At 36.4% G+C, this 123530-nt stretch overlaps 20 protein-coding genes and 1 pseudogene across 29 annotated transcripts in view; 14 read left to right on the plus strand and 7 right to left on the minus strand.

Moving 5' to 3' along the window:
• Positions 1-10955: 10955 nt before the first annotated feature.
• Positions 10956-13429, plus strand: LOC125219792 (probable WRKY transcription factor 60). The gene is made up of 4 exons (XM_048121858.1): positions 10956-11110; positions 11489-11776; positions 11882-11998; positions 12949-13429. The coding sequence occupies exons 1-4, from the start codon at positions 11006-11008 to the stop codon at positions 13324-13326; spliced, it is 888 nt and encodes a 295-aa protein (XP_047977815.1). The 5' UTR covers positions 10956-11005; the 3' UTR covers positions 13327-13429.
• An 8623-nt stretch (positions 13430-22052) lies between these two features.
• LOC125219459 (protein ARV 1-like) lies at positions 22053-25272 on the plus strand. Of its 2 annotated transcripts, XM_048121436.1 has the most exons (11): positions 22055-22323; positions 22515-22678; positions 22769-22816; positions 22902-22991; positions 23105-23150; positions 23252-23334; positions 23426-23520; positions 23820-23886; positions 24400-24475; positions 24658-24840; positions 24930-25272. In XM_048121436.1, the coding sequence occupies exons 2-10, from the start codon at positions 22550-22552 to the stop codon at positions 24753-24755; spliced, it is 732 nt and encodes a 243-aa protein (XP_047977393.1). In that variant the 5' UTR covers positions 22055-22323; positions 22515-22549; the 3' UTR covers positions 24756-24840; positions 24930-25272. The 2 variants fall into 2 exon arrangements, with proteins under 2 accessions (XP_047977394.1, XP_047977393.1); XM_048121437.1 differs by lacking the exons at positions 23105-23150; positions 23252-23334 and having other exon boundaries at positions 22053-22323.
• Positions 25273-28699: 3427 nt separating this feature from the next.
• Positions 28700-35708, plus strand: LOC125219458 (pleiotropic drug resistance protein 1-like). The gene is made up of 21 exons (XM_048121434.1): positions 28700-29167; positions 29251-29371; positions 29462-29635; positions 29730-29889; positions 29983-30059; positions 30748-30801; positions 30871-30961; positions 31057-31358; positions 31433-31714; positions 31808-32124; positions 32207-32367; positions 32452-32555; positions 32643-32793; positions 32879-33123; positions 33213-33545; positions 33635-33925; positions 34020-34237; positions 34326-34553; positions 34638-34809; positions 34893-35147; positions 35231-35708. Exons 1-21 carry the CDS (start codon positions 28815-28817, stop codon positions 35486-35488), a joined length of 4347 nt encoding a protein of 1448 aa, XP_047977391.1. The 5' UTR covers positions 28700-28814; the 3' UTR covers positions 35489-35708.
• A 7533-nt stretch (positions 35709-43241) lies between these two features.
• LOC125222007 (premnaspirodiene oxygenase-like) lies at positions 43242-45199 on the plus strand. The gene is made up of 2 exons (XM_048124379.1): positions 43242-44224; positions 44353-45199. Exons 1-2 carry the CDS (start codon positions 43295-43297, stop codon positions 44962-44964), a joined length of 1542 nt encoding a protein of 513 aa, XP_047980336.1. The 5' UTR covers positions 43242-43294; the 3' UTR covers positions 44965-45199.
• A 94-nt stretch (positions 45200-45293) lies between these two features.
• LOC125222006 (transmembrane 9 superfamily member 8-like) lies at positions 45294-49170 on the plus strand. The gene is made up of 7 exons (XM_048124378.1): positions 45294-45680; positions 46765-46929; positions 47015-47124; positions 47243-47351; positions 47435-47547; positions 47625-47775; positions 47884-49170. The coding sequence occupies exons 1-7, from the start codon at positions 45558-45560 to the stop codon at positions 49039-49041; spliced, it is 1929 nt and encodes a 642-aa protein (XP_047980335.1). The 5' UTR covers positions 45294-45557; the 3' UTR covers positions 49042-49170.
• A 4327-nt stretch (positions 49171-53497) lies between these two features.
• Positions 53498-56313, minus strand: LOC125222799 (nucleoid-associated protein At4g30620, chloroplastic-like). The gene is made up of 7 exons (XM_048125614.1): positions 56160-56313; positions 54886-55025; positions 54568-54668; positions 54424-54463; positions 54096-54167; positions 53861-53917; positions 53498-53773 (listed from the first exon to the last, which is right to left on the minus strand). The coding sequence occupies exons 1-7, from the start codon at positions 56221-56223 to the stop codon at positions 53687-53689; spliced, it is 561 nt and encodes a 186-aa protein (XP_047981571.1). The 5' UTR covers positions 56224-56313; the 3' UTR covers positions 53498-53686.
• A 997-nt stretch (positions 56314-57310) lies between these two features.
• On the minus strand, positions 57311-63164 carry LOC125222797 (probable protein phosphatase 2C 21). 2 transcript variants are annotated; one of them, XM_048125612.1, is made up of 11 exons: positions 62950-63164; positions 62181-62299; positions 60913-60976; positions 60714-60822; positions 60179-60332; positions 59974-60099; positions 59466-59589; positions 59157-59233; positions 58438-58490; positions 58172-58226; positions 57311-57818 (listed from the first exon to the last, which is right to left on the minus strand). In XM_048125612.1, the coding sequence occupies exons 2-11, from the start codon at positions 62295-62297 to the stop codon at positions 57618-57620; spliced, it is 1080 nt and encodes a 359-aa protein (XP_047981569.1). In that variant the 5' UTR covers positions 62298-62299; positions 62950-63164; the 3' UTR covers positions 57311-57617. The 2 variants fall into 2 exon arrangements, with proteins under 2 accessions (XP_047981569.1, XP_047981568.1); XM_048125611.1 differs by having other exon boundaries at positions 62181-62303; positions 62950-63086.
• Positions 63165-64015: 851 nt separating this feature from the next.
• LOC125222798 (probable phospholipid hydroperoxide glutathione peroxidase) lies at positions 64016-66298 on the plus strand. Its single transcript, XM_048125613.1, has 6 exons — positions 64016-64333; positions 64829-64905; positions 65026-65087; positions 65171-65289; positions 65358-65525; positions 65997-66298. The coding sequence occupies exons 1-6, from the start codon at positions 64067-64069 to the stop codon at positions 66024-66026; spliced, it is 723 nt and encodes a 240-aa protein (XP_047981570.1). The 5' UTR covers positions 64016-64066; the 3' UTR covers positions 66027-66298.
• Positions 66299-70446: 4148 nt separating this feature from the next.
• Positions 70447-72638, plus strand: LOC125221958 (enhancer of rudimentary homolog). 4 transcript variants are annotated; one of them, XM_048124314.1, is made up of 6 exons: positions 70705-70722; positions 70840-70932; positions 71133-71226; positions 71303-71323; positions 72048-72168; positions 72291-72638. In XM_048124314.1, exons 3-6 carry the CDS (start codon positions 71157-71159, stop codon positions 72379-72381), a joined length of 303 nt encoding a protein of 100 aa, XP_047980271.1. In that variant the 5' UTR covers positions 70705-70722; positions 70840-70932; positions 71133-71156; the 3' UTR covers positions 72382-72638. The 4 variants fall into 4 exon arrangements, with proteins under 4 accessions (XP_047980269.1, XP_047980270.1, XP_047980271.1 ...); XM_048124313.1 differs by having other exon boundaries at positions 70614-70932; XM_048124312.1 differs by lacking the exons at positions 70705-70722; positions 70840-70932; positions 71303-71323 and adding an exon at positions 70447-70532.
• An 863-nt stretch (positions 72639-73501) lies between these two features.
• On the minus strand, positions 73502-76247 carry LOC125221957 (ubiquitin C-terminal hydrolase 22). 2 transcript variants are annotated; one of them, XM_048124311.1, is made up of 4 exons: positions 75063-76247; positions 74609-74727; positions 73810-74395; positions 73502-73724 (listed from the first exon to the last, which is right to left on the minus strand). In XM_048124311.1, coding segments are annotated over exons 1-4 (1473 nt in total). In that variant the 5' UTR covers positions 75830-76247; the 3' UTR covers positions 73502-73723. The 2 variants fall into 2 exon arrangements, with proteins under 2 accessions (XP_047980268.1, XP_047980267.1); XM_048124310.1 differs by having other exon boundaries at positions 73502-74395; positions 75063-76233.
• A 1813-nt stretch (positions 76248-78060) lies between these two features.
• LOC125219046 (ER membrane protein complex subunit 4-like) lies at positions 78061-81050 on the minus strand. The gene is made up of 6 exons (XM_048120901.1): positions 80823-81050; positions 80638-80694; positions 79713-79866; positions 78755-78852; positions 78585-78650; positions 78061-78376 (listed from the first exon to the last, which is right to left on the minus strand). The coding sequence occupies exons 1-6, from the start codon at positions 80949-80951 to the stop codon at positions 78341-78343; spliced, it is 540 nt and encodes a 179-aa protein (XP_047976858.1). The 5' UTR covers positions 80952-81050; the 3' UTR covers positions 78061-78340.
• Positions 81051-83161: 2111 nt separating this feature from the next.
• LOC125219369 lies at positions 83162-85027 on the plus strand. The gene is made up of 3 exons (XM_048121333.1): positions 83162-83427; positions 84434-84583; positions 84671-85027. Exons 1-3 carry the CDS (start codon positions 83245-83247, stop codon positions 84746-84748), a joined length of 411 nt encoding a protein of 136 aa, XP_047977290.1. The 5' UTR covers positions 83162-83244; the 3' UTR covers positions 84749-85027.
• A 481-nt stretch (positions 85028-85508) lies between these two features.
• LOC125223389 (zinc finger CCCH domain-containing protein 18) lies at positions 85509-88665 on the plus strand. 2 transcript variants are annotated; one of them, XM_048126519.1, is made up of 5 exons: positions 85509-85693; positions 86337-86651; positions 87108-87168; positions 87493-88503; positions 88617-88665. In XM_048126519.1, the coding sequence occupies exons 1-4, from the start codon at positions 85565-85567 to the stop codon at positions 88485-88487; spliced, it is 1500 nt and encodes a 499-aa protein (XP_047982476.1). In that variant the 5' UTR covers positions 85509-85564; the 3' UTR covers positions 88488-88503; positions 88617-88665. The 2 variants fall into 2 exon arrangements, with proteins under 2 accessions (XP_047982476.1, XP_047982474.1); XM_048126517.1 differs by having other exon boundaries at positions 87493-88665.
• Positions 88666-89786: 1121 nt separating this feature from the next.
• Positions 89787-92638, plus strand: LOC125223016 (aspartyl protease family protein At5g10770-like). Its single transcript, XM_048125964.1, has 2 exons — positions 89787-90087; positions 91222-92638. The coding sequence occupies exons 1-2, from the start codon at positions 89904-89906 to the stop codon at positions 92508-92510; spliced, it is 1473 nt and encodes a 490-aa protein (XP_047981921.1). The 5' UTR covers positions 89787-89903; the 3' UTR covers positions 92511-92638.
• Positions 92579-93848, minus strand: LOC125223017 (protein ENHANCED DISEASE RESISTANCE 2-like). The gene has a single exon (XM_048125965.1). The coding sequence runs from the start codon at positions 93677-93679 to the stop codon at positions 92822-92824; it is 858 nt and encodes a 285-aa protein (XP_047981922.1). The 5' UTR covers positions 93680-93848; the 3' UTR covers positions 92579-92821.
• Positions 93849-94133: 285 nt separating this feature from the next.
• LOC125223014 (myb-like protein V) lies at positions 94134-96276 on the plus strand. Of its 2 annotated transcripts, none has more exons than XM_048125957.1 (2): positions 94134-94238; positions 94720-96276. In XM_048125957.1, the coding sequence occupies exon 2, from the start codon at positions 94744-94746 to the stop codon at positions 95908-95910; it is 1167 nt and encodes a 388-aa protein (XP_047981914.1). In that variant the 5' UTR covers positions 94134-94238; positions 94720-94743; the 3' UTR covers positions 95911-96276. The 2 variants fall into 2 exon arrangements, with proteins under 2 accessions (XP_047981914.1, XP_047981915.1); XM_048125958.1 differs by lacking the exon at positions 94134-94238 and having other exon boundaries at positions 94562-95545; positions 95792-96276.
• Positions 96277-96521: 245 nt separating this feature from the next.
• Positions 96522-102238, minus strand: LOC125223013 (pentatricopeptide repeat-containing protein At5g10690). 2 transcript variants are annotated; one of them, XM_048125956.1, is made up of 12 exons: positions 101916-102238; positions 101446-101553; positions 100677-100809; positions 100345-100442; positions 100075-100236; positions 99905-99973; positions 99522-99657; positions 98819-99051; positions 98238-98315; positions 97468-97536; positions 97201-97377; positions 96522-96818 (listed from the first exon to the last, which is right to left on the minus strand). In XM_048125956.1, the coding sequence occupies exons 1-12, from the start codon at positions 102132-102134 to the stop codon at positions 96603-96605; spliced, it is 1698 nt and encodes a 565-aa protein (XP_047981913.1). In that variant the 5' UTR covers positions 102135-102238; the 3' UTR covers positions 96522-96602. The 2 variants fall into 2 exon arrangements, with proteins under 2 accessions (XP_047981913.1, XP_047981912.1); XM_048125955.1 differs by having other exon boundaries at positions 101446-101628; positions 101916-102237.
• Positions 102239-103830: 1592 nt separating this feature from the next.
• LOC125221197 (glutathione S-transferase T3-like) lies at positions 103831-104517 on the minus strand. Its single transcript, XM_048123323.1, has one exon. It carries the CDS (start codon positions 104515-104517, stop codon positions 103831-103833), a length of 687 nt encoding a protein of 228 aa, XP_047979280.1.
• A 4356-nt stretch (positions 104518-108873) lies between these two features.
• Positions 108874-110492, plus strand: LOC125219610 (endochitinase EP3-like). Its single transcript, XM_048121632.1, has 2 exons — positions 108874-109322; positions 109914-110492. Exons 1-2 carry the CDS (start codon positions 108908-108910, stop codon positions 110321-110323), a joined length of 825 nt encoding a protein of 274 aa, XP_047977589.1. The 5' UTR covers positions 108874-108907; the 3' UTR covers positions 110324-110492.
• Positions 110493-114401: 3909 nt separating this feature from the next.
• LOC125221198 lies at positions 114402-117041 on the plus strand (annotated as a pseudogene).
• A 4624-nt stretch (positions 117042-121665) lies between these two features.
• LOC125221199 (probable cyclic nucleotide-gated ion channel 14) overlaps positions 121666-123530 on the plus strand; it is a 4635-nt gene continuing 2770 nt past the window's right edge. The window contains exon 1 of the mRNA XM_048123324.1: positions 121666-123207. Within this exon, the coding sequence (XP_047979281.1) occupies positions 121666-123207 (1542 nt within the window). The remainder of the gene's footprint in view (positions 123208-123530) is intronic.

Below are 123530 nucleotides of genomic sequence, written 5' to 3' on the forward strand. Positions count from 1 at the left end.
AGATGAATCGGTAAATAGCAACAACCAAATCGACTTCCAAAACGTGAAGTTCGAACGAAATAAAGTGCAAAAAATAGAATGTAAGTAGATTGTTTCTTCGCCCTTCGCTAGGATGGTGTTACGAATGACTTTCTAGGAAGATGAGACCCTTAGAACCGTAGACTACCCCATAACTCTCATTTCCCAAGTGTGTGTTTTTGTGTGTGAGCTAAGAGCAAAAATCGTATATTGCGTGTGATGCATGCTCCTGCATTTATAGGCGTTGAAGTGGGAGCCAGCGAGGTATAGATAGTCTTTGTTGCCCTCAGCTATTGACTCCCTTCTTCTAGCCATTCTTTTCCCTTCAGTTCTGCTCACTTTCCTTCATTTCCTTCATTAGTCCGTTTCCTCCGGCTTTTCCTGGATCTAGCGATGTCGTCACACACCTGGCTTACAAACTGTGTTAGACCCAGTAAAATATAGTGTTTTTCACCACATAACCGATGCATGAAATTAGCCTTGTCATCTTTCATGTTAATTTATAGGAGTAATGCTCCTTACTCTTTCCATTCTATTAATAATAAAACATTCTTTTTTTGGCATGAAATTTTGCGTGGTATTTTTCTACGAGTTAATGAAGTGTAAAAAATAGAAATAATGTTATTACTATTTTAAAAAACGTTTCATTTCTTACTTTATTCTTCTTTTTACTTAACTCACTTAATACAACTTTTCTTAAATTGCGTATCGAAAAGAAACGTCTCATCTACTATAGAACAAAGAGAGTACTACATTTTATGCCTATATAATGTATTATCCCAGATAATATACATAATTCATATATTTTACATTATATATGATAGTACATTATAGGGTCCTCCTCTAATACTTATAACACCATAATCCAAAATTAAGACTAAATCTACCTTTGGATTTTGAAATGAGAGGATGAGATTAAAGCTCACAAATTTCAATAAAGAGTAAACAAAATATCAACAAAAGGGTAATATCATCATTATGTTATTACATGATACATCATATGATAATTTCTGTGGGTGTTTTTTTTTATATTAACATAGTGTATTACAGATATCAACAATATGACTTGAGAATATCAATACAAGGACAAGAAAATATCAACACATTTTTATTGATATTTTACCTACATTATACTGAGATTTTGCATAGAGATTTTTTTGCATTTATTGATAAAATCTGCTAATCATCATGTACGAAAATTGAAATATAATTTATCAAATTTCATCACCCGAACATCATCGAAACATATGCAATTGAGATCTCATTGGAATCCTTATAAAATTATCTTTAATTTGATATATTTTTTGCGAAAAAATAATTTAAAACGAGAGAGTTACGTTAATTTAAAATTTTGAGATGATTTTGATGAAAGAGAATTGACATTAATACCATTTAAGTTTATTTAATAATTTTTTAATTTAAAATCTAATGGCATTATTTCAACCACTAGATCTCCTAATCTAATGACTAAGATTTGGTCTTATTTTGTGATCACTAATTAGTTAGCAATTGATCACTCCCCGTACATTATATACCTATTAAAATGTACTCCCTCCATCCCACTTTAGGAGTCCCGGTTGAATTTGGCACGGATTTTAAGAAATATAAAGTAAAGTTGGTGAAAAAAAATAGTGGAATGTGGGTCCTACTTTTAATATATTAGTTTTATAATAAAAATTGAGTGAAAAAAGGTGAGTGGAATATGAGGCCTATTACCAATTATGGAATATTCCAACCGAGATTCCTAAAATGGGATACCCAAAAATAGTAAACCGGGACTCCTAAAGTGGGACGGGGGGAATATATTACGAATGTATATAATAGACCCCATAATATGACGTTTTGCATATATTTAGCGTATTAGTCGGAATACGTCTCTATATATATAACTGCAATATACTATAGTCAAATTTGTGATGGATTAGCAAATATCATGACATAATACTTTAACAGTTTATTGTGTAGCAATTGTTGTTACTGTACTTTATTTCATAATAGAGGTTAGATTTAGATAATGACTAAAACAAATTTAGAAAATATTGTTTTATATGTTAATTTAAAAGAGAAACATATTCTTATATACTAATATGAAGTATATAATTATTTTTAAAAAATGAAAATATTATATTTTTTATGTGATAAATTAAAAGAGAAATATGTGATACATTAGGACGAAGCGAATACTTGTTACATCATATCCAACGAACTTAGGTATGTCTACAAATTATTTGAATATATTTCTCTCTTTATTCTAATTAAGTTTGAGTTAAAATTAAGAAATTAATTATATTAAAATATAGAAGAGATGAATAAAGTAAGAAAGATAAAGAGAAAGTAAAGTAGGTGATATAATAAAATAAGATGGTTGAAATTTTTGCTTTTCATTAAAAAAATTGACTAAACTAGTTATGATATTTAGTTGAAAGGTACGAGAATGAGTAGTTCATATAATAGACTTAAACGACACATATAAGCACCTAAGAGAAAATCTCTATCATTATTTGCGAAATTAAATTCTTAGACCTAACAATTTTATAGTAAAATTAATTTAGGCTCACTAAATTTACTTTAGAGTGGCCGCATCTGAAATCAATGTCCGATTTATAGCTATTATTAATGCAGTTTGCTCCTCTTGAATTATTTTCACAAGTTTAGTTTGACCCACCTACAGAGCTGTAATTAAAGAAGCGTCTGTCACGTCTATAATTATTAAATTGTAAATTAATACTACTACTACTTTTATTCAATAAAAATATACGCTCCTTTTCTTTTTATTCGTTCCATAAAAATATATATTTTATAATTTTTAGAAATTCTTCTATTGGAATGGAACTCATTCTTTACTAATAATATTTTAATTATTTCTTTTATCTCTTTTATTTTATCAATTATGTATTAATTATATTTCCGACTAAGAACACACACTTTTATATAATAGAGCGAGTAATAAACATACAAATCTGTAGTCTATCTACTAGTCATAAATATATTATCAATAATTTATAAAAAATGTAGCTCACCAGTTGTCATATTCTCATAGACTCACTGTAAATTAAGGCATTTTTCATCCCAAAGTTTTGCTTTTGATCCATCTTTTTTTTTTAATAACAAGAAGAGGGCGTCGCCCTAAAGTTCAAACACCGCCCCTACATTGGGCACATAAGACCGTGGGTAGTCTTCATCCGGTCATTCAGCAACAAATTCATCGTCTCACTCGGTGCCTCGTCAAACACCACTAGCCCAGGCTGCATGTTCACACCCAAATTTGCCATAAAATCTACAAGTTGATTACTTTTCCTAAACACATGAGCAATCTTCACGTTCCACGCTGTTTGCCATAAAATTTTGCTTTTGATCCATCTTTATACAAACATTTTCTTAAAATTAGATTCAATCTCAATCTAAGGTCTAAATTCTAATGGGCTGGCCCAAGCTTTAACGGGCTCCGTAAGGCCTGTCGTATTTAAAGTCATATGCTTCAAGTACTATATTCTCCATGAAAACAAAGTATAAAGAGAGGGAGATTAATCAGTAGAGAGTACAGAAAATAATATAATTACGTATTTCATTCATTGGACTAATTATTACTCCCTCCATCCCGGAGTATTAGACTCACTTCTTTTGGGCACGTGATTTAAGGAATTGATATTTAAATAGTTAAAGTGGAGAGAGTAAAGTATGAGAGATGGAAAAAGTATGGGAGAGAAGAGAGAAAAAAGTAGGTGGAGAATAAAATAAGATAGATGCTTTTTGCTAAAAAAGGAAATGAGTCTAATATGTTGGGACATCCCAAAAGGGAAAGTTGGTCTAATACCTTGGGACGGAGGGAGTACATACTCTTCCGTCAAATTTATATGTCTACAAATATATACTATCACTCCATCCCCTTTATATATATAGTTGAATCGTATTCTTTTCGGATTGTCCCATGTTATAGCTAAGTCATTTCTTTCTTACCAAAAATACTACACATCTTTATACTCTCTTTTTCTCTCTACTATATTTCTTTTATTACTTTATTCTCTTTTCTTAGTCCACTTTACACAATTTTTTAAAATATGTGGCCAAAAGAAATATCTCTGCTATAAAGGAACATGAGGATTATTATTTATTATTCTACATGTTCCATTAGCGTTGAAGCATTTCTTTTAAGCATAGAAATTTAATAATACATATTTAATAAGTTAAGTGAAGTGAGAATAAAATATAAAAGTGAAAAAGTAGAAAACAGTAAAGCAAGAGAGATAAGTATGTATATTTTTTCAAAAAAGGAATGACCAAATTCTAATAAAACAACCCAAAAAGAACTATATGATCGATCCAACACTAATAGAGAATTTCTATAAGGGTAGTAAGAATAACAAGCTCGGCATACTGTGACTATGAGAGGATTAAAGATGCGGGAACGAAAAAGGATAACATGGCACACTTGATCATAACTTGGAATAACTTTAAAGAATTAAAGTATCATCTCAACAATGCATACAAAGCAATAGTATATTAGTGGAAGCGTTCAAGAGAAGAAATAATGTCATGTGTGAAGACATGACACATTCTGAACATTAAAGTTTATCATAAATCTTCACTGGTTCTGCTCAACACCTACCATATCCATCACTGCTCAACCTGCATATTTTTAAAACTATGTGTATGGCTGAGTACTTGATATACTCAATGAACACATGCCATAATATATTTTCATAAAACATGGTTTGTCAAGCCACCAATGATTGACCTCGGAGTTTTAACTTTAAAAAGACTCGAGTACCCTAAAACATTTCATCGTAAAACATGGTTGTGCAGCCCATCATCCATCCTCCTCTTATCATATCTGAACATATATAATAAGGAATGCGACCACATTCCAAGTCACTAGACCGGACAAATCGAAAGATGATGCACGATCTAGCATAGGCATATACTAATTTGAGTAGGGTTTGCAGAGGATCCAGATTCATTTTAACATACTCCAAATCAACTTTCACTTAAAGCCACTTCATATAGGTTTCACAAAACAAAAATATGATATGATAAACATACTCCAAATCATGTTTTACGTCAAATCATACTTGGAGCATAGTCTTTATTTAAAAAGAAAATTCACCTTGTTTGCTTAGTTCCTCAACTCCACTTTCAATCCCAACCTTAAATAATTTGTAAAAATCACTATTTTCAAAAGAACATAACATGCTATATTAGCCTTTTAAGATAAAATATTTAATTAGTTAAAAAACAATACATGCACATGTTAAAAAATATGGCATTACAATCCCGACCTTAAATAGTGTGTAAAAATCACCATTTTAAGAAAAACAATGCATGCATATGTTAAAAAAGACATGTCTTTTTTTTTTTTTTAAGGTAACGAATTTAAACTTAAATGTCACACCATGGAGGACTCGAACTTAAGATCTTTGTTCTGAGGCATTAATCTCTATCGTTTGACCAATTTACAACCACTCGTATATGTCTTTTCAACATATGATAGTAGATGTGTTTTGCCTAATGTTATTTGGTTAGGTTCAATCTGTCGGATTTGTTGCCCGCATCTCTTCATAGGAATGGGTATTTGGCATTTTTTATTTTTTAAATAAAAGTTTATTTGCTGATTAAGTGGAGTACTAGAACTTCAATTAGTTATAAAACTTGAAAGCTTAGTTTTTAGATTTTAGACAAGCAGGGTTATATTAAAATCACAATCTAAATTCAAATGATAATCTACACCAATGATGACGCCTAGACTTAGGAGCAAATTCAACCTTAGCTTGCCACGTGGCAGGTTTGCTTGCCTATGTATCGCAGATCACTTGGAACCATATGCCGAGTTGTTTACCTATGTATCATAGATTGTTTGCCTATATATCGCAAATTGCTTGCTTAGGTTGTCATTTTAATTATGGTCTCATCATAGTGCTATGATTTTGTATCTCTGTTGCAGCTTGGAACCTTATGCTGAGTTGTTTGCCTATATATGTATCGCAGATTGCATGCTAAGTTATTTTTACATTGTCACTTTAACAGTGATGTCAAAGCACCCCTCAGACAACAATACAGATATAAGATCTAACTGGCTTATAATTTTAAAGAAATCTCCCCATCTTGAATATTTATTTTCGCTTAAGCATGACTTATAAGCTTCAGTCAAGATAATTTAATAGTTTTTTGTTAACAACTATCTATAATATGACCATATGGTGCAGGTAAAATGATCGACATTACAGTCCGATTCAAACAAGCAAAGAAGTGTCACTATTAGGTACAGACAAAAAGAAATAGATGTAATAAGTAAACATATATTCTATCTAAAGTTTGAAAGTATTTCTTAATATTTTCCAGAAAAGACTAAAATTTGTACTGTAAATCTTTATCTAATTAAAGGGTTTTTATTGGTAATGTTCTTATCTTGTTTTTCTTTGTTGAATAACTACAATACCAAATGTTTAGATCAGAAGTGTTGTTTGTAATTGCTTTGATCACTAAATTTGAAAATATACGCCATTTGTTTTTTTCAGAGATGCAAAAAGAACTCTTATTTTCTTTATTCTTTTTCTTTTCTTTTGAAATGTATGCAACGCTGATGTTCATGATTGCTGTATATTTGGTTTTTAGCGGTTAGCTTTTGATTGGTTCATCTCTAGTTCAGATTTTTATCTTCTTTTCATATTTGATCAGTTTTGATGTTGATATATCATCATTTTTAAAAAAAATTCTTATTGTACTTTTCTTTTTACTCTACCTCACTATATAACACGGAGTTATAAAAGAAAGGAATAATAATCTTTTAAATTATGAAATTCGGTCAAAATCATATATGTCCCATGACTATTAATATTGGAATATTAAATTATGAAGTTCAATTTTTTTCTAAATTTTTTAATTAATCCATAAATTGACGTCTTTTGGTAATTATAAAAAATGATAATATTTCAATAAAAATAAAGAAATAAAAAAAATACTTATTTTATTAAAATATATTTTAAAATCATTGAAAGACAATATTTTGTGAATGAATAAAATAATTAAGAAAAAATAAAATTCATTAACTTAATAGTATTATAATTTCAAAAGACATAATACAAACTAGAATTTGATTAAATTTCTGATTATTATCCTTAAGAGAAAAATGGTGTAGTTTTAGCATTTTGTCAACTTCTTGAAATTTCCATAGAATTTCAGATATTTATTCGGTTTAGTGTGTGTCGCATTCAACTCGCCCACACGCACTCTACTCGTCCATGATTTATATACATATTCTTTCCTATTATTTTAACACGGAATTGGAAGAGTGAACAATCCCTTCAATGTTAAAAATAATTCTAATCCTTCAACATGATATATACATATCAAAAGGTCATAAAAGTCAGGCCGACCTAAAAAATATCAGAACATATCATGACCAGCTTTCTAAGTCACTTAAAAGAAACATAGTAATAATAGATTTAAGAAATCTAATGAAAAGTGAGTTAGAATAATTTGGTGGGATGTAGGTCCTATTTTTAAAGTATTAGTTTTATAATAAAATGTGAGTAAGAATGAGTTAGTGGAATATATGATCCATTGTCAAAAATAGTAAAAGTAAAATGAGACAAATTATGTGAGACAGACCGAAATGAAATACTGGGTCAAATTATCTGGGACGGAGAGAGTAATAATTCCTTCTAACGTCACTAAAGATAATAAGATATGTACAGCTAATTTCCAACAACACACTTATCTGTTTAGTTTTAAATATTTTGCAAGTTTCAATTATACATTGATTTTTCATTAGTCTTGGCTTAAATAGACTACTCCTTAAATCATTTAATTGTTGCATGCATGTGTGACGTTTGGCAGCATACCTCATTATATCAAATTTTCCAAAGTTGGCCAATTCTTTGTAGCAATTTTTCTTTGCAGTGCTAATCCTAAAGAAAAAAATGGCCACTCTGCATCCAGCTAGGTTATCTCTCTCATGGTATTATATGCATATATACATAATACACTAAAATAAATTGACATTTTATCGGTAGAAATCACGGTGGACGTCCAATAATACCGATACGTTAATAATCCATCCGTATACTAAAAAAATGAAATGATATCTATTTTCGTCCGTTTCTTAATAATAGAATTTTATAATTTTAAAAAACATTTTTTTCTCTCTAATAAGGTAACTCTATTCTCCATTGATATTACTTCAATTTAGACTTTTCATTTTATGAAATTTCATTTTCCATTAATAGTACTTCAACTACTACTTTTTCTGTATCTCTCTCATTTTATCATTTGTACATTAAAACTCGTGTCATTTAAAAATATTCTATTTTCAAGGTGGTAGTACGCCATATATCATTTTCCTTTGACAATACACATTTAGAGGTTCTTCATTTTACAATTTTTTGGTTCATGAAGTCCTTATACCAATTGTCTTTTGTTACATCAAATCATTTTTTAAAAGAATTGTATCATTAAATCCTTATAATAATGCATTTTGATTTAAGAGGTTTTATACGGTTATTTTTTATTTGATTGAATCATTATTTAATGGACTTCAACATCTAAGTAACTTTTTATACGTTAGTTAAATTTATATATTTTTCTGTTTTCTCATATTTATTTTGCAATTAATTCAATTGCAATATCGACTCAAAAATCATTAGGAAAATGAAATCTTTTTTTATATTAATTTTATATTTTTACAATAATTCTTGAGTCGATATTGAAACTAAACTAATTTCAAAACATGAGAGAAAAAGTAGATAAATTAATAAACTAAAAAAAATTAAATAAAAAATAAAGCCTATTATATAAATATTCAACCGAAAAATCTTTTTAATCAAAATCTATTAGTATAAGGCCAATAAAAAAAAAGTAAAAGGACACAATGAAATAAAATGCATTAGTACAAGGATATAGTGAAATAAAAAAAATTGTATAAGAAAATAATGAAATAAAATATATGTAGTACTTAGTAAATAAAAATTGTACTATAAGAAAATAATGAAATAAAATATATGTAGTACTTAGCATAAGGACTTCATATTTGCTTTGCCTTTTCCTTTCAAGAGATTGATGATCCTATAGTGGCATGTAATTGTTGCTTTCTGAGACGCACTTTCGTTTTCTGGTCAATTAATGATTTTCTACTCAATTGATCCTTTTCCTATTAGGGATATTGGATTTATTGTATTTGAATATTCAGTTTAATATGATTTTATATATGATATAATGTATTACTGAAAGCTTCAATATAACAACAATATTAATTTTTATATACCACAAATCACAATACACTAATTTACGGTATACCTTACATATATAAACATCATTAAATATTATTGTACAAATAATAATATATGAAAATATTTGTGTTCAATGAAAATATTGACAGGGGTCTTTTATAAAATTTCGAACACTACAAATGGAAAAAATAAATAGCTTTGCTAAAATAGCAAAGTACTAGTAGAATTAAACATAAAGAGTGAAAAAAGTAAACAATCAAGATGATGTGGAAAATTAAAGAGAGGAGAAGGCTCTGAGTTACTCATGAATAATTCAATGTCATAGTTTGATTTGTAGTATGTTGTCCGAATTTTGATATTATAAAAGTTCGACGTTTTCTAGACCTTATTTTCAAATTTTCAACTGCCCAATCCAAATAATTCTTTCATACCGCAGTGTGAATTTAAGTGTAAAGAGTAGGCTGTAGGCTATTGTAACATGAATTAAAATTAAATTATTAAATCATATGTTACCAATCTTGATAGAAATTTACAGGTTCCATCCTAAGTATTCTCTTCACACCGATTTGAGACAATTATATATTATTTTTTTAGTTTCAATTGCCAACACCCTTTCTCAAACCCTTCAAGGTGAAGCTTGGAGGGATTGGACTTTTGTCTTTATCGATTGGACGATTGACCCAAATTTTCAGGCTCAGTTATTTTTAACCCACAATTGGTGACTCACTCTGATACCATGATAAAAATCCATAGGTTCCATCCTAAAATCAATTGGTGATAAAAAGAGTGACCCATAAGATTTATATACTAGTTTCAGTATTCTCTTGACACAGTTATATGTTATTTTTTTTAGTTTCAATTGCCAAAAAATCTAATAAACAAACGGCTATAATCTCTTAACTTAGCTAATAAGCGAACGCCACCGTTAAGAACAAATGACCATTGACTTGGCATTTATTTTGGACAACGACCCTTGACTTCATCAGACAACATGAATTTCCTCGACTTTTCACATACGTATAAAACAAGGTTGTCTTGCAAGAAATTAAATAGTTTGCCAAATCGATTTCTCAATAAATTTATACACATTTTTTGTAATAGGCAATTAACTGAAGTTCAATCTAATCTATTCTTCTAACAGAAAAAAAATGTTAGGGTGTATTCTGATAAACATGCTTTGGTATCCGTTAATACTAGTAATTTGAGCCATCAGCCATGCATAATATAAAACTAAAATTAACATTAAATGCTACCACCTAATAACTAATTAAGATACTGATGTTACGCATTCCAATTTCACTTGTTCTTATCAAAGTATTTCACGTAATTAAGGTCTTAACTATTTCAGTTTAATTGGTACCTAAAATCTCAATTGTTGCCGAAATTAGGTATTTTCTAGTCGTATAAATTTAATATTTGGTCACCAAAATCACGTAGTTTAGATTTTATAGTGAGAAAAGATGTGTTTGTTGGAAATTTACTACAAATCCTAAATTAATGACTTTTTTGATAAAATTTTAGTTATAGGGACCAATATCATTAATTAATGATAAGGCACTGCAAAAGTGAACAAATTCTAGAATATGAATTTCAACCACGACTTTCTGGAAAGGCTTCAGGGCTTTCCTAGTCACTTTCCTGTATCAAAATTACGACGACATCTATATGGGTCTTTCACATTATCTCCAATTTCTCACTTTATTTTATTCATATATATCTGTCTTCCACACAACAACTCATTCACATAATTCATTTGCAAATTTCCAATGGAAGAGGACTCAAATCTTACTATTGATCTCAACTCCAATCCCGACCAAAACCCTAATGAAATTAGTGGTGGAGAATTGAAGTCTCTTCCTAAAAACAATCAGGTATCTGTTTATATATATTTCATATAATACTTATAGTTGGTGTTCAGTTTTCTAGATAAAACAGCAGCAGAATATAATTTAGTAGTATTAAGTTGTGAGATTATTTAGTAGGAGAGGATTGGATATAACTGATTATCATGACATTACTATCTATCTACATGAAATTCAATCTCATGAATCAAACATAATACAAATTTAATCATGTGATATAATCTTGCAAACCGAACACCTACATAAGCTATTGCAGATAACACTAGTTACTACTACTAAGCAAGGTTTAAAGGAAAAATCGAAGTGGCAAGAATATAAATAAAACAGAATTAAAAATCGGATTGCAATTTCAAATTGGTGACAAACTAGAAAATCGATTATGTGCAGGATTATGAACTGGTTGAAGAATTATGTCGAGTGAAATCCGAGAACAAGAGACTGACGAATTTGCTGACAATTGTGAGCACAAATTTGTGTGAAATTAATAAGCAGATGCAATACGAGGAGGAAGAGCTGTCAAGAACAAGAAAGAGGAAAGCCGATGACATTATTAATTATCAAAATCCCCAAAATAATTCACCGGATCATATCATGTGTTCTGGTGATGTACCAAATGTGATTAAATCAAATACTTCAATAGTTTATGTAAGAATTGATCCATCTGATTTTAGTCTGGTGAGAGCTCTCCTACTTTATTTAATCTCATCTTTTTTTCCTTTTCTTTTGAGGATGAAATAACAAAATATTGATTTCTTATTGATGTATAAGATGAATATATAGGTAGTGAAGGATGGATACCAATGGAGAAAATATGGACAAAAGGTGACAAGGGATAATCCTTCTCCTAGAGCTTACTACAAGTGCTCCTTCGCCCCGGCTTGCCCAGCCAAGAAGAAGGTACGAAGCCAAACACGAACACGAACACATATCTCGTATGATTTTATATTTGATAGTAAATCTAACTTATTTATTCGAGTAATAAATAAGCCTGTCAAGTTTGTTTAAAATAAGTTAGTACATTTTCCAACTAATTAAGCTATGTGATAATAAATGAGACATTTTCATTTAAGAAAGAGAAATTATTTCTACCCCTAAATTATTTCATAACTTATCACATAAAATTATAAGAAAATTCGCACATAATAATATATATGTATGTACAAGTCCATCTATTCTTTGAATACAGTTTTAGCTAGGACTAGCTTATTTAATGGTCTTAACTCTCATCTGTCAAAATTTCCAATATGTGTATGAGGTGGGGTTGGATATGGATAAGGATATTTGTACATTTTATTGTTACAGATAGACCCATAAAAAAGTTTATTAAATAAACCTTTTACTTTCTTCGCCCATAATTTAAAGAATCATTTTATCATTTTGAAATGTTCATAATTTAGAAAATCCAATTACTTTTTTTTCATGTTCAATACAAAATTAATATTAAAAAATGAAATTTACAATTCACTAACTTTTTTCATTCACTCTTTCTTAAGAAAGTCTAACAATTTTAAGAGTATGTTTCGAATCAAAACAGCTATTTACAGAGGGAGTATAAAGTTGTCTTACATGTGAAGGTCCACAAAATATATGCACTAATATGGAGCTTTGATTTTTATGAATAAAATCAAATAAAAATGTCAGTAAAATATTTTAATATATTAAAGTAGAGTCAAATTAAATGTTAAAATAAAATAAATAATATTAAACATGCATAAAACAAGAGTGTTATTCAAATAAGACGAATTATATAAAATATGTAGCATATGATCAATTCCCAAATATTAATATAGTAAATATTACTCCATAAAACAAAACTAAAATCTCCTCACCTATATATAAATCTGTAGGTGCAAAGGAGTGTGGATGATCCAAGTCTCTTAGTAGCCACATACGAGGGCCAACATCACCACCACCACCATCACTGCCGCCCGGCTCCAGCTGATACTTCGGTGGCATCACCATCGGGCAGAGGAGCTCCATCTCCCGGATGGCCGACACCCGTCCCGTGCAGCGCTAGTGATGAATGTAGCAAATCACAAAGTGGTAGTGAGCAGAGCAATGAAATCCACCAGTTTTTGGTTGAAAAAATGGCTTCTTCTTTGACAAGAAATCACAGTTTCACGACTGCGTTAGCTGCAGCTATAACAGGAAGAATTTTCGATGAGGTTATATCGTCGGAAAGTAGTGACATTAATGTTTCAAATTCTAGAGGTTTTTCAATGTAATTTTCGATTTTTATTAGAAATTTAGCTACTCGTACTAGAGAATAATATTAACTATGATTTGTATTATATATGTTCTTCGTGGATCAATTTTTTTGATGATAAATGCGCTGATTTTGTAGTTCATAGAAATATAGAATGAGCATGAAGTAAAATACTCACAGTTAAAATCAAATAATTATAACCTCAATATAAACTCAATTCGAAAAATAAACATCCTTGAAATTCTAATTCTAAATATATCTATTTATTCAAAAAATGTAATCGCATGTAAAACTTTCTACTTGCTCGAATATATTAAACTGTTTTCTATTTATCATCCTCATATGTGGCTAGTGCATCTTTTAAAATATATGTCTCACATGTATTGTCCCTCTTTCATTTTTTACTACAAATGTGGTACAAGATGTACATTTTTTGCAATTCAAGGTTCATTTTTTTGCAAAGCATACGAGCTTCGTAGGTAAGGGGCCTCGAGAGCATACTGAGTTGTACCCCTCGACAACTTTCTCCCACAAGAGGATGAAAACTTTTTTAACATTGACATACAAATGGAAACATGGACATTGCAACTGCGAGTTGGATCATACTCATAAGTGTTTGAATTGATTCCTAAAGCTACACAATATAGAAGATATTGTTGGAGGGATATAATGTTCATTGGAAGTTAAGAGAGTTTTATGCTATAATGTTTATTGGAAGTTGAGAGTTTAATATGCTCTCTCTAACCCAAGTTAATTGATGCATTTTTTTTTGGATGAAATTTAAGAAATTAATATTTAAGTTTAAGTGAATAGAGAATAATGTAGAATATTTCTTTAGATATGAAATTTAAGAAATTGATATTTAAGGTCATGTGAATAGTGAATAAAGTAGGTAAAATAAAAGAGTAAGACCACCATTATCGGCGACCAGGTCCATTGCCATGTGGATAGTTACAAATTAAAAAAAGAAAAAGAACAATTCAATTGTGGTCTCTCTCCCTAAAACCAGCGGTCGACTGGTTGGCCATATGAGACCATAGGTCTCCTTACATATTTCTTTTGTCAACCAATGAGATTATGCCATTTGGCATAAGAGCATCCGCAGCAGTAAAGTTTTTGCCATCCGTCTGTCCGTGCCGCTGAGCAGGCCTTGTCCGTCCGCCGCTGCAGCTCGTCCGTCCGTGCCAGTGGCACAGCGCTGCTCTTAGCTAAGAGCACGTCCGTGCCGCTGAGCAGCCCTATGTGGCACGATTTGATTGGCCAACGGCTTAGCCGTTGACAAATTCGATTTTTCTTTTTTTTTTAAAAAAAAATCATAAATAATTTGAAATAATACCAAAAATAAAAAAAAAATATATTTTTGGATTCCCAAAAAATAGAGCCGTTTATGGACGTTTTTTTTGGATTTTTGTGATTTTTTTTATATCCCAAAATCATCTATAAATACACACATTCATCATCCACTTTTCACATCAAATTATCTCTCATTCATACTACTTTTTCATACTAAATCATCTACATCTTTCTCTCTCACCCAAACCCTCTCTAAAAAAATTCAAAAATGGATTTCACCGATCTCATTGCGAAAGCGGAGCGCGAAGAACAAGAATATTATGAACAATATCGTGCCGCCTATGAAGCCTATGTCGCCGCCAATACCCCCGCCCCTCCTCCTCAACCAACTAGATCAAAACGTCGCTACATCCCTCGTGATCGGGAGGGAGCCCACGAAAGGCTCGTTGCCGACTATTTTCCCGACCAGCCGCGGTATCCAGAAGATTACTTTCAGCGCCGTTTTCGCATGTCAAAACGGTTTTTTATGCGTATTGTCAACACAATGTCCACCCGTGTTGAATACTTTCAATCAGGTGTAGACGCAACCGGTCGGCAAAGTCTGTCGACGTTGCAAAAGTGTACTTGTGCCATTGACATACTTGGATTTTAATGGTTTTAGAGGGTGGTTATGTATGAATTTGATCATATTTTGTCTATTATTGGACATGTTTATATCTACTTCTCTATTATGTTGGTATGTTGACCATTTTGTTAAGAATGTGTAGAAAAAGGTACAAAATATGTGGATGTGCAGCAGCCTTGCTTTTAGATAATATTTACTGGAGAGTTTGAAATCCAATCATCCCATAATGCATATCAATCTCTTCGTCTTTGAAAGAACTTCGCGTGGGTATCTTGCACGCCTCAATCGAAGTTCGGTAGAAGAAGTTATGGCTGTTACAAGAACACTGCGCTATCCAGAAACTTACACGCGGCCGGGTGAATTTTTACACTGTAAATTCACCCGGCCGGGTCCTGTAATTCTGCGCGAAAATGGCCAGAAAGGGGTCGAAAATGACCACCCGGCCGGGTGAGTTTTGCTCTTTATAATTCCGCTATTTTGGCGTATTCTTTTGCCAAAAACGCGATTTTTTATGGGAGATTAAAGGGAAAAACGCCTAGGGTTCACATTGATTCAACACCTACCGCCTCCAACACTCACACACACCCCCAAGAACATCTTTGAGAGAGAGAATTGAAGATTGAAGACTTCCAACCGGAAGATTGAAGTTGCAATTCCATAGATTCATTCTCACATGAGTATCTTAATCTTTTCTCCATGTATTTCATTGAATCTTGTGTTTCAAACATGGTTTTTGTGAAGAACATGAGTAGCTAAAAACCTTTTTGTAGAATTCTTGGTGAAGATGCACTAATTTCATAGTTTTTATCCAATTAATTTTGTTCTTGCCTTGCTCTTGTAGTTATTTGATTATTCTTGGGTTTATTCCTTTCAATTGCTTGATCACCATTTGATTGTGTAGGATTAATTAGATTAATCGGGAGATGAAATAATTAATCTGGAAATAAGAATAATTCACACCTTAATGCAATAAAACTCGGGAGAGTTGAGGTTTTGAGTGAGGTCTTTGACCTAATCGAGCTTTTGGGAGTTAGGGGTTTTAGGATTAGAAGGGGACTTCAATCCTAGCACCTAATCTACAGGTTTCTCACCTCGGGAGGGGGTTTAATCTATAATTGTGGTCGACTTAGTAATTCTAGAGACACCAAAAGGTAAGACAATTTGATTGGATAAGAGCTTGGAGTTGTGCATCGGATCCTTGAGTTCTACAATTTTCTCCATATATCTTTTCACTCCGTGTTTACTTGCTTTTATTTATCTATTCGTTCATTATATGCTTTCCGTAGTGTTAGAACAAAACCAAACCTTTCCCGATTCTCTAGATAGTAGTCAATATTTGTTCGTGGTAGGGGTTTTAACGACGTCGAAAGAGCTTTTGGGGTCCTTCAAGGCCATTCAACATTGGGTCCCCCCTTTCCGCCTTGGTACGAAGAAACGACATCACGTAAGGGATTATCTTGCACAACATGATTATGGACGAAGGACCGATGGCGGCAAATTTTTGACGAGGATAAGCCGGGAAAATCAACCGCAGGCCCCCCACGCCCAGGTGTATACGAGGTGAACAAGAGGTGGTTTTGACACAAAAGCGCTAAAAAAGGGCCCCCCCCCGAGCTACAAAAGATCTAATCAATCACATTTGAGCGAAATTTAAAAAGAGGGGGTCTTTTTTTAAATTTTTTGGATTTTAATTATGTAATTTTTTAATTTTTAGGGTTTTAATTATGTAATTTTTTAAATTTTTTTATAATTTGTTTAAAATTCCGGGTATTTTTAATGTTTTAATATAGGAAATGTTTTTATTTAAATTGAATAATGAACCGGGTTTTATTCCCCAAATAAGCAAAAAATCTATTCGTTCATTATATGCTTTCCGTAGTGTTAGAACAAAACCAAACCTTTCCCGATTCTCTAGATAGTAGTCAATATTTGTTCGTGGTAGTTAAGTTGATACAAATTAGTCTATGTGGGATACGATACTCTTGCTTGCTGATTGCTACACTAGCCCCGTACACTTACGGGTATCACTTGTGTTAAAATAAGTCGAGTCAGCCCATCCGACAACTTGCTACTGGGCAAACGGCTGACCTCTTCGACGAGTATTTGCATGTCGGTGAGTCAACTCGAATCCTATGCCTCAAGAGTTTTTGCGACGGCGTTCGTTCTGCTTTCGTCGAGGAATTCCTTCGGGCACCCACCACCGACGATTGTCAACGGTTGCTTCATCTTCACGAAACAGTCCACGATTTTCCCGATATGCTAGGCAGCATTAACTGCATGCATTGGAAGTGGAAGAATTGCCCGACTGCTTGGAGGGGGCAATACTTAAGCGGCCACAAAGGCGGCGGCCCAACGCTTATCCTTGAAGCGGTCGCCGACTACCGCCTATGGATTTGGCATGCATATTTTGGTGTTGCCGGATCCAACAACGACTTGAACGTGCTATATTCTTCACTACTCTTCGATGATGTTTTGAATGGTGTAGCACCGGCGATCGACTTCACCGTCAACTATCCACATGGGTTACTATCTCGTCGATGGTATCTACCCAAGGTGGTCGACCGTGAAGTCGTTCAGCAATCCACAAGAGCCGAGACGGATTCTTTTTGCACAACGTCAAGAGTCTGCTCGGAAAGACGTCGAAAGAGCTTTTGGGGTCCTTCAAGGCCGATTCAACATTGTGAAGTCCCCTTCTCGGCTTTGGTACGTTAAGAATATCGCCGACATCACGTACACGTGTATTATCTTGCACAACATGATTATAGCTGACGAAGGACCGATGGCGGCTAACTTTTATGACGAGGATGAAGCCGGAAGATCAACCGCGAGGTCTCCCCCACGCCGAGGTGTGCATACGATGGTGAACAAGAGGATCGTAAGAAGACACACAATGCGCGATAAAAGAGCCCACACTGAGCTACAAAATGATCTAATCAATCACATTTGAGCGAAATTCGGCAACGAGTAGTGGGTCTTTTTAATTTTATGGATTTTAATTATGTAATTTTTAATTTTTAGGATTTTAATTATGTAATTTTTAATTATTTTATAATTTGTAATAATATTCCGGGTATTTTTAATGCATTTTAATATTGTGGAAATGTTTTTATTTAAATTGAATAATAGAATGGTGGGACCCCTTGAGCTTGTCCTTAGCTAAGGGCACGAATGTGGGTGTTGTGCTCTTAGCTAAGGACAAGGAGTAAAAGTGGGTCCGGGCCCACTTTCGTGCTCTTAGCTGAGAGCACGGATGGGGATGCTCTAATTTCATTGGTTGATAAATATATTATTTAAAATTTAATTATCTTATACTCCCTCTGTCCCATTTGAAATGAAACGTTTTCTTTTTTAGTTTGTCCCATTAAAAATGAAACGTTTCTAAAAATGAAAACAATACTATCTTTACTTTTTCTTCTCTCTTCATTAACTCATAAAACAACACTACCTAAAATCCTGTGCCGAAAAGTAAATGTTGCATATTTAATAGGACGGGGGGAGTATATGTTATATGCATAAATTATAAAAATTATATCAAAATTCATAATTTTTTATTCTCTAATTTTCTAAATTTATAGCCAACCCAAATTATTAATTTCATTTTTTCTTTATTTTTAGAGTAAAGGCCAAAAAATGGTCCACAACATATGACGATTTTACGATTTTGGTCCAAAACATTATCTTTTGAATTATTTGGTCCAACACAATTGAAAACGGGCCACATTTGGTCCTTTTTGGATGGCGTCGTTTAAAACTAACAGTTAACGTTGATTTTGACCTTTTCGATTAGAATTTTAAATTTTTTAAAAATAATATAGTACTCCTATTATTACAAAGAAGATGATGTCATTTAAAAAAGCTGAAAATAAACTTAACCCTAACAAAAAATTTTGTAAAGGAGAGGGGGGCACCTCCTTCTTCTTCCCCACTCCCGTCGCTGATTCTCTCACTCTGCCGTGCGTGCGGCCGTCGTAGCTGCCGTGCGACGGCACGTAGAGGCCATCTCCTCCTCCTGCTTTTTTTCTCCACGGCGAACTCACACCTCTCGGTTTGTTTTCCTCCTTCTCTTTCTAAAATCTCACCGCCGTCAAGCTTCTACAATCCCACCACAGCGGCATTGTGAATCTGTGCTGATCTATTTTTGTTTTCGTGGAATTTGGTTTCAGTTTGTGTAAATTGGTTGTAGGTTGCGTAGTAGAGATAGGGATGCAATTTAAATTTATTTATGATTAAGTCAAAATTTCTAAATACTACTCCTAAATTGTAGTACTACTAGTTTGATTTACTCATCGTAACTCTATATTGAGAAAAGAGAATTTTTTTTGTTTTGTAGTTTTTGCATTTTTTGTAGTTAAAAGTATTTTACATTTAAAATTTTCAGAAAAAAATATTAGATTATAATTTAGGCTCTAATAAAACATAATTATTAACTTAATTTGGTCAAAATTGACTTAAACAGCCACTGACCGTTAGTTTTAAACGGCACCGTCCAAAAAGGACTAAATTTGGTCCGTTTTCATTTGTGTTGGACTAAATAATTCAAAAGATAATGTTATGGACTAAAATCATAAAATCGTCATATGTCGAGGACCATTTTGGGCCTTTACTCTTATTTTTATATTTTTAGTTTATCATTTATTGTGTGATTTTATAAATTTTGCAATAATGCAATATTTTAATTAATAATATTATTATTTAAAATATATAAAATAAATAGTATATAATGGATGTGGTTGGGTGGTCATTGATAAACCATTAAAAACATTAATGGTTGGGTTGGATGAATATTGATGGTGTGGAAGAGATATAAACTAATTAAATATTGAAAAAGTGGATGGTTGGGTTGGGTTGGATGGTTACTGATAAACATAGTCTAAGAGAAATGGAGCAAATAGCTTTTGAGACGGAGGATATTAGAATTTGGAAATTAGGATCCAAAATTTGAATTGGAATTAGAATTAGAATTTTATGTAATTGAATTTAAAGGAATTATGAAATTCAATTCCGAATCAATTTTTCTGTAAAAATATACTCCCTTCGTTCCACAATAATTGTCACTCTTTTCCATTTCGGTCTGTTACATAATTATTATCACACTCCATTTTTACCATTTAGTAAGTAGGTCTCACGTTCCCCTAACTTTTCCAACCAACTTTTCCTTACATTTTTAAAACTCGGTCATAAGGGCATCCACAGTGCCAGCTAGCCGAACCATTGCAATCGGCCAGCGGCGAGTTGGCGTAAAAATCGGCGTGGGCCGCCATTGTGGCGTGCCGATGCGCTGGCCGCCATTGTGGCGTGCCGATCGGTCAGCGCCAATTTTCGTTTTTTTTTTTTTATTTTTTGAAAACCTATATATACGCGATTTTAGTTTCATTTTCATTTGCACCACTTGTTTTAACGAGTTTTCTCTCTCTCTAAATTTCTCGTACAAGAGCAACATCGAGGGATGAGTAACGCGGGTGGTAGCGGTGGTGGTAGTGGTGGGGATGCTTTGAGGAGTACGAACGGCAGATGAACGAGGCTATGGAGGCCTACATGAACCGCAAGATGGAGCGGTACATGCGAAGGGTGGAACAGCAGGCGGTACCTCGCCCTCCACCGGTTGTCCACCGCCGAGCGGTGATTGATCGGGATCACGTAGGCTGCACATCAGCGCCTATATGACGACTACTTCACTCCGGACCCGCGGTTTCCAAGCAACCATGTTCGAGGCGGCGTTTTAGAATGCGCAGGGAGTTGTTTATGCGTATCGTTTACGCTTTGGAGCGTCGATATCTTTATTTCCGCTTCAGGCACGATGCGGCCGCGCAGACCCGGCCACACCCCTATCCAAAAGTGCACGGCGGCAATCAGGCGGTTGGCCTACGGAGGCGCGGCGGCAAACATGTGGGATGAGTACCTCCACATCGGTGAGACGACTTCTCTGCAATGTCTGAAGTTTTTCTGTCGGGCGTGATTCAAATTTTCGGTGAGGAGCACCTTCGGAAGCCCTACCCCCAAGATTGTCGAGAATCTGATGCAGATGCACGGGGAGCAGCATGGGTTTCCCGGGATGTTAGGCGGCATAGATTGTATGCATTCGGAGTGGAAGAACCGTCCGATTGCCTGGAAGGGGGCCTACACGACCGACTACAAGTCAAAGAATCCCACGATGATCCTCGAGGCCGTAGCTGATTACCGGCTGTGGATCTGGCATGCGTATTTTGGGGTAGCCGGGTCGAACAACGACCTCAACGTCCTCAACTCGTCGCCCCCTCTTCAACGAGAAGTGTCAGGGCATCGGTCCAGTTCGTTACTCATTTGTGGCCAACGGCAACCGACATGATATGGGCTACTACTTGGCGGATGGGATATACCCTAGGTGGCCCGTCTTTGTGAAGACTACCAGGCACGCGACGGATGACAAGAAGGCCTACTTTGCGGAACGACAGGAGTCGGCGCGCAAGGACGTGGAGCGCGCATTTGGTGTGCTACAGTCTCGATGGGCGGCAATTAAGGGTCCAAAATATAGAGTGAAGTCAATATCTGCCACCAAGAGTCAATTTTAAATGAATGTAATTTTTTTTAATGCAATTAATGAATTTTCCTGTATATGTCTCGTAAATTTAATTCCGCAATTTAATCGTAAATTTAATTCTGTAAATGTAGTTGTTTTTTAATTATTTTTATTGTGGCTGGCAATCTGATGTGGCAGGTGGATTTTTAGTGTTGTTGACGTGGCAGAGAGAGAGAGTGGCTGGCCTATTTCTATTGTGGACGCTCTAATAACAGTAAAAATTATTGTGGGAAGGGGGGAGTTAGTGAGAGTGACGAGTAAGGGTATATATAGGAGAAATTTGAAAGCAGCTTAAGTCGTGAAGATTCGTCGGTCTCAAGACGCCCAAAACTTCTGTCGTTGCATTTGCATACGCTCTTATGCGAATTTGATGAGTCATTTCTGAAATGAATTGAAAAATTCGGCTCCAAATCACCAAATTGGAATCCCAAGCCCTAATCGTCGCCTCTGCCTCACCGGCCCGCTTGCGTCGCCGTAAACTCTGCCGGAACTGGTTTGCTTGATTGGCGGCCTCCTGACTCCTCTTCACTCTGGCTTTCGAGGTTTGATGCTATCCATTTTTCCAAGTTGCGAACGATTTGTTGCTTGCGCATTAACTACTGCAAAATTAATATGATTGATCCATTGATTCCGTAGATACGTATTGCTCCTTGTGATCCTATCGTAATACTCTCAGTTACTTAGTTAAAATTACCGAATAGTAATGATTAACCGAACTGTTCACTTTGATCAGGTTGCCGTCTAATTGGATTTTCTCCGAAACCAAAAATGGCGGGCCGTGTTACTACTAGTGAAGAGGAACGTACTACTACTGACTTCCGATGTGTGCAGTGTGGATTTCCTGTCAAAACACTCTACATTCAGTATTCTCCAGGAAATATTCGCCTCGTGAAATGCGTAATTCTTCATTTTCGTTGGCTCATTCAAATTTTGTTATTGCTTTTTGACCTCATCAGTTAATCAATAATCCGTCGGGATTAATTTTAGGGAAATTGCAAGGCTGTTGCTGATGGGTACATCGAGTGTGAAGTAATGGTAATTGAATCAAAGAAGAGTATAATGCATAATTTTGAGTATATGATGTATATTGTTTTCATTTTCTAGTCTTTTTAATATTCAGATTCTCATCCTTGATTTGATTCTGCACAAGCCCAAAGCGTATCGGCATGTATTCTACAATATGTTCAGTAAAGAGACTGTAAAATTTGAGGTACTCTGTATAATATAATCCCTTGACATAGTTGTATTTTGAGTAAGTTTTTATACACTCTTATACTATTGGATTTTACTTACTATTTTTAAATGCATTTTTCTTTCCGGCAGAGTTTGTTGTGGAAATTGGTGCTGGTGTATTGGATGTTGGATATCTGTATCCTGTGATTAAGTGTTGTAAATTTTCATGAGTTTCGGAATGATGACTTTGTGCGTTTGAATGCCATAAGAGTATATGTGTTGCCTTAGCTGCTCTAGACAGAATGTGGGTTTTGAGCACAAATGAGAAGGAATATACCATGCCTACAAGTTTTACGTCATTTCTGCTAGAATTTGGAAAGGTTTGAATTAAAAAGTTACTTTGCTCTATAAAATTGACTCTTGGTGGCAGATATTGACTTCACTCTATATTTTGTTGGTGGGTGCTTCCAGATGCTAACTGGTGTAATGTTTGGGAACCTCATATTTATTTGTGTGTTGTTCTGTGGCACAAGAAAGCTTCTCAGCCCAGCAACTATTTTTCACGGGTAAATATTTACTCGTAATATTTGTAAATATCTTCCTGATGTTTGTCTAGTTATTTGCATCGTGTTTGCTATTCTTTGTCAAGTAGAACTATTCGTCATACTATCAGCAAAGATTACATTATAAATCCTTATTGATGCACACAGCAGTTATACAAGTATATGATACTCTGATGTATAAATATGATGGAAACCTTCTCAACAAGTGGGATAACTGTGCTAGTTATGTAGTCTTTTTTTTAGTCTTTTTATTGCAAGAAAGAAGTTGCAGGAATTAAGTAACATACCTCTTTACTTGGCAGGTGGAAACAAATGCTGTTTGTAGTCGTTGTTTCAAGTTACTTTAAGATCTTTCTTTTGGCCATGATGGTATGTTTCATTCTCTGATGCTTGCTCTTATGAGCATCATGTTGTTGTATTTCCTTAAAGCTTATTATAGCGCAAACATTTGCATGCTTTGACCTTTGTTACTAATGAGGGAAAGTGATCCAGTTCCCTCCGAACTATCAACACCATATTTATACATTTTCTCCCTCACATATATTTGATGTAACAACTCCCGCCACTTAACTATCTGAACTTTGCGAAATTCCCACTATAAATAGCACGCGGACATGGGAGTATTTTGCCAATGTTGCTTCTTTCAGTCAGAATTTGCCACCAAATATACCACTGTTATTCCTGCACCCTGAAATTTTCTACTTATTGAACTTGCAACCGTCACACAGTTGAGTTGGTGGTTTGTGGAAAAAAGTACTTATGCTTAAGTTCAAACTGATCATATTTTGCCAATCTGTAGTCCCCTCTTTCTATAAGTGACTATTATGGGTTATCAATGTATAGATTTGCTTATTTTGTTCAATCCCAATTTGTGTTTTGTAGGTCTGGGAATTCCCTTCCTCTGTGATTGTAATCATTGACGTTTTTGTCTTATCATCCAACACTGTGGCTTTAAAAGGTGGGATACATCGACACTACAGATTATTCGCTAACTCATTAATTTAACTTGAAATCATGCCTGTCTCTGAAATGATCATGCCCTGTGAAGAAAAACCATCACACCACTAGCAATCATGAATTACTTAGTTTAGCTACTACAAATTTAAGGCCATCATGCTGATCATCACTATGTTAAACTAGTGATCACCAACTCAGTGATGAGGAGATCCTTGCTTGTGTGTGCCTTGGCACATGGTTTGAAGTGTTTCACCAGTCAGAGCAAAGCGTTCGGTCTCTAAAGCTAATTGCCAGAAGTGGCATGGCGTCAACAATGAAATCATCAAGCAGTTTGGTGTTCCTATCCATCAACTTCCCCTCCTTGAGGTGAAGTGGATTGACCTTTACCTTTGGCTCTTATATATCCAATTCAATCATTTCTGAGATGTTATTTTTGCTCTTTCAAATTTTTTCAGTGAATGGTGAAAAAGTTTAAGATTGCTGCTGTTCTTGTTGATCCTGGGCTGAAACTGTTGGCCGTGTGTTATAGCCATTTATTGGAGTGTAGAAATCTAACCTGAGAATTTTGTCGACCCATCGTTGAAATGTGGGCAGTCCACAGGATATTGTTGGCTCTTTTCCTTGGTATGTTTCCTTCATCTTCTCTCATGCAACTACGTTTGGATTACCATGTGGTTTACTTACTGTTGGTTTGTTTTTTGAAATTTGTTCAAAATGTGAAAAAAGACTATGAATGTACGAGTGTGTCATACTACTTTTAAAATTCAGAAATTATATTAATTCATTTTTTAAAGATCAGAGATTGTTTATATAGTTCATAATAAAAAAAAAAGTTACACATAACCTCGTTATCTCAGCAATATAAAAAAGTACTAATGAATGTCATATTTTCCCATTCACGAACTATACTATTTTGCTTATAGTATTAAAGTAAGTGCCATGTCTATTTCGAGGACAGAATGAGTACTACTATATATTTGTTCTGAGTGAACTAAAAAAATCTGTGAACAATGAGGTTTATACTTTAGTGATACCTTAACTGAAAAAAGTTGCAAACAAAATATTTCAGACAATGAATGAATCAGATTTGAGATTATTTTGCACTTTTTTTTTTTGTTCTTTTCATTTTTTTCGCTGATCGATTGTACAGTTTGAATTCAAAGTCAAACTTGATGTATAAAAATATTCGCTGTACTACTTGGAATTCCTGGTCATCATGAAATGGACCTTATGATGTGTCCTAGGACAATTGTTTACTTGCCTAGTTGGTCAATTTACAAGTCTACGACATTCTCCCAACACTTCTACCCAATTGATAGAAACTGCAATTAAGTAGGACAAGGTGATAAATAGGAGTAGTAAATTATATAGAAGTATACAACTCTGTCCATTTCAAAAACGTCAATTCGTTGCAAATTACTACTATAATATTGCTTAGTCTCATTTAAGATAGACCATTTTTTGTAATGACACAAGATTTTGGATGGAGTTGTTTAAAGTGATAAAATTAAGTGAAAAAAATATGATTAAATCTTTTAATAAGATAGACCATTTTTTAAAATATAATTAAATATTTTAAATATGACAGAAATTTTTTGAAAAGATTAAAGGAACAAAGAAGATAAAAAAACCCTTAACACACATAATATGATTCATATCATGTGTTTCTAAGATCCATTTATGATATAAAGAAAAGCCCCTTAGCATACATAAAAAAAGAATAGGTAATTATCATATTTAACACACATTTGTAATAGTAAAATTAAAAAATATAAGACGCCACATGTCGATGCCATTTATACTATAGTACGTATCATAAAGACAATCTAATCGTAATAATTAGAGGTTAATTAGATGGAAAACATAAATCAATGACGACTACAAAAGGATTGTATATTTATATGAAATAAAATAATTGTATCGCTCCTTAATCATTCGAGTCTTGGCGAGTACTACATAATAAATCTAGTTGGTGTAAAATATAGTACTCCACATAAAAACTGCAAATGTAAAACCTATCCCAAGTACATCTCATTCTTTTATAGCAGTACTCCCTCCGTCCCGCTTAATATAACACATTTTTCCCAACTAAGATGACATATTTCCTTTTTTTGGTAACTTTCTCTCTCTAATTAATACATTCAACTACTTTTTCTCACTCCTATTAAAATATTCATCTTTCTCCATCTCTCTACTTTAATACCTACACCCACCTTCTTTCTCTCCAATTAAACACTTTAACCAATAACTCCTAAAATTCCATGCCGGCTAAGCAATGTGTCATCTTAGCCGGGACGGAGGGAGTACTTCATACTATAAAAAGTTATAATAATTTCCAGCGCGCAACTTATATTTAAGAGATATTGATGTCTTATATCACGAAATTTTAAAAAAAATTATTTTTTCCTTCAAATTTTAAATTTGACATATACTATCACGAACTTAAATAGTTATTGAATTTTTTCCTTCCAATGACAAAATCCGGCTACAGGTCAATTGTTTTTACATCACATAATATATGTTTACCACTGAAAAATGATAATGATGTTATCCATCTCATTTTAATATAGTTGGATTTTGTCAATGGTGGAAAAATTCAACAATTATTTAAGTTCATGATATTAATATCAATCTCGAAGTTTGTGAATAAAAAATAAATTTTGAAAATTTTCGTGATATTAGACTCTAATACCCCTATATTTAAATGGGAAAGGTCATGAAAATGCTCAATTATCTTATTTTGTACAAGTAATTTAATTTATGAAGAGAATATATTTCACATAATATATTTAGTCATTCTTTTCATCTTAATTTTCAGAAAAATAGGAATTAGTGAAAATGTAATTTTGTACAGTATTTGGTCAGCCACGTGGTCAAAGTGGGCCCAGAGCCAAAACCATTCAAATGTGGAGGCTACAATTGGAATTGGATTGTGTTGACCAAGAAACTGAGCAACCAATAATATTGAGTTCTTATTTTTAATTCCCTTTTATTTATATAAATAAAATACACAATGAACATTTATTGTGAGTTGAATGACACAGAAAATTCATTTCAACTTTTGTCAGTTTATCTTGTGCGAAGTGACCTTTCTAAATTTTAGGAATCTCACATATTTTAATTTGAAAAATTAATAATCCATTTGTTTATGAGTTCAGATTTTCTATTTCTCTGACTCATCCAATGTCAAAAATTTTAATTCATTTTTACTCTAAGTGGTAAGTAGGTTCTACATTCCACTATATAAAGATAGATTCACCTTCTCCTATTTTTTTTCAGCCACTGTCATTTATAATGCTACAGAGTATTGGAATATTTCTTAAAATCCGTAACGGTCTCAATCGAGACTCCTAATCGCAGATAGGAGAATACCATCGATGAAGTGAATTGTAAGAAGCGTATGCAATATCATTTTAACTTCACCTAGAATTCCTTCTCTGATTCTTGATTCTTGATTCTTCATCATAACAGAAAATCTAATCTCGTACGTTAAGATATAATTTGAAGTTCAAATCATTCCCAGTAATAGAAAGCTTAATTTATTTTTTTTGTCTAAGTTTACTTGTTTTGTTTTTCCTTTGAGAAAAGCGATTCCTACAAAGTTTGAATTTTGGAAATATTAATAATTTATAAGTGAACTAAAGTAATCTAGAAGTTTTGACATTATATCGCAATGGATTCAGTAGAATCTAAAACTTTACAACCTGTTTCTTGCAATGCGACCTTGATCTCTTCAAATATTTAATATAGATGCTATTTTAGACTTTGCATTAATTATGCCATGTTACCGTTAATCTCTCTCTCTCTCTCTCTCGAAGCACTACAAGTATATTTCAGTTCTAAATCCAAAGACCACAGTTTTGTTCAATCTACGTTATTCCTATTTTTATGGAGTACAACAAATGACAAAATAAAACACAACACCATGATAAATTCAAAATACAGTTACATAATAAGTTGTGGTGCAAAACAAAAAAGGAAACTTCCAATACATGCCTTCATTCCACTCCACTTCTAATAATAATCATTAAAGAAGAAGGTATTCTATCATCAACAATGAAACAAATGCAACTCTACACTTTCCAAGAAACAATAACTATAAAATATTTCCATTTTATTTAAGAATTTCCAAAACTCCACAATTTTTGATTATTCAAACCTCTCTTGACTGCAGGCTCAAAACTTGATATCTTGACAAACTATATATAGCACAATCTTTTTTTCCCTCTTCAATCAAATCATCCCCATTTTTACCTAAAAAATTCCAAAATCACTCCCTTTTTCTACTATAGGGAGACTAAGACCATTTAAGAGAAGAGAGAGAGGAGTTAGGTGCAAGAATGGATGCGGGCGATCTGTACAGAGCAAGCAGTAGCTTGCGATCAAGTAGCAAACGAGACGAAAGCTTCAGAGCGAACAGCTCGAGCATATGGAGGAACACCGGGCTGGAAGTGTTCACACGATCATCGCGTGAAGAAGACGACGAGGAGGCCTTGAAGTGGGCCGCACTAGAGAAACTGCCCACGTTCGACCGCCTGAGGAGAGGCTTGCTGCTTGGATCAAGAGGCGCCAACGAGGTCGAGGTGCATGACCTTGGAATCCAAGACAAGAAGCAGCTCATCGAGAGGCTCGTCCAAACCGTGGAAGAAGATAATGAGAAGTTCTTGTTAAAGCTCAGAAACAGGATTGATAGGTGTGTTTGTATTTGTTGTGTCAATGATTTTGATTGAGTTTTCCGATTGCTTATATCCAAGAATTCCTTGTATCGACCTGCAGGGTTGGGATCGATATTCCGTCTATAGAAGTGAGGTACGAGCATCTTAATATCGATGCAGAAGCCTTCAGTGCAAGCAGGGCTCTGCCTACTTTTGTCAACTTCCACAAAAATCTGTTTGAGGTGAGTAAAGATAAGAAACATAACATACATACATATTTAGTTCAAGAAAAAAAATCAACATTTTTATATCATATTTATGTAATTTTGCAGGGATTCTTAAACACACTACACATACTTCCAAGTAGAAAGAAGCCTTTTACAATTCTTAAGGATGTTAGTGGAATCATCAAACCATGCAGAATGACTTTGCTGTTAGGTCCTCCAAGTTCCGGGAAAACTACACTTTTGCTTGCGTTGGCCGGAAAGCTTGATCCAACTCTAAAAGTACGTGCTTCTTTTTTTCTCGTGTCAATATGCTTGATCGGAAGAGATCATTTGAACGTGTTTCTTGAACTCTAAGAATGAAAATTTTGGGCAGGCTTCGGGGAGAATTACTTACAATGGGCATGAAATGCATGAATTTGTACCGCAAAGAACTGCAGCATACATAAGCCAGCATGATCTGCACATTGGAGAAATGACTGTGAGGGAAACCTTGTCATTTTCAGCCAGGTGCCAGGGTGTTGGATCGAGATACGGTTCGTGAATTACTGTTCCTAATTATTATCAGAAAAATTTGAAGTATTTTTAATTCTAAGTTAAGTGCTGTCTTGTTTGATTCTGTTGAACAGATATGTTGGCAGAACTGTCAAGAAGAGAGAAAGCAGCAAATATCAAACCAGATCCTGATGTAGATATCTATATGAAGGTAAATACACACTCACACGGTAGATATTATCAAGTGCAGACTCTATATATTGTGCGAACTCCAAACTATGATATGGACCATTAATTTTTAGATTTGATGTCAACCGAGAAAATGTCAACATTGTCAGCCGATTGACGTTGTGTTGACATTTTCTGACGTTATTTGTCATCTGTTGGCATCAAATCTTAAAAGGGAAGTGACGTGACGGTTGCCTTTTTTGATTGGCAAGACAGTTTTTAACAGTAGTTGGTTGGAGATAATCCTATTTTAAGAACTGATGACAGGGAAAGAAAGTTTGTTAACAAGAAAGTGACAATTTGTTAGTTTATTTAATGCCAATTATTTGCATTCTGTCCTGACGCTAGGTATCTGCACTTATTTATATAGAGTAAAACAAAACTGTTTTTTGTGTCCACTTACCTACTCTAGCTTTAAAGATTCGTATATCTTTCAATTATTAACAAAACAGGGTTAGTAGATTGACCCCTACAAAATTGCAAAGTAATGAGATTTAATTTAATTTTTACTATATGATTTCCTGTACTGATATTTGAAACTCATAACTCAATATGAAACTGACATAATAAATGAGCATTGAAATCAATAATGTAGCCAACCCATCTGAATTCAGAACTATCAATATTTTTAGAATCTTTTTATGAAAACAATTATGTTTCCTATTATGTAGGCAGCAGCCACAGAAGGAGATGAAGCAAATGTTGTCACAGATTATATTCTTAAGGTACCTAAAGCAGAGATTAAACTCCAAATTTAATGACCATTCCAACAATTCCAGCAACTCTTTTTCTAGGTTCTGGGGCTTGAAGTCTGTGCAGACACTTTAGTCGGAGATGAGATGATAAGGGGTATTTCGGGAGGGCAGAAAAAGCGTGTCACGACTGGTAAACAAACTGAGTACTTGAAATGAACTAAAGAAGTAAAAATTAAGATTTAAAAGACTTAGACTGATACTAATATCTGGTGTGGAAAATCACAGGAGAAATGCTGGTCGGACCAGCGAAGGCGCTATTCATGGACGAGATATCCACTGGTCTTGATAGTTCGACAACTTTCCAAATCGTGAATATGCTTCGGCAATATGTCCACATCATGAAAGGAACTGCATTCATCTCCTTGCTGCAGCCAGCACCGGAAACCTATAATCTGTTTGATGATATTGTTCTCTTGTCCGATGGTCAGATCGTCTATCAGGGTCCTCGAGAGAATGTGTTAGACTTCTTTGAGTCCATGGGTTTCATATGCCCAGCCCGAAAAGGAGTGGCTGATTTCTTACAAGAAGTAAGCAAAATAAATTATCAAAGTTAGTTTATAGCCTTTCAATGGGTCTAATGAAAAGAGTGAAACTAATGCAGGTAACTTCAAAGAAGGATCAACAGCAATACTGGGGAAACAAGAATGAGCCATACCGGTACATCACAGTTAGCGAATTTGCAGAGGCCTTCCAATCATACATTGTTGGACGGAGGCTTGGGGATGAGCTCTCAGTTCCATTCGACAAGACCAAAAGCCACCCTGCAGCTTTGACAACGGAGAAGTTTGGTATTGGGAAAAAAGAACTACTAAAAGCCTGCGCCGACAGAGAATACTTGCTGATGAAGAGAAACTCATTTGTGTTCTACTTCAAGATCTTCCAGGCAAGCTATATAAACTTAAAATCGCGTTGCTTGTCTATTATGTTACGTTGACAAAATATAGCAAGTAGTAATATTTTCTATATCTGGTTTCAGCTTATTGTGATGGCATTGATTTCAATTTCACTATTCCCGAGGACAAGAATGGGTAAAGATGATATAGCGGACGGGGGTATATACACCGGTGCTCTGTTTTTCACTGTCATTATGGTCATGTTCAATGGTATGTCTGAGCTTGCCATGACGATTTACAAGCTACCTGTGTTCTACAAACAAAGGGATATGTACTTCTTCCCGCCGTGGGCATATGCTATACCCTCATGGGTCCTGAAAATCCCAGTCACCTTCCTTGAAGTTGCTTTATGGGTATTTGTCACCTACTACGTGATTGGATTCGATCCAAACATATCTAGGTAAGAGTTACAAACTGCACCTATGATAATATTCTCGTTCCCTTTTTCAATTGTAGAAACTTTAAAAGAGTCCCGGCTGCAGGTTCTTGAAGCAGTACCTTCTCCTTTTATTTGTGCATCAGTCAGCATCAGCATTGTTCCGATTTATTGGTTCAGCCGGTAGGAACATGATTGTTGCAAACACATTTGGTCTATTCGCATTGCTCCTGCTCTTCGCCTTGGGTGGTTTTGTCCTAGCACGGGGTATAAGAAACGAGACCAAACACTTCAATCTTTCTCATGATAAAATAGTTGGTTATGTTTCCTCACATTTTATTGGTGATGTAGGGGATGTGAAGAGTTGGTGGCTATGGGGCTACTGGTCCTCTCCACTCATGTATGCTCAGAATGCAATTCTGGTTAATGAATTCACAGGGCACAGTTGGAGCAAAGTAAGCATACATATCCATCTATATGAGTAATATTTTCATAGTGTACATGATATCCAAACTAATCAAGATACCATTGTATTTTTCTAGTTGGTAAATGGGACCAAACTGGGAGTTCTTGCTTTGGAGTCTCGAGGGTTCTTTCCTCAGGCATATTGGTATTGGATTGGGGTAGTGGCATTGTTCGGATTTGTATGGCTATTTAACATCCTTTACCTAATATGTTTAACATATCTTGATGGTGAGATTCACAATTATTAAACTCGTACATGTGTTGTAGATCACATTCAGAAACTAACCTTTTTTAACTGAATTAAACAATGCAGCTTATGAAAAACCACAAGCTGTCTTACCCGAAATAGTTGAAGATGATTCCCATGCGCATGGCTCTATCAGCAGAAATCCAGCTCAAGGCAGTGAGGGCATGCGGAGAAGCATTTCGTCTGGATCTTCATCTGTGAGGTCAGATGCCATTGAACTCACTGAGAACCGGAAAAGGGGAATGATTCTTCCATTTGAACCGCATTCTCTCACATTTGACAACGTCAGATACTCAGTGGACATGCCAGCGGTAGGTTCAGGATTTAAAAAGAAAAGGCAGTAGAATTATTTGTCACCATGAGGGTAGAGATGAATAACATACGCCTATTCAATTTGCAGGAAATGAGAGCTCAAGGAGCCACAGAAGAGAAACTGGAGCTGTTAAAGGGCATCAGTGGCGCTTTCAGGCCAGGTGTTCTTACAGCCTTGATGGGTGTTAGTGGGGCTGGTAAAACAACGTTGATGGATGTGCTAGCTGGAAGGAAAACTGGGGGTTATATTGATGGGGATATCACAATATCTGGATACCCAAAGAATCAAGAGACATTTGCTAGGATATCGGGATATTGTGAGCAGAATGACATCCATTCTCCAAATGTCACAGTTTACGAGTCCCTTGTTTACTCAGCTTGGTTGAGATTGCCCCAAGAAGTTGATGAAAAAACTAAAAAGGTTAATAAGATGGCATTCAATAATAAGCCTTGTTTTGATGTTTTCTATTATGACTTGTTTTGATATTTTACCTCCTCCTCTGCTCACAGGTATTTGTTGATGAGGTAATGGACCTTGTAGAACTCACCCCCTTGAGAGAAGGACTAGTCGGGTTGCCGGGAGTCAGTGGCCTCTCAACCGAGCAGCGGAAAAGGCTTACGATTGCGGTTGAACTCGTCGCAAACCCTTCAATCATATTTATGGACGAGCCGACTTCAGGGCTTGATGCAAGAGCTGCTGCAATTGTGATGAGAACAGTCAGAAACACCGTAAATACAGGAAGAACAGTGGTGTGCACCATTCATCAGCCTAGCATAGACATATTTGAAGCATTCGATGAGGTAAGCTATATCATTACATAAACCTACAGTCTCGATAGTTATGTTGCTTGTTCAACATATCATACTGAAATAACATTTTGATGTGATTCGGCAGCTATTTTTGATGAAACGAGGAGGGGAAGAGATATATGTTGGACCTTTGGGTCGCCACTCTACACACTTAATCAAGTACTTTGAAGCAATTGAAGGAGTACCGAAAATCAAAGATGGTATAAATCCTGCTACCTGGATGTTGGAAGTAACTACTTCAGCACAAGAACTAGCCCTGGGGATTGAGTTTGCCGACTACTACAAAAAGTCGGAGTTATACACGTGAGTCAAATTTTATCATGCTAGTAGTTTAAGAAGAACTAGCTCTAGGGTGCAACACTGCTAACAAATTTATGCATAAAATTTACAGGAGGAACAAGGCCCTCATCAAGGAATTAAGTGTCGCTCGTCCGGGCACAAAGGACCTCTACTTCCCGACTAAATACTCCCAATCTTTCCTCACCCAGTGCATCGCCTGCCTATGGAAACAACACTGGTCATATTGGAGGAATCCACCGTACACAGCTGTAAGGTTCTCATTCACAACCTTCATTGCCCTTATATTTGGGACAATGTTCTGGGACCTCGGCTCCAAGAGGTTAGTAAGCACACATATATTAAACTAGACAGAAACCTATCCATAGTTCAATGCTAATATTATTGGGAACGCAATGTATTGCAGCGATACTCAACAAGATCTATTCAATGCCATGGGTTCTATGTATGCTGCTATCAACTTTCTCGGCTTCCAATACGGTTCAACAGTTCAACCCGTAGTTGCCATCGAGCGAACTGTCTTCTACAGAGAGAGAGCAGCCGGAATGTATTCAGCATTACCATATGCATTCTCACAAGTGGGTGTCCTAAGCCTAAGTCCAATTTAAGTGCAAAGTGCAGAAATTCAAAATTACTTACCAATCTTTTCCTCTCTGTGCAGTTCCTCATCGAAATTCCTTATGTCTTTGTGCAATCACTCATATACGGTCTCATAGTCTTCTCGATGATGGGATTCCCCTGGAGCGCTGAGAAATTCGCATGGTTCATATATTTCCTGTTCTTCTCATTACTCTACTTTGTCCTCTACGGTATGATGACCGTGGCCGTCACACCAAACCACAACATCGCTGCCATCATTTCTTCCTTCTTCTACGGCATCTGGAATCTCTTCTCAGGTTTCATCATACCCCGACCGGTAAGTTCAAATCTACTATAAAACACCCCTCATCAACTACATATCACGAAATCTACAACTAACACGTCCATTTTCGATAACAGAGGATGCCTATATGGTGGAGATGGTACTACTGGGGTACCCCCGTGTCCTACACGTTATACGGCTTCATAGTATCTCAATTCGGAGAAATAGAAACCGAGATGGAAAACGGTGTCACAGTGAAACAGTTCCTGGAAGATTACTTTGGATTCGAGTACGGTATGCTCGGGTTTGTGGCAGCTATACTATGTGGATTCGTCGTTCTTTTCACATTCATCTTCGCATACTCTATCAAGACATTCAACTTCCAGAGGAGATAAACAACTGCATTTGCTCACCTACAATCATTATTTCCTCAAGTAATGAAGAGTTCAGAGATTTTGTATAGGTAAGTCCTAGGATTGTATATCATAAAATCAAGTTTATCCAATTTGTATATTACGAGTTCTTATATATTCAAAGTGTGTATGTGATCTAAATAGTCCTTTTGGTTTCTATCTGAAGCCTTCATTTATGAGAAAATCATTTGGTTTCAATCAAGGATCTATGCAGATAAGATCCTTCACTACATCTCATCATCAATCGCCATATGCAGAAACAGAATCATCACAAACCCATATACATCAAAGCGTGAATAATCCAAAACAAAGTACGAATTTGCTCAAAATCGTACTAAAGCAGAAAAGAATTGCAAACACAATTGTAATATTTTTCATGTAATCAATAGATTCATGATAAGAATCTGATCATCATGCCGATGATTCTAACAGAGCCCAAAAAGTGTTGATACGATCGTCGGTTCGTTATTTTGAATTTCCAACGACAATTTGGGGATTTAGGATGACTCAAACGACGTCGTCGAGTGGGTAAATAGTTAAAATCAAATTTACCTCAAATTTAATCCACATTAATCGATTAATACACAAATTGTAGAAAACTACGCTAATTTAACTCAGAATTTCCAAGAATTCCAGTTCGCTTAGGTATCGGAAATTTTTTCGATGCTAAATTTGGGCTATAATTTCCTTTAATTTGGTACGAATCGATAAAAAAGCACACCCGCAACAATTATTTTGAAGGATTACATGTAATGTGCAGCAAAAGTCCATACGAAATAGTGTGGTAAGAAAAGACATTTCATTGTACTTACATGTTTGTATATGAGTTGTTCGATTAAATTCCAATGAATATTTGTTGCATTAGGAAGCCCGCTTTGGAATCCTATGATGTTTTTTCTTTTTTATTTTGATATTCATAAAACTATTGAAGTTGAAGAATCTCAGATTCTCTGTGATGACTGATGACTGATGACTGACGAGATGTATTAGCAAAAAAATCTTGTGTTTGAGATTCATTTATAGAGTGGATACTGACGAAAAACGGGGTAAATCCAATTCTCATACTCCCTCTATTCCAAGGAAGATGTGTCAAGGGAGTACAAAATGTTTTACACTTGTTTCAATTTGATACAAAAAGTTTAAGTTTACATAAATAGTACAAAAAGTTATCTCGACGTTTAATTTTAATACTAACCGTTACTACAGCACTAACTCCGTTAATTAAGTGCTTATGTGGCACGTGACTCATCAAAATACACCAAAATGAATATAAAAAGAAGGAACAGAAACATAACAGAGAGGCTGTTGTTTTCCAACTCGCATTGCCTTTGAAGTTCCCATTCATTCATCTTACATTTTGCTAGAGATGAACTCAAAGCGGAGAATTGTGAGAGTGGAATAGCAAACGTAATATACTTAATAATTGACAAATGCATTTTACCATAGAAATGTCAAAGTACAGCTAATAGAGTCGAACCAGACATTTTATAAATCCAGATGTAAGTTAGCCTTTGAACTCAAAAACACAATTTTTTACAAGAAATAACAACAAATAACAAAAAGATTGACAAAAAAATGAAATAAAGAGAGAGAGAAGTTTTACCGTGAGAAGTGGATGCAATGCTGCTCTTGGTTCACTGGTGTGTGGTCTTGAAGAATGTCAAGAGTTGCTTATGGGCGTTGAGAAGTTTATATCTAGAATTTTGATTTTTTTTATTTAGTTCATGAGTCACATGCCACATAAGCACTTAATTAACGGAGTTAGTGGTGTAGTAACGGTTTGTATCTATACATATATAAAAGGCGAGTTTTGGCCTTATTTTGAATATTTATGAATTTTGGGTATAAATTTGAATATTCACAAATTGAGGGTGTGAATTTGAATACTTTCTAATCTATAGTTATATTCAAACATAGTCACCATTACAACTCTATTTATAAATATAATTCATGATTAAATAAAATATACTTTTATATCAAGTACTTAATGGGTTTGAATGGATTTTTACGGTTATACAGTTAGTGTAGTATTAATATATTATACATTAAAAATAAAATGAAACCGTTGAATAGAATTAAATGAGAAAGAAACCGACGGAATACTTTAATGTTGAATTATACGTGCCAATTATTTATATGATGTAACTGCCAATTATTTATTCCACACCATAAACCTAACCATTTTAAAGCCATTTTTCAGTATATATATGCCCTACACAATTTCACACTCCAAATACTCATAGTGTCAGACAATATTCTCACAATCCCACATTATTATTACTTCCTCCGACGGTAAAATCTTTTTTTAAGTAACTTATAACTCGCTTCCTTATTATCTTCTCATGTTGCATTACTAATTTTTATAAAAAAGCATAGTTTTTACTCCTTGCTAATAGTACTACGTAGTATATTTATATTCATTTATTTTACACACTTTTTTCGAGCCATTATTATGTTATTAATATTCTAATCATAATTCTTACAAGAGGAAGATATTGAAATCATGTGGAGTAGTTCATATTCCATGATGAACCTAGAGACAAATCTATTATTGTTAGCTTGGAATGTGTTTTCTATGACCGAATGATATGTGTTTTGTCGTTTATTATTTCATTGGGTTTTCAGTTATTTATCTAAACCCATTAATTAGTACCGTATGATATTGTTTTATAGTTTCTCATCTTATTAGGTTTGTTTAGTTTTTTTTTTTATTATTATCTAAAATCATTAAATAATTCTTTTTCCATGCAAGTTTCTGTTTTGTATTCAATATATGTAACATTTAGTATATTTTTAGATTATGTTTCATTTAAATAAATATTTATCGTCTTGATGTAGAAATATATGTATATGTATGCTTTTGTGACTTCTTTCATCCAAAGGCAAAATCGCTTTTTGAAATTTATTTTGCCATGTTGTTAGTCATCATTGTTTTACTTATATTTGTAGTATAAATTAAATGGTTGTTTAATCTTATCATTAGTGGGACAAGTGAAAGGTTTAAGATAAGATCCTAATTCATTTTCTTCAACTACAAATATCTCACATATGGTAGTTATAGAATCCTTGCATTTATCACTAAATTTTCGAAACAATATATTATTTGGTTTTATCTTTTGTTAAAACTTTATTCTGCCCATCTTTTATAAGAGAGATGGGCAGATTTGATCAACTTTCATCGTTTATACAATGTAAGAATTATATACACTATGTGCATTATGGTGTTGGAGGCAATGATGTTGGAGGCAATTGTTTACGCATAAAATTAAAACAATTTTATGTGAGTATAAGATTTTGTAGTTTATTTCGATAATTGATATTGAGTTGTCAACATTTCATTCATTTAAGTTATTGATCTAAAAATTAAAATAATATGCCTTATGAGATAACGAAATTTGATGTTGAATCATCAGTTGACCGAGAATGAGGAGGAAATGTAATGATGTAACAAAAGTAGATTGCAAAAGAAGTGAACAGATGATATATTGTATGAGAAATTTTATGAAATCGTTTATTCAAACACGTGAGAGATTGTTTGATTTTTTTGAAAACTTTAATTTGTATTTACAAGATTGATCGAGAAGAGGGAGGAAATGAGATGATACATAAGATGCAGCAAAAAGTAGATTGCAAAAGAAGTGAGCCGATGATATATTGTGTGAGAAAATCTATGGAATGCCTATTCAAACGTGCGAGAGATTGTGTGATTTTCTTTTGTATCTACGAGGTTGATGGTATTTGTAATTCCATTTTTCATATTTCTTACAAATTTTTTTTCAAAACTCATGAATTAATAAGTTATTTATTGTCATCATATAAACCTTTTTATGTCCTACATACATAACTACTCAGCCTTTATAATTTAATGGCTATTTAGCATGGATAATTATTTTTGGGTATTAATTATTTGATGTGAATGGTGTTTAAGTGTGGTGTTTAAGTGTTTAAGTTGTCTATTGATACAATATAAAATTATGGTTTTCGTTTTGTGGTAGAGAATAGAAAATGGTCATCGGAAGCTTTATATTCTTTGTTTTGTACTCCCTCCGTCCCAACTAAGTTGAGTTGTATTCATTTTTTATAGAGTGAACTACAAAAATGGTCCCTGGACTATGGGTTTATCTCGCCCATAGTCCCTGGACTTTAAAAATATCGCCAGTAGTCCCTGGACTAAAGGTTTATCTCGAAATTGGCCCTTTTGGCTTTTTTTTGTACGAAAATACCCTTTGATATTATTTTGGGGGGTTTGGGCAATTTGGTCTTTTTACACTTTTGACATTTTAAATCTGATATTATTTTAGTTATGTACTAACTTTGATATTATTTCAAATTTATCATCCTTTTTCCCTTTTGTCATCCTTCACTTTGTTTCTTTATTTCAATATTAGATTTAATTTTATAAAATTTTAAATTTTAATTTTTAAATATCAATAAATTTTTTTAATTATAAAAATTATTAAATAGCAAAAATTAATAGTTATAATCAATATTTGATAGTGTATAGTATACTATGTAATCAATAAGGTATGACAACGCCTTAGTTTTAATCAATATTTAATAATAGCTTTAATCATAAATAGATTATATAACAAAATTTATTCTGAAATAAATATGCATCTAATGTAAGACTAATATAATTTTTGTTTATTAATTTGAAAACAATCAAAATTTACTAGAAAATTTCAACAAAAATACTCCTATATAAAATTTTAAGTAGGATCAAATTTTTAGTCAACTTCATAATATTTAATCACAAGCAATTATAACTATTTTCCTCTCCTATTTATTTTACTTTCATTTAATTTATTCAACGCAATTTCTTAATCTCAATGCTCAAAAGTTATGTATCAACTTAGTTAGGACGAAGAGAGTAGTTTTATTTTTAACCGTTAGATAAGTATACTTGTGTATGTAATTTTAAGTAATTAATTCAAAATGAATTTACTATGATGAAACTAAAACAATTCGTGCATCGCACGGGTATGATACTAGTTAAAATTAAACGTCGAGATAACTTTTTGTACTATTTATGTAAACTTGAAACTTTTTGTATCAAATCGAAACAAGTGTAAAACATTTTGTATGAGAATTGTATTTATCCCACGAAAAACATAACAAAGGTAAATTGGATCGAAATTCAAACAGGAAAAACATAACAAAGGTAAATTGGATCGAAATTCAAACAGGTGATCTAATTTGAGATCAATATAGCAAATAAGTGGAAGTATACACTTTATAATCATAATTGATTGTCAAATTACTCCAATTATCCTTTATCCCATTACATTCATGAATTTTATTATTTATATAATAAAAATATAAATTGTTATAGTATAATTTATTGCAAATAATAGTCATTGCTAATTCTTAAAGATCATTAACATTTAAATCATAACATTGCATTCACTTATAATCAATCTCATAACTTTTGAAACTCAAATATAAAATGATTTTTAGCCTATAAATACATGAACTTTAAGTATTTTTTTGTTTTTTCCCAAAACTTTAAAATTTGAATATAAATGCATGAACTTTTGATATTTTTTATTTTTCCCCAAAATCTAAAATCAAAACTCATATGGCAAGTTAAAGCTTATGTGGCAATCAACATATTTATATTAATTAAAAATTAATAAATTTTAAGTCCACGTGAGCAAATCTCTTATGGACCACACCCTTCCTACTCTTTCTTGTCGAGCTCTTCAGGAAGACTCCACCCCGCTGCCATCGGGATAGCGCCAGAGATGCTTGCATCTCCATCAGCCGTCTCCTTACTCAGATTGAAGCGCGCACGCTCCTCCGCAAGCTCCATCTGCATTTGCCCCTTCACCTTCCACAATTGCAATGCGCCATGAACGCGATACCACTTGCCTCAGTGCTCATTCTGCAGCGGGATGACGATGCGAAGAGGATCGTGAAGAATTCTCCGTGGAAGAGGAAGAATTGAGTGCAGAGGTGGAAGATCTATCGCATGATCGAGTCCATTTGCGATTCACATTAACAAACAGATCCTCCTCCCTCTGCCACAGCTTTAGCACTTAGAAGGAGGAAGTGCGCCGGCGGATGGCTCCTCATCTATACAAGCTGATCTGTGGCGCTGCTCCTCGTTCATCACTGGAATTTCCACGACGTAAGCGTCTTTACCTTCCGCCATTGATGTAATCTTCTACAGAGATGAGAGAGGCAGCAGGTTGGAACTTGAGACTCCGGCTTTATTCCGATGGTGGCTGGCAGAGCATTCACAAAGAGCTCGACAAGAGCAGAGAGGGTTATGAAAGATGGCTGATGTGGACTTAAAATTTATTATTTTTTAATTAATATAGATATGCTGGTATAGTTTTGATTGCGCTTTAACTTGCCACATGTGTTTTGATTTTAGATTTTGGGGAAAAATCAAAAACATCAAAAGTTCATGCATTTATATTCAAATTTTAAAGTTTAGGGAAAAACAAGAAAATACTCAAAGTTCATGTATTTATAGGCTAAAAACCCAATATAAAATCATAACTTTTCAAATTTTCACAATTGTTCTATAAAATTAAAATTAATGTGAAAAAATCAAATATAATGTAGTTTTACATTGTTTCTGATAACTTAATGTTGTTTTAAATGACACTTAAAATTCAAAATATAATGACACCATTTTATATGATCTGTTATTACGATCATGTGAAATTTGGAGAATCAATAATGCTGAAAAATCTATGAAAGAAGATGAAAAAACTGTTATGGATGGGAGAGGAAAGAAAAGAGGAAATGGAGTATCATTATTGGCTACTACAATTTAGAAGAGTTTACTACTACAAATTGTAAGAGGCTAGGAAAAATTGTTAAACTAATCATATTTGAAACTGTTATAGAAGTATTAGTTTTGGTTTTGATAAGATAATTGAAAAGAAATGAAAATATTCCCTCCGTTCTAAAAAAAATAAAGATATTTGGAACGGTACAAAAATTAATGCATAATTAGTAAAATAAGAAAAATGAGGAACAATGTAGTTAAAAACTAAAATAATATTAATAGATATGAGACTCACATTATTATTAGTATTTAATGATGAACTCCAATAGTATATATTGTAAATAAATTGATTTATATGGACAATGAGTTTGGAACAACTTTCATAGATAAAAATAAAATATTTTTATAGAAAAAAAAAGGAAGATATTTTTATTTTTATGGATAGATTTATGGATTTACTAAGCTACAATCCTATATTCGGTGCTTCGGCAGCTCTTGAGTAAGAAGGTAATAACTATTTATAGTAAGAATTAGGCGAAGTCGATATGGGCTGCCATGCTCAATCGCGGCGGGAAATTATTATTCCCTTCATTCCAGATAATTTGGGACACTTTGATTTAACACGGATTTTAAAAAATCTAATAAAAAGTGAGTTGAAAGTTAGTGAGATGTGGGTCCTACTTTTAAAGTATTAGTTTTATAATAAAATGTGAGTAGGAATGAGTTAGTGGAATATGATGTCCACTGTCAAAAATAGTAAAAATGAAGTGGGACAATTTATGTAGGACGGCCCGAAATGAAATAGTGGGTCAAATTATCTAAGACGGAGGGAGTATTTTGGTAGGGCTATAGCCCTACAGTATAATAATGGCGCATCACTTAAACATGCATACACACACAGCACTGAACACGTGGCACCTCTAATATCATATCGACCGTTACGTTAATTTCACCGCATTCCCCTTATCCATTTAGATCAATAAATCCATAAACAACAATCCTGCAAAATCATTCCTCACTCAGAAAAAAAAAAAGCGCAAACAAAAATGCTAGCTCTGTGCAGCTTATCAACTACGGCGTCGGCAGCGCTAATTTTGCCAGCGATAATAATCTTCTTCTTCATCACGAAATCCAGAACGAGCAAAATTCCAATCAAACTGCCACCTGGCCCCAAAAAACTTCCTATAATCGGAAACCTCCACCTCATAAGCTCCCCTCCCTTCCGCTGCTTCACAGACTTATCCAAACACTACGGCCCTATAATGCACCTCAAGCTCGGCGAGGCCGACGCCGTCGTCGTCTCTTCGCCGGAGATCGCCAAGCAAATCCTCAAAGATCAGGACCCCTGCGTCGCCAACAGACCGCAGGGCGTGGCCCTGGAGATCATGTGGTACAACTACATCGACATCGCCTTCAGCCCCTACGGCGACTACTGGCGCCAGATGCGGAAGATCTGCATCAACGAGCTCCTCAGCCCTAGAATGGTGCGATCGTTCCAATCGATTAGATCTGATGAGGCCACGCGTGTGGTCGATTCGCTGCGTGAATCTTCCGGAAACGCCGTGAATTTAACCGAGAAGATCTTCTCCTTCACGAGCTCCATCACTTGCCGCGCTGCGTTCGGCGGCCTGTGCAAGGATAAAGGAGCTCTGATTAAGGTGATGACGGAGACTTTGAAGATGGCGGGAGGGTTTGAAATTGCGGATTTTTTCCCCAATTCGAGGATCGTGAGCGCGCTGAGCTGGACGAAGATGAGGCTGAAGACGATGCGGCGCAAGCTGGATTTTATTTTAGATGACCTTATTGATGAGCATAAGTCGAATCTAGCGAAGATGGTGGGAGATATTAATTCCGGCCGGAGATTGGGGAATGGTGAGTTCGGAGGTGAAGATTTAATTGATGTTCTGCTGAGGATGAAGGAAGGAGAGGAGCTCAAGTTTCCTATTGGCAATGACAATATCAAAGCTGTGTTATATGTAAGTTTTTAATTAACTTGTTTAATTCATGTTGGATTACAAACTCATTCATGCATATAATCAAACGATAGTGCAGTCGACGATCCTAACATTTTTATTAATATATTAAGAAAATGTTGAATGTGTAGGATATTTTCTCGGCTGGAACTGAGACATCATCAACGGCTATTGATTGGACGATGGTAGAGCTAATGAGAAACCCAAAAGTGATGGCTAAGGCTCAAGCTGAAGTAAGACGAGTCTTGAAAGAAGGCATCGCTACTAATAATATAGAACAATATGATGAGTTGAGATATCTAAAACTAGTGATAAAAGAGAGTTTGAGGCTACACCCTCCGGTTCCGTTGTTGCCTAGAGCTTCGAGGGAGACATGCCAAGTCAATGGATACACGATCCCTGATAAAGTAAGGGTGATGGTGAACGTATGGGCGATGCATAGGGATCCAAGGTTTTGGAAAGATCCAGAAGAGTTCGAGCCCGAGAGATTCGAGAATGGGGATGTGGATTTCATAGGTGCTGATTTCCATTACTTGCCGTTTGGTTTAGGAAGAAGAATGTGCCCTGGAGTCATGTTTGGTTTGGCTAGTGTGGAGCAGGCTATAGCTCAGCTGCTCTACCACTTTGATTGGAGATTACCAGCAGATGTTAGGGCTCAAGATTTGGATATGATTGAAAAGGATGGGCTTACAAGTGTAAGAAAAGCCAATTTGTTTGTAAATGCCACTCCATATCACCCATAAGAATTGTTATAATAAGTAGGTGGACCACTACCACCTGCAGGTGCACCTGAAGCAGAAGGCCAACTAATAGGATTAATATTTCTTTTTTTCTCATGCAAACATCAAAAAGTAAGTGGAGTATATATATGTTTATTTTCCTATTTTGGATGTCCGAAATATGTAGATATTTATTTTCAGAATATTCATACTTTTACTGTCTCGTTTATTAATGTATTTCTTTTTAATTCTTTGATTATATATTATCACCAGCCATATAGACATATTCGAAAGTTTATTGTATAATTTATTTTTTAATGATTTTGATTAAAAAAAATCCAATCTGCGTTTAAAGAGGGAATATTATGGTTATGGACTTTGAATTTAATGTGTTATTTAATCTATGTTGCTATAAATGGACTAAATGAGTCTTATTATTCCATGACATTAACTTTGATATTCTGTGTGTAATACTTTTAAAATCTAAATCATGCAGCTTTATTGTTTTTAAGCAAGTGATAGTGCAACTAACAAACCTGAGCAACCGACATTAATTCTTCACATAAATAACATCTCCTCTCTCAGGAGATTTAGATTCTGGATTGCTCGATCTCACAATGGAAAGAGCTCTCAATTCAATTCGGGCACTTCTAATCACCACACTCATCTGCATTCTTCTCTTCTCTGATGATGCCCGGTGTTTCTATCTTCCCGGTGTTGCTCCTGAAGACTTCGAAAAGGTCTTTTATTTTAATTTTTCCGAGCTGCTAATCAGGAATTCGATTATTGGACCATCTATTTGCTGATTGTTGAGGAATTATTCATGGCTGATCATCAATTTTTATTTCATTCCGTTAAAATGATCTGAGATTTCAATCATTGTATCCGGTTTTTATCTTGTTTTTGCGATAGGTAATTTGAAATGAGTGAATCCTGAGTTCAGTTTTTGATGAGTGACTTATTGAATTTTCATTGCGTGGAAGTTTGATCTGATACTGATTGATACCAATTTTGTATTGTGTAGAATGTGCATTACGCATTCTGTTTTCGTGGTATGGATAAGCAATGAATCGATTTTACAGTGCTTTGCTCTTGATAAGCTTAAGAATCTGAGAGTTTGTTGCTATAAAAGGCAATGTGGAGGTGTGTGTGCTATTGACAAAGTGTTGGTTTACATATGTTTACGCGCGACTTACTCAAACTGTATTCAAGTCATGCATCGTTCGAACGTGTATGTAGGTAGCTAGGCTATACGGTCCTGTAATTAGGGGCTTTGAATGATTATGAGTTTATGGAGAGATTATATTAGAAAATTCATTTAGTGAGAAAATTCTTACTTTTTCTGCTTTTTATGTTTTCTGAATCCAACTGATATCAAGGAAGGTGAGAGTTAATTGGCACCACGAAGAAAGAGTAATTCATGTAGAAAAAAACATATTGCTTCTTGAGTGTGATCGTTGCTGTTGTTGGATATTGAATGCCTGGGGATATCATATTTGTGGTCGTAAACATAATACGCGATATGCCACTCTGCTGTCAAGAGTAGAAAAGCTAGCTAAGATCCACACTAGAAACATTTTGTATGCTAAACTTAGGCATTGGAGTTCATTCATCTATGGATATAGCTCAAAAAAAAAAATTATTTATCATGTATATGTAGGCTGATGAATGTCCTTGCTTAATAGAGATATAATCAACTTTTACATTAGTTATTAGGTTTTCAGCTTGTACTGTTATGAATAAGCATATCTCTTTCTTGAATCATATTTTTCTCTGGTTTGAATGTGTTACATTTATTTCGCTCTCTTGCTTAATTGCTTGCAGGGAGATCCATTGAACGTGAAAGTGAACAAATTGACGTCTATAAAGACTCAGCTTCCTTATTTGTACTATTCTATCCCTTACTGCCGGCCAAATACTATAATCGACAGTAGAGAGAATCTTGGAGAAGTCCTTCGTGGAGATCGCATCGAGAATTCCCCTTATGTGGTTTGTGTAATTATTTTTATCGCGTATTGCCTATCTGGCATTCTCTCATTCCTTAACCTTCTGTTGTTGCATGGTCACGTTACAGTTCCGGATGAGGGAGCCACAGTTGTGCAATGTTCTTTGTCAAGTGGTGTTGGATGCCAAGACTGCAAAAGCATTCAAAGAAAAAATCGAAGATGAATACCGGGTCAACATGTATGTAGAAGATATATTGATTGCAATCGACAGACATGAGTTTCTCTAATTATGTTAAAAAGTAGAGTTTCGTTTAAATTTGTATCTTTCGTGATAGTTCTAACGCTATGTGCTGTAGGATCTTAGATAATCTTCCTTTGGTTGTACCAATTCCAAGATTGGAGCAAGAAGGTCCTCCGATCTACCAGCTGGGTTTCCACGTCGGGCTGAAAGGGCAATATGCAGGCGTAAGTTGACTCGTCATTTTGGAAACTGCATCCGGTTATTTTTGCACAAGATATCTTCTTAAAACTCATGTTATTCTCTGCAGAGCAAGGAAGAAAAGTTTTTTCTCCATAACCACTTGAACTTCGTCGTCAAGTATCACAAGGATCCTCAAACCTACACATCAAGGATCGTCGGCTTTGAAGTCGCACCATTTAGGTAGGTTCTTAGAGTATAGTCCATGTTCCCTTCATTTGTGTGTCCAGTTGTTTGAAACCTTGTACCTCATTCTTCAGTGTCAAGCATGAATATGAAGGAAAATGGACGGGAAACACACGGCTAACGACATGTGATCCACATGCCCAACATATAGTAACCTCTTCAAGCTCGCCACAAGAGGTCGAAGATAAGCAAGAAGTGATATTCACTTATGATGTCACATTTCAGGTAACGAGCTTAGTATATGATTTTCGATAAACATGTATAATGCTCTTTATTTAGCTGATCAATCTTTAATCATAAACTATGCATAATAATCATATGGCTGCAACACAGGAAAGCAACGTGAAATGGGCGTCGAGATGGGACACTTACCTCCTAATGGCCGACGATCAAATCCATTGGTTCTCCATAGTGAATTCTCTTATGATTGTCCTCTTCCTCTCGGGTATGGTCGCGATGATAATGCTGAGAACACTCTATCGAGACATCTCCCGGTATAATGAGCTCGAGACCCATGAGGAGGCCCAGGAAGAAACCGGATGGAAACTGGTCCACGCGGACGTGTTCAGGCCCCCAAGCAACTCTGATCTCCTCTGTGTGTACGTTGGAACAGGGGTGCAGTTTCTCGGAATGGTCGTCGTCACCATGATCTTCGCTGTCCTCGGATTCCTCTCCCCTTCAAACCGAGGCGGCCTCATGACAGCCATGCTACTACTCTGGGCCTTCATGGGGATTTTTGCCGGCTACGCTGCAGCCCGTCTCTATAAGCTGTTCAAAGGGACCGAGTGGAAGAGGATAGCCATGAACACAGCGGTCCTCTTCCCGGCCACGGCGTTTGCCCTCTTCTTCGTCCTCAACGCCCTCATCTGGGGCGAGAAGTCGTCCGGGGCCGTCCCATTTGGGACAATGTTCGCCCTTGTCTTCCTCTGGTTCGGCATCTCTGTCCCGCTTGTCTTCCTAGGGAGCCACATTGGGTTCAAGAAGGCAGCGATGGAGGACCCTGTGAAGACGAACAAGATCCCGAGGCAAATCCCAGAGCAGGCATGGTACATGAACCCGATCTTCTCGATCCTGATAGGGGGAATCCTGCCGTTCGGGGCCGTGTTCATTGAGCTGTTCTTCATTTTGACCTCCATCTGGCTGAACCAGTTCTACTACATCTTCGGGTTCCTCCTGATCGTGCTGGTGATCCTGGTGGTGACGTGCGCAGAGATCACGGTGGTGCTCTGCTACTTTCAGCTGTGCAGCGAGGACTATCTGTGGTGGTGGCGGTCGTACCTGACGTCGGGATCATCGGCATTGTACCTCTTCTTGTATGCTGTTTTCTACTTCTTCACGAAGCTGGATATCACGAAGCCGGTGTCGGGGGCGCTCTACTTCGGGTACATGCTGATCGCGTCGTACGCGTTCTTCGTTGTAACAGGGGCGATAGGATTCTACGCTTGCTTCTGGTTTACGAGGCTCATTTATTCATCTGTCAAGATTGATTAAATGATTGATTGGTTGTGAAAGCAGAGTTTACGATAGAGAGTGCTTGCTTGGGTGTGAATGATTTCATAAGGGAAGATCGTCACCAAATTTTGGAAGTGGATGATAATATATAAACTTGTTCTCATACTAGCAGTAGACCTTCGATTTTTACTTTTTTAGCGTATTTTAAGAGAATATTTGAACATTTTTCCAACTTATATACGTATTCTCGAAATGAGTACATACATTTTAACAATGATAAATAGATTAATGACCGAAACGAGTACATACATTTAATATTTTAACAATTATAAATAGATTAATGACTTGCAGGGTCGTCTTCCACTGCTTTTATCACCATTGTCCCAAATTAAGACTAATTGTGGATCCTTTCATTCAAAAATCAAAAGCTGAGATTGAATTAAAAAAATATCAAACAGAATTGACAATGTCAATTAAAGTGTAAAATAGGCAATCTACTTAAAATTAAGAGCGCAGGGTTTTCATTTCATTTCTCAAAGCATTCGCTCCACCTTCAACAACCACACTACTCACGCCATTTTCACTCTCAATTTCACTACTCCAACTACATTTCTCTCACTCAAAAACCAAAGAACAGCTCTAAAACTCTCATTCTTCTCCGAAGAAAAGCTCGACCTAAATATCAAATTTAAACTTCGAAATTTATTTTGAACTTGCTAAAATTTCAACAAAAACGAAACTAATACATTTATTTTGCAATGAACGACTTCAAAAAAGTGCAATGGTTTCAATCGAAAATGCTCCTGCGGAATTGAAAGGTGTTTTTCAATTTCATTTACCGATTTCTGTTTTTTTTGGGTTGCAGTTTGAGATTTTTGATTTCAACAAAGAATAAGGGTTCAGATTTTAGTGAAATATGTTTATAAGCTTCTTTGGTTAGATTGATTTGATAACATATGAGAATATGAATCTTCATTTCCTGAAAGCTTGAAGTTCTGATGAATTTTACAAATGTAAATGAAATAATTAGAAGTTCTGTTTACATTAGTTGGTCAGATTATAAATTAGTTACCAATTACACACGCGACAACTTTTGTCTCCTATATCTAGTTCAAATATGAATATTGAATTAGCTAAATGTTGATTAGCTATATGTTGATATTAAGTTAACTATGTGTTGATACTTTGTTAGCTATATGTTGATATTAATTTAGATATGTTGATGATGTCTTAGCTAAATATATTATGTTGATATTTGTGAATCCAACATCCAGTTAAAATGATTGTAGTACTTGACATAAGTTTGTTTCTAAATTAATTATCATGATTTATGTTTAACAAAAATAGAGCTACAAGGAAAAGATCTAGACCTGAGGAAGATGAAGATAACTTTGACAACAATGACAACTTAAGGTCTTTTGCTGAAAAGGTTAAAAAGACAAAAGCAGCAAAACAGAAACAGGAAGATAAAAAGGGAGTTGATTACGATTCTTCAGAAGAAACGGAAAATCTTGCGTGCCAGATATTGTACAACTCTAGTGATATCTACATTCAATTGCAACTGCTAGTTGGTGAAGGAGAAGGCAAAATACCATCAGATTGAATACAACAAATATGCTAAGTTTGATGTGGAAGAAGTTATTGCAAATTGAGAAAAACAGTAGGAGATTCGAAGGATTATAGATAAACTTCTTTTGTGATTGTTGCCATTGAATATTTTTGTATGTAGAAATACTAATTGCATTACATATATCATTTTGGACATGTTACATGCTTTATATATTTTTTAAAACTCATAAATGGGGGCGTTGAACTTCATTTCATTCCCCCTTGGTTGAAAAGTTTCTCTCTCTAAATCACAAATTTCATTTCTACTAAATTCAAGGGAATTCCCCCCAGGGCGGGGGGAAACACCCGTTTCCCCAGGGAACAAGGGAAACCGGGGATAACCCCCAAATGGGGGGGATGGGGGGATGACTCCCCAAATGTTCTACAATATGTTCCAGGGATGAGTGGGAGGGGTGGGATGATGCCGGGGGAATGGGCTAGCCGTCAAATATGGTGGGGGTGGGTGGGATGACGGGGCCGGGGATGGGCGGATCCCGTCAAAATGGGGGGGGTGGGTGGATGATGCCGGGGGTGGGATGGGAGCCGCCAAATATGGGGGGGGTGGGTCGATCGACGGGACCCCGGGGGCCCCCGGGAATCTCATCCCCCATATAGTTTTTTGGGCCAATTTCCCCTGTCTTTGGAGACTCGACGCCGGTTCAAAAGGTTGTGCAAGGATGTGGTCGATCAATGTCGGCGCGATTTAGGAATGCCACCCATTGATGATTATGGCGTCGAGATTGGGGGCGGGCACGTCGGAGGCAGCAGCGGCACGGGCGACGGGGACGAGGAGGAGGAGGAGGAGTGAGAGCCGAGGGTATTATGTAATTTTATTTTTAAATAATGTATTTATTTTTTTAAATTATGTAATTTTCTTTAAATTATGTAATTGTTTTTTAATTATGTAATTTTTTTAATGAAGTTTTCGAATTTTTCCGTATTCCATGTCAACATTTTAATTCCGTAAATTTTAAGTCCGTAAATTGAATAATTGCGAAAAGTCCTAGTGGGAAGTCCTAGTGCAGTAGGAAGTCCTAGTGATGTGACAGTGGAATGGGAAGGGCTAGTGATGACGTGGCAGACAATTTTGTGGAAAGTACTAGTGGGAGGGGCGCCACCGTTGACGCTCTTAAGTCATTCATTGCAAAATAAATATCGTTTTTGTTGAACTTTTAGCAAGTTCAAAACAAATTTTAAATTTTAAATTTGATATCTACCTGTCGTTTTTCTTCATTTTTCTACAAATTTGTAAATCTGGCCTAGGTCGAGCTTTTCTTGGAGCTGTCTTTGGTTTTTGAGTGAGAGAAAGTAGTAAAATGGGCGATGTAATTGACAGTGAAAATGGCGTGAGTGGTTGACCGAAAAATGAAATGAAAACCCTCCGCTCTTAGTTTTATATAGATTGTCTATTTTGCCATTTCTTTTATATAGATTGTCTATTTTGCCATTTCCTTGACATTGTTAATTCTATTTATTGATATATATTTTTTTTGAATCCACATTCAGTCTCTATTTGGGATTATGGTATGGTGATATTCAGTCTTAATTTGGGATTATGGTGATAAAAGCAGTGGAAGACGACGACTTGTATTTATTAATTTCAAAGGGTGAGAAGTTGCGATTGTAAAAGCAAGATTGAAAATAAATTTGGGAGTGGTCTGCTCTCGATTGCTGAAAGGACGAGAATATATAATTTGACGAATGAACAAGTTTACAAACTGGTGAATATCACAACCCATCAATAATGAGAAGAAGAATGGAAAATTCCTTTAATTCTTCGATTTTTTAAATTCTTTCCCAATAGACCTTCAATTACATTATTATATTAATGATTTTATATTATTACTAATAATTTATCTGACGAATCGAATGCCATAATATTTTCAATTAAAACAAGATAAAAGTGCTCAAATAGAATTCTGTTAATTTAATTTAAGATAAAATCTCTTGTAACCAATAGAATAGAGATTGATTGATTATTTAGATGATTAAAAAGTAGAAAATACTCGGGTCTATCTGTATGACACAAAAAGTAATCAGTTGATCATGATGTTGGAGTATATACACAATACAACATAGCATATGAAAAAGAAAAAGGAAGTAGTTTAGTGTAGTAAGTACATAGAAAATAGTACTAGTATTGTATAGGATGAACTCAAGCACCCCGGCCGCGCGTAACGTCGGACTTGTTCCGGTACACATACCATATTCCACCAACCACCGCAACTCCCACCGCCGCCATAGCGTACGGATTGTACGGCAAATTCCGTCGCGGTGGATTCACTCCTGCCCTCTCGTTTAAACCCGCCATTAATTCTTTTCTTTTCTTTTCTATGTATCCACACTAGTTTTTATTAACGCATTAATCAAATATATATAATTAACACTGGTTGCTTATCTCTTCTGCACCGACTCATACGTGTCGTTTTGCTTACACGTGTTTATTTAGCTGTTGATCCCTCCTTCCTACGTTGAAAATGTAATTCAATTAAAATTTACTACTATTATGTTTTATGTATTTTGGGTGTGTTTGATTATTAGGTTCAATTAAATTCACTACAATATTTTTTGCATTGTTGGTTCGTTTGATTATTTAATACTGTAATAAAACAGTTTTATAAATAAAATATGAGAATAATATGAAATCTATATTAGTATATTCTATCTATAATAAGTTAATAAAAGGGACCTCCTAAATGAGAAAACAGGCGCTTTCAAACCGACTGAAAATTCAATTTACCGATTTCCAAAAAATAATAAATATACTCATTTTGCCCTCAGATACAATAATAGGACAATCATTGATACTGCGATAATTAACACGCAAGTAGTACTTATCAATTTGTTACACAAAAGATTGACGTTTTCTTCTCCAGGAAATACCTCATTGTTTCTGAATAAATACGTGGATTACTTGGAGTTAAAGCGTGATATTTGCCCTAAATGCTGACAAGAAGCAATAAACAGACAAAAAATCCTCATATTGAGGTACAAGTAAAACTTTAAACTCCGTGGAAACCAAATATTATTATGTTTACAAAATTGAAAGCTCTGTTGAATCCATCCTCCCCAAATTTTACTTGAGACTGTCTCCTAAACCCTGTGGCATTCCTCCTGGCATTCCTAAGCTCTGAGCAAGATTGCTCATTCTTTCTTTCATGGCCTGCGCAATAAGGGCAAGCAAACGAATAACGAACTACACAACACAGAAGAATGACACTTGATTGTACTTGTTTCGTGCTTTTCTTACCTCAACGCTCTTCTGGTGTGCATCCTTGTATGCCTCCGTCACAAGAAGAGAGAGTTTCTGCACAATGAGGGTTGAGTGGTTAGGGAAGATGTTGATGAAGGTATTTGAAACTTATTCCAGCAATGAATGATCATTGACACAGTTAAAACTGGAGGAAGTGATATCAGATATGAGTGGTTTAAGACAACGAGATGACACAGAGATATGAAATAAGGATCGTATGAACTAAAATAACCTCAGCTCCCAACTCCATTGCAGCATCCGTGATCTCAATACGGACAGGTTGTTGATTTCCAGAGAGTGTTGCCTAGAAAAAGACTCAGCCAAACTATATGAGGTATACAATCTTTGGGGGTCCATAAGGAGATGAAATACTTCGTTCGTTTTATCAGGAAATTATGAGACTAGTACATTACTACAACTAACATAAAAGTTTTTTCAGCAAGTATTTTAAATGGTTTGGATAGAAATATAGGAGCATACAAGATTTAATGTGCTACTTTATCGAGACTGTACAACTACTAATTGACAGTTGTATCATAGAACTGAATTTGAGGATATACCTTTATTAGCTCATCTTGACAATAGCCATCGAATTCAGCTCTGCAAGTTTGAAAGAATCCCCCGGTGATTATACAATGGAACTGAAATATTATTAATGGACAGAGAAAATAACAACAAATATAAGTTCAAGTATTAAAATATACGCAGCAAGTTCTTTTTGCACTCGTACTGCCTCAACTTGGACAACCATCTGCGCCTTCTTTACTGTTTCGTATAAATTTTGCATATTTCCCATAAATCCTGGCTACATAAATCATTGTAAAAGCACTGTTAAAATGAGATTATGAGTACGTACTAGGAAAAATGAAATATAAATAAGCTTCACAAATATCTAGACAGGAAACACAAGCAAAGGGATTGTCCTTTTTTTTAATAATGATAGGAGATGAATTTGCAAATTGCAATAAGAATAGCTACCCAATGTGGCAATGTGCACTGAACTAAGCACAGAACTAACATACCTTGTTACCTTCATCACCCTTGTCATTGTTATCCTTCTTCCCACCAAATAAACCACGCACACTAAGGGATCTTCTAACCTTCCCAGTTTGACTTAACAAATTTGGAAAATTAACTATATTGGAGTTCGGATGTCTCTTACCTGCACTTGGGGAAAGCATAATATATAAGAAGTTTATCACACAAAAGATCACAGATAGAACTATTAACTGTTTCCACATTTTGCAAATTCAACAATGACTAGCTTTTTGCCATATTTATTATATGTCAAGGCATGGGGCACCAAATTCATTTTCGGGAAAGCCTCTTCCAAGTAGTTGTGATCTTCCCAAATACTGCCTTTGAAGGATAAGAAATGTATATCAAGCCATATCATGCACATGACAACATCTGTAAGTAATCAAAACCGAACATGTCTTACATATTCATCGAGGGGATTGGCATGTCCACTTGGGAGTTACTGATAAAGCACTAAGAAGTAAGAACCACAAAATCCCAGACGCTAATGAATTATGACAGGGAAAGAACGTCGAGGATTATAAAACAAAATCAACTAGAATAAGACATAAGTATTACGTGCAGCGATGGAAACTACAATAATTACAACAATCATTATTAGTGTCTTCAATCTTCATTGAGCACTTATACAAATCTGCGATAGACTACTCCGTAATTAGAATATTAAAGTTATGGCAGTAGTATTACAGAGTCAAACACAAGTAATTTATTTAGCATACGCCTTTCAATGGCGTCTCAGCCTGCATCCATGTCTATAATGCAATATCCCACTAGCTTCATAACGCTTGAGTTCACCTCGGATCATTCATTAGCCATACGACTATAGCTCCATCAAATATCATTTTAACACAATATAACCAAAACAACCAGGAACAAACTATATGAATACATTGACCACCAAAGTTTCATTCTTGAACAAAACTTTATCAACAAATCGTTCAGCTGCTCAGCCACAAACAAAAAAGAGACCAAATTTATCGGGCCTCCACCAAGTGACTAGAACTATGAACCCTAACTGAAGTAAATGCTTCAAAAACGTCATTTACAAAATCCTACAAATGGAAAAAAGGGGGAAATATATACTCTTTCTCTGTCAGTCTCGGACTCAAAAAAATCAGATAAACAAAGACAAATGCAAACGCAATACACTACTACTACTACTACTACCACAAGTCATCGTTGCCCAATCTAGTAGATACAAGAAATTGTCATGCTCTCAACAAAATAGATTACGCGCGTTCACGCACAAATCACTAACACGAGGAAAATGAAGACGAAGAGGGAAATTGAGCAGCAAGGGCTGCAGTAGGAGACATAGCCATATCTATGAGTTATCTAGAAATCCAATTGAACTCAAGGATTCTGCAAGAAATTGGAAGGTTGGGAGATTTTTCGAATGAAGAAATTCGTTAAGGAATTTAGATAGAATGGCCATTGTGTATGATTTCTTTTAGGAATATTCTAAATTGACCCACTCATCTTATTTTGTTTCCCTTTTCGACCACAATTTCCTTTTTGGACATTTAAACCGCACAAAACTATAGTATAATTGCTCTTATGTCACAAGTTAGTACTATAAACATATCTTGCTTATAAAAAATCTGTTTTTACGGTAAACTCGAACCCGATACCTTTGGCCACGAGTATCAATCGCTTTATTACTAGACCAAATGACATAGACATGTGATATCTTTATCTTTTTAGAGGAGTATTAGTCTATTAGACATAATTGTCATTTATAAATGGATCTCTATTTTGAAAAGAATTCAATATAGGAAGGGGTCTATTTTGAGAAAAATGCCTCAACACCAAATTGTGTTTGGTATGATTCATAAATTATAAAAATAGCTACAAAATCTTTGCATAAGGTTGAAATGTAAAAGGTCTATTAGCTACGAGTGAAGGTATCAATGTGGCCTAAATCAATTGTACCAAATAGTGTTAAAAAATATACTCCCTCCGTCCAAAAAAAATAGATCACTTTTTTGCCATTTTGGGACGTCCACAAAAAATAGATCACTTTCTAAAAATAGAAAGTTTATCTCTCATACTTTTTTCACTTTTTCTTCTTTCTCTCATACTTTACTCACTTTTTCTCCCTATCTCTCTTACTTTACCTACTTTTTCTCCCCATCTCTCTTACTTTACCAATTCTACACTAAAACCCGTGCCGAACAACAATAGATCTATTGTTTGTAGACGGAGGGAGTATATAAATCCTTTTGAGTAGAACCATATGGAACCCAAAATAGCCTCTTTCGTCATGACATAATTGTGAAAATGTAATTTACTAATTTGTATTATTGTAAAACGGTCAGCATATGCAAATATGACATTCCACACAAGATTAATAAAATAGGAATCATTTTTCTATTAAATTGGGTCCATTAAACTCAAGGCACAACTATGTAAGCAAAAGTATTTAAGTAGTGTCGTCATTTCACAAAGGAAATTTATCAGAGAACCAAATTACAAAATATCATGTTGGAGCAAAGCTAGAGCTATTCATACATGAACTGATATAATTAACCTATACAAATTTTTCACTTAACGCATCTATAAGTATGCAAGAAGCGTTGAAGACATGTACTTTTCAGTTTTTACCGGTTCCACCCATCTTCGCTGCAGCTCCAAGCCTCCGAAGAGATCATCCAAACCCTCACACGGTGTCGTTGGTTCAGGTAGGGCTGCGAACGAGTCTGCATTATGTCAAGATTCAATCTGAGGTGGCTTCGGATGATGACTCAGGTTGCTTTTCTTCAGAAGCCGGAGATTTCTTGTCTGAAGGCTCCCCAGACTGATTGGGTTTCTTGAATTGGATCAGTATCATGGTCATGTTGTCGCAGCCCTCGCCTCCGGCTATAGGTGCCAAGCACCGGTCTAGTACTTTTTCGCACACCAACGAGAGCTTACTCTCCTGCACAATGTAGAGTGAGAAGATGGATATATACAAGAGGATCATAGTAATAACAGATGGGATAATTATCAAATTTCACACTACTACTTCAATGCCATTTAGCGATTTTCACATGAATTTTCAATTTTATTGCAATTAAAACATCGTTTTATAAGTTTTTGTGATTTTTCGCTCCATTTAAGTTTTCAGGATAATGAAAAGGTTCGTTCCAAAGAATGTTGCCCACGGAATTCAGCAACACATTTTTACTTGTACATATACTAAAGTAAAAGCCTTCAAAACACATCGACTGGAAATTTAACACCACTACTAGGGCGGGAAGCTATACTTTGAGATAGGAAAGAACTTCTTACATGTCGCAGCTGTTCATGTATAAACTCGACAAGTTGTTGGCTTGACATGCAATCCCTGAGAGGCAGATAGCAGTGGAAACCAAATAATCAGAAAATTATTACATGACGTCCTTTTGTAACTAGAAATCCAAAAGAATCAAACATATAGCAATAACAAATGCATCATTACTGACGAAACACAATTAAGAAAACTTATTTCAACCCAAGGATGCAATCTCAAGAGAAGTTATGCAGGTTAAATAGAAAAAAAAGTTCAGGCGACATACCAAATGCCATCACAGGCAACTACAATGAACTCATCCTCGTCTGTAAGTTCAACCTGGTTTAATACATGAACGATCAGATGCTTTGTGATGTATAATAGTAAGTATAGTTCATATGTTTTCTCGTGATTATGCAGCAAATAGAAGATCAACCTAAAGTTCCCTAATAAATGTCAACACCATATCTCGTAGATATATTTTGCTGCTGGACATGGAATATTACATTAACTAAGTTTGATATTCCCTTAATATAGATAGCACTGATTACTATTGGATAGTCATATGGTGGTGTATCCTTTTTAGCCTTAATATAAACTGTCCACAGGTTGTAAGTCTCATCTTACTGAAGTTCGACTTGTGCAACTTGCTTCGTTCTTATCAAAGCAGAAGATGTCAGGAAAGCCTAAGAAACAAAATACTCCCTCCGTCCAACAATAGGAGTCCCATTTCTTATCGGTGCGGGTTTTAAGAAATGTTAAGAAAAGTGAGTGGAAGAAAGTTAGTGGAATAGGGGTCCCACTTGTATATATTAGTTTTAAATGATATGTGAGTGGAATGGGTTGGTGGAATGTGGGGCCTCTTTACCATTTATGGTAATTATGAACCGGGACTCCTATTCGTGGACGGACCAAAATGGAAAAACGGGACTCCTATTCGCGGACGGAGGGAGTAAGTTATAATTATGCTCTAAATCCAATGCAACACAAGATGAAGATACACACAGTATTAACATCTGGGTCGGCAGTAACTATTTGCTTTTCTACTGGTAAAAACTTGTTCTGCTTGAATTCCATATCACCTGCAACAAAACATGCTCTTCCGTAAGAAACCTCAAAAACTACCGTCTCCAGCTGACTAATTATGTATACATCACAGCAAAAACAGCTCACAAGTAAACAGATCTAGCTAATTCGATCATCGCAATATACAAAGCTATCATGAGATTTTCCAGGATCAGTTGTAAAGATGACCAGACTCTTCTCCTAGCCATTAAATTGAAAAAAATAAATGACGAGAAATTCACGCAGCACCTATAGCTCTTGAAAGATTCAAACTGCCATTAACACGCCCCGCGTGGATAAATCCTCCTGCTTTTAAAATTCTTTCCCTCTCAGCCTCCAGTTCGGGTTTATGGTCTCTTGACAAGTTGTATGCCTGACAAAATTCCATAACATCATAATTTAAAACGAAAATATGTTCTGTGTGCTACATTCTAAATACCAAGCGTGAAAACATTGTACTCCCTGAGTCCCACCATAAGTCCATAAGTGACTCGTATTCCTTTTTGGGGCGTCCCACCTAAACTAGCCATTTCCTTTTTATGCAAAATATAACATAGATACTCTCTCTTACTTTATTCTCCCTCCAACTCTATTCTCTCTTCTCTTCTCTACTTTATTCTCTCTCCATTTAACTCTCTAAACATCATTTTCTTAAATCTCATGCCCAAAAGAAACCTTGCTTATGGTGGGAAGGAGGGAGTATTAGTTATATAAGATTAATTAGTAGACCAAGATCATGAAAAAACACACATGGTACCTGACCATTCCTGGAAATCACGCAGCGTGAATCACCTGCATTGGCAACAGCAAGTTGTTTCTCCCCTATGACTGCAACACAAGCAGTACATCCAGAAGTTGGTCCTGAAAAATCAGAGTGCGGTCCCTGTACAAAGCAAATATTAAGCAAAAACTCCAAGTTACAGTGGAAATGGTTACTAAGTCACCAAGATCAATTTAAGAACCTCCTCAAATGCCCATTCGTCAACTTGGACATTTTTTTCACCACTTCTCGGAGACCATATCAGACCCTCTATCATACCACTAAACTTGTTCATTTTATCTCCCAGGACAGCCAACTCCCTCCAGCCTCTCTGTCCACGCATCATTTCATCCATCCTGCATTTATAAAAGATATAGTTAGATATATAGCAGCTTTTAGTGTAAACGATGCATCTTGCTTTCATGTAATTAGACATAACTCTTCTTGTTAATCTTTTGAAAAGAGAGTCAAATTTGGGTAACTGTAAACTACGATATCTTTCATCATGATTTTTCTGATTATCAGTCTTTATCCAAATTAAATATATAATTATGTGTGTGTATGAATTCTGATGAGGATGGTCTGGTAAGACTTTGCCTAATCTAGAAAGAAAATAGACACATGTGCGAGAGGCAAGCCATGCCATTCTACATGCTCCCACTTCTATAAAGACAGGCCTATACCAAAATTTGGAAGAGCTGGCGAAGAAGTGAAGTAAATGAACAGTTTTAAATAACCTGAGGAAAGCTTTCTGAAGAGCTGTTCCGATATCGCCAGCTGAATATGCTTCATGCTTCAGCACTTGATGATGTAAGAACTTAGCACAGAATTTAGCAACCACCTTGCCTGAAAAATCAAGGGATGATAAAGTCAAAAATTCATTTCAAGTTATTATGCGAAAGAGATTATATATGTGCTGGATAATCTTAAACATACCCCCATGGCCGTCGTAAACACCAAAGAATGATGTGGAGTCATCCAAATTCAGAAGTGCAGCATGCTAAAAGACAGAGTAACAACATCATATTTCATCACAACTAGCTTGGTTTTAGTAAATGTTACATCCACAAGAACAAGACATGATAGAAAGCATTAAAATAAAGTTCATCTGCATTAGCTATGAATAACAAACACGAGTTCAAAACACTATAATAGGACATTCGCCATATAAAAATATTAAGTACTCTAATTTACATCATGGCACTGTTTAACAATAAAGAAAATTCAGCATGATCACCTCCAATTAATAACCAAAACTTACTTATCTTTGAAAAATATTTCTGAACAACTTTAAGGTAAAAGTTATCCACTGTATTCCTTCATAGCCCCAACTCTCCCTTTTTACCTTTTCAACCTCCTATATGTCCTCAGGAGTTGATTCATCTTTTCTTCTCCCTTTACGATTCCATTAGGAGCAGGAAGCATGATTAGATTTGTAAATGAAAGATCGCCAGATGGTTCATTTGGAAATATCACAGTGTTCCTTTAAAAAACATGACTTACGAACCAACTTTAAGTGCATTGTACATGTGTTAGACAAAGCCCTATTAGCTCTTAAGGCATTGTTGAGGCAAATTGTTCCTTAGACAGACTAAAGCAATACTCCCTCCTTCCCATAAAATAGTACACACTTTTTCATTCTGAGGTGTTCCACAAAATACAGAGCACACTTCTTAACTTACCCTTTTTGGACACATTTCCCAGTTATTTTGTTTTGCCCTAATTTTTGCACACCTATTTACAGAAATTACAAACATAGCACACCATTATCTGCATTAACTAACATGAGAATCAACTAAGTAGGGCCTTTTCTCCATTTACAAAACACACTACCTAATTTTTGCCACACCAACGTATGCACGACTTTCTTGGACAGAGGGAGTACTGTAGTAACAATTTAGGAAGTCTATCTCTTTGTGGCATATGTACGAAGCTGAACCAGGAAATTGATTTCAGAGCTCAGTTCCAGTCAGCGCAATCATACTTATTAAATAAAAGAAAACAGAAAACATGAATATAGTCAATTAAATCTGCAAACAGCCCCTAACTAGCAAGATTCTGCATTGTTAAACTGAAAATTCATATTTTTACAGAGCCGTTGGTGCCTGCATGCATGCTATCAAAAACACTCTTGCTTAAAAGAAACAATATTTGTACAATTCATTACTAATTGGTACAGAGATTAGAGTTGACCAACAACTTACAGCATCCTCCATATTAGCACGCCATCCTTGCATGGAGGACAGACCAAACCTAAGTCTATCATTTTCACCATCTTCAGATAATTTCTCTGTTTTAGGAGTGCTGAGGTATATTCCCATCTCTAACTGTCATGAACATGCAGTCAATTCAAGCAAACACCATTTAAACGCAGCCAATATTTCACAACACGGTATGTATATGTATGCACGAATACAGAGAGTGGGAAATCAAAGAGGTAACATAATCAGTTTCAAAAATTTCTGAAACTAAAAATCACATACAGTAGTTCAACTTTTGGTACTACTTATATCTTCTTAATTTTCAATAGTCACCGGAGCAGAGTAGGCTGTAATCCATAATAGCCAGTTGTAGACACGCACACATAATGTGTGTATATATAGAACAGTTAATTTTACACAAATAGTAGTGTTTTCATTTATAGAAATGGGTCATATTTGTTGAAACAGATCAAAATAGAGAGTGAGTGGGACAGTGGGAAAAAAATTTCATCTATCTAAACAATAAGTAATCAAAATCACTTCCACCCCCATATCACAAATTTCCCGAGAAAACTGAACAGAATCCAATATACACCGACATAAAAACACATCACAGCTGGGATAATCCATATAATTTAGAATAAAAAGCTCTCTGACCTAATAAATCAAGAGATACACGAATCAGACTAAATAAAAATCAAGAAGAAGCAAATAGTAAAATTCCTCGTGAGCTGAGCAAGATGAAAGGTGGGAACTTTGAAAGGATGCTTACTTAGAAGCCCAGCTGAGGAATTGAACGAATTTATGGAATCGTGATAAGGAAATAAAGCGCGATTGGCCTGAAATCTCGACGGTGTCGAAATCAAGTGAAAAAGAAAAGAAAGAAAGCAAATAACAAATGCAGCTAGATTGAATTGAGGAGAGAGAGAAACGAGATCGAGAAAGAGAAAGAGAATGCTCCAGTTTTGTTGTTGTGACCAAAAAGATTTGGACTTTGTGTTGACTGTAAAAGGTAATTCTATTTCTATGTGCCATACCACTTCTTTATTTCCCCTGTTTCTTTATTTTCTACGACGCCATTGATGCGAATTTTTGTCTCAAATCTCTCCTTTTTTTAATCATTTTGTAAAAGCTGTAAAAATGTTTTCCTCAATAAAAACATAAATTAGTACGTAAAAGTTGTGGACTAATTCTAAAAAATAATATTCTCATTTCCAAAGTCGGTCTTAGGTTAATTTGGTAGGGCAGGCATATGAAGCATAATTAAGAATAGCGATGTTTTCGGTCAACAAGGTGTATTTTAAAAATCTTTACTTCTGGAAATAAGATTGTATAGCTGCTTCAAGTTGTCAAATTAAAATATTACTCGTGACTCATGAGAATACACCGTTCACATTATAATAAACGTAATATCCTTTTTATTTTTATTTATCCATAGAAATAATCTATTCAATTTCAATTAGGGTCTCATTATTATAGTAGTACTATAATTCTTTACTAATATTAGTCTACCGTCCACTTATTTTATCTTTTTTATTTTTATAATGTTTTCGTTGTAATTTATTTTAAAAGATCTGAAATTATTTGAGTTAAATCTCTAGCGAATAATAAAATAATAAATCATACTCCTTTATTTTCTTTGAAACATAACTCTGTGAAGAAAGTGGAGTATGTTTTATTAATTTTATATTAGAATTAAAAATACGGGATACCTATTAAGGAGATAATTCGTTTAGGTATAATTATTGTATCCAGTAATTTAGTTGAGATAATATGAAAAAGGTGATTAATGGAAAACGTGGCGTTTGCATCCAAATATAAATCCGCCACACAAATTTAAGCTTCCAATTTTCAGCATCACAAACTGACACACCACACCTCCTTCGCCAATGGCTTCCATGTCATTCTCTTCAATTTTCTCGCCACCGCTGCAGAGTGTAGCTCTCACTAAACTGCACCTCATCACCAATTCCGCGCTTCCGTTTATCGATTCGTCCAATCGCTCGACTCTCACCTCTTCCAAATCAACGTTTTTCCGAGATGGCTTCCCCGTTTTATCCCAATTTCTATCTAGGTTTTCAATTAAGTCTCGATCCTTTGCCTCTATTTCCGCCAGAGCTGCTACGGAGAAGACAATTCATGATTTCACCGTTAAGGTACCCCTCTCTCTCACACACACACAGTTAGAAAATGCAATTCAAGTTCATTGCGGTAGTGTTTCTTGCTAATAAGTTGCTTAGAAATAGTTTTGATTAGCTAACTCCTGTGTTTATTTGGCATGATTTAGTTTTTATTTAGCGCAATGCTTTGTACACTTGTAAAATTTATGCTACTATTGATCTTCATGGTGTAACGATTTATAGCTTGTTTTTGCTTTCTATTTCTTTGTCTAGTGAATTAGGTATTTAGCACAAGGAGTTGTTTGTACTTTTTTCGCTAGGAGGATTAACCTTACAATAACAGAAATGAGAACCTCGTACAACTTGGAAATCGAATCTAATCCGTGGTGTCTGGATTCATTTTATTCTCTTTCAATGTGTGGCATTGAATTGTTGCATAGTAGATGTGCAGCATTTGAAAGGTTATTAACTTATGTCTATAATGTTTTCTCATATTAGAGAGTAACTGTGAACTGCTCTCGCTGTAAACAGGATATTGATGGGAAGGACGTTGCGCTCAGCAAATTCAAAGGAAGTATACTCTTAATAGTAAATGTTGCTTCACAATGGTAATATCTTATCCTCTCTCAAAAATTGAATATGCGTTCGAAATCTGACTTCCTATCTCTAAGTTGAAACATTGTATCGAGTGCATGCCAACTGACGTGATTGATTGGTTGTGGATTCAGTGGTTTGACCTCATCAAATTACACCGAGCTTTCTCAAATATACGAAAAGTACAAATCTCAAGGTGAGATCTCAAACGAATATTTCAAATATATCTAAGTTTTTCAATAAGATTACGTGAGGTCGATCTGCAAATATATGATGCAGGACTCGAAATTCTGGCCTTCCCTTGTAATCAATTTGGCGGCCAAGAGCCAGGATCGAATAGAGATATTAAGAATTTCGCTTGTACACGGTACAAAGCAGAATTCCCAATTTTTGATAAGGTAGATTTCCTTCATGGTACTTTTTCAGTAGAACTTGTGAATCAGTTCCTAAAGGTTAGTTTGTGCAGGTTGATGTTAATGGACCGAATACCGCTCCTGTTTATCAATTTCTGAAGTCGAACGCTGGAGGATTTCTAGGTGATTTGGTTAAATGGAATTTCGAGAAGTTCCTGGTGAACAAAGATGGTAAAGTAGTCGAAAGATATCCACCTACAACCTCCCCACTGCAGATAGAGGTAAATTCAGCTCCTAGAGAAACAAATATATCATATATAATGTATTTATGAAGAATATTTTTTGTGGTCTGGTATGTGCATTCTAATTTTCTTTACATCTATATAAAGGTCTAAATCTGTCTTGAAATTTTCTAGTCCAGTTATGTGGCGTTGGCTGAATTGGTAAAACGTTATCCTTTTGTTTCAATGCAAGAACTAAATGGGTGTGGAGTTCGGTGCATTGGAACGTACTATATTTCTACAGTTTGATACTTGAAATTCAATAATATACTTGTAGTTGTAGCACTTTAGAATTCATTCTGTAGTAATTTACTATCAAAGAGTTCCTCACCTTCTCTCTGTTTCTACAGTAAGATAATCAAGAAATGAAATGTGCACTCTTTGATCCATATCAAGCTGTAGTAAATTTGTTAACAAAGCCTCTCTTTAATTTTTTTCTCATAATAATATTCTTTGCCGGCTTTTCTACAGAAGGACATCAAGAAGCTTCTTGCAGCATGAGTTCCACGTATGCATACATCACGTGCTCATGCTCACCTGTTACCGTGTATTTTCTCTAACTCGATGCTCTCTACCTTCTCTTAGTACAGTTCGATGAAATAAATCCTTCGTCTTGTGTATATATATATCTTGTTTATCGGATTATGGAACATGACGCTTTGGCAAAGTTACCGATACTGATCCCATGTAGAGAAAACCTATCATTCCCATGGATACTTAACACTTTGCTATTTCTGGACTTATTGTCTAGTGAAGTCGTTGTTTATTTGTGAGTGCTCGATCGTTTCATTATCTTAATGATTTACATAGTAGTCTTTCAGTTATCACTTATCAGTAAGGAAATACTATAAGAAATCACTGAAGTACGAATACCCGTTTATACAAATGAAAGGTGTTGCTATTGTATCTAAATAAATTTCATTTTTTGATTGCAATGCTTCTCGACAAAGGAAGAACTACATTTGATCTATTTAATTTAATTTAATTTAATTTAATTTCTTATGTTGCACGATTACAACTTCAGTGAATTAATTATATTTAATTAACCATTTTAAGCAATATAATTGATGAAATTTTCTTCAAGTTCACTCATATTTTTTTTCCAATGTCAACAATAGAACAGATAAAAGCAAAGTTAATACTTTTCCATTCGTCCAATATTAATAGTCTCTCATGTCAAAAATAGAAAAAATAAAAGCAAACTTAATATTTTTCATTCTTCCAATATAATAGTCTTGTCTTCGATAATGAATGATATAAGTTTTAATGCAAAATTGATAAAATATAAAAAAAGAAATAAACATAAAAAATAAAAGCAAAGTTAATATTTATGTGTCTTATATTAATAGTTGTGTTCAGCTAACAAATAATAAATGTTTTAATAATAATAATAATAATAATATACCCTCCTTGTTGAAAAAAATAGATTTTGAAAATATCACGTATTTTATCATATAATTAGCACAGAAGATAATAATAATAATAATAATAATAATAATAATAATAATAATAATAATAATAATAATAATAATAATAATAATAATAATAATAATACCCATTGTTGAAAAAAATAGATTTTGAAAATATCACGTATTTTAACATATAATTAGCACAATATAAGAACAAAAGTTGAAATAGGGTAGATAATAAGATCTAATATAGAAAAATATGTACTTCTGTCTCATCTTCATTGGGATAAACTAAAAAGAAAAGTGAGTCATCTTTAGAGCATCTACAATGGGGCGAACTATAGCTCGCCATAAGCCCGGCCCTATGCACCGCCACATCAGCATTTTATTCTTCGCCCCCTTCCACCTGCAATGGGGCGGATTATAGCCCGCCCTAAGCCCCATTCTAAGCATTTTATTTATTTTTTTAATATTTAAACACTACAAAATTGGAGAAAACAACTTCATTCCATTGAAAGTTCAAATTTTACATTACGAAATAAAAAAAAAACTACAATTCCTCAATGGCCGAAATGCTTCCAAACTTCTTCAATCATGTCGTTCATGAGCGTCGCATGGTCTTGTTAGCTGCGCATTGATGTCTGTCTCTCTAGAACCTCACCAAAGCCCAACGGTAATCCTCGAGCGACAGGCGTGGTCGTCATGCTGGAGCTAGATCCGGAAACCCAATCGGTGACATGTCCAATTTCTTGTTCGACTATCATGTTATGCATGATGATGCACGCATACATGACATCGGCGATGACTTCCTTGAACCAGAAACGCGCCGGACCTTTCACAATTGCCCACCGCGATTGGAGCACACTGAAAAGCCCGCTCCACATCCTTCCGCGCAGACTCCTGCTTTGCCGCAAACAAGACTCTCATGTCTCCAATTGGGCAGCTGATCGTCTTCACAAAAACAAGCCACCTTGGGTATATGCTATCGGCCAAGTAGTACCCCATATGATATCCGCGGCCGTTGGCAGTGAACTCGATGGGCAGGCCGCGATCCCTGCATTGATCGGCGAAGAGGGTGGACGAGTTGAGGACGTTGAGTCGTTGTTCGACCCGGCTACACCGAAGTATGCATGCCAGATCCAGAGGCAATGGTCAGCGACGGCTTCGAGAATCATCGCCGGGTGGCTGCCCTTGTAGCCACTAGTAAATTGGCCTCTCCATGCCGTCAGGCAATTCTTCCACTGCCAGTGCATACAGTCGATGCTCCCTAGCATTCCAGGGAAGCCATGCACCGTCTCGTGCATCCTCATCGGGCTCTGGCAATCATCAGCAGTCGGGCGTCGCAAATGTGTCGCCAAAAGCTTCCACAACTCCCCTACAAAAATTCTTCAGACAATCGCGGCCAATTGTCTCCCCGACGTGAAGGTACTCGTCGAACATATCCGATGTGGTGCCGTAGGCCAACTGCCGGATCGCAACCGTGCACTTCTGTAACGCCGTAAGTCCGGGTCTGCCGATGCCGTCTTCCCGATACTGGAAGTATTTATCACGTCCCTCTAACGTCCGGACAATGCGGAGAAAAAGATCTCGCCACATTCTAAAACGGTGGTGAAAAAGATCTCGCATTGTCCGGACGAGATCCCTTCTCCGCATTGCTAATGCCCTTAGTGAGACGAAGGGAGTAATACTTTCTCTATTACAATTAAATTGAGGTAAAATTTTTGGTTACGTATTAAGAAATTGTATTGAACAAATTAGAGAAAAAAAAATAAAATAAATTAGATGAAAACAAAATAAAATAAATTACAATAAGAGAAAGGAACGAAGTAAGAGGACTTAATTAATTGGGAAGAAAGGAGTATATGTTGCAGTGAGACATATTTTAATGCATAACAGGAATAGGTAAAAAGAAAAATATGATCTGAGAATTTGGTTAAAAAGAAGATGATTGAAGTATTTTACAAAGTTATGTATTTTTATTTAGATAGGATAAATAAAAATGACAGAAGTAATCTATTTATATAAAATGGAGAAAATAAAAAAGAAAAAGAAATTTTTATAGAAATACAATCACATGAGAAATTGGCGGAAAACAGAATTTAGAGTAAAAGCATCCGCAATGGTCGGCTAGCGACCGGCTAGCCGATTCGTCGCGCCTGGCCGATCGGCTAGCCAAACCATTGCAATCGGGCGAGAGCGAAATCGGCTAGCGCTTCGGCGTGGGCTGGCCGATCGCTCGGTGCTGGCCGAAGCGCTGGCCGACGGCAACGCCCCATTTTTGTTTTTTTGTTTTGTTTTTTTTTTTAAAAACCTATATAAACGCGATTTTCGTTTCATTTTCATTTGCACCACTTATTTTAACGAGTTTTCTCTCTCTCTAACTTTCCGTACAAGAGCATCATCGAGCGATGGATCACAACAACGAGTCCAAATCCAGCGACGAGTGGATCTCGACTCTCACGGTACTGTGGGATCTAGATGGGGCGCAGATGGGCCCGGGGTTTAACATCCCTTGGAATCGATGATGGGGATGATGGCCGGTGCGCCGGGGGCGCAGGGGGTATGCCGTTGGGGATGACGGGCGGCGGGCGTTGAGCTGGCGGCAGCCGGGGCCACTGCGGGGTAGGGGTATGTTCTCTGTATGCGGCCAGCCAGATGATGCCGCAGCCAGATGATGGGGATGATGTATGTATGCATGCCGGGGATGTCGGATGTAAGACGCGTATGCATCCCGGACGCAGGGGGGTTCAGGGGGTCACCGGGAGGGGGACACTAAAGTATATTCGGCCCTCGCTTGATTTTTTGACGCGCTTGTCTCACACGTCGACCCCCATGGAGACGCAGTTTCACCGGGCGATGACCTTTCCTCGTCATCGACCCACGAGGTCCAGTCCTCCGCCCTCCCACCCGCCCCACTCGAGTACACTCTCCATTCGCGTAACCATACGCGGGATCAGATGTACAAGGTCTTCCAAGAGTGGAAGGCCGCCACCGACCCCACGGAGAATATGTTTCTTCACGAGATGTTCGAGAGCATGCGTGTTGATTTGGAGATCGCGAGGGCACGGCTAGCGGGTTCCGACGTGGGCTCAGATACCACGGGTGGCGGCGCCGCGGCGACGGCGACGGCGACGGCGATGAGGAGTAGAGAGCGGCGGGGCTCGTGTGTGGAAGCCCTTTTTTTAAAAAAAAAAAAATCATGTACTTTTTTTTTTTTTTTTTTTTTAATCTTTGTACTTTTTTTTAATGGAATGGATTATTTTTCCCGTATATGTGTCGTAAATTTAATTTCGTAATTTAATCGTAATTTTAATTCCGTAAATGTAATATATTTTGAATTATTTTTATTGCAGCTGGCCTATGGCTGACCTAAATCTGATGTGGCAGGTGGATTTTTTAGTGTTGTTAACGTGATAGGGAGAAAATGGCTGGCCTATTGCTGGCCTAAGCACCATTGCGGATGTTATAATTTTCGTTTAACTACCCCAAAATTAATCATCAAAGTCGGTGCATTAGAGAGATTAGACTTCACTTCACTCACATTACCCACTCACAACAGGCATTACATTCTGCCGTATCAATTTGCTCCTCCAAAATGGTAATGTTCTTCCTCTTTAACTCCATTTACACGATTTTATGATTATGCGTTCATGTACTCTTTCTCTGGTTCGTTAGGGTTTCGTCATTATGCCGCTACATAATACTCTAAAATCACTTTACTTTTTTATCTCTATTTTGGATTGGCATTGGACATTGGTAGTGTTTATCGTGATTTCAAACAGCACATGGTGTGTATTTGTCAGTTACCTGCGAATTCCAGTTTTTTCACGTTTCTTTCCTTTTTTTTTCCAGGAGTTTTTATTTTTGTTTTTACTCACCCGTCTGCTTTTTTGCTATCTCTACAGTATTTCTCATTTTTATACTAGTATCATGTTGTATTGCTGCTGTTCAAGTGGTTTCTGAAAGTTTTCTTTTTCCTTTTATAAACCACAAAGAAGGTAATTTCAGTTGCTACTCTTTGAAATTTCCTATTTAGACATATTTTGGTTTAGAAGGCATTTGATTGTGTTGTTCTCGTACAATCATATGTAGCTTCTTTTGTTTAATTTCTAGTGTTATGCTTGCGGATATTTTGTGTCATTCTTGAAGGAATGTAATTGCCACTTGTTATTTATTTCTGATGTCATACACTTTGCAGTCTAATAGGCATACTATTATTCTGATGCAAACATCCCAACACAGAGGATCCCGCACGTTCATGGACTATGAGTCGATCAGCCAAGCAATGGATGGTATGCTTCAAAAATTGTACACCTTATGAATGTTTTTTAATGTTCAGCTTTAAGTGGCTTTGATGTCACATGGCAGCGGAGCTATTGGCATTTGTAGGTGAGTTCAGATTGCAGAATTTGAATCCGTTGATCCATTCCATAAATAATGAGTGTTGGCTTTTTATGTTAGTGATGTTCAATTCTTTGGATTCAACTGTATTTTATGCCGTATGCAATTCAACGTGTGTGTAAAAGTATCCTGAGTAGATGCTAGGTTTGTTCAGCTTCCTTGCAGTAGATGAAGTAGTGGAAACCGTTAAATTTGTATGCCATCCAGAACAGAAAATGGCCGCATCTTTTTGGTGATAAGTGTGTGTGTTTTTTACCATTAGGTATAAACCTTGCTCTTTAATCGTACTTGTTTATTCATTTTGCAACCATCCAGCCACCCGTTTCCTACATCAGAGTAATAAGTACTAAACAATGTTAGAATTGTATCATTTTGTGATTTAAGTTGTGCAACAGATTTCATAGTGTCCAAGGTAGAGGCGAGCTGTGCTTTATAAGTTAGATTTTTGGAGAATACTCTACAAAAGAATAAATGTTGGATAGATAAAAATGAGATGCATTGAGGGAACAAAAGATGCCTATGCAAGCTTTTCTGGTTTTGTTTTATGGCAGTTGTGCTTTTCTTTTTCTTAAGATGAGAGCTATTTGTATCAAGCAAAGAAAATGAGAACTAAATCTCTTTACAGTAGGATCTATTGTATAATTGTTCAGATATAGGTGTGCATTTCAAGATCCCATGCTAAAGGTCTATGTTTTCCACCTCATATCTGCAGGAATATGTGGACTATATGAACGAAAACTGAAGGATCTAAATCCAGCCATAAGAAATATCACATATGATATCTCAGATCTGTACAATTTCATTGACGGACTTGCTGATTTGAGTGCATTAGTGTAAACCTCTCTCTCTCTCTCTCTCTCTCTCTCTTATGAACTTATGCAGTCATAACACTTGTGTATGAGTTAGATTCCCAACTTCATTAACCTGTGAATTGATGATCATCATGCTTTTGCAGCTATGATCACTCAATTCAGGCATATCTTCCATACGATAGACAGTGGATCAAGCAGAGAACGTTGCAGCACTTGAAGAAATTGGCTCAGTAATCATCACAGATGCTGGACTCAAGTGTGACATGTTTTGGTTCAGCTGGACCATGCACCATTCTAGAATCATGAAATTTGAATCTTGTGTGAGTCTTCATCTCATTTTCCTTATTTTGTGGAAATACAGTGATGCTAAATGCTAATAGCCTGTTTCTCTATCTAGTCGTCATCTTGTAAACTGCTATCGAAATTTGCTCTTGTAGGCTCTCCAAATATTGATTGCTGTATACTACTAATGTTTTTCTTTTTTGCTTTTATAATTCCCTTTCTCCACCGTATTATACACTGATAAATTTTGGGGAAAAGTGAAAAAATCCCGCAAATTATTACAGTAACCAATGGGCAAATGGCTCCTTAAATTTTTAAAAAACGACCTTCTTCTTTTAAATTTTAATTTCAATATAATTAAGTTAATCTGGTTAAAATATTATTGGCCTGTTTTGGATCAGAAACTATCACATTTAATAATATAAGACTAAAAAGTTTTTTTTAGTCAAGCAATTTTAAACTTTAGTGCATTATTTTTCCTAGGATAAACACTATATTCTCCTTATCCTACCAAATTAGTTATTTATTCTTATCTAAAATATTCCACTCTCTTAATTTGAAATGCACAATAGGTGTTCCATGGCTTATGAAGTTGTAGAAGACCTGATCAAAAGACCAGCTAATAGATTGTTTTGCTTTTTATTCACTGCAAATCATAAATTTTTTTATGTGCACAATATGTATATTACTTGAAACATAAAATTCATTATACATCTTGATTTGGAATAGGAACTTGGAAGTATCTCAATATTCTGATCGATCAGCTCCATGGCCTTTTAGGCGATATATCCACGTGGCAAAGTGCTTGCACAGTATGAGACAATCATCAATGACAGACAAGTCTTGCTTCTTATAGAAAAAAGAAATCCACTATTGATTTCTCTTTTTCATCTTCGTTGCTGCAGGAAAATTCAAGAAACTGTATGATGGTGACTGCAAAGAGATAGAGTATACCACAATTTTAAGTCACATTTGTCATTTTATTGACGATCATCATAGCTTCTTGTCTTGATATTGATCTTTTTCTCAATACACTATTGTGATTTTTTTCAAATGTGAGGTGACAAGTACATAAATCCAAAACCCTTCCCCTGTCAAATGTTAAACAGTTAATATCTGTACATAGTTGCATTGCAAGGGTCGTTTACAGTGATGCCGAGGCTGAAAAAAACCCAACAAGAAACACACTCAGCCGTCTCCGGCTAGCAACAGCCAGCTATAGGGACGAACGCGTCTGCCAGTGGTGACATGTGCTGGCACCCGAGATCTTCACTCCCTCTGTGGTAAAACACCTTCTGCACATAAAACATCAAGTAGCACTGTGAAGTTCTAACCACTTCTTCATCAACTTCTGTGATCCAAGCATCATCACATTTATACCACTGGTTTCTCAGCCTCAGATACGTCGCATAATGCCCAGATTCCAACATCCCGGTGTGAGTCACCACTGCAAAAACCTCAAACTCAGTCGAAGAAACATCTGCTTCCTCTCCCTCTAAAGAAAACATCCTATTCCCGAATCTCTTCTTCACTATAGAAGAGGACAGATAAGGCCTCATGTCCAAGGAGAATGGGAACTGAAGATGCCGATCAATCTTCCTCGACATTTTCCTGATTGGAGAGTGCTCAAATCGCTTGATGTGGAGGCACAGGACGAGCGGGAGCTTCTTCAGAGACATCTGCTTCAGCGCGTCCTGCTTCTCATGGCAGTTCTCGCAGTAGAGTTTCTGGTCCGGTCCCAACCTCTCTGGCTTCGTGAAGAGGTCGAAGCAGCCTGCTAAGGTCTCATTCAGCTTGGGCCGGCTGCTGAAGTCAGCTGCAGCGGAGGCGCCTGTGTTCAAGTCGAGGGAGATGTCCATGCACGGATCATAGGTCGAAGACGTGAACCCACACGATGTGCACGTGACATCCGATCTCAGAATCCCTGAGAATACCCTGTGAGCAATACACTGGCAGTCCACATTTCCTGTTCAAACATGTTGGATTTTCCCATCAGTGAAACAGAAAAAAAAAAGAATGATCGAATCTTTTCAACATTCTCTAGTGCAGACTCTATGCATAAATATCTATACAAGTTTGATGGAATCTATGCATTCGGCTTAGCATGAGACCTTTTTTTTTCATATCAAGCAAAGAATCTGCAAAAATAGGAAATGCAAAATCTTGGAGCTCAATTTACCTTTATTTGCAAGACTAGATTTCCCCAACTTGTCGTGGATCCTATCTAGCATTGAGATAAAGAACTCATGCGCGTCTTGCTGCTCATAGCTAGCAAGATTCTCTGAGTGTTGCCACCAGCTGAAAATGATGAACACAACCTCAATTAACAACATCATTCTTGATTCAGAATGTCTCAAAAATCATTAGATCCCTTCCAAATATATGAAGTTTTCCTCAAACATACAGATAATACAAGCATATAAATAGCAATTCATTATCTTAACTCTATCAAAACCCAAAAGAACTCATCTTAAATATGATCCTTCCAAATATATGAAGTTAAAGCTACCATTTTCTCAAACTTACTCATCCCAAATATGATCCCACTATTAACATCCATAAACACAGAACACAAACAACAACAAAGAACTGCCAAAAAGTGCAAAAAAAACGATCCATCAGCATCGCCTAACCTGTAGAGAAACTTAGCAGGACTGTAAGGCGTCCGATCACCCGAGAAAACAGCATCAAAGATGACATCCACATCACAAGGCAAACACAGCCTATCAGCAGAGGTCTTCCTACACCTCTCATGGTTATGCCTATCACTGAGAAAGTAATTCCTAAAAGGGGGTGCATGAAGCAATGCCTGCAACACAGAGTTCATGAAGCAAGTATTCCCAAGATTGTTCAACCCCCTCAACCCCAACGGGAGGCACGATTTCGACATCTGCTTACTCACCAACACCAATCTCTTCACACTCTCCGACCCCAAATCAGCCCCAAAATCCAACCTCCTCCTCTTGCTCAGCCTCAGCTGACCACTCTCCACAACCCCATTATCCCCATTTCTAACCAACCCCAACATTTTCTTGCACATCACAACTCTATCAAATTCAAGATCATAGACCTGATCACAGCACACGGAGCAGTAGAGCTCAGCCCTCTCCATATCAACACCAATCTCATGACCACAAACAGATTTACTACGCAAAAGGGCATGATTTGATTCATGATTTTGGCAGCATGTAACTGAGGAGCAGATCAAACACATAAACAATCTGCCGCCAGAAAAGGAACTGCATCTGGTCTGTGATTTATCAATCGTTATTCTACCACAAGGGCTGAACTTCAACAAATCTTGGATCGAATTGTAACCCTTTAATCCGTGCTTCATCTTGTAATCCACTAGATGCTCGCATGGTCTAGGGATTGTGAAGAGAGAGTTTCTTGATGACATAATCAATAAAAATTGAATCTTTATTCAAGAAAAAATCTTTAATAGATAGGAACAGGGGAAAAAAAGAACTTGAAGAAAAATAGCAAATCAAGATTCAGATAAATAGGGGAACAATGAATCAACACCAAAATTAAAAAAACTAGGGTTGATCTGATTAGATGGAAAAACAATAGAAAAAAAAGATGGGTATATTAAAGATTAAATTTTTATACTAGTACTAGTATAATTTATCAAGAGCTGAATCCACCTCAGTGGCAAAAAGGAGCGGAGATGGAGGAGGAGAGAATGGGGTCGCTTTCTTGTTTGCATAGACCGACTCAATATTTCCGCTGTGGGACAGACCATTCTGATCGATAGATCACAGCCGTTGAAAATTTTGATCATGAGATGATAAGCCAGCGATTGACGATTTGGACCACATACCAAAATCGCAGTAAGGTTCTCCTATTTTCCCAATCAATACAACGAAATGAAAATTCCACTTTTTAATTTTAATTTTTCTTCCCCTGTTAAGTTGGTCTGTATTGATATGGATTTAGTATTATAATTGGATGAGCTAGACTTTTGGGTCATTCCAACACGACATATTATGATGGTTAATAAAAAATAAAGAAGTGAGCTCTTGGAGTGTTGGGAGCTAAACTTGTTTTGAGGATGCTAATGCTGCCCAATTGATGTGTACTTATGCGTATTGGGTTCTTAAATCATTAATTATGTTTGTATAGTTGGCACTTCTCTATATTTTGTACATGGCTATATTCGCGTAGTATTGAATGGATAAGGCACACAGTTGCATTTTAATAAGAAGAGTAGATGATGGCGTTCCTCTGATGTGTCATGTGTGTGAGATCCACCACAATTCTTAGAGCATCCGCAGCGGTGGCATCCGTCCGTCCGTTCGTGCCGCTGAGCACGAGCTCGTCCGTTTGCCGCTGCGAGCTGTCCGTCCGTGCCAGCAGCACAACGCTGCTCTTAGCTAAGAGCACGTCCGTGCCGCTGAGCAGCCTTACGTGGCGGCACACGATTGGCCAATGACAATTTCGTTTCTTTTTGTAATTTTTTTTATAATTATAAAAAAAATATTTTTCCACTTCTCAATAAATTATATCCGTTTTCTACACACTTTTAATTTATTTTTCAAATTTTCACCCCAAAAATCACTTTTTAATTATGTACTTTTATTTTTTAGAATTTTAATTATGTATTTTTTATTTTTTAGGATTTAATTATATAATTTTTATATTTTAATATATTTTTATGTTGTAGAAATGTTTTTAGTAATTGAAGTATTTAAATTAAATAATAGAATAGTGGGACCCTTGAGCTTGTCCTTGCGGAAGAGTACGGATGTGGGTTTTGTGCTCTTGCCTAAGGACAAAGAGTAAAAGTGGGTCCGGGCCCACCTCCGTGCTCTTAAATATAAGAGCACGGATGGAGATGCTCTTACTTATTATTGTCATTCAATATTTTAGTAATACTATGTTAGGGTATCTCCACCGGCGCCCCTCCCACTCGCCCGTCGGGGACGGGCGACCTGACGGGCGCCATAGTGGGCGGGAAGGGCGCCCACGCCCGTCCCTCGCCCCTCAGCTCGACGTCCTACCTGACGAGCGCCACTGTGGCGTGGGTAGGACGTCCCACTCGGACGTCCCACCGATTTTATTTTATTTTATTTTTTAAAAAAACTCTATAAATACGGCTCGTGTCAAAATTTTAATTCTGTAAATTTTAATTCCGTAATTTTTAATTTTAATTGTGAATTTATTAATTTTATTGCGGGAAGTCCTAGTGTAGTGGGAAGGGCTAGTGATGTGGCAGTGGAATGGGAAGGGATAGTGCTGACGTGGCATGGGAAGGGCTAGTGGGAGGGGCGCCACCGAAGACACCCTTATAAAAACGCCTCACTTCTAGAGAGACGGAGGGAGTATACTTATTCTAACACCAAAATAAGGGAAAATGACACAATTATTCAAGTCTCTAACCAAATTCTGAAAACCATAAAATTGAAAAATAAAATAAATATAACCTGCTCATGTCATATTCCATAAGGAATATGTAAAATGAAGCAAAAAGACAAAAAACTTGAAAGACTTGGATGAGGGAAAAAAAACATAACATAGAAGAAGCGTAAAGCTTCAAACCAACAAATTGAGAGCTTGACTCACCAATATGTGTGTCATCGTTTTGCATTTCTACGTAAAAAGATGATTTAAATTTTTAACAGTATCAAGTTCACTAAAAAGTGGTAAAATAAAATTAAATAAAACTAAAAATTAAGTTATGTAACATCATCCAAGATTATAAATCAAAAAGGCATGCTAGAGTTCCTCCCAGAATAACTGAAATCTGCTAGTTATTTTTCAGACTGCAAAATCCAAGTTCCAAGTTGACATTCTATAGCTGCATCCATGGATCAGAGACAGCAATACAGCATTTTACCTAGACCTCAGATCATGCCCTTCAATCAAAACGCCTCTCGTCCAGCCCTATTTTTTACCGGAGGAGAAGCTATTAAAGCGGGATACCTCCGCCAGAATACTCAACCTCCTGAACATCAAAACGGAACTCATCAGAGCACATCATAAAGCAATGATACTATTTGTGAAGCTTCTCCATAGATTATGATTTGTAAACATGTTGGTTCTATACAAGGTATTGTAGTTATTTAGAGCCATGAAACAAAGAGTCAAGATTATTAGTATTATTCATTGAGTTTATATTCAGACAAAAATGGTTGTTAGTATGATCAACAAACCTGTGGTGGGGGCAAGGATGAAACCCAATCCGATAAATGAGTTGGAAGAAGACCAAGTGTGTTAAGCTGTCAACAAAAAATTGAATTCAGTGAGATCTCGCAAATTCTTCAAAATGCAATTGGGGGGAGTTCTAATGAGTAACGACTTCTAAAGAAGCTCGAAAACCAACCTTCCAGACACCCAGCCCTAAAGCTGCCACATTAAGGGCGATGAATACTAGCTTAGGTGCTAGAAGGTCGACTTTGTGGTCCTTATATGGCTCAAACACTACAAAAGCAACAGTAGTCGTAAGTCACTAAGGTGTAAGAATTGAAAAGGTTAGAGTGATGTAGAGTATTTCAAGGTAAAAGCCATCATGTTCCAGTTCACTCATAGATTATACTCCCCCATCCACGAAAAATAATCTCATTTTGCCATTTTGGGATGTCCACAAAAAATTGTCCCATTTCTATAAATGAAAAGTCTCTCTCTCATACTTTACCCACTTTTTCTCCATATCTCTCTTACTTAACCTACTTTTTCTCCATATATCTCTTACTTTACCTACTTTTTCTCCTTCTCTTTTACTTTACCAAATTTCTCATTAAAACCTGTGCCGTCACAAATGGGACTACTTTTTGTGGACAGAGAGAGTAGATAAACCAAAGCTGTCAGAATCGATAAGCATCCGATGCAGCTAGATAGCTTGCAAAGCCAAACTATGAGATAAAAACAGCAATATTACTACAGAAACACCTAAATCTATCAGCAATCAAAATTGAAGTAAGGCCAATAAATATGACTTCTGGTGACTGGTGCACAGTGCACTACAAATCACAGAAGGCAACAACTGATGTAGAAAATGGAAAAACTAAGTGCATATGAAATAAAATCAGTGATGCACAGCAATTAAATATTCCCTCAGCTTCCTAAAAATAGAAACTCTTTCCTTTTTTGGTCCGTTTCTTAAAAATAGAAACTTTCCATTTTAGTAAATTTCTTTCTATCTAATGAGGTGACACCCATTTTCTACTAACACACTTTTTTCTTTCTATCTCTCTTCCTTTACCAATTTTGCATTAAAACCCGTGCCTTTCAAAAGTTCCTATTTTTAGGAAATGGCGGGAGTATGTTGTAAGTGAACTCACTTTTCCCAACCCCACGAAGTGCGTTGACTGGCTGTAGAAGAGCCGAAAATGTTATGCCAATGCTGAATAGATGAACCGTGCTTCCGGCCATCCACATCATGAATCCCATCATCATCAAATTCTTAAAGGGTGCTTGTGCGACCTCCCATGCTTTCTGTACATACAAATGAATGTTTCCAGTAGTTTTAGACATAAAACTAACTAAGATGCGGTAATAAAGCCAAATAGCAAAAAAAGCAAAAGCACATAATCTTTAAAAAAATTGCAAATCGATGAGCATAGACGCATAGTAAAGAAGAGCAAAGATGTATAAACTAAACAAATCTCAAGAAAGACCATTCAGTACTCACTACTCAGAGACCAAAAAGCACTGAAATATGGAATCAACACTATACAGAGCAGTAGCTTAAAGCTACAGTCGAAACCCAACATGTAAAGATAAGAAACTTCCTCCTCCTACAAACTGTCGCAATTTTATTACAGACAAGTTCCTTCACATTAGAATAGGAAATTCTTCCCCTTTGAGATTTCTTCACTTCAATCCAAGTTCTCTCTCTTAAGAAATCATAACTCCCATTTGGAATTCTTTACATCACTAAATAACATTTTAAACCTTAATCATCACATAGATTTCGACAGAAGTAGTCATTTACACGATAACATCAGAGATGATCAAAAGCATTTTAGACAAAGTCAAATAGATCAAAAGATTCAAGCAATTCGATCCAAACCCCAACATAAAAAAGAACTCAAACTTTTCACCCCCAATTGGTTCATGATCAGGAACAATCATAAGCAACAGAATCAAATAATAATAAGCACGATCTCAGTTACAAGCAATTCTTATTTCAAAACATCAAATCCACGCTGCATAAAAATTAGCAGTCGAATCCAAATCAAATCCCTAAAAGCGCATAAATTTTACCTGAGCTTTCCAATTTGCCTCAGCGTCCTTCTTCTGCTTGCTCACAGCTGAATCATCCTAACCCCAAATAAAGGTAAATCGCGTCACTCAAATATTAACGTCGATATCTACTAAGTGTGTGCGCTCAAACAGTTGATAATTTCACTTGGTGTAGTTCATGTAGGTGATTGCAAAGGTGCACATACCTGATCTTGGGAAGCCCTAGTGAAGCCCGGTGGATCCGGAATATCACGTGACGACGAGGACGCCGAATTGTCCGTGAATCCGACTGCCCATCGCCGGCCCGAACCCATCACTGATTTCCCCTTGTCCATAACTAATTTTTTTCGCGTTGAGAATTGCTGATTATGCAATGGCAGCTGCGGCAGAAGAGATGCCTTTTAGTTGTGAATCAAAGATCTGCTCCGGTAGGGGCTGTTTGGTTTTAAGACCTTTTCCAATTCTTGCTATAATTTTAACCTTTTTCTAAAAAAAAATTAATTGACGATTTCAATTTATTTTGCAATAAAGACTTAGGTAAGATTTCTACGTTTATATTGTTTAGCACCATATTAAGTTGAGACATAAATAAATTTCGATTTTCGAGATTACTAAATTTACCACATTTATTAACTAGAATTGAGAAAAAAAATTGGCCAAAATCAATTTGAATATAAAATTTTTAGTTTGGTAGCTAGGCCTGTCAAATTGGGTACCCGCGGATACCCGATCCTGAAATTACCAAAATCCAACCGAATTTTATTTCGTGTATCCAGTCCCAATTGTGATTTTGATTTTTTTTTAAAAATTAACTACGAACTTTTAGGATTTATTTAATATTATTTAATTCGAATTTTATACAATGTTGAAGTACTAATATTCAAGTAAAAATAACTACAAACTTTTAGAAATATAAAATTCTTATAGTACCTCGAATTTAAGATAAAATAACTAATTCTTGTAGTAGTTCGAATTTAAAAGAAAATAACTACATACTTTTAAAAAATACAAAATTCATAAGTTATACATATTAACATCTTTCATCCATCCACAATAAGTCAATAACCATCAAAATTCATAAATTCAAATATTCATCCTTTATAAATATCACAATTCAATAATTCATAAGAATCAAGATCTAACAATAATATAATCAAATAATTCAAAATTATAAATATCACGAGTCAATGAAACTAACATAAATTAAAAAAGTAAATTACATATCTTATATGCTAACCATTAAGTATTAATGAAATTATAGTTAAGAAATTATATTACATTTAATTATAATAAAAATATAATTTATTAATTTTAGAAAATAAATAGGATAATTCGGGTATACCCGATCGGATATCGGGTAATCCGATACCCGATAATCCAAAATTCTCACTACCCGATCCCGATCCGATATTCGAAAAATCGGATTTTGGGTATCCAATTATCCGACTTTTTCGGATATCCAATACCCGATATCCATTTTGACAGGCCTATTGGTAGCTATGATAACGGCATATTAGATTATTATTATTGTTTGATAACATAGATTATTTATTTTTAAAGCCTATGATTAAGGACGAGCCCAATATAATAAACTCTCGTATTATCGATAAATTACACAAATATTCTTTGTTTTTATTTCTCTGGATCTGTTCCATCATTCACAAAAAATTGATCACAATTCCACGACAAAGAATGTGCATATTGGCAAAAAAAGTTATATGAATCTGCAACAAAAACCCCTTGAGATCACCTATGCCAATCTCCTACTACATACACACAAACATGATAAGTAATGGTGGGTCCATCACTCATGTTTGTGTGTATGTAGTAGGAGATGACATAGGTGATCTTCATTGAAAAAAAACAAATGCAATTCTCATTTCCGTCATTCTACGCCGGTAATTTTGATGATTTTTTCCTAAATCATATTCCCTGATCAATTTCGTCAAAAATCACACCGCGCCTTGGTTCAGTTATGCTATATGAATTATGTTTTGCTCAATTGCTGGTCGCTGGAGTCGTGGTCAATTGTGCTTGTAATTATGGACTGTAAATTAGGCAAATGATAGGAGACCTGCTTCATGAACTGAACGTGGAGAGAGTGGGATTAAAATGACTGAAATACTTGAGAAGTAGAGTGATAAAATGAATAATGGAGACTTGAGAGTTGAGACAGTGGAGTAATAGAGATGGAGGCTATAACAACGTAGAAAATAAAATGAATATTTCCTATAGTATACCAAACGTGTAAACACAAATAATTAATCACATTAATCAAGATAGTTTATATGGATGATAATTTTATAAATCTACCAACCTATTCCTAATTGTAGGACAAATTTATAAATTGGTGTCTAAATCACAATTCAGTTAGTAATTCTTTATAATAAACAACAGGCCAGGCCCGTGATTTGAGAAATCAAGAAAATAAAGGCCCATACTTGTTAACCGGCCCTTAAGGCCCAATTTGGCGGCAGGTAGAAGTTGTCGAGACGTGAGCCGACTAAAGTTTCAACGTAACAGTTTTGCGCCACAATAAATTCATATTTTAATTACAGAAGACACTCAACATCAATAATTTCTTTTTTCAATCATAGTTTGGTATTATTGGGCGGAAATTCTGAAAAAATGTCGAGTTGTAGCTGTTATTGTTATAGACCGATGAATTTATATTCGGGAAATTCTGCTGTGCCGTCGAAAAAAGCTGTATTTGTTATGTCGAGGAGGGTTGGTGTGAGAGCTTCAATGGTGGAGTCATACGGGAGTTCTAATTTCTCGCAACGCATGGAACGTGCGTGGTTGATTTCTCAGGTAACTTTTCTGTATCAATTTCGATTAATTCAGTCAAGTTTTTTTTTCTAGGTTTCCTGCTTCGTTCAAGGGGGAGAATATTTTAAATATTGACTTGTTTGATGGTATAGTATTCAAATTCGAGCTTATCCGTGATAGGCTAGTGCCAATTCTCGTAGTGAAAGGAAGTTGAAGAGAGACATGATTCGAGTTTAACTTTTTTAATAATTGGATTTCGTGTTGACTGGAAATAGAATTGATTGTGATTTTAGGTTAGGAGCAACCATTAGGATTACGATTTAGTTTGCAAAAGGGGGTGTGGAACGATATATTCTTGATGGTTTTGTATGTTGATAGACTCCCATAGCTGTTTCTGTGATCCTGTGGCGATCCCATGTTTTGTGTTAGTGATGAGACAGCCGAACACCTATAATTTCAACGCCTTGTATGTGATGAATGTGTAAGAGCTGTTGTGAAGCTGTAAATTCTTTATGCTTACAAACATAGCTTATTCAACCGATCTTGGCGGATAAAACTGTTGTTGAAGTTGTAGGTTCTTAAATTGTTAGTCAGATATTCCCTTGTTACAAATCTTGCATCTCTGGTTCTGCTTTGTGAAGTTGCACCGCTTGCTTGATAGAATGAAGATTAAGTAATGACACCTGTTATTGAAGTTGTAGGTTTTCAAATTGCTGGTCAGATATTCGCCAATTAGTTTCCACTCGTCTTGCTTCTTTTTTATGCTACATGAAGTTGCATTGGTTGCTTTGAAGCACCAAGTTGAAGTAACTTTAACACACACATCATAGGTTGTTTCTCTAAGAAATTTATCAGTGAATTAAGCTTGTACCTTTCTGAATAGTGTTTACAAACTGTAAATGGTTTTTTGCAATCGTCTCCTGTGCTTCGAAGTCATATACATAGACTGGCGAAAATAATTGCATCTCATGAAGTTCTTCCTTTAATGATTCTTTACACTATATGATGCTCCCTCCTCTAACAAAAACCATTCAATTAAAAATGTCAGCAACCAACGCCTGTTGCTTGTTCTTCATGCGACTCAAAGGGGCACATTGAGTGCAAATGGTGCAGTGGAACAGGGTTCTTCATCATTGGTGATAACATGTTGTGCCAAGTTCCTTCAAGAAACACCACATGTGTCATCTGCACTGGGAAGGTAAACTTTCTATAGCGTACATGAAATGAAATCCACTCGATCTCTCTAGACAAAACCGGTCATCTTACACACTTGTATGGTTTACAGGGTTCTGCATGCTGTGCTGATTGTAAAGGGACGGGCTTTCGTGCAAAGTGGCTAGAAGAGCCTCCTCTAACAAAGTAGCTAGAACCAGTCTAACAACCATATTTGTTGATGCTGATGATGTTTTCCTTCTCAATTCAGTTTTTTGGCGGTTGAAGTTGCTTCATTTCTACCAGTCTACTGTATTTATAACATCAACATTTCTACCAGTCTACTGTATCTGTATCTATCTATACAGGGATGTATACCGTGATTTTCTTCTTCATTGCAACTATATACCATGATAGATTCATCATATAGTTATGTTGATTTTGTATTCATATTCCACACATTATCTGTAATCCTAATGTTTTCCATTTATTCAATGTCTTTTATAGAAAAAAGCATTGTGAATATGTGATACTTCCTCTGTCCCATTATAAGAGTCACACTTTGCCATTTGGCGTCAAGTTTCACATTAACATTTTACTAACTCATTTCACTTACATTTTATTATAAAATTAATATAAAAAAGTGGGTCTCATATTCAACAATTTTTTTCAACTTACTATTCTTTACATTTTTTAAAATTTGTGCCTACAATAAGAGTGACTCCTAAGAGTATCTTCAAGAGGAGAAATTATATAGAAAAAGTATATTATGTATTTATCTTCTTAAAAAGTGAAATATAGCCTTCATATTCCAAAATTCCAAAAAGAAGAAGGTATATAGAAAGGTAAATAAAAATAAAAATAAAATAAATATATCATTTGTCAATAATTTTAACACCCTATGAAAACCGTTTGTAGTTTAATTAAAAACGTAAAGGAGTAGCAGCATTAAATTAAAAGTCGCAACTACCTCAAATGCGTTGATTTCGTCACTCGTTCTCTCTCTCTGGTTGAGCCGAGCGTTCCAATGGCGGATGAAGACGAAGCGAGGGTTGTGGAAGACCAGCTCCAATTCCAACTCAAGGAACAGAAAGACTCTCTCTCCGCCATCGCCGACGCCCTCTCCGTCGACCCCTCCAACTCCGAACTTCTTTCGGTACGCTCCTTACAGTTATGCGTAGACCTCCTCGTATCGTGTCTATATAATTGCATTTGGCGGGGATTTTTCCTCTGGATTATATTTTGCGTTGAATTCATCTCATTCTTTTCTCATCAAATGTCAATTTAGTTTTTATATTCGATTGAAACCCCAAAATACTGCGTCCGTTTTTCATGTTAAAAAAACAACCTAATTAGTTTTCTTCCCTAGCTTATGTAGTTGGTTTTTCATTGAGGTAGCTGTGGATTAGAGACTTTTCTTACTTCTGTTATTCACATTTCAGCACTTTAGTATGGATTTCCACTGTTGCGTATGAATTTGATACTGCTGTAATACCTAAAACCAGGATCTCTTATGAGTTTTGAGCTACTGGGGTGAGAATCTTGTTAGTTTCCTAAATAGGACGAGCATGTTTCTATATTTATTGAGGAAACTCCATTGGAAAGGGTGAAGATTCTTATCCATTATTACTCCTTCCCCTCTGTGATTATTATTACTCAAAGAGATTACTGCTTATGTAAAGGTGACATAAGCTGTATGCAGCTTTACTCGAAAATAAAAATGATTTGCGTATCAGGATTATAGGTTTCTGCTTTTACTTTTGTATTCTTCAATGTCATAAGTGTTTTGTATTGTGAAGATCCACGATGAGCTTGTTCGGGGCATCAGAGATGCTGAGGAGGGCCTTTTTCAGCTCAAAAGAGCGAGGTTGCTAAGAGAGGCTGATTCTGCTTTGAATGGTTTAGTAAGCGCTGATAATGTCAAAGTGGGGCATCTGGAATCAACAGATGTGGAACCGGAACTGGAACCGTTGGTGGATCAGACCTATTCTATAGGATCAAAATGTAGATTCCGTCATATTGATGGGCGGTGGTACAATGGGCTTATTGTTGGCATGAAAGGTTCAGAATCTGCAAAGATATCATTCCTGACTCCAACTACTGAAAGCATGTTGGTGAGTTGGCTACTATTTTAGTCTTAATGCACTTCTTAAATATGCCTTTTACATTTTTTATGCCATTATCTCCTTAATTATGTCAATTGTTTATCTGCTGCTTCCTTTTACTACCTCCTTCCACTTCATGCTTGGTGGCTTTAACTTTGAAGTTGCATCAGTCTCAATGAGATATTTTGTGGTCAATTTATTGGAACAATATCCCTCCATAATTAGGTTTTTTTGTGGTCCATTATAGCTCCGAGGTATTACTGGAACAATTCACCTCCATAAATAGGTTATTTTTCGATATGCTTGTAAATGTCTATGCAGTAAAGGACCATTCTTCAGTTGTTAGTTTTTTGACTTCCAGTGGAGTTGCATTATGTTTGTTATCTTCATTCTGTCTGACATTTATGCATAAGCAAGTTGGTTTTAGACAGATGATTTCACTAATGCTAAACCACGCAAGTGCAGATGTGCAAGTTCTTTCTACAACAACGATGTCGATTTGGTAGTAATTGCCGCTTATCACATGGTATGTTCTAGCATAACAAATTTGGACAATAGACCTGGGAGATTGTTTACAATTTGACCCTGTGCACAAATCTGTGTCTTGTATTCATGAACCTTGTGTCCGTAAAAGGTGCTTAGAGAACACATCATATGGTTTTTTAGTTTGGATCGAATGTTATTTTGTCATATTATTTGGCTTTTGAAGAGAGACTAAGCAGCCAAACATCTAGTTCACATATATTTCATACACAAAATAAAAATGTTTTATGTTCCTCTGACATTTGCAAGGATAACTGCCAGTATATAACCAGTTAAAATCTTACTGGGGTGATCATTATATATGCAGGCATTGATGTCCCCGTATCTTCTTTGAAGAAATATATTCCTACTATTTGGGAGCAGTCACTGGTGGGTTCCAGCATCTGGGCCCTTTCAGATAGCAAACCTGGCTTTTGGAGAGAAGCTGAACTAGAGTCATGGGATGAGAATCTCAGAACGGGGGAGGTAATTTTTCGAGACGATGGAAGTTCAGAAAAGCTGGGAGCAGAAGCAATCACTTACTCTGAGTATGCACAGAGGAGTGACGAAGAAGAGTCTGATCTAAGTTCTGAGCAATCTGATTCTTGTGACTATGAAGATGACAGCCCAGAAGGGTTGGGGTTTTTGGAAAGTTCAATGTTGCAGAGGGGGGTCCAAACCGACACTGCTATTTTTGCAACATGGGAGAATCATACACGTGGCATTGCTTCCAAGATGATGGCTAATATGGGATACCGTGAAGGAATGGGTCTGGGTGCATCCGGACAGGGCAGGCTCAATCCTATCCCCGTTAAGGTTCTTGCACCTAAGCAATCTCTTGATGACGCTGTAAAAGCTCTTGACAAAGACGAGAACAAGGAGGCGCGAGCAAAGAAGCGCACCAGGGGCGGTAAGAGAATGCGTGACAAGAAATTAGCCGCTGCAACCAAAGCTGCTGACGAGGAGGAGGATTCGAAAGACGTGTTTTCTCTTATCAACACCCAGCTCGCAATGCACGGGCAGATTGTGAACGGTGGCGGCTCTGCAAAGAGGCAGCAGCAGAACAAAGCAAACGGCGAGACAAGGAAAGAGGATAGGCGGGCGCTCCTTGCTTATGAGGATGAGATGCAGAGCTTGAGATCGCAAGTCGACAAGCTTGAGGAAATGGTGAAGCGGAACAAGAAGGAGAAGGCCGTCCATGACGCTGCTATGCGGAAGCTCAACGAAACGCGGAAAGCACTAGCCGATGCAGAGGAGGCTCATGCGTCCACATCAAATGCAGTCTCTAGGAAAGAGAAGGAGAAGAAATGGCTCAAATTTTGAAAGCTCAAATGGGATGGTGAGTAGAAGATTACTATATCTCTATGCTGTATAGAGTTCTTTCAAGAAGATCATCTCCTTGAGTGGTTTCTAATTATTTCCCAGAAATTTTATCAATCTTTGTATTTTCAGGATTGGGGCTTCAGTGGAAATATTACTCAGCCTAGATTGTATTGTCAAATGACTACGTCCAATTATTTACGAACACAACTTCTCATATTTTTACATTGGGTAGATTTTTCAATTTCTAAATGTAATTCTACAAAAGTAATGATTAATTTGTTTCTAAGTGGAAACCCCACCAATCCACCTCTTCTTTTTAGCATTTATTTTTAGATTTGGTGAATGATGTTGGAATAATTGATACTGACTTGCTAGCATAATACAATCTCAAAAGAAAGAAGAGCAAATTGAAATAAAATGAAAACTGAAATTAGAAATCGTAAATAGCCGAGTAGAGGAATGTCTTTTTCCACAAGGCACAGCTACGCTCCACATTGCTCCAATAGTGTACTCAATTCAGGTGAGTTGTCACCAAAGATGAAATGACTCATTTTAAAAGTAGCATCACTATAAACCAAACAAGCTCCGTCGAACTAGATAAGGTGAGGACAAAACTCTAAGAACGTATAATGCCAAGTTTTTATGCTTGAAAACATTTGCTTGTTTTTATTGGAGATAAGAAGTAAAATAGGAGAGGAGAAAAAGTAAAGTAGGAAACAAGATAAATTAAGAGTGATTAGATGTTTTATAGAAATAACTCAACTTAGTTAGGATATTCCGAAAAGAAATAAGACTCAACTTAATTGAGATGAAGTGAGTAATTTACGCAATCAATAATATAAAGTGGACAAACTCATCTTGGCATTTGAAATTAGAAATTTTTTAGAAAATAAAAGTAATTATATACCACTTAATAGTAAAGGTTTGCATAAAATATAAAAAGCATTAAAGTTAAAGTAGGTTAATAATGTAAACAATATAGTCTATCATGAATTCTCAAATCAAGACAGACATTTTCCCAAAAACCACAAGACATGAAATTAATGTAGACGTATCAATTATCATGAATTTGTTAATTTCATACATTAGTTGGGAAGACATTTTATATAAGCCAAACAAGAAAAAGATACAATCATGTATATATAAAAAAATAAAATTTACTTTACAGTATAACATCTCATACAAACATTTTAAAAAAATAAAACATTTAAGAATCATTCACAAAATGGGCAAAGAATATCTTTCCCATAGTGGGGTGACCTGTATATTCTTGTAAGAGAAAAGATAAGCTGAAAAACATTCTATATATATGTGTGATGATCACTTGCACTAAACCCACATAGGCACAAACACATCTCTTATTTTTTTCATGTAAAACAATAAATCTTTGTGAAGAAAATAGTTGAATCTTCAGTTATGGCCACTCTGAATGATCCCTTTTCTGTGAAGATGATAATATTTATCCATTTTTTCACAATGATTTCATGTTTTGTGGAGAGAAGCAGTGGTTTTGAAGGCAGAAATGATGAGACCCATTTTCGTAGTGTTGAAATCAGCTCTTTTCTTCCAGCAGATGTCTGCACTCACTCTACCATCAAAGGTTTGTTGTTTCTTCTTTTTGTTTCTTTGCTTTTTTAAATTACTATGTTTATCGCATTTTAGGAGTTAGTGTGTGTTTAGGGTTCAAGAAAACTACACTATTCTTTGTAGTGGAATTTTTTTGTTTTACAAATGTTTATGAGTCTAGTCTGATTGAAGGAAATTATGATAATTATATCCACCTAACTTTAAATTGGAGTAATATATCTGCTCATAGGAGTACTTTTTAGGGGCTAATATATTTTCACAGTTGCCGAATTAGTCAGAAAAACTAACTTTTTATCTATAATAATTATGATTATTTGTGGGTTGGTTTAGTAATTAAAAAAGCAGATGATAAAATATTAATTTCAGTTCACATGGTCCAAGATTATTATTGAAATTAAGATCTAGTCTGAGATTTGTAATCTTCAACAACTAATACTTGATTAATGAATCATTCATATTTCATCTTTTTTTCTCTTGTCCTCAGTAATGATATCAAAGACTTTAAAAAGCTCATACACTTGCAACTAAGGCATCTCATGATATAGTATATAAAGTTTGTCTATATATTCACATATAATTTCATATATTTGTTCAAATAATTCAAGAATAAATGCTACACTCAGTTCACGTACACTTGTCCAACATATATAACACAAATGTCATTTTCAAGCAAACAAACATTCTGAGGCTTATATACATCAAAACATAAGATATTTATTACATTTATCTCTGTAATTCTTGCTTTTTATCTGCCAATAATGTCACCTATTTCTGGATTATTGGAGTTTCATATTTTCAGTGCAGCACAGCTGTATTCATCATCACACTAAGTTATGAAATTTTCATTTCTTTCATCTCAATAAAATAATTTCATTTGGTGGCAATTTTATGTGGGGTGTGTGTGTTTATTCCGTGTCATTGTCACAAATTTTATAGAGCTCAAGAAAAAACAGTTTATATAGATATCGACTTACTATTTTATTTTTATGTAGAACCTTGCCTACTTTTTAATTACTCATTTCATAATTTAGAGTAGTATGTTAAGCAGACTTGTGCAATTTAATTAAGTTAAATTTCTCTATTAGATTATAGTAAGATTTTAATATTGCCATTAAATTTGATGAAATAATATTACTACATGAAACAGGTTTTAACAAGAGAAAATCAACCATGGAAATTCTCCACAGGCATGGTCCATGCTCTCAAAATAATGCTTCCACTGCCCCATCTCTAAGTGAGATCCTCTCGCAAGACCAAGCTAGGGTCGAGTCGATTCAAGCTCGAATCGACCCTAACTCAAACTCGAAGAAAAACAAACTTGAGAACCTCAACTCAAAGATAAACAATTTCGACGACAAGAAAACCAACCTCCCGGTCCAGTCCGGGCGATCCCTAGGCTCAGGGAACTACATCGTTACCGTCGGCCTAGGGACCCCCAAGAGAACTCTCTCACTCATGTTCGACACGGGTAGCGACCTAACATGGACACAGTGTCAGCCATGCGCCCGATCCTGCTACAAACAACAAGAACCGATCTTCAACCCTTTGACCTCAAGCTCCTACAAGAACGTGTCGTGCAACTCGGCCGAGTGCTCCCAACTCTCCTCGGCCACCGGAAACAGCCCTGGCTGCAGCACTAAGACGTGCGTCTACGGCATCCAGTACGGTGACCAGTCCTTCTCGGTAGGGTTCTTCAGCCGGGACAAGCTCACCATATCGGCTGCCGATGTTTTCCCGAGCATTCTCTTCGGGTGCGGCCAGAACAACCAAGGCCTGTTTGGCAACACTGCAGGGTTACTAGGTCTAGGCAGAAATGCCCTATCCATTGTGTCCCAAACTGCACCAAAATATGGGAAATACTTCTCCTATTGCCTCCCATCAACTTCTAGCAAAACAGGGCACTTGACTCTCGGCAAAAGCAGAGCCCTCACTCGAGTAAACTTCACACCCCTCGACCGTTCGCAAGGCACGTCGTTCTACTTCATCGACATCGTCTCCATAAGCGTGGGAGGCCGACAACTGCCCATCCGGCACTCTGTCTTCCAGACTGCCGGGGGGATTATAGACTCGGGAACCGTCATCACACGCCTCCCCCCTGCAGCCTACAGCGCGATGAGCGCTGCCTTCCGGAAGCTGATGTCCAAGTACCCGATCGCTCGGGCCTACTCCATTCTCGACACGTGTTACGACTTGAGTGGGTACACGAGTGTCTCCATTCCAACCATATCTTTCACCTTCGGTGGCAATGTCAAGCTCGACCTGGACCCCACCGGGATCCTCGTGGCTGTCGCTAAATCGCGACTCTGCCTGGCGTTCGCTGGGAACAGCGACGCCAGCAGCGTCGCGATCTACGGCAACACGCAGCAGAAGACGTTTGAGGTGGTGTACGATGTTGGTGCAGGGAAAGTTGGATTTGCAGCTGCTGGGTGTAAATAATTATGTCGAGAATTGGTGTTGTATGTATGTGGCAATAATCAGATAGACTGAAATGGTAAAAAGCCAGAAACTAGTAAGTGTAACCTTTATTACTAAAATTTGCAAGTAACATTGTTGGTAACACAAAATCTGCTGTGTGTATCTAAACTACAATTCACATAGCAAGAGTGATTTTAACACTAACATTGGCCCAAAGAAAAGCAAACATCTAGTTTAGAGAAAAAAATTAATATTAACATTATGCAATTTCCATTGCAGATTAGAAGCTTAATTAGCACCTCAAGTTGATGGAAAAATGAAATCTATTGTATCTAATGTTTATCACTATTGACGGGGAAGACCTTATTACTGGTTACCGACGACGGCGCGGCGACATCTACAAATTTCGCCGAGCTCATCTCCATCTGGCAGATCCTCACCGCGCCAAATAGCTTCTCCGGCAGCTCCTCCTCCGTCTGCCCCTCCACTAAGAACCCCAAATCCACCGTAACCGCCTTCACGCACCCTAACGCTAGCCGTAAAATCGCGGAGGCGACGGTGGAGCTGCCGATGTCGACATCGATTTCCAGATAATCCGCTCCCCGGTGGTAGCAGCATTTCACAGCCTTGCCGAGCAGACACGCCGAGTATCTCCCCACCGCCGTCTTCAGAATCCTCGGCCCTTTCACGATTTTATTCACGATTTTGAATCGGCTGTTGCGATATTCATCCGATCCGTTGATGAATTTGTGGAGCAGAGGATTCGATCCGATCGGCTCCCCTTCCTTGCTGGAGAAGTAGAACACCACGGAGTGATGCTCGCGGCCGGGGATCTGGAGATTCACCGCGATTATGAACGTCTCCTGCGTCGATTTCTTCGATTCGCGCAGCGCGTTCATCACGCGGTTGTCGCGGCGCGCGAGGAGGTTTTCGAGCTTGCCGTTGGATCGGATCCAATCGACGCCGGCGGGATCGAGGAGCCACTCGCCGGCGGGAGTTTTGCCCTTTTTGGTAGAGTAATTAGGTCCTCGGACGGAGAAGAGATCGCCGGGTGGAGCCGCCCAGCCGTTAGATCCGGTGTTGAGATCGACGGGTTTTAAGGATCCGCGGCTGATTGCGTCCTCTCTCCAATCTTCCATGGCCGTGGAAGAGCGGTGGTGGTGCATCTTCATTTGTTTCGACGAGCACATAATTAGATATTTTGTGGCGACGACGGAGTAGAAAGCTCCGCCCGCGATTAGCCGATGAAATAACGGTCGAAAAAATGAAATACAAAGGAGAATTTGTTTTGGGCAGTTACTTAAATAAGGAGGGAACTTTAACTACCTTTCATTTCTTGGGGGATGATTCTAATTCATCTCTTTCGTTTATTTTTTTGGAAATTCATTTCTTTCATAAAAATGTACTACTTCATTTCTAATTTTATTGAATCCATTTATTACATTTTTGAATGAGTAAATTGTTAATAGTTTTTTAATAATACTATTACCACTTCCCTATGCATATATACCAATATAAAATAAGAAAATAAGATAAATAACAGAATTGTTAAGTTGGGGCTCTCCATGATTTAAGGTTTGATTTCAAAGTAACCAATCCTTCTCACAGATACTGCTTATCTCTCTCTTTCAAATAGTGTCAACTTTCTTTCATAACAACAAGAATTTGCTGCCATCTTATTCTATTTCTCTTTCTTCTCAATCAATTAGTTGGGAAGAAAAAGATTTCAACATTTTTGCATTATCTAAGGTACTATTCTACTGCATAAATTAATAATCTTCATTTAATTTTTTAGTCACTTCCTTTGCATTCTCTTTTGCATTTAATCGGTAATAAAACAAAAACAAAATGTCAGTGAAAATGGCCAAAAACAGGAAGAGAAATCCCCTCGTTTGAAATGTTCCTTTTAAACCCATCGTCGCATTATATATATATATATATATATATATATATATATATATATATATATATATATATATATATATATCTATATAGGGATGTGATCAGGTCCATAAGTGAAATTCTGTCAAAAATCAAAGCAAATCTCAACCATTGGATCCTGTAATGTAACCGTTAGATTAATGCCACGTGTCACCTAATAATGTAGATCTTGTAGTCTAATAATGTAGCTCGGCTAGTATGACTACACATAATTTGCATTTGGATAGTATGACTACACATAATTTGCTCAGCCTAGTTGGATTTTTCTGCTGCATATTTGGGAATGCAGGCATAAAGAAGGACTAATCATTATATGGCAACAAGAAGAAGAGATGCTTTTCCTGGCAAGGAGAAGGCAACAGCTTCTCCACAAACAGGAACAGCAAAGCTTAGAGGAGCTGTAAATCAAATTTCCCCCAAACCAAAAGTTTCAACTGCACCACTAAAACAGACTAGGCCAACAGCTTTGAGAACCCCTACTACCGGTGTTTCTAAGCCTCAGACGAGGAAACCAGCCTCCCCAGCCACTGCAACCAAGCCTGCACAAACCAGAACAAGACCCCTGGACAACAAGACAGCTATTCCCTCACTGAAAGCGCGCGTCTCAGCTGCTGTCGCTGCTGCTACACCTGTTACTGCTTCTGGTGTTGCCCGCCGTGCCTCCACACTCCCAGTCAAGGCTGTTGCTCCCCCTAAACCGCCTCCTGCTAAGAAATGGAAACCGGTGGAGAAGGAAGAAGGAAAACGCCGCCTCTCCACCTCGTCTGTTGGCAGTGGGAGGAGGAGCAGCATCGGTTTGAGGAAGGAGAGTGTACGTAGTGCTCCAGCAAAAAAGGAACGGCAGATCACCAGCTTTAATCTTGACAAAAATGAAGATCTAAGCATATGCAACGTTCCTGAACCTGAAATGAAGCTTCAGGACATAGAATATTCTTATCTCAATGAAGCCGAGGAGAAGCCGGTGCAGAGTTTGAGCAACTTTGAAAAGGGCATAGATGATATAGTACGAGGTGATCAAGATCCGTTGAAATTGGCCAAGATTGAAAATGCTATCAGTAATGCAGAGCCAACAGTTGTGATTGCCGGATCTTCTACAATCTCAGGACAGCACGAAACACCTGCCGATATCAAGACAAAAGAGAATGTAACAAATAGCTCTGATAAAGTTGAAGACATTGCAGATAATTCCCAAGAGGAGGTCACAGAAAAAGAAGTCAAAGTGGTCGAAGTAGCAGCAGAGGAACAAGCAGCAATTGTAAGTAAAGTTGTCGAGTCTAAGGAAATCAAACCAGCAGTCGAAAAGAAGCAAGAAAATTCAGTTCCTCAGAGACAGCAAGAAAAATCACATGGGAAGTATGACTCACCAGTTTCCAACGATGTAATCGAGGAGACTGCAAACAAGCTTCGCGAGATGAGGAGAAACAAAGTGAGGGCTCTTGCTGGAGCTTTTGAAACCGTCATCTCGTTGCAAGAGAAATGACAAACCACTCAAGAATGATTTACAGGGGGAAACTAGTATATACTCATGCAAGTGGAACATAATGTGTTTTATGCTGACTTTTGCTTTTCATTTGATCTTTTAAAGTTAGTTGAATCAAACACCACTAAAACGGTACAAGGTGATCCTTCACTTGTTGCTTGATAAAATCTATCTTATAGTTCATATACATGGTAGATTAATAGTTCATCATCAAGACAATTAGCATCTGTCAATTCCTGAATATCTCATCAATGGAATGACAGTATAGCTATAAGCTACAGCTAATACGTTAGCATCTGTTGTTCATTCAACAAATAGAATAATATGATAGTTTATCCCATCAACTATTTCTGTATCAACATTAAACATATGATCTTAACCAAATAAACTGAAGGACTCCAATAATTCATCTTCCTGAGGTTGAACGAAATTATGTAGTAAATAAGGAGCAAGTTAGAATATCAGATAATATATAGTATAAAAAAAGGTTAACCTTACTGGTTAATCTGCAAATCTAGCAATAGTATTTCCAGGAAATATAGCCATAGCTGCCATATAAACAATGTAAATGTATATGCTGAAGGCTTGAAGCAGAGTAAAAAAGTTCTTTATGAAGAAAGAAAGCCAAGGATAACTCATCTCAAATATTTATTGCTATATGACAGGGAAAACTGCTCATCAGTAATCTCCAATTAGTTCTGTGTAAGCTTACATAGTTGTTCATACGTAAACACTCCTACAGCCTTGAAACTTGAGCCAGAAGATATTCTATGGGCATCACCATATTTAACAACTATTACCATTTTGTACCTCTTCTCTGACATAAGATCAATTACAGAGCCAAATGATGTTGAGTTTGTAACACAAGGTGGTGGACGTCTCATGAGTGTTGCAAGTGGAGCATCTAGCTGCAGCAAAGAAAATTGGAGAAATGATTATGATACATTATAATAGGATGAAAACTGGCAAGATGATGAAGGGAAGGAGACTCGAAAAATGATACTACAAGATTAAAAGGGTATAATCATGAAGGCATTTTGTAGCAATCTATGTTTGGAGGATTGATTACTGAAAAATCATGCACTTAACTTTTGGTTTAAGCTAGCATTACGCACAATTCTGTAAAATTAACATATACAGAAACTCAGTACAGAATTAGAAAAGCTCGTAGCCTTGACAACATAAATATGATATGAATTCAACTTTTACTTTTTGAGAGACACTGAAATTCATCATTTTGATCAGGAATAGAACGTAGAATGTTAAGAAGTTGGAGTCGGAATAAATTACTGTATCACAGTCTTCACGGTGCAATATCCCCACACAGCCCCCCCAGTCATCTACGATGGGCACAGCAGAATCATTAAAGAAACGCATAACCACTTGATCCAATTTCAAAGTAGCTCGAAGAGGTGAAGCTTCTCCAAACGGTATCATAATGCGCTCAATTGCATCTTTAGGTGATACCTAATTCAGATTTAAGTAAAATTTGAACTGAATTAGACCTAAAACTATGCAAATAACATCTTTGCATATCATACAACTTCTTTTACATACCTGGGGAAGTACACGGGGACTCAGCACAGACCTGTTTACACCCATTAGTGCCTCAAGTCGTAGAGCAACCTGCAATGTAATGTGAACTATTATATGCCAGGTACCTAGATAGTAATAGATAGCCTAAATATTTACATGCAAATCAATAGTTCTGCAGACTGCAGTAAAAGATAGATTTAGAGGAGCAGAAAGCACATCAAGATGTGAAAAAATGTAGACATTGCCAAGCATTCTTTATCATTCAAGATTTCATTATTTGAGACACTTTAATAAATCAGTTCAGTATGGCTCTTGCGTTTATGTTTCTAGTTCCCTATACTTTGACATTTAATATTGCTAAATCCTGACAACAAAGTTTTAATTTTATGACTTTAAAAATTATACTTTTAATATCTTAAAGTTGAAAATGTCAATCCAACAAGCCTAAAGTGATTTAGTTGGGGTTAGTTTAGGTTTTTCCATCTCTAGCAACCATCCTTTTGGATATGCCTTTCCCCCAATCAAACCACATATTCATTTTCAGCCATTCTGATAGCTGCTTAAGTTTTCAGGTATAGTTTCAGTCATGGATTGTTATCTTAAACTCTTATTCGACAATCTCACCAAGTGTAGAAAGGACTGACAGGATGTATAGTTCTAAGGAAAAACCGAGTATCGGCCAGAATCTTCCAACCCCAAAAAAAACATGAACAAATTTTAAGTGCACTTGATTGAAACTTGTACTAAGCTTGTATTTTCTATATCCTAAAAATAGGACAGCCAAAATATACCATGCCACCTCGAGTACTCCAAGATATATCCCTCCATTTCCATACAACTTTCTTCAGCTTTTCTAAAGCCAGATCAACCTGCCAAAAAAATCCATATGGTAGAAATGAGTCAATCATCTAATTGTTGACCAAAATTAACTAGAGGTTGATACAATATGAAGAGCTAGGCTTGTTATAAGAGGTGACATAACAAATTTCATTAATGCTTGAAGAAGTCAAATAAAGAAACAAGCATATTAATTCATCTTCTGTGGTATCTTTAAGATTTCAACCAAAAATTGGAAATGAAAAATGAACAAATGAAAGATCCAATTCCCCTCCAATAAAGTAACACATAGGAGTTCCCGTGAATTCATTAAATCATGGACAGTGATATCATCTCACATAGTCTCATGGACTCGGATAACTACTTATTATAGTCCCTTCAAGAATTTCCTAAAATTTTTAAGTTGTGAATATTATAAATGATGTCACATGATCTTGCAAAATGATTAAAAATTGAGGAAACAAAACTCAACCTAGAACGGAAAATGCTGATGCCACCAATTCTTTACTGACATTAACATATTAAATCAATTTACCTGGCCTTGACATAAAGCTGCCTCCATTAAAAGCTGATCTGATTCTGATTGTATTGAAAAGGAAATTGTTCCTGATGAGTCAAACCACATGCGTTCATATAGTCTCCTGACCATGCTGTAGTCTCCTCTAGCAGCAAACGCACGCATCATCGACAGAAAGAGGTGAGGCTTGGGCCTTAACAAAGGGTTCCAGCCAGCTTGTTTTACAATCTCCCCAAATACACAGAGGGCACCTAGTAATTATTCCGGAGAAAACTGCATAAAATAACTACTTTGCAATGAAAAACTGGAATTCAAAGCAAAAGAGATATTGTACAAACAAGTACCAATGCAAAGCACTATAATCCAAATAATACATACTCCCTCCGTCCCACTTTAGGAGTCCCGGTCACTTTTGCACACCCGTTTTGTAAAAATCATAATAAATAGTTAAAGTGGAAAAATGATAAAGTAAGAGAGAGAATAATGTAGAGAAGAGTCTTGTGTACATTATTCTCTCTCCTACTTTACCATTTGTCTACTTTAACTATTTATTATGATTTTTACAAAACGGATGTGCAAAGGTGACCAGAACTCCTAAAGTGGGACTGGGGGAGTAAATCATAGAATACAAAACAAAGTCAAATAATGCGAAATGCTGGAAAAAACTAACAGACTTAGGAGAAAAATAAGAAGTAGAAGATGCATTGTCGATATAGAATACCTCTTATTGATCCACAGTTTAGCAGTGCATCAACAGCTGTAGTATATGCAACACGGTCGATAAACATTTTGCCACGTGATTTCATTTCTGTGAAGATCTTCTCAACTGAGTTAATATCCTTGACACGACCAAAACCCTACAATTGGTGTTTCGAGTAATTAATCAGACAGTGGCACATCTTCAACAGTTTTTTTCAAATAATAGAATACCATCCAAGAAACACTTAATTAATTGCACGATCAGTAATAAACATAAAAAACTCAGAAATGCTGTGTAGTAAGCTAAAATTTCAATCCTGTGAAGATTGCAGAATTGGTTCATAAACACCAAAGATGTTTGTTGCTACTCCAAGACAACCATATTGATATCGAAAAAGGACTGACCTGTAGTAATGTAGTGTAAGTAACAAGATCAGGGTAAACATCAAAGTGTTGGTGGTTCTGTGCTTTATCCTGCAACAAACAAAATAATTCTTCAAAAAACCAACTTTTTATTACACAATAGCACTCCATTCAGGAAGCTCTAAACTAGCCTTTCAAACACTGCATGCGACCTTCATTTGCTCATAAAGTAGCATTGCTTTCTCTAAGTTTTCATTCTTGATACACGCAAAAATTAAAGTATTGTAGCTCAGCCTATCAGGATTCAGTCCGTGTCTCAGTATTTCATCATGTACACCTAAAGCTGCCTGGGGAGAACCAGCTGTTATGTATCCCTGAAAGAGGAAATACACGTCAATGTACTTATCAGCTAATGAAACTGTAGGTAGGGGAAAACAAAAGAAATTGCATAATTCCAGTCGAATATCACATAAGTGAACTACCTTCATCAACAAATTAAAAGTCAAAATTGATGGAGCTCCACCTTCCTGAAGTACATGACCATACCTTGCAAGAAGTCCATTAGCACGGCGGAGATCCCCTGCACTAGATCAAAAATACAGAGAAGAAAGGTAAGCAGATACAGTTGAAACTGGAGGCAACTAGACAAAGGGACGGACCCCTTATGTGACACTGAAAAATGAACTAGAACTATCAATATCTTCATACCATTAGAAACAAAGTTAGATACTCCTCCAGATTTTATATAATAAACTAGTGAAAGAAAACTTGCAGATCTACAAATAAAATCAATGTTATGAGTCGAAACCCTAACCTGATTCAGTTAAAGCGTTCAACAGACCACAAATCATCTCTGCCGACAACTGTGGACTACCAGCAGCTGTACCTTTCTCCACAGACTCAAGAACTTGAAATGCTTCGTCAATCATTTGAGAACCACCCAAACCCTTAATAAAAGACAAATAACAGTTACTAGGAAAAAATTTATACGCGCTGCTACAATATGGGAAACTGTTCGTCACCAGAATATGAAGAAATATATAAATATCGAAGATGGTGATGTCTAGCTCTTTACAAAAGAAGGTTGCTTTCAGACAATGCTACAGCATTCTGAAATTAACATGGTTCTCTACGCACGATACTCATTTATCCTGATAATTCATTGCTGCTCTAATCTATTGAAAATCAAAATTAGTTGAACCCAATAGTACCAAGGTAAAAGACACTCCTTTACACTCTAAATTAAACTTCGATATCCAAACACTTTAGTTTGTTATCGATGAATCCCAGTCCTCAACTTACAGACAACACTGAAAAGTGCGTAATCTCTTAAACCACTATTTAGTGATCAATGGCTAATGAGACCTTTGCTCATCTTCAAAGGAAATTAACTGATCATTGATCATCGTCAATGATACAAGTAATTTACAGACTAATCTAGCAAGTCACCTAATGAAGACAATAATATTGCCATCAACAAATTCCTTCTTCCGTGAACAACAAGTGATAGTCCTTAACTTAGTAAGATTTATTCAACCACTATTAAAGCACATTTTACAGCAAGTAACTGAGCAGTCAAGTACCTTCAAAAGTGTACCATAAGTAACCTCATCAACCCCGCAACCGTCTGGCTTTGACATTTCATCAAAGAATCTAAGAGCTGAATCAATATCACGGCAATGAACACAGGCCTGCATCACAGCATTCATCACGATTATGTTCAACTTCCCATGCTGCTTCTTAGCAATCTCTATTTCCTCAAATATCTGGAGGTATAAAAACAAGAAAAGTTACAATAAATAAATGAGACTCATGTTATATTACAAAGTTACAATCTCCAAAAAGATATTTTACTAATTGGAGTGAGTGGAAGTGCATTGAGCCATTTTACACTAAAAAAAATGGAAATGATAAAATAACATGTCCTTCAACAGATTCGGAATTTGGAGAGTAGTAAAATCAAATAGGAATTTCACCGACGAACTGGAACCAAAAAACAGCAGCAGCAAATTGAAACGAATGGAATAGGTAGTCGGTAAAATCAGAAACTTACGGTAGCGAGTTGGCGGCGGCGAGTGAGGCGGACGATGCGAGCAGTGAGCGACTTGAGATTAGGGAGGTCGGAAGCGGGTGATCGGCGGGGCGGGCACTTGCTCGCATAGCGTTTGCGTAAATGTCTAGGAGGAGGCGTGGTACGAGAGCGAAGAGAGGAGACAGCCGGCGACGCGAGGAGAGATGGTGGAGGTCGAGGAATCGGCGGCAGAAGCTGCATTTCTATGGGTGATGGAGGTTTAGGAAGCAGTCATCGCTGATGGAAGATGAGAGAAGAGTTATGGATAACGTGTGGGACGCAGAATCACCATCTCTACTGATTTTCAAACAGATTACATTACTCATTTTGTGCTATTATAAGGAGTATTACCACATTTACATCATTTTTCAACACCTTACGCAATACTATTGATTATTGTATCAACTCAAACTATAAAATTAATAATGATTTTTTATTTTCAGAAAATTGTCACTTTAAATATTCATACCTACGGAGAATGATTGTTTAATAGGATAAGGAGTTGATCCATATGTGCCACTGCAAATGATCGTGTAATTGAAAACAATAAAACTTCAAATCTATACTACTCAAACTCTCATTTACTGCGGATGAATAGAAACAAACAATTAAATTGCTTTACGATCAAATCTATATATTCCATTATTAGATTATCTTTTAACAATTCAAATTATATAATTATCTATCAAATTAATTCTTCTTTTTCTAGTTAATGTCATATTTTTATTATTTATATATTTTCTTACATAATGTGGATATAAATTTATTTTGTTCTGTGTAGCTCTATTATAAATAAAATATTTAATATACATATTAAATGAGAAAAATATTTTTTCTTTAGAATATGATTGTTGAAATTTGAAAACATATTATTTGAATAAAAAATTTGAATTTTTAATATTACCTTTTTAATCTTCTATCATGGTTCTTGTTTTTTTTCTTGTTTACTTATGTATGCATTTTTTTAATATCATAAATATTCATATACTACTATTTAATTTTACTATATAAATAATATTAGTAATGTTAAATTTTCAAATTGCTACAAAAGTAACATACTTTGGCACAACCCAAAGTCAACAAATAGCTAGTGGCATGAAAATTGAAGATAGAGAAATGAAAAGAGAGGTGATAGAAAAAAAAAATTAAATGAGAAGAGAGAGAGAAGAGATGAAAAATAGATAATTTTACATTTGTGCCTTTTTAAGGCTTAGGGGTAAAAGAGAAAAAAAAAATGACTTCAAGTGATATTTTGCATTTTCCAGAAACTTGTCGTGATATTATTTCAAATTCAGAAATCTAAAAAGTAGAAAATGTATTTTACAAAGAACAAATTTGAAGTTTACTTGAACTGAGTATTAAAATCAAGTTGAACAAGATACTCTTTTATTGGGACTTGGGAATGATTACTTAGGCCATCTGCAACGCTGTCCCTTATCCGTCTCTTAACCGTCTCATCTCTTAATTATTCATGGGCTCCACTGTACTTTTCAGCTTATTTCTTAACTAAGAGACAGCACCTGCAACCCTCCATCTCTTAACCATCTCTTAACCATTTCTTAACTATTCATTCAATTTCACTTTTTATTTTTAATTCCAAACAAATTCAATTAATAAAAACACACTTCATTAAAATAAAATAAATATTACAACTTAAAAGCCTAAAAAATAGAAAAAAATACATAATTTAAAATCCTAAAAAATAAAAAAAAGTACATAATTTAAAATCCTAAAAAATAAAAAAACTACTCCGCCGGCGAATCATCATCCCCCGAAGTCGGCGGTGCGGCTATACCAAGTTGAGCTCTCATATACTCAATTCCGGCCATATGGGCTGCAACTTGGCCAGGATTCATTTTTGAGAGGTCCGCCATCGTGGCGACTAGGTACATGGACATTAGGGTGTGCGAGCCCGTGCCCGTGCCGGCGCCCGAGCCCTCGCCCGCCTGGCTTGGTCCGCCGCGGCCCATCCTTCTCGCTCTCGCTCTCCCCCTGGCTCTAGCCGCCTTCGCCGCCTTGGTCCCTTGCGGCCGACGTCGTGCACCGGAAGAAGACCCCCTACATCATCGGTTGGCGTGCCCTCACGTGAGGTGTTGCCTTCGCCGCCATCACTAGACGAGTAGTGGCCACGCGCCGTGCGCTTCGTGCGTTTCGAGCCCGACTCGACACCGCCAGCCCACCTGTCAAGGTGGTGGACTTGCGACCAAACATCGACAAGTTTGAAATCTTTGCCGATGTCGTCTTTGAAGACCCGCAACGCCGCTCTCAGAATGTCGGCTCCACTGGCTCCGCTCTGATAATTCGCCTCTTCTCCCCTGTATATCGCGCAAAATTTTTTGACATCTTTGTCGCTTCGCTCCCAATGACTGCAAGGCATCTTCACGTTGCGGGGAACGATATTCGTCGGCCTTCGTGCGTTGTAAACTTCGGTGACTTTTAGCCAAAAACACTTGTGGGTTTGTTGATTCCCGACGAAAGGATCGTACGAGACGCTGATCCAAGCGTCGTACAGAGCCAACGTCTCGGCTTGCCTGTATGCATGACGGCCGCCGTCTCCACCAAACCTCGCATGCCTCCTCGGCATTGACGCCGAGATCGAGGTTGATCCCGCCGGGCCGGAGCCGGAGCCTCCACCAATTGGCCAGATCGGGCAAACCGCGTTCAGCGCCAGAAAAATTCTCCGAATTTGGGATAATCCCTAATGATGGAGTATGGAGTATATTTATAGAAGAATTAAAAAAAAAAAAAAATTTGAAAATTCGACTGTTTGGTCCCCAACGGTCATTTGACCGTTTGAATTTTTTTTTTTATTAAATTCAAATTTTTCGAATTTAAAAAAAAAAAAAATAAAATTATTATGTCATAATTACGACGCCCACTCGCGGGCCGGCGAGTGGGCGTCACGCAACGCCTCCAGCGCGCGCCACGTGGGCGCGCGCGTCGTCTCGCCAGCTCGAGGCCGGCCTCGCCGGGTCGCGTCGCGCGACGAGATGTCTCGTCTCGTCTCGACGAGACGAGCCTCGCAACGCTGACTCGATGCTGGCTCGTCTCGTCGAGACGAGACCGAGCCAAAATCGAGCCCACGTTGCGGATGCTCTTAATTCCATCGGATGCTTGTGGTATTATTCCATATTCTTCCTCATTCTCTTTCTTTTTTCCTTTTATCTTTGTTCCTGGTTATTTGTCCTCGAGGAGTGCCCCATAACCTCCCTTCAATTCCCTTTTGTGTCTCAAAATTGTAACATGGCCAAACGGGTCGCTTGTGAAGTTAGTCTTGGCACGAGTCGTGCGGAGACTACGACATATGGACGTTGGCTAAATGGCACAATAGCATGGGTCGTGTATGAAGCCAGCCTCTAGCATGAGTTGTGCGCAAGCTGGACGTAGGGCTAGAAAATCCTGCGACTTTGGTTGTTATCGGGTCAACCAATATCGAGCCAAGCCTAACTTAACTTGAAATCATCGGGTTCTTATTGAGTCCCAACCCATTAACTTTGCGCATGTATATGTCGGGTTTTCGTATCATGTCGAAAATTGCTGGTTGAAATAGCACGAGTCGTGTCTATAGATGGAACAGCGCACGGGCCACACTTGACTTGTGCAATGGCGCGATCGCTGGACAACGATGCTGGCATGGGTAGCGTCTTAACCGGAGGTTTACGCACGAAAACCTAATTAATATTAAGAGTTAAGATTGCAATTCGTCTGATAGAACCGATCTGAGAATCAACTAAGAAAAATCTAGGTATCGATACTGCACCAAAACCACCCATATTGATTTTCAATTCTGAAATAGTGAAACTTAGGAGATATGGTTATCGATTAACCTATAACGCATAATTGTTTAAACGGCCTTATCTAGAAAGGCAAACCTTACCAGAACCCATTAGAGCATCCACTATAATCGGCGAGCGACCGGCTAGCCGATTCCCGACGCTAGCCGGTCCGCTCACCGAGCCATTGCAACCGGCGAGCGCTGGCCGATCCGCTCGCCGCCATTGTAGGCTGGCGATCGGCTAGCGCAATTTTTTTTAATTAAATTTTTGAAACACTATATATACGCGATTTTCACATCATTTTCATTCGCACCACTTGTTTTGACGTGTTTTCTCTCTTTCTTAATTTATGTACAAGAGCAATAACGCAAAATGAGTAACGCGGGTCGTAGTAGTGGTAGTAGTGATGAGGAGTACGAACGGCAAATGGACGAAGCATTGGAGGCCTATACGGAGGGTGAGATAGATCGGCTGCTACAAAGGGCTATGCAGCCAGCGGTACCTCGACCTCCACCCGTTGTCCACCGCCGAGCAGTGATTACTCGGGATCACGTAGCTGCACATCGCGGCTATATGACGACTACTTCGCAGAGCAGCCGCGGTTTAACGCCAACATGTTCAGGCGGCGTTTTAGGATGCGCATGGAGCTGTTTATGCGTATCGTCGACGCTTTGGAGCGTCGATATAAGTGCTTCCGCTTCAGGCACGATGCGGCTGGCAGACCCAACCACACCCCTATTCAAAAGTGCACTTTGCGGCAATCAGGCGCTTGGCATACGGAGGCGCGGCAGGACATGTGGGACGAGTACCTCCACATCGGTGAGACGTCTCGCCCGCCTGAAGTGTCTGAAGCATTTCTGTGAGGGTGTCATTGAAATATTCAAGGACCAGTATCTTCGAAGCCCTACCACGACAGACTGTCAGGATCTGATGCAGATGCACGGGGAGAAGCATGGGTTCCCGGGGATGTTAGGCAGCATAGATTGTATGCATTGGGAGTGGAAGAACTGTCCCGCTGCCCGGAAGGGGTTCTACACCACCGGCTAAAAGGGAAAGAATCCCACGATGATCCTCGAGGCCGTAGCTGATTATCGGCTGTGGATTTGGCACGCGTATTTTGGGGTAGCCGGGTTGAACAACGACCTCAACGTCCTCAACTCGTCGCCCCTTTTCAACGAGCAGTGCCAGGGCGTCGGTCCGGCCATCGGCTTTTGTCGCCAACGGCAACCGACATGATATGGGCTACTACTTGGCGGATGGGATATACCCTAGGTGGGCCGTCTTTGTGAAGACAATCAGATGCGCAAATGAGGACAGGAAGACCTACTTTGCGGAAAGGCAGGAGTCGGCGCGCAAGGACGTGGAGCGCGTATTTGGTGGGCTCCAGGCTCTATGTGCGGCAATTAGGGGTCCAACGCGTTTGTGGCATGTCGACTACATTGCTTCTATAATGTACGCCTGTATTATCATGCACAACATGATAGTCGAAGATGAAGGTGTACAACTGACTAATTGGGCCAATGACGATGAAGTCGGTCCAAGCCACGACATGGCCACCCCCAACATACGAAGAGGGGTACCTCACGATGAAGTCGACCGCCTCCAGGCACATGCCGACATGCGCCAAGTGGATGCGCATATACAACTCCAAAAGGATTTAATTGAAGAGTTGTGGGCGCGGAGGACTGCACGGCGATAGTTTTTTTGGTTTTATGTATTTTTTTTAATTAATGTAATTTTTTTATTTTAATGAAATTAATGAATTTTTCTGTATATGTGTCGTATGTTTAATTCCACATTTTGTGTTTAATTCTGTAAATTTATTAGTTGTTTATTAATAGTGTTGATGCTGTGGCTAGCCTATTGCTTGTCCAGTTGCTTGTCCTGATGATGTGGCAGGAGGAATTTTAGTGCTGAATGATGTGGCAGGAGAAATAGGCTAGCCTATAGTTGCCTTATTTACCATTGTGGATGCTCTTACGAACGTATTTCCTTAGCTACTCAAATAATAGAATATTAAACTATTTAGAAATCATTTTTAGTGTTCGTTAACGCCAAAAGTCAATTGGATTAGTTGTATTAGTCAACAATTGACTTTTGCCAATAATCTAGTGGTTTGAATTGTATTATTACGTCTGACTTTATATAAAATTTAGTCAGCTTTTGAGTTTTGAGGATAAGTAATTATAAACTTTGTTCTAGATTATATTTCAGAATTTTCTAAAATCGTGGCTATATATTGTAACAAATGACTATTTGTTTTAACTTTTAAGTAAACTTCTGTCTCTGGCAACTTTCCAGCTATATACTATATTTTTATTATATGTTCTGTTTCACACACAAAAAGAAGCAATTTTAAGTAAATAATGATAAAGATTTAAGAAACCACGCAAATACACTCTACATTTTAAAATTATAAAATGAAAAAATAAAAGGAAAATGATAGGGTATGAAATCGGGAAAAGTCAAAGGTCTACTTTTCAATATTTGAGCAAGTCAATATTTGTTCGTTGTGAATCTTGTGATTAATAATTATCATTGAAATTCATCTAATGGTATATTTAATAGTGAGATTATGCATTTAATTTATACTTACAAGTTAAAACTGACTTAAACTTCACTTTCTTGAATTTCCTCATAAAAATAAAGGAGAAAAATGCCCACATCCGACACGGATATTTACGATATTTTTGGATAATTTTTCCTTTCCCAATCGATTAGTAGGCTAACTGATTTGAATTTCGGACTTTGTTCCAATTTCCATTTTTATAAGTAATTTATAGCTGGTTAACTAACAAATCAACTTGGTTATTAAATTATTCGACCGATTAATTAGTTTTAGCAGTAACGTTTATCATCAGATGCAAAGAAGAAAATATACTTGTGTTTTTCAAAACTTCAAACTCGAAAAAATTTGAAACTCTTGTCAAAGTTTTTATCTACGTTCACAACTTTTTCACCCAATATATACAGTAGTACATGATTAGTCAACTAAAATCCGGGTCGGTTTGGATCGAGCTGGACCGGGCCGCGGCCACGAAGGTTCTCTCGACGAAGTCATAAGTCGTCCACTCACATATTCTATTATTGCAAATGCGATTTCCATTGAGCCGCCTTTTCCCTTTCAAACTGTCCCATTGCTATAAATACCCAACTCTTCTGTAGTTGTATACTACAGGATTAAAAAAAAGCTCAAAAATGGGTCGTCTCCTAATCCAAGGAAGATCTCTCCTCTCAGCAATAGTACTCCTGGGCCTGGCTGCGGTGAAGCAAGCCTCGGCCCAAAACTGCGGGTGCGCGGCTGACTTATGCTGCAGCCAGTGGGGGTACTGCGGAACCGGGGACGACTACTGCGGCCGCGGCTGTCAGTCAGGGCCGTGCAACGCCCCGCCCAGCAGCAACGGCGTCTCGGTGGCGGACATCGTGACCGACGCCTTCTTCAGCGGCATCGCTGATCAGGCAGCCAGCTCCTGCGCCGGCAAGGGCTTCTACACCCGCAGCGCCTTCCTCGACGCGCTCGCCTCATACCCGGGGTTCGGCACCGTGGGGTCCACCGACGACTCCAGGAGGGAGATCGCGGCCTTCTTCGCCCATGTCACGCATGAAACCGGACGTAAGTTATTTAATTAACTAATCTTTACATAAAATATTAGTACTAATTTATAATCAAAATATACCAAACACTAAAACAAAGTCATACTATTATAAATTTAGTATTTATGAGTGGTCCTAAATTCCTAATTTAGTGGCTTTCAATTTGTTCATGTGTTTGATCTACGACCATCGATTTCCTTTTACTTTAATATTTTCGAATTCTTATTTTGATACACTAGTACCATTAATTCCATGTCGTGCCCATCAGAAATATCACCTTTCTTATGTGCAAGAATCCCAAATAGTGAAATAATGGATTAAGATTCGATAATTTTGGTCCATTTAAACTTTATTTCACAGTAGTTCATTTGGGTTGATTTTCAAATTTATTTACTTATAGTGATAGTTGATTATTTTCAATTAAGTATAGACATTAGTACTCTTGTCTCAATAAAATGAAACATAAGACTTAATCAGACCCAATTCTAGACATCGCTATTTAGAAATTGAAGTTAGCGTTCCTTTAAAAAATATTTTTCATTTGTACAGTTTTATAAATTAAAATAACGTATCGTACGGAGTATCTCATATATTATTATCATTTTTACAGACATGTGTTACATCGAAGAGATCGACGGTCCTTCTAAAGACTACTGCGACGAGACGAACACGCAATACCCGTGTAACCCTAGCAAGGGCTACTACGGGCGAGGTCCGATCCAATTGTCCTGGAATTTCAACTACGGCCCGGCCGGCAATAGCATTGGGTTTGATGGTATCAACAATCCCGAGGCGGTGGCGACGGACCGAGTCATTTCCTTTCGGACCGCTCTATGGTATTGGATGAACAATTGTCATGACCTGATTAACAGCCAAGGTTTTGGAGCCACAATTAGAGCCATTAACGGCCAACTTGAATGTGATGGAGGGAATGCTGCCACCGTCACTGCCCGTGTAGGGTATTATACTGATTATTGCAACCAACTTCAGGTCGATCCAGGCACCAATCTCAGATGTTAATTTTATGGATTGTTTTTTAAAATATATAATCATTTTCTCTAAATAATGTTTAATTCTGTATCATGTTGCATAACTCTATCAAGTTTATGTGCTAAATAATTTAGATATACTATGTTGATGGGGAGATGATCCACTTTTGTTTATCTAAATATATTTTTATTGAGTGATATTTTGCTACTCACTTAATTATTTGTGATGAAAGATTATATTATAGGGGTTTTCTTCGGTCTCTTAATTACATACACTTTTCAATTCCACTAAACACATGCACGTATAAATATTTTTGACTTAATACATTTCTTATCTGAAATAGAATCATGCACGACAGACTCGAACCTAATGTTTTTTATAGGATATTGGCCCCTAATATCACGGAACTTTTAAAAAGTTGGTGTTTTTCCACGAATTTTTAATTTGACAAATAATATTACAAACTTTTATCCGAATTTGTTATTTTACACAAAATGAAAAAATTCTGACAAATAATTCGTAGGAAAAAACTTATTCACAATTAAATGCTGTAATTGAACACAATCTTTGTTGTATGGACTCGAAAAACCCCGAGCATAATGTATGTAACCCAATTCTTAATCTATATAATCCACTCATAATCTTCCGTCTCTCAAAAACACCCAAATAGTGAAAAATAGAGGCGAAAACTCAAGAAAAAGCTTCTACAGGGTTAAACGTAATTAAAACTAGATTAGCCAAAGAAACTTGTCATTTTTCATTTTTGTGGACAGAAGTAAACTAATAGCACCCATTGTAAAAAAGTGAAGTAATCGAAAATAAAATTTGGTAATAAGGTAATCATATGTAAATTAATATGTTATACACATTAATAAGATAGTGCTAGCTGAAAATGAACACAATCCTCGCTATGTGTACGTGTCCATTTCTATAAAATCCCTCAATCCCCAATCTTCCAAGTTCCAAACCAATAAAAACACCCAAATATTTACTGAAAAATAAAAACACCAAAATATTCAGTGAAAATTGAGGCGGAAACTCAAGAAAAATCATTTTTAAAGTCGGATCTAGACCTGCCCACAGTTCATGAACCGGCGGTTTCGGTTCGGAACCACCGGTTCCGGTTTTGGGAAATATGGAACCGGAACCGAACCGTTAGGCTATTTCACTGTTTCGGTTTCGGTTCGAAAACCGGCGGTTTTAGTTTCGGTTCCGAACCACCGGTTTTTAGACGGTTCGTAGCGGTTTAGGTTCGTTTCGCGGTTTTTTTCCTCTCTTTTTTTGCCATGTAGTTTGAAATTATAAAATAAATTGGAACAAGAAAATGAATAGTTTAAATTGAAGTAAGACGAGTAAGGTGAAAATTATATCAAATTTACAATTTACATATACAAATTACAATGTGATAAAAATTACAAACAAATGACAATGTGATAAAATATAGAGTGAGTGAACTACAAAAATGGTCCCTGGACTATGGGTTTATCTCGCCCATAGTCCCTGGACTTTAAAAATATCGTCAGTAGTCCCCGGACTAAGGGTTTATCTCGAAATTGGTCCTTTTGGCTTTTTTGGTACGAAAATGCCCTTTTGAGGGGTTTTGGGGGGTTTGGGCAATTTGGTCTTTTTACACTTTTAACATTTTAAATATGATATTATTTCAGTTATGTACCAAATTTGATATTATTTCAAAATTATCATTCTTCTTCCCTTTTGTCATCGTTCACTTTGTTTCTTTATTACAAAATTTTAAATTTTAATTTTTAAATATCAATAAATTTTTTTAATTACAAAAATTATTAAAAAAAATTAATAGTCATAATCAATATTTGAAAGTGTATAATATTTAATCAATATGACAACGACTTAGTTTTAATCAATATTTAATAGCTTTAATCATAAATATATCATATAACACGATTTATTTTGAAATAAATATGCATCTAATGTAAGAGTAATATAATTTTTGTTTATTAATTTGAAAACAATCAAAATTTACTAGTAATTTTCAACAAAAATACTCCTATATAAAATTTTTAGTCAACTTCATAATATTCAATCACAAGCAATTATAACAACCGAACGAAGGCTAAATAGAATAGCTTTTATTTTTCCATCATGATTAATATTATTTGTGTGTACTTCTTCAATTCAGCTGAATATTATATTAAATAACAAAAATTAATAGTTTTAATCAATATTTATAGTGTCCATGAATTAATAGTTTAATTAAAAATTTTATTGATACTTAAAAATCAAAATTTAAAATTTAATTTTATAAAATTAAATATAATATTGAAATAAAAAAAACAAAGTGAAGGATGACAAAATGGAAGAAGAGTGAAAATTTTGAAATAATATCAAATTTAGTACATAACTGAAATAATATCAAATTTAAAATGTTAAAAGTGTAAAAAGACCAAATTGCCCAAAACCCTCAAAACCCCTCAAAAGGGCATTTTTGTACCAAAAAAAGCCAAAAGGACCAATTTCGAGATAAACCCTTAGTCCAGGGACTACTGGCGATATTTTTAAAGTCTAGGGACTATGGGCGAGATAAACCCATAGTCCAGGGACCATTTTTGAAGTTCACTCTAAAATATACAAACAAATTACAATGTGATAAAATTTACAAACAAATGACAATGTGATAAAATATACAAACAAATTACAATGTGATATAATTTACAAACAAATTACAATATGATATAATTTACAAGTGTCGCACTCGTCTAAAAGTAACCAAAAAAAATATGAAATGCGGGAAAAAGGAAAAAATTGAAAAAGGCTTAAGCTCAACTTAAACTTTCAAAATTAGACTTTTCAAATTTAAGTTGAGTTGCATACGCATCCACAATTTTGATAGTAATATAAGTATAACAAACAATACATAAATAAAAGTAGCACTAGCACTTGAATTCTCAAAATGTAAACACAATTGCAAAAATGAGAAATACTATGAGGCAAAGAGAGAATTGAGAGATTGAAAAGAGAAATTCTTGTTAACACAAGAATGGGATGAATGTAAGTGAGAATAGAGTGAAGGGAAATGAAGGGAAATGGGATCCAATTTAAATTTAAAATCAACATTTAAAAATAAAATAAAATAAAATAAAAAATAGTGTTTTGTGCAATTAATCTTGAGGAGTGCAACCATCATCACCCACCGCCAAGTCCAACCACTCAATTTCGAAGACTGCATGTTCATTAACCAAGCGTTAATTATATTATTAGCATATAACGGTCTAATTATGGGATTGGGTTAACCATCAAATATGTGTCACCATTAGAAAAAAGTTATTTAAACATTAACGTTGAACTATTAACATAATCAAACATTTTAGTAATATAAAAACTATATATATAAATTATGTATGCATTGATGTTGAACTATTTACATTGATGTTTCTAGACATAATTAACCATATATCTTCTTACTCCTTGTTATAGCATAATTCCAGTTCTGTAATAATTATATGTTTTAATAAAATATTGAAAGTAACAATTTTATATAACAATTTATGTCTAAATAATTTCTATTGTTCTCCAGTGAATCGTATGAAAATAAATATTGAAAGTAACAATCTTACGTTTCTCGCCTATTCATTGCTTATTCCCAATCCATCCCCTCATCAATTTCGAATACCTAAACCAAATGTTAATAATAGTATTATCATATTATGCTATGTGCCTATGTCCATATTCATTAATCAATTTTGGAAACTGCATATGAGAATATTCATACGTAAAAAACTGTGCTCATTTAATTTATAGTATTAATAAATCATGTGTGATTGCATTAACTAGAGTAATTGAATTTAATTAATCTTGATTAACTAAATCATATTTCATTCTTAATTTTGGTCGAAATCAAATCAATATTACTTCATAAATATTTGAGATTTTGTGTGAATTTGTTAAAATGCTAATCCTAAGATTTTTAGATGTGAATTTTAAAATTTTAGCTTAATTAGTTATTAGATTCAAAATTAGAATAATTTTATCACATGGAATCGTGAAACCGCCGGTTAACCGGCAGTTCGGAACCATCCAGAACCGGCGGTTCGGTCGCGATTTCGGTTCGAAAATTTAGAACCTGAACCGAACCATGGTTCTAAAATTTACGGTTTTGGTTCGGAATCGTAACCAGCGGTTCGATAAACCTTGGGCAGGTCTAGTCGGATCAGCGATATCTGCGATTTCTCTTCTCTTCTACTTCGACCTCTTCTTCGCTGGGTTCGGCGTTAAAGCAATGTGGGTCGTCATCACCGTCGTCGTCGGCGGCGGCTTCGTCTTCGAATTCTGCGCCGGTAAGAATCTTCTCCAACATTCACTTTCTTCGACAACCTAGGTTTGATTGATAAATTTTCAGGAGCAACACTGGAAAAAGGCATGAGCAAAGCAATTGCGACCTTGCTAGGCGGAGCTCTAGGTATGGCGGCGCACATTGTGGCCAATCTGACGTCGGACAAAGTGGAGGTCGTTTTGATCTTCCTGTCTATTGGGGTAATAGGTAAGTACATTCAGATAATCATCGTGCAATTGGAAAAAAGGGTGTAATAACTGTTTGAAATTTGCAGCTGCTGTGGTAACTTTTTGTCGATTTTCCCCAAATTTAGGGCGTGGTACGATTATGGGTTTCTGGTGTTCATCTTGACGTTCTCTCTGATGTCGGTGTCTGGCTACCGCGCTCTGGTCGTCTTCGACATGGCGGCGCACAGGCGGCTGACTGCCATCTTGATCGGAGGATGGGTAGCCATTTTGATCTGCATATTCTTGCTCCCCATTTGGGCTACCAAAGATCTTCACAGATACACCGCTGCCAACATCGAGAAAATTGGGTGTTTCTTGGAATGTATGTTCATTTTACAATCTTGGTTTTCTGTTGAGAGAATTTGAGTTTGATCCAAGTATTTGATGTGATCATTTAATTTTGTTTCGAAACCGTGCTGATCTCCAAAGGCATCAAAGACTCATTGGTGAGTAAGATTAGATGAGGTAATAATTTTTCCGTACCTTAGAGAATTTGAGAATGAGACGAGTTATAATGTGAAATTGGTATATGAGAAAGATAGAAAGAAAAAATGGTTGGAGTATTGTTAAAAGCTAATGAGGCTCACCTTATTAGAAAGAAATATTTACAAAAAATGGAGTGTAGACTAATTTTGGAGGACATACCAAAATAACAAAATTGGATTATATTTTTTAGGGATGAAGGAAGTATATTTGATTAAGTTCGACTTAGTTCTAATTGTTGGGGATTCTGTGATTACAAGATAAGATTAGCCGGTCGTAATACAACTCAAAAGAAGGAATACAGAAATGATAACTAAAACAAAACTACAAATGAAAAATTGAAACTATAAACCGTAGAAAAGGAAATAGCCGAGTCGAGGAGGCCTTTTTCCGCAAGACGAGATACGCTTCGGTAGTGCTCTCAGATTGGCGTGTCGTTCTCAAAGATAAAACGGCTTACGTCTCTGATGAAGCAACACCGCAATCAACAGAGCTCTGGCGAACTGGATGGAAGAGAGGGCAAAGCTTCGACAGAAGAACAATGCACAAAAGGGAGAGAGAGCTTATGAATGCAGAGAATGCTTTGAGTGTAGAGATTTCAAGTATGTCTTGGTGTGTAGAATGCAAGAGTGTACATGGCTATTTATAGGCCATGGGAGGATGTGGAGTCAAACATGCCACTAAGGCTAATTTGTAACGGTCGGCGGTTACAAACGTTACAGACGTTACAAACGTCAATCATGGAGAATGAACCTAGACGGGTGTATCTAGACACCTCTCACGTTAGTTGTTCATTCCAGAAATGTATCTGGACAACCCGATCAATGTGCATGCATTCTACGAAGCTTTCTCCGTATGCTCAATTGCCACATTGTTTTATATACGTGTCCAAAATTAATTAATTATTTAATTAATTAATTAATTATATATCACCATATATCGTGACATTCTTTGATATATTATTTCTCACTCACCGGGAATCGGTCTAGAGAAAGTGAATATACCATAATCATCTACTCAGAGCATAGATCGATTATAAATTAATTAATTTTATCAAAATTAAATATTTTTTCACTTGAACGATCCGTCAAATTGCATTGACCGGACCACGATTCCAACACTAATTGTATTTATTCAACTCTACTTTGGTTCTGATTGTATTTATCGCTCGTTTTAGGTCAATTTTGCATGGTGGGAGAGGCACGACATGTTCCGGTACCGACACTCATGGGACCAGTACCTCAAGATCGGGTCTGCAACCTGTGAATGTGCATGCAAGATTGACACACTCAATATATACCTCAACTCGGATGCGCGGACGCCATTAGAGCCTCGTACAAAGATCCAAGCCTTTTGCACCAAGATTAGCTCTGAATGCAGTTTAGCTCTCATAGATGTCGCAATCGGGCTTCGGACAATAACTTGCCCTTTGTCTAGCAAGAAACACATTATGGACGCCAAAGCTGCGGCCAAGACACTCAATGCCCTACTCAACACTGAGCCTTGGCACAAAACTGAATTCCTCGACGTAATCCCAGTGGTGTTAGTGGCCTCACTACTGATCGAGATTGTCACTTGCACGGTAAAGATAGCTGACTTTGTTGAGGTGCTAGTGTCGAAGGTGAAGTTCAAGAAGCCCAACCCAGAGATGAACAGGCAGGCTAGCCGAGAAAAGGTGAAGAGGATCTCAAGTATTGAAGCATCACATAGTGTCAACATTGTGTTTGAGTGATTAATTAGTACTCTTACCTATTAGCTATGTGATGGAAAATATAAGCATGAATCATAGTTCACTATGCAAGTACGTTATAGCAAAAATGTATGTGAGGAGGATATTGGTTGAGGTTTAGGGAGGGACTGTGAATTTTTTGGATCTCCTTTTGCTCACTTTAGTACAACAATCTTTGTTGTGATGATATTATGCATTAATTAGCGGTAAAGTACACAGAAATTTGAACATAATATTATATATTAATAGTTTCTTTTATATTGTATATAAAATAATATTCCATATGGAGATATTTCTTTTCTTTCTGGCACGTAGATTTAAGGAAAGTTGTGCTAAATGAGTTAAGTAAATGAAAAATAAAGTAGAAAATGAAAAGAAATAGAGAGATAAAGAGAATATAAAATAACATAGAGTAAAGTAAAAAAGTAGGGGTGTCAAAACGGGTATCTGCACCTGATTTTGCAGGTCCCTGAACCCAAAAGTTTGATTTGTTTCACACCTGCATCAGACCCGCAAGGCATTTCGGGTATCTGAATACCCACATCAAATACCCGAACCTGCAGCTGCGGGTACTCGCACCCTCTGTGACCATGTGAAATTAATTGGGCAACCACCGAAGTTTATAAAGTTTGTGGTCATCTATTCTTTACTAATCAACGATGTGGGATAGAGTTTTTTCAATATAAATATACAAATAGACAAACCTACTAGAATCATTCCAAAATGAACAAAGCGAAGCCAATATGATGGGCTATTTTTTATGTTTACAGTTCCAAAATGAAGAAGTAGAACCTGAGCTATTTTTTATGTTTAGAGAAAAGATTAGACGTTACAGATCCTTTCTTTGAAGAATTTCTCTCTCCATGGTGTTAACTGAAAAAATATACTCTTTATTCCTCCATAGTTCCAATTGGAGTTCTCATGCTTCTGTAGTTATATAATAATAATAATAGTAGTAATAATAATAATTAATAATTTTTGTAATGGCACATATTTTTTCTACACCTTCAAAAGTCTCCTTCTCCACCCATCATGTATTGATGTTTATTATTTATCCCACATCGGTAGTGGAATAGATGGTGGTTTTAGTTCGTAAAATATAAATGTTAGGGTGAGTGATGGAATTCATATCATGTGAAACTTTGGAGGAATGAGTATATGAGTATATGAGTATATATTAGAATATTATTATGAACTCTATACCTACCATTAGTTTTAAGTTTCAATCGGGTAATTGTTTATAATCGGGTTTACCCGATACCCAATTTTAGATAATTTTAGTTTTAATACTCGATCCAAAACCTGACTCCCGTGTTTTTGGTAACAGGTACATAATACCCGGCGGGTATTTGGTCAGGTTATGAGTTACCCGATACTCGGTACCCGTTTCGACACTCCTATTTTATAGTACAACTAGTACTATTTTGATTTCTAATTAAGTCAATATTGGCTATTGGGCCTTTCTCAATTTAATTTAACTCTTTTTCTCCTACATATATAGATAGGCACATATATTTATTTTATTTATTTCGGCACATATATTTAAAATGTAGAGCCCATTTAGATGAACTAAAAGAAAGCATGTTGCAACCTGAGAATAAGATGCAAGAATATATGACCTTCTTAGTAATTATATATGTGATTGATAATTATTCAAAGATTGGAAACAAAGTAGTGTAACATGTTTGGTTCTCAACGTTGATACCATCAAATTTATCTAGATATTACAATAGAGTTACCTAGAATGATGTAGTAAAAATATCTAAATATTTATAATAGAAATATTTAAATTTTATAATAAAATTACTTTAGATTTTTATATTTAAAAATCTAAATATATAAAATAAGAATATCCTAGAATAGAAAACAAGATCTTTAAGTATATGTTGTTAACATTTGATAAAGTTCACATGTTGAGAAATACTGTTTATAAATTTGTTCTCTTAAAATATTTGTTACGAATCAATTAAATTGGTCATTCAATAAATTTGTTAAGCAAACTAAATTATTGATGTTATGTATACACTTTGTACATGCTTTTAGTCTTTTTAGATTTTCTATGATTTTTTTTATAGTAATTTCCAATAAAGTAAGGAAACTCGGTCGCCATAAAACATTCACTACAGTGAAGATTTTGTGCAACCACCTAAAGCATTTGGACTATGAGAATGCATTGTGTTACTACAAAAAAGATGATTTTTAAAGTAGAACATTACATGTAGGACTTAGATAGTGGAAAATTTCTCTCGCAGTATATTTCACAAATGAAAAAAAGGCAAAGTCAGAGATTATACCACTTTCTATGGCTGCATGCCTGGGCCTCCGCACAAAAGGAACTTGATCTATAGTGCAACGTTGCAAATGCAACACGAGGTGCAGTGGTTTGAGGTACATAATGTATTATTTGTACATAACGGAAACAAAACAAATAGATAACTTATACTATAATCTTGTGTTTATATGATTTGCCTATCCAAGCACCAGACTTTCCATAACAAGAGTGAGCATATGGATGTTAAACTTCATTTTGTGAGAGATGAAGTAAGCAAAGGGGAAGTGGAGGTGAGAAAGATAGGGACAAAGCACAATCCTGCGGATGCTTTGACAAAGGCCTTGCCAACTGCCAAGTTTGCCTATTGCTTGGAGTAGGTGAAGGTGCAGAGGAAGTAAGGAGCTGGTAATGGAGACAGTGAAGGTTGATTTGAAGATGTTGGAACCAAGGTGGAGATTTATGAGGAATGTGGTTCGCAAATATTCAAATGGTGATTTGGGCCGTTTGGAAACAAGTCATGTTGGCTGACTAATAAAAGGAATAAGTTGTTGGGCAGTTAATTGGTTGAGCCCATTACTTTATAACTCAATATGTGAGTAAGGGAGAAACATAACAGATACATACCCTCATTCAATCTTTCTCTACTCTCGGTATTCTCAAGAAAAAGAAGAAGCAGGGTTTGAGTGGATTTTGAGATATTAGATTCAGGAGCTGAGATTTGTAAAGGTGTTAACTACAGCTGTTTTGGTTAGTCCTCATTAGTTCAATTGCGTTTTTGAGCTAGATGTTGGAATCTATGCCGGTCAATGGACTTTGACCAATTATAAATTTCAACGAGGCATTTAATTTTGTGAAATTAAATAATATAGTTTCGATCTACGTTCGGAGTAGATGACCGTGGTATATTCATTTTCTCAAATCCGATTCCCGGTGAGTAAGAAATAATGGATTAAAGTTGTGCAAAATTGCAAACTTAATGAACTATGAGAGAAACTTAAGGAATAATTAAGAGAGTTAATTATCCCACATTGGAAGTTACAACCTTATTAAACTAGTATTTAATAAGAATGATTATTACATGTAATAATTATAGTGGACTAAGATGGGTTGTAAGAGCCCACACGCGCGCGCCGCCCACCCCGCCGCGAGCCCGAGCCCGAGCCCGTGCTCGTGCCCTTGCCCCTGTCCTTGTCCTTGGATCTTGGATCTTGGCAATTGGTCTTTGGGTGGTCTTTGGGCCTGTTCGTGGGGTTGGTACTTGGGCTTGGCCCAAGGCTAGTGGGTCGTCAGTATGACGCGGTAAGCCAACGTGGCTGACACGTGACAATCCACATCATGATCGAATCTAGAAGCTTCTAGATTCAGCCTCTCAACTCTGTAACGCTTTGTAACCGACGACCGTTATGGTCTAGCATTTATGACAGCCATCATGGCTGTAGAACCCCTACAGTGGACCGAGCCTGTAAATAGGCTAGCCATTCCATGCATTCTACACACCAAAAAAATACTAGAAAGCATTCTGCGTCATAAGCTCTCTCCCTCTCTGCATTGTTCTTCGGTCGAAGCTTTGTCCTCTCCTCCATCCAGTTCGCCGGAGCTCTGTTGATAGCGGTGCTGCTTCACCAGAGACGCAGCCGTTTTATCTTTGGGGGGACGAAACGCCAATCCGAAGAGCACTACCGGGGCGTATCTCGTCTTGCGGAAAGAGGCCTCCTCGACTCGGCTATTTCCTTTTCCTACGGTTTATAGTTTCGATTTCCGTTTGTAATTTTCGTTTCATTTCTTTTCTGTATTCCTTCTTGGGTTGTATTACGCCCGGTTATCTCTTGTAATTCCTAAATACCCACACTAGATAGATTGAGGATTATTGTAGTGTTACTTGTGAAAGATCTTCATCTTGTATTGTTCCTCCATAGAATACATTGTAGCTTGAGTTTCCCGTGGACGCAGGATTCATCTGAACCATGTATATGTTTGTGTGCTTTACATTTCTTGCATCTTGATTATTGTTGTTCCATCCGATTGATTTACACGTGGAATGACAGTAGCCGAATCGATCCCACGCTGCTCAACAGCCCGACTTTCAGCAGCCGCAACAGCCCAATTATGTTAGCCCGGAGTCATACAGACACCCGCAAACAAACCAATTCGGCTATCACCCGTGTTAGCCGCTTCCCAATCAACCACCTGATCCCCTGGATTGGAAGCAACCATACCAGCCCTACACCCAGCGTGATTTACACGAGTGCTCAGAATTTGATCACCTGCTGCCACCACCGCCACGATACATACCGGATTTGGAACCGAAACTATCGATGGTTGCCTTGGTTTCACAGCTTGAGCGCCTAACCGCATATGTCGAGCAATTGTACAATTGATCATTTACTTAATCGAGATAAAATTGGGGAGGAAGAGGTATTGTTAAACATTGAAGAGGAGGATGGGATTGTAAAAACTTATAATCTAACCAACTTCGAGTGTGTCAAGGAAGCAGAGTTGGTCGACGACATGTTTGTAATTCATCATTTTCTTGAATACTTGAAAGAAGATGTTACAATAGTAAACATTCCTACATATGCTCTTGCTCGGTTCTACAGTGACAATATTTTTCCTCGGTTCAAAGAAAAACAGATAATGGCCTGGATTACTTTTGTTTATCGACTTGGGTATGATACTGTTCCTCAAGATACCCATATGTTAAGGTGCAGAGTGAATTGTAATATTTTGAAGTTTCTTCCTGAAACTGAAAATATGTTTGATTTAAATCGGTTGGGCAATTCTAAGTATTTCCTGGTTCTTCAATTATGGGTTGAGGAAGGCATGGTGGATCTTTCTTTATGTGATTTTGTGGGAACTGGAATGGAGATAGTTCTGATGGTTATATACAGATTTAACGATTGGCCTCGGGGCTTCTCGTATGCCTTCCATCTTTGGGCAGGGTCTCTTCAGAAACAAATGGATAGACTTTGCCCTCTCAAACCCGGTGAGATAGAGATCATGCGTCGTGCTGTGGGCTATCCTAAAGACACACGAATATACGTGGCTTCTGGGCATGTCTATACTTTGTATGAACACTCATTTATGTTTACGTTTGTTGATCTTTATGTTAAGGTGACTGCACTGCACTCTAATCCCTCACGGGAAGTATTCAATGCCAAGAGACCGCCATTAACTGTGAAAGAAACGGAAGATGATGAGACGAGAGAGAGGGAAACGGTCGAGGTAAAAGAGTCGATCTGGACCATGAAGGATAAGTCTATGCAGGTGTGTGTTGAAGGAGATGAAACCCCACCTCAGAATTTTGAGTTTAGCCCGGTTTGCAGTGGTTACACTTTGATTCCAATTGAATTGGTTGACCCAATAGCGGAGGATTATCTTGGAGATGAGGTAAGCTCAAGGATCAAGGGCAAGTTGGATATGGAAAAGGCTTATGATCGGATGCAATGGCCTTTTCTTCTCAATGTTTTGAAAAGGATGGGTTTCTCTGACAAGTGGATACAACTTATTGACCATTGTATATCGCCTTGCTGGTTTTCTGTGTTGATTAATGGATGCCCAGCAGGTTTTTTTAAGTCGACTCGGGGTCTAAGACAAGGTGACCCTATTTCCCCTACTCTGTTCATTCTTGCGGCAGAATATTTGTCAAAGTTGTTGGATCAACTCATTCTTGGAAAGAAAGAAATGATGTATCGCACGGCTAGGTACACCATGGGGGTCTCGCACTTAGCTTATGCGGATGACATTATTGTCTTCTCACAGGCACAGAGATCTGCTGTGTTGAGCATCTCGGATTGTCTTGAGCATTACATGAATGTGTCGGGACAGAAAGTAAATGTGGGGAAAAGCTGCTTCTTCCTTGATGAGAGGCATAACACATGGGCAACGGAGATTAGTGAGGTCAGTGGGTTCAAGCAGGGGTTCCTTCCTTTTGTTTATCTTGGAGTTCCTATATACCGTGGCCCAAAACGGACAAATCTGTTTCTGTTCATCCGGGACAGGATATCGAAAAGGATTCATAGCTGGAGCCATCGACATTTATCTTTTGGAGGTCGTCTAATTTTGATCAAAAGTGTTCTTGGAGCCATTCCAATACATATCTTTCAAGCTCTGGAACCGACGAAAGGGGCCTTGAAACAAATTGAACAAGTTTTGGCAAGATATCTTTGGGGTTCTTGTTATTCTACAAACAAAACCCATTGGATTAAATGGGAAAGGGTGTG

Source organism: Salvia hispanica, chromosome 4 (genome assembly GCF_023119035.1).
Source record: "Salvia hispanica cultivar TCC Black 2014 chromosome 4, UniMelb_Shisp_WGS_1.0, whole genome shotgun sequence".
Classification (NCBI taxonomy): Eukaryota; Viridiplantae; Streptophyta; class Magnoliopsida; order Lamiales; family Lamiaceae; genus Salvia; species Salvia hispanica.

Bases quoted from the DNA above. Each gene is read 5' to 3' on its own strand.
- LOC125219792 (XM_048121858.1), top strand. From the start codon at position 11,006: ATGGAAGAGGACTCAAATCTTACTATTGATCTCAACTCCAATCCCGAC. The intron at 11,777-11,881 runs GTGAGAGCTCTC...ATGAATATATAG, and splicing joins ATCCATCTGATTTTAGTCTG to GTAGTGAAGGATGGATACCA. The intron at 11,999-12,948 runs GTACGAAGCCAA...ATAAATCTGTAG, and splicing joins CTTGCCCAGCCAAGAAGAAG to GTGCAAAGGAGTGTGGATGA.
- LOC125219459 (XM_048121436.1), top strand. From the start codon at position 22,550: ATGGCGGGCCGTGTTACTACTAGTGAAGAGGAACGTACTACTACTGAC. The intron at 23,335-23,425 runs GTTTGAATTAAA...GGGTGCTTCCAG, and splicing joins TTCTGCTAGAATTTGGAAAG to ATGCTAACTGGTGTAATGTT. The intron at 23,887-24,399 runs GTATGTTTCATT...TGTGTTTTGTAG, and splicing joins TCTTTCTTTTGGCCATGATG to GTCTGGGAATTCCCTTCCTC.
- LOC125219458 (XM_048121434.1), top strand. From the start codon at position 28,815: ATGGATGCGGGCGATCTGTACAGAGCAAGCAGTAGCTTGCGATCAAGT. The intron at 31,359-31,432 runs GTAAGCAAAATA...AAACTAATGCAG, and splicing joins TGGCTGATTTCTTACAAGAA to GTAACTTCAAAGAAGGATCA. The intron at 33,926-34,019 runs GTAAGCTATATC...GTGATTCGGCAG, and splicing joins TATTTGAAGCATTCGATGAG to CTATTTTTGATGAAACGAGG.
- LOC125222007 (XM_048124379.1), top strand. From the start codon at position 43,295: ATGCTAGCTCTGTGCAGCTTATCAACTACGGCGTCGGCAGCGCTAATT. The intron at 44,225-44,352 runs GTAAGTTTTTAA...TTGAATGTGTAG, and splicing joins ATATCAAAGCTGTGTTATAT to GATATTTTCTCGGCTGGAAC.
- LOC125222006 (XM_048124378.1), top strand. From the start codon at position 45,558: ATGGAAAGAGCTCTCAATTCAATTCGGGCACTTCTAATCACCACACTC. The intron at 47,352-47,434 runs GTAAGTTGACTC...TATTCTCTGCAG, and splicing joins TGAAAGGGCAATATGCAGGC to AGCAAGGAAGAAAAGTTTTT. The intron at 47,548-47,624 runs GTAGGTTCTTAG...CTCATTCTTCAG, and splicing joins TTTGAAGTCGCACCATTTAG to TGTCAAGCATGAATATGAAG.
- LOC125222799 (XM_048125614.1), bottom strand. From the start codon at position 56,223: ATGGCTATGTCTCCTACTGCAGCCCTTGCTGCTCAATTTCCCTCTTCG. The intron at 54,168-54,423 runs GTATATCCTCAA...GTCTTTTTCTAG, and splicing joins GTCAAGATGAGCTAATAAAG to GCAACACTCTCTGGAAATCA. The intron at 53,774-53,860 runs GTAAGAAAAGCA...CTTATTGCGCAG, and splicing joins CACACCAGAAGAGCGTTGAG to GCCATGAAAGAAAGAATGAG.
- LOC125222797 (XM_048125612.1), bottom strand. From the start codon at position 62,297: ATGGGAATATACCTCAGCACTCCTAAAACAGAGAAATTATCTGAAGAT. The intron at 59,590-59,973 runs GTACCATGTGTG...GAATTTTGTCAG, and splicing joins TGATTTCCAGGAATGGTCAG to GCATACAACTTGTCAAGAGA. The intron at 57,819-58,171 runs GTAAGAAGTTCT...TACATTGTGCAG, and splicing joins TACATGAACAGCTGCGACAT to GAGAGTAAGCTCTCGTTGGT.
- LOC125222798 (XM_048125613.1), top strand. From the start codon at position 64,067: ATGGCTTCCATGTCATTCTCTTCAATTTTCTCGCCACCGCTGCAGAGT. The intron at 64,906-65,025 runs GTAATATCTTAT...TTGTGGATTCAG, and splicing joins GTAAATGTTGCTTCACAATG to TGGTTTGACCTCATCAAATT. The intron at 65,088-65,170 runs GTGAGATCTCAA...TATATGATGCAG, and splicing joins CGAAAAGTACAAATCTCAAG to GACTCGAAATTCTGGCCTTC.
- LOC125221958 (XM_048124312.1), top strand. The intron at 71,227-72,047 runs GTATGCTTCAAA...TCATATCTGCAG, and splicing joins GATCAGCCAAGCAATGGATG to GAATATGTGGACTATATGAA. The intron at 72,169-72,290 runs GTAAACCTCTCT...ATGCTTTTGCAG, and splicing joins GCTGATTTGAGTGCATTAGT to CTATGATCACTCAATTCAGG.
- LOC125221957 (XM_048124310.1), bottom strand. From the start codon at position 75,829: ATGTCATCAAGAAACTCTCTCTTCACAATCCCTAGACCATGCGAGCAT. The intron at 74,728-75,062 runs GTTAGGCGATGC...CATCATTTTCAG, and splicing joins CCTGCTAAGTTTCTCTACAG to CTGGTGGCAACACTCAGAGA. The intron at 74,396-74,608 runs GTAAATTGAGCT...ATGTTTGAACAG, and splicing joins ATCTAGTCTTGCAAATAAAG to GAAATGTGGACTGCCAGTGT.
- LOC125219046 (XM_048120901.1), bottom strand. From the start codon at position 80,951: ATGGACAAGGGGAAATCAGTGATGGGTTCGGGCCGGCGATGGGCAGTC. The intron at 80,695-80,822 runs GTATGTGCACCT...ATTTGGGGTTAG, and splicing joins CTAGGGCTTCCCAAGATCAG to GATGATTCAGCTGTGAGCAA. The intron at 78,651-78,754 runs GTTGGTTTTCGA...TTTTGTTGACAG, and splicing joins TAGGGCTGGGTGTCTGGAAG to CTTAACACACTTGGTCTTCT.
- LOC125219369 (XM_048121333.1), top strand. From the start codon at position 83,245: ATGTCGAGTTGTAGCTGTTATTGTTATAGACCGATGAATTTATATTCG. The intron at 83,428-84,433 runs GTAACTTTTCTG...TAAAAATGTCAG, and splicing joins GTGCGTGGTTGATTTCTCAG to CAACCAACGCCTGTTGCTTG. The intron at 84,584-84,670 runs GTAAACTTTCTA...TATGGTTTACAG, and splicing joins GTGTCATCTGCACTGGGAAG to GGTTCTGCATGCTGTGCTGA.
- LOC125223389 (XM_048126517.1), top strand. From the start codon at position 85,565: ATGGCGGATGAAGACGAAGCGAGGGTTGTGGAAGACCAGCTCCAATTC. The intron at 85,694-86,336 runs GTACGCTCCTTA...TGTATTGTGAAG, and splicing joins CCAACTCCGAACTTCTTTCG to ATCCACGATGAGCTTGTTCG. The intron at 86,652-87,107 runs GTGAGTTGGCTA...ACGCAAGTGCAG, and splicing joins CAACTACTGAAAGCATGTTG to ATGTGCAAGTTCTTTCTACA.
- LOC125223016 (XM_048125964.1), top strand. From the start codon at position 89,904: ATGGCCACTCTGAATGATCCCTTTTCTGTGAAGATGATAATATTTATC. The intron at 90,088-91,221 runs GTTTGTTGTTTC...TACATGAAACAG, and splicing joins CACTCACTCTACCATCAAAG to GTTTTAACAAGAGAAAATCA.
- LOC125223017 (XM_048125965.1), bottom strand. From the start codon at position 93,679: ATGTGCTCGTCGAAACAAATGAAGATGCACCACCACCGCTCTTCCACG.
- LOC125223014 (XM_048125957.1), top strand. From the start codon at position 94,744: ATGGCAACAAGAAGAAGAGATGCTTTTCCTGGCAAGGAGAAGGCAACA.
- LOC125223013 (XM_048125955.1), bottom strand. From the start codon at position 102,134: ATGCAGCTTCTGCCGCCGATTCCTCGACCTCCACCATCTCTCCTCGCG. The intron at 97,378-97,467 runs GTATGTAAAAGA...AATCTGAATTAG, and splicing joins GTCCCCGTGTACTTCCCCAG to GTATCACCTAAAGATGCAAT. The intron at 96,819-97,200 runs GTAATTTATTCC...TCTTTGCTGCAG, and splicing joins ACCGTGAAGACTGTGATACA to CTAGATGCTCCACTTGCAAC.
- LOC125221197 (XM_048123323.1), bottom strand. From the start codon at position 104,517: ATGCCGAGGAGGCATGCGAGGTTTGGTGGAGACGGCGGCCGTCATGCA.
- LOC125219610 (XM_048121632.1), top strand. From the start codon at position 108,908: ATGGGTCGTCTCCTAATCCAAGGAAGATCTCTCCTCTCAGCAATAGTA. The intron at 109,323-109,913 runs GTAAGTTATTTA...TCATTTTTACAG, and splicing joins TGTCACGCATGAAACCGGAC to ACATGTGTTACATCGAAGAG.